The sequence below is a fragment of the Nomascus leucogenys genome, chromosome 22a, assembly GCF_006542625.1.
Source record: "Nomascus leucogenys isolate Asia chromosome 22a, Asia_NLE_v1, whole genome shotgun sequence".
Lineage (NCBI taxonomy): Eukaryota > Metazoa > Chordata > Mammalia > Primates > Hylobatidae > Nomascus > Nomascus leucogenys.
The window spans coordinates 52,084,850-52,223,824 of NC_044402.1; the positions used below are offsets into that span (position 1 = coordinate 52,084,850).

General features: G+C 49.5%; 8 protein-coding genes, 1 long non-coding RNA gene, 1 other non-coding gene and 1 pseudogene across 12 annotated transcripts; 5 read left to right on the forward strand and 6 right to left on the reverse strand.

Annotated features, from left to right (window-relative positions):
• Positions 1-11,500: 11,500 nt before the first annotated feature.
• Positions 11,501-11,606, forward strand: LOC115832570. The gene has a single exon (XR_004028100.1). It is a non-coding gene; the product is annotated as a U6 spliceosomal RNA (small nuclear RNA).
• A 27,896-nt stretch (positions 11,607-39,502) lies between these two features.
• C22AH6orf15 (chromosome 22a C6orf15 homolog) lies at positions 39,503-40,629 on the reverse strand. The gene is made up of 2 exons (XM_003272070.4): positions 40,563-40,629; positions 39,503-40,365 (listed from the first exon to the last, which is right to left on the reverse strand). The coding sequence occupies exons 1-2, from the start codon at positions 40,627-40,629 to the stop codon at positions 39,503-39,505; spliced, it is 930 nt and encodes a 309-aa protein (XP_003272118.2).
• Positions 40,630-43,659: 3,030 nt separating this feature from the next.
• Positions 43,660-48,544, reverse strand: CDSN (corneodesmosin). The gene is made up of 2 exons (XM_003272067.3): positions 48,440-48,544; positions 43,660-45,623 (listed from the first exon to the last, which is right to left on the reverse strand). Exons 1-2 carry the CDS (start codon positions 48,522-48,524, stop codon positions 44,110-44,112), a joined length of 1,599 nt encoding a protein of 532 aa, XP_003272115.1. The 5' UTR covers positions 48,525-48,544; the 3' UTR covers positions 43,660-44,109.
• Positions 48,545-57,727: 9,183 nt separating this feature from the next.
• PSORS1C1 (psoriasis susceptibility 1 candidate 1) lies at positions 57,728-67,390 on the forward strand. Its single transcript, XM_012503177.2, has 4 exons — positions 57,728-57,740; positions 65,892-65,921; positions 66,117-66,240; positions 67,035-67,390. Exons 1-4 carry the CDS (start codon positions 57,728-57,730, stop codon positions 67,324-67,326), a joined length of 459 nt encoding a protein of 152 aa, XP_012358631.2. The 3' UTR covers positions 67,327-67,390.
• Positions 64,995-66,747, reverse strand: PSORS1C2 (psoriasis susceptibility 1 candidate 2). Its single transcript, XM_003272068.2, has 2 exons — positions 66,369-66,747; positions 64,995-65,767 (listed from the first exon to the last, which is right to left on the reverse strand). The coding sequence occupies exons 1-2, from the start codon at positions 66,421-66,423 to the stop codon at positions 65,412-65,414; spliced, it is 411 nt and encodes a 136-aa protein (XP_003272116.1). The 5' UTR covers positions 66,424-66,747; the 3' UTR covers positions 64,995-65,411.
• LOC115832279 lies at positions 67,361-68,339 on the forward strand (annotated as a pseudogene).
• Positions 68,340-69,863: 1,524 nt separating this feature from the next.
• On the reverse strand, positions 69,864-85,994 carry CCHCR1 (coiled-coil alpha-helical rod protein 1). The gene is given in 19 exon segments (XM_004087070.3): positions 69,864-70,141; positions 70,391-70,562; positions 70,690-70,841; positions 72,557-72,658; positions 72,754-72,942; positions 73,035-73,171; positions 73,341-73,386; positions 73,587-73,699; positions 76,299-76,405; positions 76,512-76,622; positions 77,940-78,089; positions 78,332-78,442; positions 78,602-78,737; positions 78,836-78,999; positions 82,684-82,987; positions 84,932-85,037; positions 85,224-85,260; positions 85,262-85,291; positions 85,590-85,994. Coding segments are annotated over 19 exon segments (2,508 nt in total). The 5' UTR covers positions 85,806-85,994; the 3' UTR covers positions 69,864-70,016.
• A 1,109-nt stretch (positions 85,995-87,103) lies between these two features.
• TCF19 (transcription factor 19) lies at positions 87,104-91,966 on the forward strand. The gene is made up of 3 exons (XM_030803268.1): positions 87,104-87,918; positions 89,630-90,188; positions 90,663-91,966. Exons 1-3 carry the CDS (start codon positions 87,681-87,683, stop codon positions 90,901-90,903), a joined length of 1,038 nt encoding a protein of 345 aa, XP_030659128.1. The 5' UTR covers positions 87,104-87,680; the 3' UTR covers positions 90,904-91,966.
• Positions 91,967-92,834: 868 nt separating this feature from the next.
• On the reverse strand, positions 92,835-100,325 carry POU5F1 (POU class 5 homeobox 1). Of its 3 annotated transcripts, none has more exons than XM_030803283.1 (5): positions 98,984-100,325; positions 94,354-94,474; positions 93,990-94,120; positions 93,549-93,707; positions 92,835-93,364 (listed from the first exon to the last, which is right to left on the reverse strand). In XM_030803283.1, exons 1-5 carry the CDS (start codon positions 99,386-99,388, stop codon positions 93,098-93,100), a joined length of 1,083 nt encoding a protein of 360 aa, XP_030659143.1. In that variant the 5' UTR covers positions 99,389-100,325; the 3' UTR covers positions 92,835-93,097. The 3 variants fall into 3 exon arrangements, with proteins under 3 accessions (XP_030659143.1, XP_030659141.1, XP_030659142.1); XM_030803281.1 differs by lacking the exon at positions 98,984-100,325 and adding an exon at positions 94,964-95,004; XM_030803282.1 differs by lacking the exon at positions 98,984-100,325 and adding an exon at positions 94,780-94,864.
• A 140-nt stretch (positions 100,326-100,465) lies between these two features.
• Positions 100,466-119,952, reverse strand: LOC115832405. The gene is made up of 6 exons (XR_004027897.1): positions 119,662-119,952; positions 107,299-107,559; positions 103,388-103,574; positions 103,271-103,303; positions 102,983-103,015; positions 100,466-102,778 (listed from the first exon to the last, which is right to left on the reverse strand). It is a non-coding gene; the product is annotated as an uncharacterized LOC115832405 (long non-coding RNA).
• Positions 119,953-131,780: 11,828 nt separating this feature from the next.
• LOC100607730 lies at positions 131,781-138,858 on the forward strand. Its single transcript, XM_012503171.2, has 2 exons — positions 131,781-132,692; positions 137,248-138,858. The coding sequence occupies exons 1-2, from the start codon at positions 132,404-132,406 to the stop codon at positions 137,691-137,693; spliced, it is 735 nt and encodes a 244-aa protein (XP_012358625.2). The 5' UTR covers positions 131,781-132,403; the 3' UTR covers positions 137,694-138,858.
• Positions 138,859-138,975: the final 117 nt, after the last annotated feature.

The following is a 138,975-nucleotide window of genomic DNA, read 5'->3' on the forward strand; positions in this document are numbered from 1 at the left end:
TTCACCCGTTGTTTTTTACCTTTTTGATGTGACTACTAGAACATTGTAAATTACACAGAGCTCGCTGTCTGTGGACATGTAGTCTCTCTCACAGGTCATAAGGCACTGAGGTCACAGGCCATAGGTTGGGACGTTTCTCCTTCAGAGAGTAGCTCATTCTCACCTTAAATCATCCTAAAGAACACAGGTACTGGTGTAGGTAGGTGGGCCACAAGCTGGATTGAGTGGGGAAACTTCTTCCTGTCTTTGAACCAGAACAAGGACGGAGTTGGGAGCTTGTATTTTGCATATTGAAGGCACACTCAAGGGAGCCACCAATCTTGGGGAGTTATGCTGGCCCCTAAAACTCAGAGCATGCTAAAGGTGAGGCAGAGAAGCCTCCCGTAGGAGGTGCATACAGGGAGGGGCATGGGCCTCTGAAATCTGAAAGCGTCATGTCTCATTTCCAGTTTTAAGTGTATCTGGAATTCTCTTCTGTTATCCCTAGGTCTTCAGTGGAGCCTGATTAAACACGAGGCTGAGGGCAGCTGTGGGAGCTGAGGGTGGATTCTGTGCCTACTCTTGGCCCCCCAACTGGCCATGGCTTCCTCCTCAGCAGGCCTTGACAGCAGCCTCTGGAGTCTCTGGCCCAGCTTGCTGCGGGTCGCTGCTGTTCTCTTTGTGTCTCTTAGCCTGTGACTTTGATGCAGTCATCTCATTTCTGGGAATCTATCCAATTCTCATTTGTGTAAAAAGCTATATAAACAAAAAAAGTCCATTACAATTTACTATCTTAACAAAATATTGGAAGCAGCAGAAACATTTAACAGGAAAAACTATAAATTATAGACTATGTACTTTGTGCATCATTGGGGAGCCACTTAAGTGACTTTTATTAAAACTTACATTAACAAAGAAGACAATAGTGTCATAATAATTTATTTAAAAAGAATTAAAGGCCAGGCACAGTGGCTCATGCTGTAAACCCAGCACTTTGGGAGGCTGAGGCTGGCGGATCACTTGAGGTCATGGCGAAACCCCATCTCTACTAAAAATACAAAAATTAGCCAGGGGTGGTGGTGGGTGCCTGTAATTCCAGCTACTTGGGAGGCTGAGGCAGGAGAATCTCTTGAACCTGGGAGGCAGTGGTTGCAGTGAACAGAGATCACACCACTTTACTCCATCCTGGGTGACAGAACAAGACTGTCTCAAAAATAAATAAATAAATAAATAAATAAATAAAAGGAATTAAGGAACACACAACTATACATGCAATTGGTGACAATAAAATACAACCCCTCAAAAAAAAAACAAAAACTCTAAACAACAACAACTACCTAGGTATAAAAAAAAAGACTAGAAAAATATGTTTTAAAATGAAACCATAACTGTATTAGGATTCTCCAGAGAAACAGAACTAAAACCTCTCTCTCTCTGTCTCTCTCTCTCTCTCATATAGATGAGAAGACACGCTCAAAGGAGCTCATATAGGTGAGAGAGAGATTTTAAGGAACTGGCTCACACGATTGTGGAGATTGGCAAGTCCAAAATTTGCAGGGAAAACCGGCAGGCTTGGAGACAAGAGTTAATGTCACAGTTCAGGCCTAAAGGCAACCTGGAGGCAGAATTCCCTCTTCCTTGGGGGATGTCAGGCCCACTCACATATGGGAGGGTAATTTGCTTTATTCAAAGTCCATCCATTTAAATGTTGATCTCATCTACAAAATAGCTTAGTAGAAACATCTAGAATAATGTTTGACCAAATATTTGGGTACCATGGCTTAAGCATACTGACACACAAAATTAACCTTTGGCTGGGCACAGTAGCTCATCCCTGTAATCTCAGCACTTTGGGAGGTTTAGATGGGTGGATTGCTTGAGCCCAGGAGTTCAAGACCAGCCTGGGGAACATAGTGAGACTCTGTCCCTACAAAAAACAATGAGAAAAAATTAGCCAGGCATGGTGGCGAGTGCCTGCGGTCCCAGCTACTCGGGGGGCTGAGGTGGGAGGATCTCTTGAGCCTGCGAAGTTGAGGCTGCAGTGAGCCATGATTGTGCCACTGCACTCCAACCCGAGTGACAGAGCAAGACCGTGACTCAAAAAATTAATTAATTAAATTTAATAAATATTTTTTAAAATTAACTTTCACAGTGATCTAAGGCTTACTACTTTAGGATTTGCTTTTGAAATACTTTTCTGTGTTTTCCAAAATACATAAAATGATAAAGATGTACTTATGATGGAAAAGGCCTATGTAAACACATTTTAAAACACAGCCTCCTTGAGGTAGCCCCAGAGTCCCAGGGCTCTCCATGGCCCCTTCGACATCTTTCACAGTTCTCCTCACCTCTGTCTTCTACCATTATTATGCATGTCTGAATGTGTCTTCCTCTGCTAAACCTCAAACAGAGTTTTAGGGCTGGGATTCTAGAAAGTAAGAGAAGGAAGGCGCCGAGGCAGTGGGAGCCTGCCTGAGGGCATTAACGTCAGTCCTGGGCTATGTGCTGGCTCCTCAGGACCGCCCTCCTGAGGGGCACAGACACGTGAGTGGAGGGAGCTCATGTTCCAGTTTCTTTGCAAAAATCAACTTGATAAAGTTTTTCCTGTTTTGTTAAAATTGCCTAAAATTTTTTAGCAGTACTTCATTTGATTTTCTCTAATGGTTTCTGTCATTTCTTTGAGTTTTAATTTATTGCACATGCTTTAACATCCCAGTTTATGTCTTGCTTAATTTAATGACCATATAGTTGACCCTTGAGCAACATGGATTTGAACTGCGTGAGTCCACTTATGCATGGGTTATTTTCAATCAAATGCAGATCACAAACACAGTAATGGTGACTTGTGAAACCCATGTATACAAAGGGCCAACTTTACATATATTTGGGATCCTAAGGGCTGACTGTGGGACTTGAATATGTGTGGGTTTTGGTATACACAGGAGTCTTGGAACCAATCCCCCTTGTATACCAAGAGACTACTCTATATCTGCTTTATTTCTTTTTCTTTTTTTCTTTTTTTTTTTGAGACGGAGTCTCACTCTATTGCCCAGGCTGGAGTGCAGTGGCACGATCTCAGCTCACTGCAACCTCCGGCTCCCGGGTTCAAGTGATTCTCCTGCCTCAGACTCTCAAGCATCTGGGATTACATGCACGTGCCACGCCCAGCTAATTTTTTGTATTTTTTGTAGAGATGGAATTCACCATGTCAGCCAGGTTGATCTCCAGCTCCTGACCTCAAGTGATCCACCAGCCTCCGCCTCCCAAAGTGCTGGGATTACACACGTGAGCCACCACGGCCAGTCTCATTACCATTTGTTAAGAACTCATTTGGGCAGGCAACAGGTATACATCGCCTCATGAAAACTGAGTCACTCCGCCTGTGCTCCCACCTGGACAGAACACCATGCAGCCTCTGCTTAGAGATGCTCCACAGGAGCCAGGCATCCTTTAGAAAGCCATTTTGGGATTGCTGCAGCTCATGAACCAGCAGTTAACTGAGTCACCAGCCATATCATAAAGCGTGACCACAACTACGCAGGCCTAGTCCCTAACCCCATGTTGTTACAGCAAAATATAACCCATTCTTATTTCAGAGAAAAAAAAAAAAAAGCTGGATGTGATGGCGCATGCCTGTAGTCCCGGCCACTTGGGGGGCTGAGTCAGAGGATCACTTGAGCCCAGGAGTTCAAGGTCACAGTCAGCTGATTGCACCACTGCACCCCAGCCTGGGCAACAGAGGGAGACCATCTCTAAATAAAATAAGACAAAAACAACAACAACAACAACAAAAGAAGAAAATGTACCAAAATGTTAACAGTGTGTTCTATCTTTATTGGGGTTAGAAATTACTTTTGTTTCCTTATATTATGTATATTTTATTTCAAACCCGATAATATTTTTTCCTTTTTGAGACAGGATCTCACTCTGTTGCCCAGGCTGGAGGGCAGTGGTACGATCTCGGCTCATTGCAGCCTCAGCCTCCCAGTCTCAAGCAATCCTCCCACCTCAGCTCCCTGAGTAGCTGGGGCTACAAGAACACACCACCACATCTGGCTAATTTTGTTCACTTTTTGTAGAGACGGGGATCTCACTACGTTGTCCAGGCTGGTTTCAAACTCCTGGACTCAAGCCCTCCCACCTCAACCTCCCAAAATGCTGGGATTACAGGCGTGAGCTGCCATGTCCAGTCAATGTTATTTTATTTATTTATTTTTTGAGACAGGGTCTCATTCTGTTGTCCAGACTAGAGTGCAGTGGTGCGATCACGGCTCATTGCAGCCTCAGCTTCCCTGGGCTGAGGTGATCCTCCTACCTTAGCCTCCCAAGCAGCTGGGACTGCAGGTGTGAGACACCACACCTGGCTAATTTTTGTATTTTTTGTAGAGATGGGGGTCTTACTATGTTGCTCAGGCTGGTCTTGAACTCCTGGACTCAAGTTATCCTCCCACCTCAGCGTCCCAAAGTGCTGGTATTACAGATGTAAGCCATCGTGTCCAGCCTTTTTAACGGAAGGAGAAAATTATTGAGCAAGAGAGTCTGTCTGCCGTTCTTAAGATTGTTGTCAGAACCACCTCAATACTCTTTCTGCAGTCTGTGCTTTGAGCAGCAATATAAAAATGCAGCATTTTATGAGCATCAATAGCAGGGAATGTAAATTAGCCTATTTGTTTTGGCTCTGCTTTGCTTCTGATCATTAGAGGCCAGCGAAAATAGAATGAGAACTGCAAACTCCCTCTTCTTGTTCCCGGAAGATCTCTCCATAGCATGGCATATCAGTCAGATTTCGGGGCTGTCTCATCTCTGTCTCCATAAGAAAGGATCTTGTTGGAAATACATTGAGGCATACACTGAAGCGGAGGCCCCAGTGCCACCTGGGCAGAGGCAAGCCAGAGAAAACAGAGGGAAATGAAAAGAAAGACTTCCTGGTATTCGCTTCTACGTACTGCCAGCTAAGCTGCGCTGGGTACCCAGAGCCCACCACATCTACACCACAAATTCAACTGGGACTTCAGGCTTTTTTTTTTTTTGCTTTGAGTCCGAGTTTCACTGTTGTTGCCCAGGCTGGAGTGCAGTGGCACGATCTTGGCTCACCACAACCTCCACCTCCCGGGTTCAAGTGATTCTCCTGCCTCAGCCTTCCTGAGTAGCTGGGATTACAGGCATACACCACTACGCCTGGCTAACTTTTTTTTTTTTAGTGGAGACGGGGTTTCTCCATGTTGGTCAGGCTGGTTTCGAACTCCCGACCTCAGATGCCGCCCACCTTGGCCTCCCAATGTGCTAGGATTACAGGTGTGAGCCACCGCGCCTGGCCGAGACTTCAGGCTTTATGTGGCTGATTGAACACAACCACCTCTGCTCCCAGCAGAAATCTCACCAAAATGTGTTAAAGGGGTTTTAAAAGGCAAGAACTGACAAGAACAAAAGAGATAGAGACAGAGGGAGAGAGAGAGAGAGAGGGAGAGGGAGAAACTGACTACACAATCTAAATAAATAGAGAATAAATCAAGATCTGGATAACAAATAGACAAATGTCTTAGCAGATAAGAGAAATTTAAAGGTAAAATGTCAGTGGGAGAATCCCAGAAGCAGGCTGATTTCACACAGCAGAATCCCAGTAAGGAAGGGAGAAACCAAGTATCCCAAACGTGAGTGTGCAAGAGGCCTGGAACCAGCGGCTGATGGTCTGTGTAAGAAGCCACTAGAACCCTAGATCTCCTAATTCAACGCACATGGCAGAGTGACCCCCTATATTCCACCCTAATGAGTGGTTTGCTCGCTGGAGGCATTGAACCATGCCATGTCCTGGGACCCACAATGAAAATCACTTAAGTTTGTGCGTGACAGCTCATGCTTATAATCCTAGCACTTTGGGAGGCCAAGGCAGGAGGATCACTTGAGTCCAGGAATTCAAGACCAGCCTAGGCAACATAGCAAGATCCCTAGCTCTACCAAAAAAAATAATAATAACAAATATATATATATATATATGGCCTATGGCCTTCTGGCTTTATGTGGCCAGAAGAAAAGAAAATGAAATAAAATAATAAATAATAATAGAAAATAAGTGATAATAAAAGAAATAGCAAAATAAAAGAAGCAATAAAAGAAAAGAAAAAGTCATTTAGGATTATGTAAAATCCTGCCTATCGAACAGTAAGGCTTCCTGATCCCCTCCATGAAGTTGGTTCTGAGAACTCCAGCAGCCAGACTTGCCCCAGGCCGATAAATAGAGAAACCTTCTCTGGAGAGACTGACCAGACAAGGAAAAACACCTAGGAACAGAGGAGTAAGGGGGTTCTGACGGATATTAAGTGACTGTCACTTGACTTCAAAACCCTCTTCCACTCTCTCCTTCCCAGCTGGCTCCCTCTTAGGTGTAGAGGCACTGGAGGAAGAAGGGACTCCTTCCCTTGTTGGTCTTCCAATCCTGCAGGCATCACCACAGCCCAGGATCTTCAGCCCTGCAGCAACAGCTGGTCCAGCAGCAGTAGCAGGTCCCAAACTGCAGTTCTTCCCTACTCCCGCAAGGGCTTCTTCCCACAGCCTCAGTGATACCGGCTCACTGGCCAGGCTCCTCCTTAGGGAACTGAGTTCTAGCTCCGTGGGGCCTTCCTCCCAGATTCTCCCATTGAATAATCCTGACCTCTTCCCTCAGTTCCCCAAGCCTGACGGAAAGGCAGTTGCCTCATTCCTGATTCCCACGTGTTCTGCCTCTGCGGTATCTCAGTGCCCTTTTTGTCTTTTTAGATCTCAATATGTGGTTACCAATCCTTTATATAAAATTACCTCTCTCTGGGCGCAGAGGCTCACGCTTGCAATCCCAGCACTTTGGGAGGCCGAGGCAGGTGGATCACCTGAGGTCAGGAGTTTGGGACCAGCCTGGCCAATATGGTGAAACCCTGTCTCTACTAAAAACACGAAACTTAGCTGAGTGTGGTGGCAGGTGCCTGTAATCCCACTACTTGGGAGGCTGAGGCAGGAGAATCATTTGAACCTGGGAGACTGAGGTTGCAGTGAGCTGAGATTGTGCCACTGCACTCCAGTCTGGGCAACAGAGTGAAACTCCTTTTGAAATAAAATAAAATAAAACAAAATTACCTCTGTTTAAATATTTGGATTTTTTTTCTTTCACTTGAGTAGACCCTAATACACGGGTCTTCTGGAGAAACAGTTCAGCCCATTTGCACTATGGTGAAGTCCACTGAGACCTCCCCCCACCCCCACCACACACACCTGGAGTTCCAAACAGCTTAAGATCTAACTAAGCCAAGGATTACTGTATCATTCACAAAGCCCGAGCCCAATTTGAGCAGAGAAAGTTTATTATCAGAAAGAATTACTGCCTATAACGGGGAGTAGCTAAAAAGACGTGCAGAGAACTCCAAAGAATGCTGTAGGGCCGAGGGAGGGTACCCAAAGAAGGACACACGTGGAAGCATCCCCACCCCAAAGCTGGATTCAGAACTCACGGCAGAAAGTGTGCATGTGCCCACCGGGTGCCAGATTATTTCCCTGGGATGTCCAGGCCAAGGCCACTGCACAGTCGTGAGCAAGCAGGAAACTAGGGGGTCGCGGCATCGGGAGCCCACTCACTGCACGCAAGGCCTGGGGCATGCGGCGTCCACGTCAGGGCCAGCTCGCTGGGGGAACGCATGCTGTCAGCACGCAGCTGGGACAGAGGCCACCGGATGTTCCCACCTGGCCACTGATGGGCCCTGCCGCAGGAGCAACAAGAATCACAAACCGTAGCTCCTGGAACCAGAGATTGAAGAAATTCTTGTTTTTTTTTTTTTTTTTTTTTTGAGACGGAGTCTTGCTCTGTCGCCCAGGCTGGAGTGCAGTGGCGCAGTCTCGGCTCACTGCAAGCTCCGCCTCCCGGGTTCACGCATTCTCCTGCCTCAGCCTCTCCGAGTAGCTGGGACTACAGGCGCCCGCCACCACGCCCGGCTAATTTTTTGTATTTTTAGGAGAGACAGGGTTTCACCGTGGTCTCGATCTCCTGAACTCGTGATCCGCCCGCCTCGGCCTCCCAAAGTGCTGGGATTACAAGCGTGAGCCACCGCACCCGGCAGAAATTCTTTCCTCTGGCAGTGTCCCTCCGGCGCCCTCTACTGAGAAAGCTTAATATTGTGCTGGCTGCGAAGGGGAACCGCCTAATTCGTTAATACAGAACAGTTAAGAGGATGGATTTACGGTTGAGAGGCAATACACTGATAAGAACCTAGTCATTATGGGATGAAAACCACTGACATGAAAGACAGGTATTGAAAACACAAGAATTAAGGACTATAAAGCCAGGCGCGGTGGCTCACGCCTGTAATCTCAGTGCCTTCGCAAGCCAAGCTGGGCGGATCTCTTGAGCCCAGGAGTTCAAGAACAGCCTGAGCAACATGGCGAGATTCTGTGTCCACAAAAAATACAAAAATTAGCCGGGCACGGTGGCGTGCACCTGTAATCTCAGCTGCTCAGGAGGCTGAGATGGGAGGATCACTTGAGTCCGGGAGGTCGGGGCTTCATTGAGCTGTGATTAAGCCACTGCCCTCAATCACAACAGAGAGACCCTGTCAAAAAAAAAAAAAAAAAAAAGAGGAAATTTAGAGAATGCAAAGAGCCAAATAATAAAATCCACTGCAATTAATATTTTCATAAACATAAGAGACGATATTTTCTCCAAGGTAAAAGAACACATTGTTAAGTAAAAAATTTAAAGTTGAAGAAATCTTCCAAAAAGAAGCAAAAGATAAAGAAATGTAGATGGGGCCGGGCACAGTAGCTCAGGCCTGTAATCCCAGCACTTTGGGATGCCGAAGTGGGTGGATCACTTGAGATTCGGAGTTTGAGACCAGCCTTGCCCACATGCTGAAACCTCATCTCTACTAAAAATACAAAAATTAGCCAGGCATGGTGGCGTGTGCCTGTAATCCCTGCTACTTGGGAGGCTGAGGCAGGAGAATTGCTGGAACCTGGGAGAGGTGGAGGTTGGAGTGAGCCCAGATAGCGTCACTACACTCCAACCTGGGTGACTCTGTCTCAAAAGAAAAAAAAAAAGAAAAGAAATGTAGATGGTATAGAAAATAGATGAAAATTACATAATCTGGATGAATAGTAGGATTTCTAGAAAGAATAGACAGAGGGAACAGAAGGGATGAAATTATCAAAGAAATAATTCAAGAACTTTTCTCAGAACTGAGAGATATGATTCCAAATTGAGATAGACCTCAAGTGTCTAACAGAAGTGTCTAACAAAAGGCATGAAATCCAAGGCATAGTACCATAATTTTAAAAATACTAAGGACAAAAAGAAAAATCCCAAAATTGGACAAAAAGAAAAAAACAGGTCACATAAAAAAGATCAAAACTCAAATGGTATAGGCTTTCTCTTTTTTTTCTTTTTCTCTTTCTTTTCTTTCTTTCTTTCTTTTTTTTTTTTTTAAACAGCGTCTCACTCTGTCACCCAGGCTGGAGTGTAGTGATACAATCATGGCTCACTGCAGCCTTGAACTCCTGGGCTCAAAGGATCGTCCCCTCTCAGCCTCCTGAAAACTACAGACATGTACCACCATGCCCAGCAAATTTTAAAATTTAATTTTATTTTTCGTAGAGATGAAATCTCACTACGTTGCCCAGGTGGGTCTTGAACTCCTGGGCTCAAGCAATCCTCCCACTTTGGCTTCCCAAAGTGCTGGTATTACAGGTGTGCACCATAACACCCAGCTGAGGGCTTTTCAGCAGTAGCACTGGAAGCTGGAAGATAGTGGAACGGTGTTTTCCTAATTTAGGTGTACATTTTACAACTTGGAATTTTATTTTCAGTAAAACTGTTAATCAGATGTAATAATAACATAAAAGACATTTTCAGACAAAATTGCAAAAATTGCCCTCCCTTGCCCCTTTCCTTAGGAAGTTCCATCAAAGTAAGGGATTAGATCAAGAGAGATAAAGATGTGGGATCCTCCAAAGAGTGAGGAGAATGAAAATCCCAGGAGGATGCCGAAGAGACATCCCAGGAGGTTGCTGTGTAGGAGAACTAGGGATCCACAGGTCCAGATCAAAATGGTTTGGAGGCCAGGCACAGTGGCTCATGCTTGTAATCCCAGCACTTCGCAAAGCCAAGGCGGGTGGATCACTTGAGGCTAGGAGTTTGAGACCGGCCCGGCCAACATGGTGAAACCCTGTCTCTACCAAAAACACACAAAAGAAGTAGCTGGGCATGGTGGCACATGCCTGTAATTCCAACTACTCAAGAGGCTGAGGCAGAGAATTGCTTGAACCCAGAAGGCAGAGGTTGCAGTGAGCCAAGATTGCACCACTGCACTTCTGCCTGGGTGACAGAGTGGATCTAAAAAAAAAAAAAAAAAAACAAAAAAAAAAAAAGGCTTGGGGCCAAAACCTCAGGAATTAAGAAAATTCCTTTACCTGGTTACACAAAGATATTACCAAGAAAAAGAGGGAATTGATTAATTGTAATACATTAGACTGCAGAGAAAAAATAGACTTCTGTAGAATCTGCTGACAAATTTGTGATAAATTCATAGACAAATGATCAAAAGAAAACCTAGTAGATCTGTATAGTTCTGGATATCATTCCATAAAGCCCAGCTTAGAACCTGCACCCTCAGCCCTTCTAAAGATTTCAGAAGCTCTTAATACCCTTTGTAAAGTGTCTTCCTGTTAATTTACCTAGCGTAATCTTTAGTTTCTGCACTGAACCCTGACTGATAGAACTTGTTATTAAGAAACAGGAAGATAAAAACTAATTGAGCATCGAAATGCTTTTACTTCTAGGAAGAGAGAATTAGGGGTTGGTACCAGACTATAGCTTTTGTTTTGTCTTCTAGAACTATTTGGCTTTTTAAATTACATATCTGTATAAATCTGATAAAAATTTTAAATAGTTAAATAAAAACTCATTTAGGAGATAATATATTAGGATACTAAGACGTGTACAAAGTTTAAAAAACAAAGAGGCCAGGGGCGGTGGCTCACACCTGTAATCCCAGCATTTTGGGAGGCCAAGGCGGGCAGATCACCTAAGGTCAGGAATTTGAGACCAGCCTGGCCAATATGGTGAAACCCCATCTCTACTAAAAATACAAAAATTAGCTGGGCGTGGTGGCGGGCACCTGTAGTCCCAGCTACTTGGGAGGCTGAGACAGGAGAATTGTTTGAACCCGGGAGATGGAGGTTGCAGTGAGCTGAGATCGTGCCACTGCACTCCAGCCTGGGTGACAGAGCGAGACTCTGTCTCAAAAAACAAACAACAACAAAAACAAACAAACAAACAAACAAACAAACAAAGAACTCCACCATCCATGCAGACTTCCTTTTCTCTTTAAAAGTGGAATCTAAGGCCAGGCGCGGTGGCTCATGCCTGTAATCTCAGCATTTTGGGAGGCCGAGGTGGGTGGATCACCTGAGGTCAGGAGTTTGAGACCAGCCTGACCAACATGGTGAAATCCTGTCTCTACTAAAAATGCAAAAAAATTAGCTGGGGATGGTGGCAGGTGCCTGGGCAACAGAGTGAGACTCTGTCTAAAAATAAAAGTGGCATCTGATACAGAGAAGATTAGCATGGCCCCTGCTCAAGGATGACACATATTTGTGAAGGGTTCCATTTAAAAAAATAAGTCTGGGCGAGATGGCTCAGTCCTGTAATCCCAGCACTTTGGGAGGCCAAGGCGGGAGGATCACTTGAGGTCAGGGGTTCAAGTCCAGCCTGGCCAACATGGCAAAACTCCGTCTCTACTAAAGTACAGAAAAATTAGCTGGGCATGGTTGTGCATGCCTGTAGTCCCAGCCCCAGCTACTCCAGAGGCTGAGGCAGCAGAATTGCTTGAACTCAGGAGGTGGAGGTTGCAGTGAGCTGAGATCATGTCATTGCACTCCAGCCTAGGCAAGAAGAGCAAAACTCCATCTCAAAAAAAAAAAAAAGGCATCTGAATATGTACAATTACAATGTCAATAAAAATAGATAAATGAATAAATACAATTAGTCTATTTTTTTAATGGCATCTGGACATTCCTACATTCTGGAAAATTTACAAATATATAGTGGGGATACCTCTCATAAATGTATAAGCCTCTCAGTTTTTCCTTCCAATGCATTGCAGATTGTCTTTATTTAGCTCTTTCCCCTGGGATCCTGAGACTGAGCGCAGTACAAGCTACGCTTTTTTTGTAAACACAGCACCTCACATTTCTAGAAGACAACCCCAAGTAAACTTCAGGGCCTTCCGTCGGTCACCATTCCATCTGCTCTTCTCTGCTCTGATTCTTCCTATTCCTCAGAAACCCAAGGCCTCCTTAGCCAATGGAGCTGCTGTGGTCGCAAATAACCTTGTGCCCCTGGGAAGCTGTGAGATGCAATATGTCATCAATCTCCCTCAATCTTGGCCTGAGTCCAAGAGAAAGGCAGCTGCCCTGAGGTTCAAGACGCTCCAGTGACTCAGCTCTCTAATTCCCCAGTACTCTGTGCATATGCCCTCCTCAATTCCATCTCCTAGACTATGGCAGATGTAGGTCGAGTCCTCAAAGATGAGATAACCAAGATGCAAAATCCTAAAATCCTCCATTAAGCACCTACCAGCTGCAGTGGCCCTGCTGAGGCCTGAGGGAGATGTGTGTGGCAGACTGCAGGCCAAGTCCTTCTTTAAGGCTGGTGTCATGAGAATTACTCAACGCCTCCTCCTGCTGGGAGAGGACACCTCACCCCTTTTATGGAAGCCCAAAGGGAAAGACTCATGGGACAGGGCAGGCTGCCCTGCCTCTTGTCTAGGCAGATCACTGCAATCACACATGCTCGCTAATCCGGTTCACTAAGGTAGGAAGCCACAATAAAATTTGGAGCCAAAACTGTAGGAATAAAGAGAGTTCCTGTATCTAGAATGGCCTCAATTTTTGAATAAGGAGGTTTTTTTGTTGTTGTTGTTTTGTTTTGTTTTGTTTTTTTGTTTTTGAGACAGAGTTTCGCTCTTTTGCCCAGGCTGGAGTGAAGTGGTGCGATCTCAGCTCACTGCAACCTCCGCCTCCCGGGTTCAAGCGATTCTCCTGCCTCAGCCTCCCGAGTAGCTGGGATTACAGGCGCCTGCTACCACGCCTGGCTAATTTTTGTAATTTTAGTAGAGACGGGGTTTCGCCATGACAGCCAGGCTGGTCTCAAACTCACGCCCTCAGGTGATCCGCCCACCTTGGCCTCCCAAAGTGCTGGGATTATAGATGTGAGCTACCAAGCCCATCCATAAGGACATATTTTTTAATGTCCTGCCTCCTCCTTTTTTTTTCTTCTTCTCTTTTTGTTTTCAAATAATTAAAGACGCACAGAAAGTATTGCAAAATTAGTACAGAGATGTCCTGTGCACTCTTCACGCAGCTTCCCCAATGGTAAGCTCTTACATACTATAGTACATTATCAGAACAAGCAATTGATGCATATTTTCTCAATGCATTGCAGTAGATGGATTTGGTACTTGAGAACCTCAACAATCTCTTTCCGCATATCATGACTAACAATATAGGCTCATGGTTTTTAAAGGACTGCCCTTTGAAGGAACGGAATGGAATTTTGTTGGCAAAGGGCTGAGAATCACTGGAGAGGCAATAAATGGAAATGTTCCTGCAGATTGTCACTATAGAGAGCAGAGCTGATGGATGTCAAAGGATATCCAGGGACATAAGCCCTCAGCAGGGAGGAGAGCCAAAAGGCCAGTGTGGTTGGTTATTGGAGAAGTTATTTGGATAGTTTTTAATTAGAGACATCTCTTGCATGAATGGAGTTCCTAATGAAATCAGATTTTGATTGTGGAAAACATCATTAAAATGTCAGAAACATCAGTATATTCTAGGACCTGAGAGTAAAGGATGAAGTCCCTTTTAGAGAGATACATTATTCTCTTTTAGGAAGATGGGCATAGAAGTGCAGGAAGTCAACTGGACGTGTTAAAATATAAATTTTTGGCTGCTTGTAACAGAGACACAAATGCCACTGGTTTAAGTTAGGTAGAAAAAGTTTTCCCACCCTTGGATCCAAGCACATGAGGACCCTGCCCGGGCTCCATGATCTAGAGGGACCTGCTCTATCTTTCCCCCATCTTACAGGACAAAAAGTCTGAGAAGCCAAGGGGATAGACCTACCCATGGAGCTTGCATCTCTTCTACAAGTACTATAGTCTAGGTACTTGGAACCCCTGAATTCCTGGCACAAACGGCCCCCAAGCCTGCTTCCCAGCTTGCATGGGCCTCCTCCTGGGCCCATCCTCCCCAGGGATGTGCCTCGCTGCTGTTGTGCATGCTCTGAGGCCGCAAAGGGTGGCTGTTTTCAGAGAAGGATATGGGTCTGGAGATTTTAGGGACTTGAATTTTCAGGAAAAGAAAGTAGGGCAGATGCAGGTAGAGGAGCCAGAGCTAGTTTTCCTCACTCAGCCATATTCTGCCATGGAACCTAGGGGAGTCTCAGAATTCTAAATTCCAGCCTGGCTGTCTTAGCCTGGATTCCCCAGAAAACAGATGCTAAGATAGATTTGTCTGCAGAAGGTTTATTGGGGAACAATCTTGGGATAAACACCTTTAAAAGCTGAGAGAAACGGGACAGGGAAAGAGAGTAGTTGAACTGTAATGAAGCCGTAAAGAGGACTGAGCTGATCTCATGGGTTGTGGAGGCCTCTGGCATTGGGATAGTCCTTTAAATTTGGCCAAACTCGTCCGGGCGCGGTGACTCACGCCTGTAATCCCAGTGAGAGGTGACAGCGTGCTGGCAGTCCTCACAGCCCTCGCTCGCTCTCGGTGCCTCCTCTGCCTGGGCTCCCATTTTGGCGGCATTTGAGGAGCCCTTCAGCCCACCGCTGCCTGTGGGAGCCCCTTTCTGGGCTGGCCAAGGCGGGAGGCTCCCTCAGCTTGCAGGAAGCTGTGGAGGGAGAGGCGCGAGTGGGAACCGGGGCTGCGTGCGGCGCTTGCGGGCCAGCTGGAGGTCCGGGTGGGTGTGGGCTTGGTGGGCCCCTCACTCAGAGCAGCCAGCCGGCCCTGCCGGCCCCGGGCAATGAGGGGCTTAGCACCCAGGCCAGCGGCTGCGGAGGGTGTACTGGGTCCCCCAGCAGTGCCAGCCCACCAGCGCTGCGCTTGATTTCTCACCGGGCCTTAGCTGCCTTCCCACGGGGCAGGGCTCGGGACCTGCAGCCCGCCATGCCTGAGCCTCCCACTCCCTCCGTGGGCTCCTGTGCGGCCCAAGCCTCCCCGACGAGCGCCACCCCCTGCTCCATGGCGCCCAGTCCCATTGACCACCCAAGGGCTGAGGAGTGCGAGCGCACGGCGCAGGACTGGCAGGCAGCTCCACCTGCAGCCCCGGTGCAGAATCCACTGGGTGAAGCCAGCTGGGCTCCTGAGTCTGGGGGAGATGTGGAGAACCTTTGTGTCTAGCTCAGGGATTGTAAATACACCAATCAGCACTCTGTGTCTAGCTCAGGGTCTGTGAATGCATCAATCGACACTCTGTATCTAGCTGCTCTGGTGGGGCCTTGGAGAACCTTTATGTCTAGCTCAAGGATTATAAATACACCAATTGGCACTCTGTATCTAGCTCAAGGTTTGTAAACACACCAATCAGCACCCTGTGTCTAGCTCAGGGTTTGTGAATGCACCAATTGAGACTCTGTATCTAGCTGCTCTGGTGGGGCCTTGGAGAACCTTTGTGTTGATACTCTGTATCTAACTGATCTGATGGGGACGTGGAGAACATTTATGTCTAGCTCAGGAATTGTAAATGCACCAATCAGCACCCTGTCAAAACAGACCACTCAACAGACCACTCGGCTCTACCAATCAGCAGGACGTGGGTGGGGCCAGATAAGAGAATAAAAGCAGGCTGCCCGAGCCAGCAGTGGTAGCCTGCTCGGGTTCCTTTCCACACTGTGGAAGCTTTGTTCTTTTGCTCTTTGCAATAAATCTTACTACTGCTCACTCTTTGGGTCCATGCTGTTTTTATGAGCTGTAACACTCACCACGAAGGTCTGCAGCTTCACTCCTGAAGCCAGCAAAACCACAAGCCCACCGGAAGGAACAAACAACTCCAGATGCACCGCCTTAAGAGCTGTAACACTAACTGCGAAGGTCTGCAGCTTCACTCCTGAGCCAGCAGGACCACGAAACCACCAGAAGGAAGAAACTCCAAACACATCTGGTCATCAGAAGGAACAAACTCCGGCCATGCCGCCTTTAGAACTGTAACACTCACCGCGAGGGTCTGCAGTTTCATTCTTGAAGTCAGTGAGACCAAGAACCTACCAATTCCGGACACACCAGCACTTTGGGAGGCCGAGTGAGGGTGGATTACCTGAGGTCAAGGCCAGCCTAGTTAACATGGTGAAACCCCATTTCTACTAAAAATAAAAAAAAAATTAGCTGGGCATGGTGGCATGTGCCTGTAATCCCAGCTCTACAGGAGGCTGAGGCTGGAAAATCACTTGAACCCAGGAGGTGGAGGTTGCAGTGAGCAGAGATTGTGCCATTGCACTCCAGCACAAGAGTGAAAGTCTGTCTCAAAAAAAAAAAAAAAAAAAAAAAAAAAAAAAGTGGCCAGATTTCAGGCAAGGTAACCAAGACTTTGTGTTCTTATCGATCAGTCATTGGATGTGGCTGCCCCCAGGGAGGGGAGGTGTAACCTTGGGCAAGGCAGCTCTTTTCAGCTAAGGGCAATTCCCAGAGATGGAGCTGTCACAACCAATACCCCTGGCAGCTGGGGAATGAGTGACAATGTCGAAGGTATGATTTGCATGGCACACAACAGTATCTGCCACACTAGCCTCGAAGATCAGTATGAAGGTATATTTATCAAGACAAAAGCTGCAACATGTTTTATTCAGTAATTTATTTGTTTGACTTGTAACAGTAAACCATCACTAGCACACATTTCCCTTCTTGATATCAGACAGCTGCTCTGAGGGATACCCAAGAGCCACATTCAGGAAGTAAGATAGAAATCAGCCTGGACTGCTGAGCAGATGCCCTGTGATTTATCTTCAGACATGACTCAGTGGAAATGCAGTAGACTCCATTCTAAAACCTCTGTTGAGAATATTTCCAGGCCCAGTCAACTTATCTTGGTCTCACTATAAGGAAAGGAACTGAGGTCAGCTGCACCCTGAGATGCTAAGATCCTGATAGGGAGCAGGTGAAATCAGGTTGGAAATAGACAAGACAAAGGCAGGCAGATGTAAGAGGTATTCAAAAGCCCAGTTGTGCTCTATTTTTGCCTTCCACGAGGAATCTCACGGGGAGCTTCCACATTACCCGGTTATTGGTCAGGGCGGTGAGTTAAGGCTGTTTTATTGAATGAAATCATCAACCCCCCTCCTCTTCCTGCTAAAATGCAATCTGTTTCCAAGACTTTCCTAATGTAGAGTGATTTTATTGGGCCTAGACCATGGATTTCCCATCTCATAATTCTTTAAGAGGGATGAGATAGAACATAATGTGAGAAAATAACATTGTTCCAAGATTTGTAAATGCTAATAATTGTTGAAGTCCCATGGTAGGTAAATAGAGGTATTTTCTTTATTTTTGTGTAAGTTTGAAAATTTCCATAATAGAAAGTGTTATAAATTGTCTTAGCAGGTCACATAATTAATAATAAAGGTAAAATTTTTGTTGGTCTTAATGAGAGAGAATTTGGAAAGTGTAGATATGCGGGGCTTTGGAGCTCGTAAACTATTCAGGCTGTGTTTTGACTCAGCGAGCTCAAAGTGGGAGGGCAGGAGAGCTCGCTCTTTAAAAGATCGACAACGCCATCTACCGGTAAGAGCGCCCAACTCCCTTGCTAAGGATGATGATATCATTACACTAGGGTGATACTAGCAAGCATCATTGTTAGTCACCTAAGAAGTTAAGGCAATAAGAAATCATTCAAAAAATAAAATGGTGGCAGGACGAGGTGGCTCATGCCTGTAATCCCAGCATTTTGGAAGGCCGAGAGGGGAGGATCGCTTGAGCCCAGGAGTTTGAGACCAGCCTGGGCAACATAGTGAGGTCCAAATCGCTACCAAAAAAAAAAGGGTTAAAATTAATTTTAAAATACACAATAATGAAAATATTACAAAGTACTATTATTCAGCCATAAAGAAATTACGTTCGATTTATTTATTTATTTTATTTTATTTTATTTTATTTTGCAGACAGAATCTCGCTCTGTCACCCAGGCTGGAGTGCAGTGGCGCAATCTTGGCTCACTGCAACATCCGCCTCCCCGGTTCAAGGGTTTCTCCTGTCTCAGCCTCCTGAGTAGCTAGGATTACAGGCACGCGCCATCACGCCCAGCTAATTTTTGTATTTTTTTTAGTAGAGACAGAGTTTCACCATGCTGGCCAGGCTGGTCTCCAACTCCTGACCTCAGGTGATCTGCCCGCCTCGGCCTCCCAAAGTGCTGGGATTACAGGCATAAGCCACCGTGCCCAGCAGAAATTACATTCTGATACATGCTACAACATGGATGAATATTGAAAAAAATTACGTAAAATGAAATAAGCCAGACACAAAAGGACAAATATTGTATGATTTCACTTACATTAGATATTTAAGATGGGGAAATCTGGTTTGCCAGCACAGCAGGGAAAAAAATAAATAAAAGTAAAATAGGAAAATCATAGAGGTGAAAAGTCAATTTGGCCAGGTGCCGTGGCTCATGCCTGTAATCCCAGCACTCTGAGAGGCTGAGGCAGGAGAATTGCTTGAGGCCAAGATTCGAGACCAACCTGGGCAACATGGTAATACACCCACCCCCATCACCTCTAAAAAAAAAAGAAAAGAAGTCGATTAGAGGTTACCAGGGGCTGGGGGGAAAGGAGAATGGGGAGTTATTGCTTAATGAGTAACGAGTTTCTGTTTGGAGTAATGAAAAAAATTTGGAAACAGATAGTGGTTGATAGCTGCACAACAATGTCAAATGTACTTAATGCCAACGAATTATGCATTTAAAATGGTTAGGCCGGGTGCAGTGGCTCATGCCTGTAATCCCAGCACTTTGGGAGGCCGAGGTGGATGGATCACCTGAGGTCAGGAGTTCAAGACAAGCCTGGCCAACATGGTGAAACCACCATCTGTACTAAAAATACAAAAATTAGCCAGGCATGGTGGCAGGCACCTGCAATCCCAGCTACTCAGGAGTCTGAGGCAGGAGAATTGCTTGAACCCAGGAGGTGGAGGTTGCAGTGAGCTGAGATCGTGCCATTGCACTCCAGCATGGGCAGCAGAACGAGACTCTGTCTTGAGAAAATAACATAAAATAAAATGGTTAAATGGCAAATCTTATGTTATATACAGTTTCATATATATAACATACACACATACACACATATATATATACACACACCACACACACATACAAGTATGAGCCACCATACCTGGCTAAATTGACTTTTCACCTCTATGATTTTCCTATTTTATTTTTATTTATTTTTTTCCCTGCTGTGCTGACAAACCAGATTTCCCCATTTTAAATATCTGATGTAAGCGAAATCGTACAATATTTGTCCTTTTGTGTCTGGCTCATTTCATTTTGCATAATTTTTTTCAACATTCATCCATGTTGTAGCATGTATCAGAATGTAATTCCTTGTTTACAGCTGAATTATAGATATATATTTATTTTTACCACAGTAAAATAAATTTTAGGCCAGGCATGGTGGCTCATGCCTATAATCCCAGCACTTTGGGAGGCCAAGGCAAGCGGATCACTTGAGCTCAGGAGTTTGAGACCAACCTGGGCAACATGGCGAAACCCTGTCTGTACTAAAAATACAAAAATTAGCCGGGCATGTTGGTGCACTCATCTAGTTCAGCTACTTGGGAGGCTGAGGTGGGAGGATCATTTGAGCCCGGGAAGTCCAGGCTGCAGTGAGCTGTGATCATGCCACTGCACTCCAGCCTGGATGACAGAGCCAGACCTTGTCTCAAAAATAAGAATAATAATTAATTTAATTTTTTTTTAAGTTTTTTATTTTTTGAGATGCAGTTTCAGTCTTGCTGCCCAGGCTGGAGTACAATGGCATGATCTTGGCTCACCGCAACCTCCGCCTCCCGGGTTCAAGTGATTGTCCTGCCTCAGCCTCCCTAGTAGCTGGGATTACAGGCATGTGCCACCACACCTGGCTAATTTTTGTATTTTTAGTAGAGACAAGATTTCTCCAGATTGGTCAGGCTGGTCTCGAACTCCTGACCTCAGGTGATCTGCTCGCCTTGGCCTCCCAAAGTGCTGGGATTACAGGCATGAGCCACCATGCCTGGCTAAAAAAAGAAATTTGTAATGAAATTGGCTTCAAAATAATTTAAAAGTTAAGAAAACACATTACACAAATAGGATATAAACTTAAAAGAATGACATAAAAAAAACGCAAGAGCAAAAAAGGGCGCAATGAAATATGGAAACTAGTGAATGGAAACAGTGAAATGACAAAATAATTAAATAAGCTAGTAGCAAGATACCTGAAAAGTTGACTGCCAATCAAAATACGTTGCTGGGTGACCAAGAAATCAAAGTTAAGAGAGGCAGATATTTTAGGAGTATTTCATCCAAGTCATAGTAAAACCCAGGCCAGGGATAAAACATTGTATGTATCTATACCAGCCTTGTTATAAACAAAATCTAAAATAGCTTAAACACAATACAACAGAATTAAAAATTACAACTAAGGCTGAGCCTGGTGGTGCCTGCCTGTAACCCCACCTACTCTGGAGGCTGAGGCAGGAGGATTGCTTGAGGCCAGGAGTTTGAGACTGCCCAGCCTGGGCAACATAGCCAGATCTCATCTCTAAAAAAGCAATAAAATGAATTAGCCAGGCTGTTGGGGCACATGCCTGTAGTCCCAGCTACTTCCTCAGAAGGCTGAGGCTGGAGGATCACGAGCCCAGGAGTTTGAAGCTGCAGTAAGCTATGAGTGAGACCCCAAAATCTCTAAAAAAAAGAAAAAAAATACGAAGGCAAGTAACGAGTTAGAAAAATCAGATAAAACCAGTGAGATTAGTATAAACATCATGCTGTGCTGGGGGTGGGGGTCACAGATTTGGAACTGAGCTTTCTAGAAGCCAATTCAAAGAGGGAAACACAATCATCACATGGCTTCCAGTGTCCACAAGGTAGAGAGACCAAAGTCTCAGAAGCAGTGACACAGCCAGGTGGGAGGGGCTCCCTGGAGAAACGCCAACCAGCCTGCCCACTGAAGTGGAGCCTCAGGAAGTTTGCGCCCTTTGCAGCGGGGAGCAGCCTGGCCCCTCTTCTTAGTGTGTGGATCCTGGGATTTGAATGGTGGGTGGGAAGCGCTCTAGCAGGGACTCTGGCCTAGCCAGAGTCCCTATTTCCCCCTTTTCTTCCTTTTCATCCAATAAAACCCGTCTCACTCACCATTCAAATTATTTGCGAGCCTGAATTCTCGTGGCTGTGGGACAAAGAACTCCGTCTTTAGCTGAACTAAGGAAAAGTCCCGCAACAGTAGCATAACTATTCCTTTCCCTGAGACCAGGAAGCAGTTTTCTTCCGGTCTCCCTTGACCAGAAGGGGTGTGATAAAGTGAACAACATCTCAACCACACCACTACTATAAATACAAGTTTTCATAGGATTTATTCATTTCTTCAGTGTTCCTGTTACAGCTGGTGGCACCATGTTCCGGCAGAATCAGTCAGATCAGTGCAGTCCCATGCTGTGTGTCCATGCCACTGGTCTGGCTTAATCCAGGGATGGATTCTAGTGTACATGAAATAGATGGCACACATATTCTTCCATCAAACTGACATAAGAAGTCTCTCTCCACCCACCTTTTGATATGTAAAGCATGACTGTGAGTTCAATGTTATTACACACTTGATGTCACAGCCATTTTGAAGCTGCTGATTGAAAGTAGGTTATGGCTGGGTGTGGTGGCTCATGCCTGCAATCTTTTAGGGAGGCTGGGGTGGGAGAATCGCTTGAGCCCAGGAGATCAGCCTGGGTAACATACTAGACCCTGTCTCTATTAAAGAAAATTAAGAAAATAAAATTAAAATAGGTTACAACAGAATACTCATGGCCAGAACATACCTGTCTGCATGTTCCCCTGCAGGGAACAATGACTGAACAGCTCATGATTCTTGTTCCTTGAGCCCCACTTTCCTAGATTCCATAAAGGCCACCCTCTTCTGCATCCACACTCTTTCTTCAGTTGGAGCCTAGTACCATGGATTTGATTTTTGCTTCCTTAGGTCTAGTCTTTATCCATGCACACTTCCCCCGGGCTCCCTTTGATTGGATTTATTTACTTCCCAATTTCCTTAGCACCATCTACAGTGTCTTTTCCAGATAGTGCCTCTCATTCACTGTGCACAGATTCCCCACAACTTTCATTCATAGGTGATTAACTTTCATGTAATGTCCCAGGAAACCCTTTACTAGCTGTGTGACTTTAGGCAAATTACTTAACCTCTCTGAGCCATATTTTCATCATTTATAAAGCTCATAATGCCTACCTTGGAAGGATGTTTGGAATTAAAGTAAGTTAGAGGCTGGGTGCAGTGGCTCACACCAGTAATCCCAGCACTTTTGGAGGCCAAGGTGGGCAGATCACCTGAGGTCAGGAGTTCTAGACCAGCCTGGCTAACATGGTGAGACCCCCGTCTCTTCTAAAAATACAAAAATTAGGCCGGGCATGGTGGCTCACACCTGTAATCCCAACACTTTGGGAGGCTGAGGTGGGCAAATCACCTGAGGTTAGGAGTTCAAGACCAGCCTGGCCAGCATAGCGAAACCCCATCTCTACTAAAAATACAAAAATTAGTCGGGCATCATGGCAGGCGCCTGTAATCCCAGCTATTGGGGAGGCTGAGGCAGGAGAATTGTTTGAACTTGGGAGGCGTATGTTGCAGTGAGCCGAGATCGCGCCACTGCACTCTAGACTGGGTGACAGAGCGAGTCTCAAAAAAAATAAAAATAAAAATTAGCCGGGGGCATAGTCCCAGCTACTCAGGAGGCTAAGGCGGGAGAATCCTTTGAATCCCGCAGGTGGAGGTTGCAGTCAGCCAAGATCATGCCACTGCACTCCAGCCTGGGGGACAGAGTGACACTCTGTCACTCAAAAAATAAAATAAATTTTAATAATAATGGTAACAACAGCAAATTGTTATTGAGTTCTTATTGTGCCAGACACGATGCTAAGAATTTTGTATACAAATATTTGATTGAGTCATCTCAACGACCCTATCACATGGGAACTCTGACTATCCCCACTTTACAGATAAGGAAGATGAGGCTCAGAGAGCTTAGTGCCGGGCCCATTAGTTACAGTAGTTATAACTATAATTATTCAATGTCATTCAATGTCATGAGAAAGTCACCATCAGCCTGGGAGTTCAGTGGGAGGGTCAGGAAAGACTTGAACAATGAGTTGTTTGCAGATGAATGGGCTTTTGTGTTTGTTTGTCTTGTTTTTGTTATAAACAGGTCTTTGTAAAAGTACAAAGTAAAAAGTTGAAAAGTCCTGAAAAGCTTCTACCACCAAGGAATAAACACCGAAATAACATCTCATCAGACCTTTCTCCATGAATACACTTTTTAAAAATTATCACCAGCAGTTTCATGGAACATGAATACTCTGTTTAAAAAAGAGATAAGCTTTTATGTCTATATTACTTTATTTTTTCTGAGTATTATTTTTTCCCCTGATTTTCACTGAAAGGGTTGCTCTCTATGTTGTTGTTTCAGCCCTTCCAGTAGCTTAAAACACGGATCTTTAGTTCTAATCTAATTCGTGATTTCCCTTACATCTATTTAAAGTTATAATTTTATTTAACATCAAAGGTTATTCAGTAGCTTTAGTCTTTCCCCTGAACCAAACACACTTATTTATTTATTTATTTATTTATTTATTTATTTATTTATTTATTTTTGGAGTTGGAGTCTCACTCTGTCACCCAGGCTGGAGTGCAGTAGTGGGATCTCAGCTCACTGCAACCTCCGCCTCTGGGGTTCAAGCGATTCTCATGCCTCAGCTTTCCGACTAGCTGGGATTACAGTTGCCCGCCACTACACCTGACTAATTTTTATATTTTTAGTAGAGATGGGGTTTTGCCATGTTGACCAGGCTGGTCTTGAATTCCTGACCTCAAGTGATCCGCCCGCCTCAGCCTCCCAAAGTGCTGGGATTACAGGCATGAGCCACTGCATCTGGCCACCAAACACATTTTAGCTTCTTTCCTCTTTCCATTCCTCTTACTGTACCCCTCTAGGATTCCCTGGGTTTTGTTAAAAGCTTCTGGAACTGGAGTCTAGCAAATGAATGTTCCATTTAACAGACAGAGAAAGAGGAGGTGGGCGAATCACAGAACCAAAGTGGAGTGGTGAAGAGCTCCAGTCTCGCAGAGGGTGGGGTGGCTGCCAGGGCCCTGGTGCCCTCAGTCATTGGTTCTGCAAATGTTCGTGAGTTCCACCAGTGGTGCCTGCCTGGCAGAGAGCAGGAGCAGGGGTGAGGGGGAGGACAAGAGAGAGACAGAGCCTGGAGGGGCAGTCAGCCGCACAGGAACGACCTTCTGTGCAAGCTGCAGGCTCTGCACCCAGCCAGTACCTGAGCAGGGGAGAGGTCTGACGAGCTGACTTATAGGATGGGCTGGAGGAGGCAGAGCCTGTGGGTATGAGGCCAATTAGGAGATTGCTGTCACCACCCAGGCAGAAGGCCATGAGCATCCCCATATGAGAAAGAAGGGCATAAACAGGAAACAAATTTAACAATTAAATAAAAGCACCTCCCTCATGCAGGATAGTCGCCCTGTGCCAGGCCCTGCAGAACCATCTGCAGAGTTATTTCCTCTCTTGGTGACTTGGCAGCCCTTAGCAAACACGATGCATCTTGGCTTGCCATCAGTGCAACCCTGGTTCTTCAGATAAAGATAAAACACCAAATCCCTAAGAAGGCCTAGAAGGCTCTGCAGTGTCAGCACCAGCACCCCCACCCCTTGGCCCCTCTCTGTGGTCACTTTCTTGGGTCCTGCAGATGCTCCAGGCTCCACCCTCAGGGTTTCACACAACTCCTGCCTTTTTTTTTAAGAGATGAGACCTCGCTCTGTTACTTAAGCTGGTGTGCAGTCAGCGGCATAATCATAGCTCACTCCATCCTCGAACTCCTGGGCTCAAGCAGTTCTCCTATCTCAGCCTCTTGAGTAGCTGGGACTACAGGCATGCACCACCATGCCCAGCTAGTTGCTTTTTAAATGAAGACACAAATTCTGTTGGATTAAGGTTCACCCTAATGACCTACCTCATTTTAATTTGATTACCTCTATAAAGACCCTATTTCCAAATCAGATCACATTCTGAGGTACCAGGGATTAAGACTTCAGCATATCTTTTGGGGGTGGGGGATGCATGGTCACATCCTGAATGACTGTAGCTCAAACAGGTCTTTGCCAGGTCAAAGTAACAGGTGGAAAAATCACTGGGCACTTCATCTTGTCTCAAACTTGCGACTTCAGAATCTCTACAGTGGACTGGTTTCCCAGCTGACCTCACCTTACATGGAGTGTTGCCTAATTCACACTCTCCAGCTTTCCCCACACCGACTTTAACTTCCACATGTTCCTTCACTTCATTCCTGCATAAACCTGGGTATGGTCCCCTCATTGTCTCTCAGTGAGGTGGAAAGTTTTCATGGTGAGTCTACCCTGCTCTCTCTAATACAAGTGGATACAACAAACAGCATGTTAAGTTAGCAAACTTGACATTAATGTCTATCTTAAAAGTGGCCAACTATGGGCCAGGCACAGTGGATCACACTTGTAATCCCAGCATTTTGGGAGGCTGAGATGGGCAGATGGCTTGAGCCCAGGAGTTTAAGACCATCCTGGGCAACATGGCGAAACCCTGTCTCTATTTTAAAAATAAATAAATAAATACAAAAATTAGCCAGGCATGGTGGTGCACTTGTAGTCCCAGCTACTTGGGAGGCTGAGGTGGGAGGATTGCTTGAGCCTGAGGTTGCAGGATTGCTTGAGGTTGCAGCAAGCCAAGATGGCACCACTGCACTCCAGCCTGGCAACACAGCGATACTGTGTCTCAAACAAACAAACAAAAAAGTGGCCAACAGAGGAGGTAGTAGTTTTGTCACTAGCTGTCATGTGGACCCCCAGGACCTAGCCTTTGGTTTCAAATACTGTTCTTCACTTATAGAAACTAGGACCCCTTAGAATGCAAGGCTTAGCTGACAACTGATTCCATGTCTCAGAGAAGGAAAGAATCAGGACAGGACTTGAATGTTCTGTTGTTGCCAGAGAGCAAGGATGACTTCAGGAATGTGAAGGACAGGCTGGGCACAGTGGCTCATGCCTGTAATCCCAGCACTTTGGGAGGCCGAGACGGATGGATCACTTGAGCACAGGGGTTCAAGACCAGCCTGGGCAACATGGTGAAACCCCATCTCTACAAAAAATACAAAAAGTAGCTGGGCATGGTGATGCACGCCTGTAGTCCTAGCTACTTGGGAGGCTGAGATGGGAGGATCATCTGAGCCTGGGAAGGTCAAGACTGCAGTGAGCTGTGATTGTGCCACTCCAACATGGGCAACAGTGAGACCCTGTCTCAAAAAATAAAGAAAAGAAAGAAAGAAAGAGAGAGAGAGAAGGAAGGAAAGAAGGAAGGAAGGAAGGAAGGAAGGAAGGAAGGAAGGAAGGAAGAAGGAAGGAAGAAAGGAGGGAAGGAAGGAGGGAGGGAGGGAGGGAAGAAGGAAGGAAGGAAGAAAGGAGGGAAGGAGGGAGGGAGGGAGGGAAGAAGGAAGGAAGGAAGGAAGGAAGGAAGGAAAGAAAGAAAGTAAGTCAAGGACAGTACTTAAAAAGACAAAGGAGCCAACTTAAAAGAGCTCCCATTGTTCAAGTTGACAGTCGGGCACGAAAGAAAGAAGATGGGGGGGAGGAATGATAATTATGGTTAATTGAAGAAAACTGAATCTGTGGCAGGCCATGAAATCACGATAATAACAGATAAAAATTCACATAAAGGGCACAAAAGATGACTGTAATAGAGAAGAATTGAGTTTTAAAATTTTATTTTAATAAAAAGGGAACTATTCATTTTGTCTCTTCTATTAATTATGTGTCTGTTTATAAAGCAAAGATAGGTACTTGCTTTCGTCTGTGTAAGCAGAAAACCCACAGAGAATGCTGAGAAAGCCAAGTAGCCCTGTTATAGTAGGCAGCTAGTCAGGCACGAGCAGAGCGGGAGAGGGCTCCCTGCCACACACACCCACCAGGAATGTCAGGTGAGCATCAGGTGATGGCCAGGCGGTTATTAACTGTTTCGCTAAAATAATAACTGGTAACAGCTGGCGCCAGGAACAGGCAGCCTCCCAATAGATAGAAAAAACCTGAAACTGGTGATCAGCAGCTTCCTGATAAGATCTCAGGAGCTGGGCAAGTGGACTCAAGCATGCTCAATAAGAGGCAAAACGGTGGAGTTTAACTGGTATGTGTCCTTCCTCTAGGAATGCTAGACTGGCAAGGGAAGAACGCCTCAAGTGGGCGTGCGTACAACTCCAGTAAACACACTGTGCATGCAGCCCTTTCCAAGGGCTGGCAGGCCACTGCACATGTGGACGGCCCAGCCCAAGGGAAGAATCCAGGGAGAAGGAACACCAAGACCCCTGAAGCATGCAATGTATAAAACCCTAAGTCAGGCCGGGTGCAGTGGCACACCTGTAATCCCAGCAGTTTGGGAGGCCAAGGTGGGCAGATCACCTGAGGTCAGGAGTTTGAGATCAGCCTGGCCAACATGGTGAAACCCTGTCTCTACTAAAAATACAAAACTTAGCCAGGCTTAGTGGTGCACACCTGTAATCCCAGCTACTTGGGAGGCTGAGGCAGGAGAATCACTTGAACCCCGGAGGCAGAGGTTGCAGTGAGCCAAGATTGCACTACTGCTCTCCAGCCTGGGTGACAGGGAGAGACTCCATCTCAAAAAAAAAAAAAAAAAACAAAAAAAAAACAAAAAAAGACCCAAGTCAAAAGACCAAACCGCACACTTGATCTCTAAAGTCGTCCACTTGGCCCTCTTCCAAATGTACGTTCCTTCCTGCTCTAAAGCCTTTTAATAAACTTTCACTCCTGCTCTAAAACTTGCCTCGTTCTCTCCTTCTGCCTTATGCCCCTCAGTCAAATTCTTTCTTCTGAGGAGGTAAGAACTGAGGTTGCTGCAGACCCTACAGATTCACTGCCAGTAACAGCCCTGCTATAAGTATGAACGTTAGCAGAAATAAGAACGTCTGACATGAGATGATGTCAGAGGCAATAATGAAAGAGAAGGGAGTTTCAATAGTAGGTACCAAGACAATAAATTAATCAAAAATATCACTAAAAAGAAGAGCTAACCAAGTTAACCCAATTCTTCATCTTCTACAATATTGAATATTTAAATTGCCCTACTAGTTATAATAAAATACAAATAAGATATGCATAAGATTTAATACTGCTAACAGATCAAGTCACTATATCATAATGAGAGAAAAACTGATTATGTAATAATAGTCAAGAGAGATTATTAAAGTGTGTTATATTGGGGGAGAAAATAGGTTGTGAGATTCTTGTTTGTTTGTTTGTTTGTTTTTTTGAGACAAAATCTCGCTCTGTTGCCCAGGCTGGAGTGCAATGGCGTAATCTCGGCTCACTGCAACCAACCTCTGCCTCCTGGGTTCAAGTGATTCTCATGCCTCAACCTTCCGAGTAGCTGGTATTACAGGAACGTGCCACCACGCCCGGCTAATTTTTGTTTTTTTAGTAGAGATGGGGTTTTGCCATGTTGGCCAGACTGGTCTTGAACTCCTGACCTGAGGTGATCCATTCTCCTCGGCCTACCAAAGTGCTAGGATTACAGGTGTGAGCCACCGTGCCCAGCCCGCAAAATTCTAAAATGTATGTAAAAGATGTGTACCTTACTAAAAACAGTTATATTTCTCAATGAGATATAATTTCACACCCACTAGGCTGGCTATAGTAAAAGGAGAGATAAGTGTTGGCAAGGGTGTGGAAAAATTGGAACTCTCATACACAGCTGTTGGATAGTGAAATGGTGCAGCACTTTGGAAAATAGTCTGACCATTCCTCCAAAGGTTGAGCATGGAGTTACTGTATGACTCAGCAATCCTACTTCTAGGTTTATAGCCCAGAAAAATGAAAATCTATGTCTACACAAGAACTTGTTCACAAATGTTCATAGCAGCATTATTCATAATAGCCAAACAAAAACGACAACAACAACAACAAAAATGGAAATGGCCTAAATGTCCATCAACTGATGAATGGAAAATAAAATGTGATATATACAGCCATACACTAGAATAAAAATGAATTTGAAAATAAAAAGAAAGTACTGGTATGTGCTACAACATGGATGAACCTTGAAAACATTGTGCTAAATGAAAGAAGCTAGTCACAAAGACCCCATGTTGTATTATTCCATTTATACGAAATGTACAGAATAGGTAAGTCCTTAGAGACAAAAAGTAGATGAGTGGCTGCTTAGGGCTGGTGTGGAGTAGGGGAGGGTTGTGAGGAGATTGGGAGTGACTGCTCATGGGTTTGGGCTTTCTTTTGGGGTTGATGAAAATGTTCTGAAATTGATCATGGTGTTGGTTTTGTAACTCCATGAGTATATTAAAAACTACTCCCTGGTTTTGTACATTTATTTATTTTTATTTCATTTTGTTTTTTATTTATTTATTTATTTATTTATTTATTTATTTATTTATTTATTTATTTTGAGACAGAGTTTCACTCTTGTTGCCCAGGCTGGAGTGCAATGGCACAATCTCGGCTCACCGCAACCTTCTGCCTCCCGTGTTCAAGCGATTCTCCTGCCTCAGCCTCCCGAGTAGCTGGGACTACAGGCATGTGCCACCACGCCCGGCTAATTTTGTATTTTTAGTAGAGACGGGGTTTCTGCATGTTGGTCAGACTGGTCTCGAACTCCTAACCTCAGGTGATCCACCTGCCTCGGCCTCCCAAAGTGCTGGGATTACAGGAGTGAGCCACCATGTCCGGCCTCATTTTATTACTTTATTAATTTTTTTTTTATTTTGTGAGTACATTGTAGGTGTATATGTTTATGGGGTACATGAAATATTTTGGTGCAGGCATGCAGTGTGTCATAATCACATCATGGAAAATTGGGTATCCATCCTTTCAAGCATTTATCCTTTCTGTTACAAACAATGCAATTATACTCTTGTAGTTATTTTTAAATGTACAATTAAGTTATTATCAGCTGGGTGCAGTGGCTCATGCCTATACTCCTAACACTTTGAGAGGCCGAGATGGGTGGATCACCTGAGGTCAGGAGTTTGAGACTAGCCTGGCCAACATGGTGAAACCCCATCTTTCCAAAAAATACAAAAATTAGCCAGGGGTGTTGGTGGGTGCCTGTAATCCCAGCTACCCATGAGGCTGAGGCAAGAGAATCATTGGAGCCCAGGAGGTGGAGGCTGCAGTGAGCTGAGAAGGTGCCACTACACTCCAGCCTGGGCAACAGAAGGAGATTCCACCTGAAAAAAAAAAAAAGTTATTATTGACTATAGTCTCCTGTTGTGCTATCAAATACTAGGTCTTATTCATGCTTTCTAACTATTTTTTTTTGTCCCATTAACCATCCTCACATGTCCCCCACAGCCGCTCTACTTTTCCCAGCCTTTGGTAACCATCCTTCTACTGTCTCTGTCCATGAGTTCAATTGTTTTGATTTTAGATCCCACAAATAAGTGAGAACATGTGATGTTTGTCTTTCTATGCCTGGCTTATTTCATCTAACATAATGACCTCCAGTTCCGTCCATATTGTTGCAAATGACAAGATACCATTGTTTTTATGGCTGAATAGTACTCCATTATGTATATGTACATTTTCTTTATCCATTCATCTGTTGATGGACACTTGAGTTGCTTCCAAATCTTGGCTATTGTGAACAGTGCTGCAATAAACTATAGCTATTATTTTCTATTGGTACATCATTTAGTCTTTCTACTTTAAGACAGGAGTAGTTTACCTACCACCATTACATTGTTATACCATTCTGTGTTTTTCTGTATACTTGCTATTACCAGTGAGTTTTGTAATGAGATTTTTTCTCATTCATTAACATCCTTTTCTTTCAGATTAAAGAACTCCCTTTAGCATTTCTTGTAAGACAGGTCTGGTGTTGATGAAATCCCTCAGTTTTTGTTTGTCTGGAAAAGTCTTTATTTCTCCTTTATGCTTGAAGGATATTTTCACTGGATATACTATTGTAGGGTAGAAGTTTTTTTCCTTCAGCACTTGAAACATGTCTTGCCACTGTCTCCTGGCCTGTAAGGCTTCCACTGAAAAATCTGCTGCCAGACTTATTGATGCTTTGGGAGTTTGATCATTAAATGCCTTGAGGTAGTCTTTGAGTTTAATCTGCCTGGCATTCTACAATCTTCTTGTATTTGAATGTTGATATCTTTCAATAGGTTTGGGAAATTCTGTTATTTCTTTGAATAAACTTTCTACCTCTATCTCTTCTCTATCTCCTCTTTAAAGCCAATAACTCTTAGATTTGTCCTTTTGAGGCTGTTTTCTAGATCTTGTAGGCATGCTTCATTGTTTTTTATTATTTTTTCTTTTGTCTCCTCTGACTCTGCATTTTCAAGTAGCCTGTCTTCAGGCTCACTAATTCTTCTGCTTGATTAATTCTACTGTTCAGAGAGTCTGTCTTTTCTGAAAGATTAAAATAAATAAAATTTTAAAAAGGCTGGGCACAGTGGCTCACACCTGAAATCCTAGCACTTTGAAAGGCCAAGGCAGGCAGATCAACTGAGATCAGGAGTTCAAAACCGGCCTGGCCAACACGGTGAAACTCCATCTCTACTAAAAATACAAAAATTAGCCAGGCGTGGTGGCAGGCACCTGTAATCCCAGCTACTCGGGAGGCTGAGGCAGGAGAACCTCTTGAATCCAGGAGACAGAGGTTGCGGTGAACTGAAATTGTGCCACTGCACTCCAGCCTGGGTAACAGAGTAAGACTCTGTCCCCCCCACAAAAAAAAGAAAGAAAGAAAGAAAAGGAAAAAGGAAAAAGGAAAAGAAAAAAAATTTTCAAAAAAATTTCAAAAGAGGCATACATTCTTCAGCATGTCAATTCTATTTTTCAACTGTAGAATTTCTACCTGATTCTTTTTAATTATTTCAATCTGCTTGTTAAATTTATCTGATAGAATTCTGAATTCTTTCTCTGTGCTATCTTGAATTTTTTTTCTTTTTTTTTTTTTTTTTTTTGAGATGGAGTCTCACTCTGTCGCCCAGGCTGGAGTGTGATGGCGTGATCTCGGCTCACTGCAACCTCCGCCTCCTGGGTTCAAGCGATTCTCCTGCCACAGCCTCCTGAGTAGCTGGGACTACAGGTGCGTGCCACCACGCCTGGCTAATTTTTTGTATTTTTAGTAGAAATGGGGTTTCACCATGTTAGCCAGAATGGTCTCGATCCCCTGATCTCGTGATCTGCCCTCCTCAGCCTCCCATTCTCTGTCTGAAAGATCATATATCTCTTTTTCTCCAGGATTGGTCCCTGATAGCCTATCTAGTTCGTTTGATGAGGTCATGATGGTATTGATGCTTATAGGCGTTTTTCCGTATCTGGGCATTGAAGAGTTACGTATTTATTGTAGTCTTCACAGACCTGGGCTTGTTTGTGCCTGTCCTTCTTGGGAAACCCAATAATACTGTGGTTTTGCAGACTCTTAGGAGTACTGCCTTGGTGGTCTTGGATAAGAGCTGGAAGAATTTTCTGGATTATTAGGCATAGACTCTTGTTCTTTTTGCTTATTTTCTCCCAAACATACAGTCTCTCTCTCTCTCTTGCTGAGCCACCTGGAGCTGGGGGTGTGGTGACACAAGCACCCCTGTGGCCACCACCACTGGGACTGCACTGGGTCAGATTTGAAACTAGCACAGCATTGGGTCTTTGCCAGGGCCTTCCCTTCAGGGCAGCAAGTTCCTCTAGGCCAAAAGCTTGTCCAGAGATGCTGTCTGGGAGCCAGGGATTGGAGTCAAAAACTTCGGCAATTTACCTGATGTTCTGTTCTACTCTACTGTGGCTAAGCGGGTGCTCACACCACAATACAAAGTCCCTCCCACTCATCCCTCCCCATCTCAACATAGTGAGACCCCATCTCTATAAAAATTTAAAAATTACCCAGGTGCAGTGGTGCAGGCCTGTTGTCCCAGCTACTTGGAAGCTGAGGTGGGAGGACTCCTTGAGCTCAGGAGGTTGAGGCTGCAGTGAACCCTGATGGTGCCACTCCACTTCAGCCTGGGTGGTAGAGGAAGACTCTGTCTCCAAAAAATAAAAATAAAATAATAATAATAATTGCATTCGTAGGCTGGGTGCAGTGGCTCACACCTGTAATCCCAGCAGTTTGGGAAGCCAAGGTGGGTGGATCACCTGAGGTCAGGAATTCGAAACCAGCCTAACCAACATGGTGAAACCCCATCTCTACTAAAAATAAAAAATTAGCCGGGCATGGTAGTGCACACCTGTAATCTCAGCTGCTTGGGAGGCTGAGGCAGGAGAATCACTTGAACCTGGGAGGCAGAGGTTGCAGTGAGCTGAGATTGTACCATTGAACTCCAGCCTGGGCAACAAGAGCAAAACTCCATCTCAAAAAAAAAAAAAAAAAAAAAAAAAGCATTTGTTTGCTTCTTAGGGGGTTTCAGACATTTAGGAGAATCCTATATATTAAATGCAAGATTTTTTTTTTTTTAAGATGGAGTCTTGCTCTTGTCACCCAGGCAGGAGTGCAATGGCACTTCAGTTCACTGCAACCTCCGCCTCCTGGGTTCGAGCAATTCTCCTGCCTCAGCCTCCTGAGTAGCTGGGATTATAGGCACTTGCCACCACGCCCAGCTAATTTTTGTATTTTTAGTAGAGACAGGGTTTCACCATGTTGGTCAGGCTGGTCTCGAACTCCTGACCTCAGGTGATCCACCCCCCTCGGCCTCCTAAAGTGCTGGGATTACAGGTATGAGCCACTGTGCCCAGCTAAATGCAAGATTTTAATTAAATGCTTAAATGAGTTTAAGTCTAAAACCAATATTTAATGTTTGAATCAGTTTGGATTATTAAATCCATAAATGTATATGTATTAGTTGTGTACATAGTATATAAATAGAAGAATATTATTTAATGCTTAAATGCTATTTGTTTAATAAATTCATAAGAGAAACAAAATTACATTAAGTAGAAATGCCTTAACGTCCTTTAGACACTGAGAGGGTGTCCCAGGAAAAGAGAGGGGCACCTGAGCTTGAAGGCTGGTGACAGATGTTTAAGGGGCCACTAACATACTAGATAGATTTTATCTTCCTAGACTCATCATCTTTCCACCTATTAATCATGAACAGAGTTCGTTCTCCTGAATTCATCATATGACAATGTCACAGTGGACAGAGAGACTCAGGAGAAGTGGGTTTTGACTAGGTGAGGCAAGAGGGATTATGGTCCTGAATAGCCAGGAAGTGATTTAAGCACAGGATTCAGAGAAAGGAGGGACAGAGGAAGAGGTGCTAAAGAAACAACCCTCTGGCCGGGCGCAGTGGCTCACGCCTGTAATCCCAGCACTTTGGGAGGCTGAGGCGGGCAGATCACGAGGTCAGGAGATCCAGACCATCCTGGCCAACATGGTGAAACCATGTCTCTACTAAAAAATACAAAAATTAGCTGGGCATGGTGGCGCATGCCTGTAATCCCAGCTACTCGGGAGGCTGAGACAGGGGCATCGCTTGAACCAGGGAGTCGGAGGTTGCGGTGAGCTGAGATCGTGCCACTGCACTCTAGCCTGGCAACAGAGCAAGATTCTGTCTCAAAAAAAAAAAAAAAAATACCTGCTGCATCAGTCACAACTGCCATCCTGAGGCCAAAAAGAACTAAATAGTCTCAAAATTATTTCACAGCTTGTTGCTACCACCTTTCCACAGTGGGGCTTGTCTAGCTGGATATTATCTAGAATCAAATATTAATTCACTTTAGGCTGGTCATGGCGGCTCATGCCTGTAATCCCAGCACTTTGGAAGGCCGAGGGAGGAGGATCACTTGAGGCCAGGAGTTCAAGACCAATCTGGGCAACAAGCGAGACCCCCATCTCTACCAAAAAAAAAAGAGTAGGCACATCATAGAATTGTAAGAATTGAAGTAACCCTGTAACATTTAGTTCATAGTAAATACATAAAGGAAGCTATTATTATTATCACCCAACAGTGTGTGTGTAAGTGAAAAATGTCTTTTTTATTGACAAATGGCTGAGTGCATGTAGTTTGTTTGCCGGGTGAAATATTTAAATGAGAAGCCAACTCAACTCTTCCTCTTGATCTTGGAGTCATTCTCTCAAGTGTAATTCCCAGTGCAAAGCATCACATCAACCTTATCAATCGACTGTGATGTCAACTACAGCCACCGCACCAGACCAGCCCTCCTCTATGGGACTAAGAACTATCCTGTGGTCCTGCCGGGACTGCCTCACTGGGACAATGCACTGCATTAGGATCTATCCCTTACGATGGCTCAGGGTTTTCCAGTCTCTAAGGCACCTTATCATTATCTTACCTAAACTTCCTAATAACCCTGTGAGGGAGGCTGGACATTTGCTTTCATCCCATGTTACAGATGAGAAAACGAAGGTCCACAGAGGTCGATGATTTGCCTAAGGTGACCTGACACAGAAAGTTGTGTGGCAGAAGGGGAACCTTGGTTTCCTGACTTCTGGATAAGCGCCCTTATGGGATAGGAGAAATGAATGACTCTTGCTACTCCAGCCACCACTTGCACCAATTAACCACTAATAAAAATGTAAAACGCAGTATGCCAGCAGTAGTCCCTGTTGCAAACATTAGGACCTTTCTCATATCACAGATTACTGAAAACATTCCCTCTCTTTTTGTTGTAGGTGTTGTTGTTTGGTTTTTGGGTTTTGTTGTTGTTGTTGTTGTTGTTGTTTTTCTGAGATGGAGGTTCCCTCTTGTCACCCAGGCTGGAGTGCAATGGTGCGATCTCAGCTCACTGCAACCTCTGCCTCCCAGGTTCAAGCAATTCTCCTGCCTCAGTCTCCCGAGTAGCCGGGATTACAGGCGCCCACCACCACACCTGGCTAACTTTTTATTTTTAGTAGAGACGGGATTGTACCATGTTGGCCAGGCTGGTCTTGAACTCCTAACCTCGGGTGATCCACCCTCCTTAGCCTCCCAAAGTGCTGGGATTACAGGTGTGAGCCGCCTTTTTTTTTTTTTTTCTTTTTAGTCTTGCCCTGTCACCCAGGCTAGAGTGCAGTGGAATGATCATGGCTCACTGCAGCCTCAACCTCCCAGGCTCAGGTTATCCTCCCACCTCAGCCTGCCAAGTAGCTGGGACCACAGGCACAACACCATGCCAAGCTAATATTTTATTTTTTTAATTTATTTTTGCTCTAATGATGATGATTTTTTTTTTTTTTTGAGACAGAGTCTCGCTCTGTTGCCCAGGCTGGAGTGCAGTGGCACAATCTCGGCTCACTGCAACCTCCATCTCCCAGGTTCAAGCAATTCTTATACCTCAGCCTTCCCTCTAGCTGGGATTACAGGTATGCAACACCATGCCTGGCTAATTTTTGTATTTTTAGTAGAGATGGGGTTTCACCACATTGGCCAGGCTGGTCTCCGCCTGCCTTGGCCTCCCAAAGTGCTGGGGTTACAGGTGTGAGCCACCATGCCCGGCCTACTCTTAATTTTTTTTTTAAGTGCACAAGCTAATTTTTTAATTACTATTTGTAGAGATGAGGTCTCCCTATGTTGCCCAGGCTGGTCTAGAATTCCTGGGCTCAAGTAATCCTCCTGCCCCAGTTCCCAAAGTGCTGAAATTACAGACATGAGCCACCATGCCCAGTTCCACCACTTTTTAAGCAACAATTAACCTTAATCCAAAGACCACCCTGAGGGGACTGGCCACATCCCCCCGGGACTCTCCACTGTTGCAGCCCATCTTCCCTGAGCCATCAGCACCAAGCGTCAGATGAACTTCACTGCCCTGGCTCAGTGGTGCCTGTGTGTGAGCCTCGGCTCCCCATCCTCTGGGTCTCAGTGTCTTACCTGTGCAGTGGGCCCCGAAGTGCCCACCCAATGGGGTTGTTGTGAGGATTAGCTGGAAGGGTGTGTGTGGAAGCGCCTTGTCCAGGACCTAGCCTATATGTAAATATAATAAAAGTTCATTGTTATTTCTGTTAATTGCATGTTGTACTTGAACACTCCCTGGACAGATAATGAGAAAAATGAGGTTTGAGTCACCACCTCTGTCACTTGTAACCCTGTGTGAGTTGCTTAATCTCTCTAAATCTCAGTTCCTCCATCTGTAAAAATCTTTTTTTTTTTTTTTTTTTCCAAGATGGAGTCTCACTCTCACTCTGTCACCCAGGCTGGAGTGCAGTGGCGTGATCTCGGCTCACTACAACTTCCAACTCCCAGGTTCAAGTGATTCTCCTGCCTCAGCCTCCCAAGTAGCTGGGATTACAGGCACCCGACACCAGGCCTGGCTAATTTTTGTATTTTTAGTAGAGATGAGGTTTCAGCATGTTCCCCATGTTGGACTAGGCTGGTCTCGAATTCCTCAGGTGACCCACCTGCCTCGGCCTCCCAAAGTGCTGGGATTACAGGTGTGAGCCACGGTGCCTGGCCGCAAAAATTTTATAATGCCTTCCTCACAGAGAATAATGAAGGTTAAATGATGAAACACACAGAGCATTTTAATGCTGAGAAGGGCTTCATGAGGATGGTGAAAAATGTCAGTGAGGCTCTGGGAGGGCCACAGCAGGAGTGTAGATTAGACTCTGAGTGTAGCCGTATGGCTCAGGAACTGAGTGGAAGAAGAGAGAGGATAAGAGAGGGGGAGGGACAGAGAGAGAGGATCAGCCATTCCTTCAGTGCCTGCTGAGTGCCTGCACTGGTCCAGACCCTGTTCTTGGTGCTGGGGGTGCAGCAGTGAGCTAAAGAGACAAAGCCCCTGTCCTCGTGGTGCTTACACTCTAGTGAGTCTGGGGAACAGAGCAGGGGACTGTTGACACCAAATTTAAATGTGCGAATAGGAATGACTATGGAGAAGAGGCCACCAGGAGGAAGGACAGAGAGAAATGAGACTCCAGACTTGAGAAAATGACCTTGGACTGGTGGAAGAGGCAGGTGCTGAAAACAGGCACGGAACCCCTTGCCCTAGGGCAGGGAGAAACCAAGAGAGTCCAAGCTGGGAAAAGAATCAGGTGAAGAGGTTGAGGTAATGAAGAAGGGAGTGTGCTTGGTGATGGGGAAGGTGGGCTCTGAGGAAGGTGTTCCAGGAAGGACTTCTCAGTGTAGGATGGAGCCTTATGGCAGACGCTGGGACCGGGCATCTTCTCCAGAAATGCCCCTCTCCCACTCAGGCAGGCAGGCAGGCAGCTCCCTATCCCTTGAGTTCTGGTGTTTTTCCTACTCCTTTCTCCCCTCCAACAAGCTGCCCAACTCCCAGGGACCTGGCTGGATGGAGAGTACATACACCTGGACCACTGCAGGCGCGGCAAAGGGAAGAGAGAATCCAGAACCAAATCACCCCCAACCCACACCTGCTAATTCTTCTGTGCTTTTGTAGCCTGACCCTTCGCTGCCCTCACTTCAACTCCTGTGTGAGGATGCTGAGCTCCTGGGAAAACCGAAGGGAGGGCAGGAGAGACAATACTGTGACCAAAGGCTGAGACTGTGTCATCGCTTGGGAATGAAAGCATCAAATGCCACCCCAGGTGGAATTGTTGGCTCCAAGGTTTTTTTCTCCCTTTCCTTTCTCCCTTTTCTCTTTTCCTTTATCGAGGTCTGCTATTTATTCAGCAAATGTTCAAAGTCTGTGGTTCTCTGGGACACAATGTGCTAAATGATGCATGTAAGGGAGGAGATCAATGTGTCCTCCACTTCCAAGAAGCTTGACTTTCCGGGAAAGAAAAGACAAGTGAAGCAAAGACATTGTGACTTTTGGCTTCCCGTGTCTGTGAATTGCAAGGAATCCTGTCCACCTGGCCCTGGAGCCGCCTTCTGGGACCTCATCCTTGCCCCCTGCTGCAGGTGCAATTAGGTCTCAATTAGTCCTGCTGTCCCTCCTCCCCCTTTCAGATTCCAGCACAATTCTGGAACAGCTCTCCCACCTGGCCGGGGTGACACTGTGAGGTTCCACCCTCAAGCACTTGGGCATTGATCCTTTGAGAAGGATGGGGATAGCAAGAAAGCGTCTGCAGGGGCCCCTAGAGGGCCGTGGGGATGGCTAGAAAACAGGAATGAACAGACTCACTTCAGCTTATGCCCAGAAACAAAGACACCAAGGAGAAGCAAATTCCATAAGTGCTTTTATTTTATTGGAGATGAGCAGGGGAGACACTGAAAAGTGGGGATAGTGCTGGAAACATGCTGACAGGGCCTGGATTGAGCTCACACAGCAAGGGGCAGGAGCAGGACTGTAACTCCCAATGTTGGGTTTCCCTCTATCGTGCTCTAGCCCCACTGCAACCCAGGGCTTGGAGGATTAGGGAAGCCGGCTGGGATGTTCCAAGAAGAGCCAGGAGGGCGGAGAACTCCCGGAGGAAATGGGTTATTGATACCTGGGTATAGATGAATATTCCCCCAGCTACCTCCTGGATACCGATTAATATTCCCCCAGCTGCCTCCTGGATACCGATTAATATTCCCCCAGCTGGTACCTGGGGGTTGATTATTGATACCCCAGATTCCCTCAGGGCGTGGCATGGGCCTCGTTCCCCAACCAGTCCCAGGGCCTCCACCTCCCCAGGACACACTGGGATTCAGGGTCCCCCAGGGGTGATCAGGCAGAACCCTGTGGATGAGAGACCAGGGAGGGCGTTGGGAAAGGATTTTTCCCCCGACTCCCAGTGGATTAGAACGGGGCAGTCGTCTGGACTCCGAGTCCTGGTGGAGGAGTGAAGCCTCGGGTGAGAGGCCTGTGGCATCGGGAGAAGACTCCCCAGGCAAAGGGCCACTGCCTGGAGCGAGGGCCGCAGCACTGGAGAGGTAAGAGAGTTCTTCAGGCAGCGCTTCCCCCAGGCGGTCCTCAGCCGCAGCAGCCATCATCTGCCAAGGATCCTCAGGGGGCCAGGAATCCATGGCAGGCAGCCCCCCGGATGGAGGCCACCTCTGCACTGCAGAACCTCCTGCTGATGGAGGCATGCTGAGCTTCAGAGGAACCTTTGCCAAGTCATTAGACCTAGGGTCCAGAGCGGGCTGAGGATGTTCAGAGTTAGAGGGGCCAATTGAGGAAGGTTGTCCGAGCTGAGGCAAGTTGGTCCCCAAGTTTTGGGAAACTTTCTCCTCCACAACACCGATGCTCCGGGCAAAGAGGCCTGAGGGAAAGGGAAGATAAAGCAACCAATGGCCTCCCTTCCCTGATTCCCCAGTTCCCTTTGCTTCCCCTATGCCTATTCTTCCTTTTCCCTCAGGGACCTAAATGTGTACCCTCCTGCCTTTACCCCTTTCCTTAATTCCTGTTTCCTGGGGGACCTCCAGTCCCTCCTGCCCAAGGGCATCACGGCCTCCCTACCTGGGAGATGAAGACAGACCAGGAGCAGGCCCAGAGGAGCGCAGCTCCCTGCCACGCGGCCCTGCATCCTGCTCAGCACCTGGATCTCCCTCAGCCCCAAGAGAGCCAGCCCTTTATCCTGGTAGTGGGGCGGGGGACAGCAGAAACAGGCTGGGCTAGTGGTTGTGAGACAATAAACCTCCACATTCCACCCTCATTCCTAATGCAGTCTGTGGCAACAGGTGCCACTTGAATGAATGTCCCAGAGGAAGCTGGATGTCTCCCGCCCTGGCTCCTTTCTTTGACCTCCCTGTCCCTCTTGGCCCAGGTGTCCTGGCTCACAGCTCATCCCTGGTTGCCAGCCTCCCCAGCCCTGCTTCTCTATACACAAGGACCTCCACCCTGCAGTCCTCTTAATTGCCTCTTAAGTCCACTCTCTTAATTGCCTCTCTCAGCAACAGAAACACTTGCTTCTTTTTGGGATCTGGATTGTTTCCTCCCAGCACCCCTTTCTTGTGCATCCTCATATCTCCTTCACCTTGGCCCCAACCTGCAAGAGGTTCTGGGGTGCAGAAGTGGCCCCATCTGAGGAGCTGCTTCTAGATGAGACCCTGGATCTAGCTAGGGAAATGGGCCTGGATGCCATCCTTATGAGATACTGGCTAATTCCTGCTGCTGCAGTGATAAATTACCGTGAACCAAATGGTTTACAACAACACGGATTTATTACTTTACAGTTTGGGAGATCAGAAGTCCAAAACAGGTCTCAGCGGATTAAAATCAAGGCGTCAGCAGGGCTGTGATTCTTTCTGGGGGCCTCAGGGGAGAATCCCTTTCCCCGATTTTTCACCTTCTAGAGGCAACCTGTGTTCTTTGACTCATGGTCCCCTTCCTCCATCTCCAAAGCCAAAATCAGCCAGTTCTTACACTGTATCACTCAGACTTCCTCGTCTGCCTCCCATGTCCACATTGAGGGACCTGGTGACTACACTGGACCCACCTGAATAATCCATGGTAATCTCTGTAAAGTCAGCTGAATAGCAACCTTAATCCCATCTGGAACCTTAATTTCCCTTTGCCATGTAACCTAATTCCCACGTTCCAGGGATTAGGATGTGGACATCTTTGATGGTGTTGGGGCTGAAGACATCATTCTGCCTGCCACTGGTGGTCAGATGTGCCATAGAGTATAAGAAACACTGGGAAAAAGTGGCTATTTCCAAGTAACAGTAGAGGAGGGCCTTTAAATGCTGCTGTCAAATGGCCAGGACTTGATCCTTGTTCAAGCTGGGCGATGAGAATGTAGAGATTCATTAACTGTCTGTTGGCTTTTAAATAAGTTTGCAATTTTTATTATAAAAATGCAATGCCTTTGTTCTCTCCATGGCTTCCCGGAGGCCCCAGGAGTAGGCTTCCCTGGCTGCCTGAGGTCTAAACATGAGCTGTTGGCTGATGCTACTGCTGTGTCCTCCTCCCCAGCCCCTGCTGGCTTAACCACTGGAGGAGTGAGGAACTCCCCTCCAGAAATGGCAGTGGATGGAGCCCAGAGGCCATTTTGGATGACATGTATGAGTTTTACACAAGCTTTTCATTTGGAGCACAGCAGGAGACTCGAGGAATCACCACATCAGAGAGCCTTTCCTCCCTGCAATTCCCATCCATGAAGCATCTGAGGACCTCGATTCCTGCTACTGGCTGCAGATCAGCGGCCAGATGCTGGACCAAGGGTGATTTAATCCCTTTCTGGTCAATGTAGTACATTTCTGCTGATTCCAGACTTGGAGTTTCAACAGTTCTAAATTCAGGACTAGATAGCACCACCCTGATAGGAGGGAATGGGTTAAGCGCTACAGTAGGGGTGAATTCCTTTGCAGCCAAGCAGAGGCTCTGAGAGGTGGCCTGGGGTGGGGGGTGGGGCTCCTACAGGGACAAGCACAATCCACTCTGCCCTCTTTGGGATGCAGGAACTTTGTCCGCCTCAGACTCTCCCTGCCTGTCTCAGGACATAAGTCGCATGGACCCCACAACACACCCCACTTTCTCTCTCTTCTCCAGTGGAGGCAACTCCTCTTTCCCACTGGGGCACTCTGCCCTCTCAGCCCGCACCTGAGAGCCATGTTGCTCACACTCTCACTCTGGACCCCAGCAGAGCAGGGAGTGTGAAGATGGAGAGACCACTGGCAGCTCTGTTCTGCCGCGGGCCGGGCCTCTTGATCTAGGCCAGTGAGTCACCCTGCTTAGCTGCACTCCCTGCCCCGCTCCCATCCTCTCAGTCCTTTACTCTCTCCACCCCCAGCTCCAGGAACAACGCCCACCTGGGCTCCTACTCAGCTGACAGGAATCTGGTTGGAGTTGTGTCCCAGCCTTCCCAAGCGTCCAGGTGTCCCAGAAACCCAGGAAATCGAGACTCATGACTCCCAGAGAGGATGGCGTCTAGAAGGTGAGGCATGCTAATGGTGGAAGAAAAGGAGTTTGGGTGGGGAGGGGAGGGGAGGGAGAGGAAACACTGAGGGCCCTAAATGAGGGGAAGGGGGACCCCGTGGTGAATGAGGAATGGGAAGAGAATGGATTTCCTAGAGCAATGAGAAAGGAGGGAAATGGAGGAAGGATCTGGGAGGCCAGGCAATCTCTGCTTTCAGTTCAACTAATATTTATTGTCTTCCTCCTCTGTGGGAGGAGCTGGAAGGTAGAAGAGAAATACAGCCAGCTTTTGAAGGAAAATGAGGGACACAGAGACCTCTAGAGGCGTAGAAGGAGCACCACCCAGACTCTCAGAGGAGACCCAGAACTCCAAGAAGGCAAAAAGTCTGCACCTAGTCCCCACAGTTTACTGAGCCATCTGTCCAGGATCCAGAGACAGCAGGGAGTCTGCTCCAACCTCTGAGGGTGCCCCAGTGTCTCCCTCACCCAGGGAATCATCTGAGCACTGAGGGAAGTGGCCGCAGGAAGGGGCTGAGATAAGGGCCTTGAGAGGCAATGGGTGTGTTGGGGATGGTGATCTAGGAGGGCATGGTGAGCTCTGCAATGGAGGGTGGGGTGGAATTGGGAGTGAGAGCCCAGTGGCATGTTGGGTGGGTTAACCAGATGTCGAAGAGAGGTCAGTGAAAAGTGGCCACTGTTTCCAGATGATGGTTTGACTTTGCTTTATTTGGTAAAGGGGAAGAGGAAGGTATAACTTCTCCAGGCGTTTGAGGTGCTCTGAGAGCATTTCAGGGGTTTCCCAGTTGAGAAGCTGATGGGGGTGTTACTCAATGGACCATTTCAAAGACACAGTGGAGGGAATTGTAAGGGGTGGTGATCTGGCTGAGGGGCACTGCGGTGGAATGGGAATTTAAACAGTAGGAGAGAATCAAGAGAGGAGTTTTGAATCTACCATTTTGGGAAGAGGAAGGAGGAAGGGGTGATAAGAGAGAGTCTGCAACCTTGGGGTAGTGGAGAAAGCAGAACCACTCTTTTGGGAAGGAGGGAAACTGAGCTAACCCTATGCCTGGGCCCTGGACTTCTCCCATATGGGATATAGTGTATGTGCTTGTTTGTGCCCAAGGCATGCACACACACAAAAGTTGACTTATGGACTGTCGAGTGACTCTCCTTGGGGTTGGAAAACTTCAGGGTCAGCTAGCTGGGGCCCCAGAGGCTTCACTTGGGCTAGGATATCCCGGATGGAGCGGCAGGGGATCTTTCCAGCACTGCTGGAGCCACAGGGCTTAGCACCAGCGGAGGGATCAGGATGGGGAGAGCCATCAGGGCCCCCAGTCAGTGTCAAGGAAGAGACAGACATGCAAGGGTGACCAGAAGAGCTGGACTTGCTGCCACAAGGCTGAAGGATGATTTTGCCACTGGATTGGGAACTGGAGCTGCTGCTGAAGGAGCCGGTGCCTGGTGGGGAGCAGGGGCTCTGGGAAGCACTGCCGCAGGGATGGTAGGGTGAACCGGAGCTGCTGGAAATGCTAGAACTGCTGGGGACTCGAGAACTGGAGGGAGAGCAGGGTGCCTTGGAGCCTGTGGAGCCGCCTCCACAGAGCTGGACCCCACCAGCCCCCACTGGCTGGAACGCAATGGCCGGGGAAGCTCCCGACTGGCTGGGGATGATGGGGTTGCTGGAGAAGTATTTGCCCTCAGAGATGGGGGGCCCAGCTGCAAAGGAAGGGACCCCTGGAGAGCCTTTCACAGGGTTATCTTTGGTGAAGTAGCCCACAGGGTAGATTTTACCCTTACTGTAGGTCATGCCTGGAACCAGATAACTGTCAGAGGAGCCACCCACCACCTCGTAGCCACCATAGGATTTGTCTACAGAGGTGATTGGAGGACAGGGCTTGCCTGGAAGGCCACCATTGCTGCAGGGGGGACCTTGAACCACTCCAGGGGCACCAGAACCGTGCTGCTCCACCACCACCACCACAGGCCTCTGACCCCCTGACACAGAGTGGGAGCTGGGGATGTAGGGGCCGGAGTGCGAGACGATGGGCCCTCCACTGCAGGGAGAGTCGGGGATGTCCGAACTACAGGGACGCTGGTTGGAGCTGACGCTTTGGCCACTGCTGGACACCCCAGAGGTCTGGGAAAAGGAAGAGCTTTGTCCAGGCTGGGAAGGGTTTAGTATTCCGCGGTAAGAGTTGTCATTGGTTGGCAGAGCAGAGCCATTCCCTACTTGGAAGCTGCTGCTGCTGAACTGAAAGCTGCTGCTGCTGCTCGAATGAGAGCCGCTGCTTCCCGAGTGAGAGCCGCTGCTTCCCGAGTGAGAGCCGCTGCTTCCTGAGTGAGAGCCGCCGCTGCCCACCTGGGAGGAACCGGATGCACCTTGTAGACTAGAGCCAGATCCGGAGGAGTAGCTGACCCGGGAATACCCCGTTCCTGGCTGAAAAGATCCTGCAGAACCACCCTGGGCAATGCTGGATCCGCTGGAGCCACCACCAGAGCCTCTGGCACTGGAAATGGAGCTGCCAGAACGGCTGGAGCCACTGTAGCTACTGAAGCCGCTGGAGTCACCCTTCCCAGTGAGGCAGGGGTCGTTAGGGGAGGTGATACGCGTGGGGTCCTTACAGGGGTCTGAGAAGGTGCCAATGCTCTTAGCCAAGGTCCCTGTGGAGGAAAGCAGTGGTTAGTAAGGGCCAAGGAGGCCTGGCTTCCTCCCTCACCTTTCTGCCTTATCTCAGTCATCGGCCTCTCGGGTTTCTCCCAAGCAGAGCGCAGGGAGAGTTTAAGGATGGAGAAAGGAGGAAGAACTGGCTATTGTCTCTAAAGGATATTGAGGTGGCTGAATAAAGGCAGTTTCATTGTTTGGGAAGGGTGGGCAAACACCAACCAGAAAAATAGAAAATTAGGTGCCAAAGTGAGGGGCCTCAAAGGAATACATTGAATATAAGAGGGGGCTGGGCACAGTGGCTCATGCCGGTAATCCCAGCACTTTGGGAGGCCGAGGTGGGAGGATTGCATGAGCCCCAGAGTTCAAGACCAGCCTGGGCAACATAGACCCCGTCTGTATTTTGTTTTTTAATTAAAAATTTTTTAAAAAAGAAGAGGGAATGGAGAAGTGGCAGGAACAAGTAGGTCTAAAAGAAAGGACCCTGAAGAGACAGACAATTGGGGAAACTGAGGCTCTGAGAAGTCCAGGCATAAATTCTTAGGGGAAAAATCCTGGGTCAGACAGTGGGACCAAAGGGAAGGAGAAGACAACAGGCAAAACAATGGAGGGCTGAGAAGCGGAAAAAAATATAGAAGGAGACACTGGAAGAAGATAAAGCTGGGGGCAGAGGGGCTGAAATAAAGGAAAGGGCACTCGAGGACTAAGATTTGGTCACCAGCTTCTTCATGAGAGCCCAGGCTGGGGTCAGGAACGGAAACCCTATTTCCCATCTCAGCACTGGCCATGCCAGTAAAGCTGGGTGGGGGCCAGGATGTGGGGTCACTACCTGTTGCTTCAGAACCTGCTGGTACCAGTGTGTCAGGACACCGCACCCTGAGCCAGCCCTGCTCTCGCTGGCCCAGCCCAGGGAACCAGGACAAAACCCCCCGAGCCTCTGAGGCTCCTGGCCACAATCAGCTTCCCTCTCTGAGCACACCTGCCTCCATCCAGCTCCTCACCTGACTTCTGCTGCCTTGACTTCCCTCAGGGATGTGGAGCCACATCTTTCCTTATCTTTCCTTTCCTTTGCTCAAAACCCCAGGCCCAACTTATCCCATGGTTCCTCCACGACTCTTTCACCTGCGTTCCTTCTGCCTTCCCTAGCCCCTCCAGGTCCCACGTGTCACAAACAGAGCCACATACTAGCAAGTTACTGAACCTCACTGAGCTTTAGTTTATACATTCAGAGGGGCCAAATTTGCCCTGCCTTCCCACAGCATCACTATGAAGAAAACTAAATGAGATCATCTACCTGAAAGTTTGTCTTCTTTTTTTTTTTTTTTTTTTTTGTGTGTGTGTGAGATGGAGTTTTGCTCTTGTTGCCCAGGCTAGAGTGCAATAACACGGTCTCAGCTCACTATAACCTCTGCCTCCTCAGTGGAAGCGATTCTCTTGCCTCAGCCTCCCAAGTAGCTGAAACCACAGGTGCCCGCCACCACACCCAGCTAATTTTTTGTATTTTTAGTAGAGAGGTGGTTTCACCATCCTGGCCAGGCTAGTCTCGAACTCCTGACCTCAGGTGATTCGCCTGCCTCGGCCTCCTGAAGTGTTGGGATTACAGGCGCAAGCCATCATGCCCGGCCAGAAGATGTTTTAGAAAGTGTAAAGCATTATATATTATGATTTATTACTGCCACTCATCCTGATCCCTCCACCAACAACCAGACTACCATCCTCTGTGATGTCTCTGTTCTCTGCTCAGAAAGAAATTCTCTGCATGCACCTCCACGCCAAACCCCAGCTGTGCCAATTCCCTTCAGTCCTCTGCACGAATCCACCACGCATTGCCTCTCTCTTTCTCTATTCCCTCAGACACCAACCACTTACTAGACCATGGGAAGGTCACAGAAATTCCTCAAGGGCTATAAGTACCCGGTGGTCAACAACACAGGTCCAGGGGTCGCCTGGCCTGGGGTTGAAATCTTGGCCTTGCTGCCTTCTAATGCATGATCCTGAGCTAGTTTCCTAACCTCTCCAAGCCTCAGTGTCCTCATCTGTAGAGTGGAAATAGCAAATCTCCTTTCATACCGTTCTTGTAATGATCAAAAGTGCTAATATAGGCCAGGTGTGGTGGCTCATGCCTGTAATCCCAGCACCTTGGGAGGCTGAGGCGAGCGGATCACTTGAGTCAGGAGTTCCAGACCAACTTGACCAACGTGGTAAAACCCTGTTTCTACTAAAAATACAAAAAAAAATTAGCCAGGTGTGGTGATGGGCGCCTGTAGTCCCAGCTACTCTAGAGGCTGAGGCATGAGAGTCGCTTGAACCTGAGAGGTGGAAGTTGCAGTGAGCCGAGATTACGCCACTGCACTCCAGCCTGGAAGACAGAGTGGGACTCCATCTCACAAAAAAAATAAAAATAAAAGTTCTAATGTGTAATCCAAATGTGCTTAAAACAGAGTCTAGCATATAAAAAGGCTCTAAAAATGATATTATTACTATTAAATGTCCAATCATTATCTTGTAGTGCTCCCATAATAAAAATCACCACCACCATTTATATAAACCTCTAGAATTTCCAAAGCACGTGTCACACACATTATTTAATTTGAGACACACAGACTAGAGGTAGGTGTCATTAACCCCACTTCAGAGTTTCAGAAACTGGGGATCGGGAAGTTTAGGAAACTTACCTGAAGTGACCATGCAGTGAGGAGCAACCCCCAGACTCTAAAGGCAGATTCCAGAGCCCCTTCCCCTTCCCCTTCGCTGGGTCCTCTCCCAGACTCTCCCTCCCGCCTCCCTCCTGTTCCCAGGGCCCCCAGCCTCCTACCTGGCAGGAGGAGACCAGCCAGCAGCAGTGCCATCATCCTGTGCCCGCCCACACGCCCCATCCAGGGTGCCCGAGACGAGCCCATCTCGGACTGCACGGCCTCCTGACTGACGGCAGCTCGAGGACACCCGGGTCCTTTATGCCAGAGCTGGACATTCCCCGGGCAGGAGTCACTGTGGGGAGGGGAGGAGAGGTGGAGGGGGTGGGTGCCCCAGGGGAAGTTGGTGTGGCTGAGAGGAGTGTGGTAATCAGCCCGGTGCATCTGCCTACTCAGCAGCAGCAGTGGCTGCAGTGTGGGGTACCCATGGCCACGGGGCCCTAACGATCCTGCCACCTGACAGGCCTGGCCCCAGCTCCTCATTGCCTAACCCGGAACCAGGCGCTCTGCCCCACGGCCACCCACTCTGGGGCGGCCACTCTTGCCACGATACCCAGCCGCCTGGCTCCTTAACTCTCCTGCCTACCCTGGCTTGGCCTGTCTCCCCATCTGCCCTCCACTCGCAGACGTGGGCGTTTCAGCGTTTTCTTCCGCACTTGGGTGCCTGCTCCAGCCCCACCTGCCCAACCCCAATGAGGTCCCATTCACAGCCCCCCATCTGCTCCTTCCTTAGGACCCCATCACTCCACCTCCACTTTCCTCCTTCAAATATGAGTTCTGCCCCCATCCCCCAGGCTCCCCCTCCCACCACTCCCCAAGTACCAGGCCAGCCACATACCTATTACGTGTTCCATCACCTGGGGAATCTTCTCCTTCTCAGAAATGGGGCACCACATTCCCAAAACCAACTCCCTGACCTGTCGCTTCTGGGGGCCTCTGGGGACGGCATGGTGGCGGGGGTTGGGAGGGGTGCTGGGAGCCAGGGCTCAGCCAGGGGAGGGGCCTGGGCTGATGACCTCTGTCATAGCTGGGCCTTGGTTACTCACGGGCCACTCACAGCCTCTCCCCATGGCTGGTAACCCAGACCTCAAGAGTGAACAAGAGGCTAAGAAGGCTAATTGGGAAGGTGGTGGCCCCATAGCCCATCTACTGGCCCCGGGCTGGATGAGCGAGCAGGAAGCAGCAGCTAGCTCTGGGCAGGTCGAGGAGAGCCAGGCAGGCTCCCGGGTCCTCAAAGGATGAAAGGAGGCCAGGAGAACCGGAGCCCTGCCATCTGCTGAGAGGGTGGTGGCTTCTCCTCCATTGCGTTGGCCTCCCTCCTGCTCTGGCCCCTGCCCCGCCCCAGCCAATTAATTGCTCACTAGTATTGCCGGAGTATCAGTATCGGAGGGAGGTGCCTGGGAGTCCAGCAAGCTGCCCTCTCCTCCACCAGGCTTCAGACACCCCTGCTCCCCTCACCCAAACTCACTTCCAAAACCTGCTCGTCTCCTCACAAAGGCAGCTCTGTGCCTGGGCCCTTTGGGCTGGTCTCTCCAATTCCCTTTACCTCCTGACTGCCCTTTAAGTTCAGACCAGCAGGAGGATGGAAATGTTTCCTGTCTGTGCTGTCCGATATGGTAGCCACTGGCCACATGGGGCAAGTATAACCACCAAAGATTTGGAGCTTTAATTTTAATTAATTGTAATGATGTGGTTGGCCACGTGCAGCTAGTGGCTACCATCTAGTCTTGCTCTTGACTTGCTGGTGACACTCAGAATGGGAGTGGGAGGAAAGAGGAGCTGAGGGAGCCGTGGAGAGAGGAAGGGATAGGACAGGGTCCCCTGAAGAGGGCTAATGCCTTGGGAAAAACAAACAACCAAACAAAAAACACTGGCTTCAGAATGAAGATGACGTGGGTTCAAGTCCCCGCTAACCTCTTGGCTTTGGGCGACTCTTCAAACCTTTCTGAACTTCCATCTCCTCATCTGTAAAATGGGGGTATTTTAAATAACACTTATTTCGCAAGGTTTTTGTGAACATCAAATGGGAAATTATCAGAAAGGTTAAATGGGACAAGGGGTGCAGTCCCCCAGTAGGAAGTCCAGCAAATGGAGCCCTGCAGGTGCTCCTGTCTTCATCCTTCCACTGGGGGAGACAAATAGGCCAGCTTCACCCCCACAGCCCCAGGCTCCTTTTCCTGAGTCTCCAGCCAACGCTAGCAGAGTCTCTTCTGCTCCCTTCCTGCCTTGTATAGAGCTGCAGGCACAAATGTGAGAGAGATACCATTTAAAGTGATGCTGCTTGGCTGGGCACGGTGGCTCACGCTTGTAATCCCAGCACTATGGGAGGCCGAGGCGGGCGGATCACTTGAGGCCAGGAGTTCAAGGTCAGCCTGGCCAACATGGCGAAACCCCATCTCTACCAAAAATACAAAAAAAATTAGCCAGGTTTGGTGGTGGGAGCCTGTAATCCCCGCTACTCGGGATGCTGAGGCAGGAGAATCACTTGAACCCTGGAGGCAGAGGTTGCAGTGAGCCAAGGTCACACCATTGCACTTCAGCCTGGGTGACAAAAGGGAAACTCCATCTCAAAAAATAAAAAATAAATAAAGTGATGCTGCTCTTTCTGAACATCATTTCCTCCTGTGGGCCTCCCTAGACTCTCAGGCTTGGCTCCCTGGAGGACCTGGGCAAGGAGAGAGGGGGCTCTGGGGCAGCGAGGGGAGTGGCAGAGGGCAGGGAGGAGTGGACTAGAAGCTGCTGGGCCATCCCCCAGGGTGGGAGGGGAGAAGGCAGTGGAACAGCGGAACCTGTGGCTTCTTTTCCAACACGAACTTCCCCTGACCAGCCGGAGGTAGCAAAGTTTGTCTTGTTTTCTTTCTCACATTCCTCCTGGCTGCTGTCAGAACTTGGCCAAGACAGCCAGGCTGGAGGAGGCACAGTCTCTCCCGGCCTCCTGCCAGGTCTCCAGCCGCCCACGTGGACTGGTGGTGCAGCCACGTCCCTCCTCCTCGCTACTCTCTCCTGTCCACTCCTGTCCACCCCATCCTGCCACCCTGGGCTGCCCAGTTCCTCTGCTGTCCTTCCCACCTGTGGGCCCTGAGCTCTAATCCACCGTGCTTTTGGCTTTTTACTGAAACCCTGCCTTCTGTGCTAGATTTTACTCTGGTGCTCACCATTAATCCTTCTCTCAGCGCAGGTGGTGAAGACCTAAAGCTAATGGGGCTTAGGAGGGAAGAGAAGGGCATCAGCTGAGTGCCCACACAGGCCAGGGTCACCTTCAGTGAAGCTGCCAGTTTAGTGGCGTCCACAGTAGCGGAGGCAGCTCTGCTGCGTTCTACAGCAACAGATTCTGCCCCTGCCCCTTCCTGTGCCCGTGCATTGGACCAGGTGAGAAAGTGTGGGTAGCGTAGACACCCCGCACCCGAGAAAATCAAGCTCAAAGCACATGCCTTCCATAGGCAAAAGGTGGGGCTCCCAGCCTTGTATTATGAAGCAGGCAGGTCACTGTCCCCTCCAGTCCCCTCCACCCCTCCAGCAGCCCTGTGCTGCTGTGTTTTCTGTGCCAGGCTTGGCCCCCAGTGCGCGCTCCTCTGCTATGTTTTGGAAGTTGCACTGAGAAGGAAGAGGAATTGTTCCTTGCCCTGAGGAGCTGCCATCCAGCTGGGGACACACAGCACAGAGAGCAGCCTAGAGTGGAGAAGCGGATAGGCACTTGGCTTCAGGGAGGTGGCAGGACTTTCCCTGGGCCTTGAGGAATGATGAGAGAAGGGCAGAGCAGGCAGCCAGATATGGGGCCTTGCGGTGCTTCAGGTGTATTTAGAACCAGCGGATGGCATGGGTTGGTGTGGGACATGCATGTGGAGGAACAGTGCTGTGGGAGAAGGGACAGGCTGCTTGGATCAGGATTGTAGATGACCTGCAACACCAGGTTAAAAGAATTTGGATTCTATAGGAATTGCAGTAAATGTGAGAGGGTGCAGGGAACCAAACGGCTTTGAATGATCTCAAAGGGGGCTGAAGCATGGCGTGGTGTAGTCCCAGCTACCCAGGAGGTGGACGTGGGAGGAATCCGAGGCCAGCTGGGGCAACATGAGGGACTCCATAAAGAGGAGGCTTGGGGCACGAAATCCACCATGTACTGACTGCCTGCTGCAGGCAGACACGGTGCCTGGGTATTTAACATGTGTTGTCGTGTTCAATCTTCATGACAGCCCTTCAGGGTAAATGCTTTTTCCCCCTGTTTCACAGATGAGAAAACTAAGTTGAAATTATTTGTCCAAACCAGCTGCTAACAAGCAAAAATGTTTGAAAAAGATTCAAACCCAGGCCTGTTGGACTTCCAGGCCCACATAGATCCTGTTACTCTGCAGCTGACACCATGCTGTAAACGAATGGCAGAGGTTCACGGACAGGCTTCGGAGGCTCCCTAAACCCTGTAAGGATGTGTGCAAAATTCCTTATGTATATGAATAATTCTAGAGAGAAGATTTCCGCTATCAAAGCTGGCCAAGTATGGTGGCTCACGCCTGTAATCCCAGCACTCTGGGAGGCCGAGGCAGGTGGATCACTTGAGCTCAGGAGTTTGAGACCAGCCTGGCCAACATGGCAAAACCATCTCTACTAAAAATACAAAAATTAGCCGGGTGTGGTGGCAGGCACCTGTAATCCCAGCTACTCGGGAGGCTGAGGCACGAGAATCGTTTGAACCGGGGAGGCAGAGGCTGCAGTGAGTTGATTTCGTGCCATTGTACTCCAGCCTGGATGACAGAGTGAGACTCTGTCTCAAAAAAAAAAAACGTTAAGAATTCCTAAGTGAAGGTTACTGGCTCATGAGGTCCCTCCTCCACAGCTTTCCTCCTCTGGGGGCCTGAGAGTCAGGACAGAAGTTCTAGAACAAGTGTTTCACACAGGGGTCCTTGGTAGACCAGGGCTTAGGCTTGGAAGAAGGAAAATGGAGTGAGCACGAGGAAGAGAAAAAGCCTGGAAAAGCAGCTTATTTTGTGCTGGGGAGAGAAGGAAAGGGGCCACCCAGAGCCGCTCTGGGGCTCCGGGGCCTGTGGGCTCCTCCCTCCTTCGTTCCTCTCTGCCTGGCTCCAGCGAGGCCGTTTCCTCTCCTCTCTCTTTCTCTATGACACCCTCGCTTCCCTGTGGACTCGCCTCTGCAGCCACAACACCCTCCTCTCCCTGGCGCTCCTGGCCACTCCCAGTAGGGGATGTCCTCTGAGTTGTTTTTCCTGTGCGGGGAGGGGTGGACTGAGTCATCCACACTCTTCACCTGGTTCCTCTGGTGACCAAGAACATAGAAGGAGAGGGCACATCCCCAATCAGGTGTTCCGAACATCTCTGCGGGGACAGACCCTCCCTAGCCCAGGTGCTCCCATGGGACTGGCTACACTTCTTGACTCAGTTTTAATCTCTCCTTCTCTGCCTTTCTCTTGGGAATGCCCCCTCACTTCTGTGGCTTCTTTCCTGTAGTAGACGATCAAGCGTGGAATCTACAGTCCATGGGCCCTGACTTCTTGCCTTCCTCTCAAATAGACTCCGCAGCCAGCCATCTATGCAGCACCCCAGTGGCTTTGAAATGCAACAGAAACCATCACCCCTGGACCATGGGCTCCATGCCAGCGGGCAAAGCACAGGCATGTTCACCGAGTTCCCAGCACATAGCTGTGGCAGGCACTTGGTGATATTTTGAAATAAAGGAATGGATGAATGTGTCCAGGCTGTGCTTCCCCTTTCTACCTTACTCAGGGACATGGTGCCCTCCTCTCTGGCTTCCTGCCCTGTGCCCCTACAAGCACAGCTCCTATGTGCAAAGCCCCTGTAGGTGCTGGAGGGATTCACTGATGGCCTTGGTGGAGGTGGCAGTGGGCACGTGCACTTGGCTCTGACACAGCCACTCATGCGACACCCCGTGCAATCTCGGCCTGGGCCTGTGTGTCCTGCCCTCATTCCTCACGGGTGACTGTCTCCCCTGAGCCACTCTTCTCTCTATTGGATTAGTTCCTTTTTTCTCCCCCTAGGGATGCAACACATTTTCATGAACAAACAGCAGAGTTCACATGGCTGTGATGAGGACATACTGGGGTTTCCCCTGGACATGGCATTAATCTGATGCCAGGGGTGGGCAGGACCATGCTGTACACTTTAAAAAAATCCCTAGGGGGTTCTTTTAGGTGCCCCCACTGCAGCCTAACGAGTTGCCCCTAGCTGAGAAGCCCTTTCCTGGGGCTTGTCCACACTGTCCTCTCCCTGAGATTATTCCTGGTGTGGGCGGTGCTCGGCTCTACCCTTCCTTCCTTCTTCCCTGCTTTGCTCCTGGTCCATGGCTCTCTCCTCTATGGAATGGCCTCCTGGAGCTTGGCCGGGTCAGCCCCCACTTTCCACTCTTCCCATGCCTGTCCTCACCCTCCCAGCAGCCCTGCCAGCCTCCGAGGGGCCCAGGGCACTGCAGCCGGCACATGGGAGTGAGGACTGGGGCCAGAGCCAGGTGCACCTTTGGGCACTGAATCCTGAAAGAGGAAGAATTCGGCAAGTGGCGTTCTGCCCACCAAGCTTTCTTCCCCCGCCTCCCCTGAGCCTTTTCCCTTCACCACCACTTTCCAAAAGCAGCAGGGAGTCAGCTGCAGGGCAGTCGCTCCCTGGGCCAAAGCCTTCGTGGCTGTTTCAGTCACGCCCTGAGGCCACCCCTCTTATCTTGCGAGGAGAGAGGCGCACAGAGGCTGTGATTAGCTCTCACAGTAACAAGACTGTTCCCCTCTCTGCTCTGAGGAGTGAGTGTGAGGGAAAAGAGCGCTCCTTGTCTGCTCATTATGTGCACCTATTAAATAGTCCTTCTTTCCACTAGGGCTATTAGTGGTTTTTATTGTTACTGGTCACCCAGAATTAGAGTCACAGCTTCCTCGACAGGGTGAAAGAGAGGGCCAGGGTGCAGTCTGAACATGCTCTCGGGAGAGGACAGGCCGGAAAGACTTGTACCAGGAGGGACTTCTAGGCTGGGCTGGCCCTTGGAGCACCTGGGAATGGGACTATGGTGGCCCATCTTCCCTCCTGTGTTCTGGGCTGTCTGAGTGCCTCTGGGTGAGAGCTCCTCACAGGAGGGAGCTTCTCCTACTGCCCAGTGTCTCCCTGGCACCTGAGGCATCACCCAGCACACAGAGGTGACCAGGAAACACAGACTCCTGTTAGAGAGGCATCTCATGTCCCGCTCTGTTCTCTTGGGCCTTGGGACTAGAACATATTCACCAGAGACCGGCGCCGACTCCTGTGCAGTGTGTAACATTCAGCTCAGTGCCGACATCTGCCCATGCAGGACTGATCTCCATTCTCTCAATGACCCTAGGAGACAGGAATTATTGTTATTATTATTATTATTATTATTATTTTGAGATGGAGTTTCGCTCGTAGCCCAGCCTGGCCAACATGATGAAACCCAGTCTCTATTAAAAATACAAAAATTAGCCGGGTGTGGTGGTGAACACCTGTAATTCCAGCTACCCGGGAGGCTGAGGCAGGAGAATCACTTGAACCCGGGAGGTAGAGGTTGCAGTGAGCTGAGATTGCACCACTGCACTCCAGCCTGGGTGACAAGAGCGAAACTCCGTCTCAAAAAAAAAAAAACCACACACACATGTTTGGACCATCCCTATTTCCTCGCTCTGCCTAAGCTGCGTCATACCATTCATCACTAGGTGACATCCTACTACATATACCTTGTAAGCATCTGTGTATCTCTCTCCTCCCCCACTGGAAGCCAGGGCCCTGATCCTGAGGGCAGGGCCCTGATCCCTTTGGCTGGCTGTGGTATCCTCTCCTGTAGACCACCAGCTCGTGAAATAATCAGAGAGAGAATGTGTAAATGATGATCGTGAGGTCCACCTGGACAAGCAACCTGTGCCTGAATTTTCCTGAGGGCTTCAGAGCCTGTCTCGCCTCACCTCACATGCCTGGCTCACCTTAGAATGGTCACCTTGACAGCTAAGGGGACACTTGTGTGCCTTGATGGTGGACCCAGGGAGTGGATGACATTAGTGAGGGAAAGAGCAAAGGCTCTGGGGGAAAACACCTGAGAGGAGTCTCTAGGCTGCCCTCTGGTGGCAGTTCTTGGAACAAGACCTGAGAGCCGCTACCTTGGCTCTCAGCATTGCATGGGAGTTTAGAGGTTATTAAAGAAATGCCCCTGAAGTCTCAACCCAAGGTCACACAGAGAACGAATGGCTAAGTAGGGACAAGAACTCAAGTCACAGTCTGTTGATCTCACTACCATGCTATCCTGCCTGCCCCCATCACAGGAGTTGAGATTATGCTGCAAAAGGAAAGGTGGGGATGGGGTGGGGACTGGGGATTTCAGGAAGGGAATTGATTACTGCCTCTGAGGATATTAGGGGGAAAAAACCCACAGGAGGTGCATTTGGTTTAATTCAGCAAGTTTTTTGAGTTTTGAGTCAGTGCCAGGCACCTGGTGGGCACTTAATTAAAGATTAGCAGCAGAAGAAAAATGTACAGTAAGAGAGCTTAAGTTTATACCAAAGCGAGTCTTAGGTCTAATGATTTTGAAACATGAAATTGGCAGAGAAGTTAAGAGTCCCTCCTGGGCTCCTACGTCAGGGTTTGCCCCCTCTCTAATTTAACTTTTTATCAAATTTTATTGTCATGATGTATATGTTTGTCCTCCCTAAACACAGAGCCCCTTGAGGGCAGGGAGGACTGAAACTGCTTCCTGGGACTGTCACCATCACACAGCACCCCACAGAGCAGATGCTCAATGAATGTTGATTGTGGGCAAATGGATGAACAAATGAATGGTTTGGAGTTTCCCTGGCCAGAGAGCTTCAAAGCAGGGCAGACAACCATCTCTTCTGTCTAGTCCAAAGACATCATTCGCTGCCCAAAGGCTGAGGGCTGTGCCTGGTGCTTTCTCAAGGTAACTTAGCTTGTATAATTAGATATTACTGTGATACTAGTTCTAGGTTCTTTTTTTTTTTCATTGGCCAAGCATTTAATAACTATCTGTCATGTCCAAGGTTCTGGGCTATTGTTCTGTAAATCTGTGATCCTATTCTGTTATTCCATGACTCTGTGTTGACACAGATGTGACGGTGTCCCTGCGGCATTTACTCCTAGGTGAGCTTAGCCAAGGCAGGTAGAGAGGAACCAGCATTGTCTAATCTGAATGGATAAGCCAGCACAATGGGTTTCCCTGTGCAAATACCTCCATACCATCCAGGCCCACTCAGTCTCCTCCCCAGCTAATGAAGACAGCCTGTTTGAGTGCCAAGATCCACTGCCTATTAATAGGTACTAAAATCTCCAGTTGCCTCATGCCTCACCCTTCTGTTTCCCACTCACCTACCTGCCATGTCAGCCTGGGAAGAATTGGTCTGCAGCCAGGCAGTCCTGCATCCAGTCTTGACTTTGGCACTTGTGATATGACTTGCACAGGTGAGTTACCTCTCTCAGTGTTGGTTCCTTGTCTGTGAAATGGGGCTAATCATTTGCTTTACTGAGTGCCTTCTAGGCCAGGTACTAGGAGAGAAGTAAGGGATACAAAGAAAGACAAGGCACAGTCGCTGTCTTCAAGAAGCTCATACTTTCCAAGGAAATAAAGGCATGGAAACCCACACAGTGCTGTGGAATTAAAGAAGGCAGCATGCTGTAAAGAGCCCCAGGTTTTTCCCTAGGCAACATCAGGGGCTCAGTTCCTTTCCCTCCTTTCTCTCTTCTTTCAGAATTTCTCTTAGCTGGACGTGGTGGCACATGCCTGTGGTCCCAGCTACTCAGGACGCTGTGATAGGAGGATCCCTTGAGCCCAGGAGGTCAAGGCTGCCGTGAGCCGTAATTGCACTGCTGCACTCCAGCCTGGGCAACAGAGCAAGACCCTGTCTCAAAAAATTAAAAAATTAATTAATTTTTTTTCCTCCTAACTAACTCCACCTTATTGGCTTGAGGGTCAGTTTGAGGGGTCCAGACCTCCTTCTTCCTTTCTATCCATAGCTTCCTGACACAGTATACCCAGAGGTGTATGTGTTTCTCCCCACCCTGGGCACGATTTTTTTTTTTTTCTGAGACAGCTCTGTCATCCAAGCTGGAGTGCAGTGGTGCAATCATCTCTCACTCCAGCTTCAACCTCTCATGCTCAGGTGATCTTCCTGCTGAGTAGCTGGGACTACAGGCATGCACTACCATGACCTGGCTAATTGTTTGTTTGTTTGTTTTCAGATGGAGTCTCGCTCTGTTGCCCAGGCTGGAGTGCAGTGGAGCAATCTCAGCTCACTGCAAGCTCCACCTCCCGGGTTCACACCATTCTCCTGCCTCAGCCTCTCCGAGTAGCTGGGACTACAGGCGCCCGCCACCACGCCCGGCTAATTTTTTTTTTTTGTATTTTTAGTAGAGACGGGGTTTCACCATGGTCTCGATCTCCTGACCTCGTGATCCGCCTGCCTCGGCCTCCCAAAGTGCTGGGATTACAAGCATGAGCCACTGTGCCCGGCAACCTGGCTAATTGTTAAACATTTTTTTTTGCAGAGGTGAGGTCACACTGTGTTGCCCACACTGGTATCGAACTCCTGAGCTCGAGCGATCCTCCTGCCTTGGCCTCCCAAAGTGCTAGAATCACAGGTGTGAGCCACTGTGCCTGGCCCTTTTTTAATTTTTATTTTTTTTTTTAGAGATGGGGTCTTGCTGTGTTGCTCAGGCTGGATTTGACCCCCTGAGCTCAAGCAATCTTCTACCTCAGCCTCTGGAATAGCTGGGATTACAGGTGCGCCCTACCATGTTCAGCTAACTTATTTTGTTTGTTCAGAGACAGGGTCTCGTTATGTTGTCCGGGCCCAGGCACAGTTCTAACAGAGGAGAGAGACTTTCAGATATGAGCTCCTGCACTTGGCACCAAGATCTTCCCTAATTTTCCCCCGACCTGTCTCTCCAACATGTCTCTCTCTTCTTTGGGTTATTTTACTCCGATCATTCCGATCTACTCTTTGTTAATTGGGCCCTTCATTAAATAATTTAGCCTTTCACAAAACACACATGAAGTGTGCATGATGGCCCAGGCACTGTATTCTGTGTCGGGGTTATACAGATGAATAAAGAGCTGGGATGGGCCCGGTGTGGTGGCTCACGCCTGTAATCCCAGCACTTTGGGAAGCCAAGGCTGGCGGATCATGAGGTCAGGAGTTCAAGACCAGCCTGGCCAACATGGTGAAACCCCATCTCTACTAAAAAAAACTACAAAAATTAGCCAGGCATGGTGGCGGGTGCCTGTAATCCCAGCCATGTGGGAGGCTGAGGCAGGAGAATTGCTTTAACTCAGGAGGCGGAGGTTGCAGTGAGCCAAGATCATGCCATTGCACTCTAGCCTGGGTGACAAGAGCAAGACTCCGTCTCAAAAAAAAAAAAAAACAGAAGAGCTGGGATGATGTCGTGGTTAAAATCAGTGTTGTTAGCATAGCACAGACCTAAATTCAAATCCCAGTTCTGCCATTTGTCCCCTGTGCGACCTTGCATGGGTCACTGTACCTCTCTAGGCCTATTGCTGTCTTCTGTGAAGTGATCATGATAGCATTATTATGCAAATTAAACGAGAGCTTAAGCTGTAGAGTGTTTACCAACAGTGCCCTGTGGCACATGCGCAGTAGAAAGTAGTTGCAATAGTGTGTAGCAAATACTTTGCATCCTAGGTTGGATTCCCCAGAAGCAGGCTCTGAGACAAAGATTCAAGTAAAAGAGATTTATTTAAAACTAATGAGAAGTTGGGCACGGTGGCTCACGCCTGTAATCCCAACACTTTGAGAGGCGGAGGAAGGAGGGTTTCTTGAGCTCAGGAGTTTGAGACCAGATTGGGCAGTATAGTAAGACCAAATCTCTACAAAAAAAATTGGCCAGGCGTGGTGACGTGTGCCTGTGATCCAGCTACTTGGGAGGCTTAGGTGAGAGGATCGCTTGGGTCCAGGCTTCAGTGAGCTGTGATCGTGCCACTGTACTCCAGCCTGGGCAACAGAGTGAGAACCGTCTCAAAAATAAATAGGCTGGGCACAGTGGCTCATGCCTGTAACCCCAGCACTTTGGGAGGCCAAGGCGGGCAGATCATCTGAGGTGAGGAGTTTGAGACCAGCCTGGCCAACATGGTGAAACCCCGTCTCTACTAAAAATACAAAAATTAGCCGGGTGTAGTGACACATGCCTGTAATCCCAGCTACTCAGGAGGCAGAGGCAGGAGAATCGCTTGAACCCAGGAGGTGGAGATTGCAGTGAGCCGAGATCACACCACTGCGTTCCAGTCTGGGCAACGAGAGGGAGACTCCGTCTCAAAAAGTGAATAAATAAATAAATAAATACATAAACACATAAATAGAAGTAATGAGGGGACTGGGCATGATGGCTCACACCTGTAATCCCAGTGCTTTGGGAGGCCAAGGCAGGAGGATTGCTTGAGTCCAGGAGTTCCAGACCAGCCTGGGCAACATAGCAAGACATCATTTCTACAAGAAATTTAAAAATTAGCCCGGTGAGTGGAGTGTGTCTGTAGTACCGGCTACTCAGAAGGCTGAGGCAGGAGGACCACTTGAGCCCAGGAGGTCGAAACTGCAATGAGTTATGATTGTGCCACCGCACTTTAGCCTGGGTGACAGAGTGAGACCCTGTCTTTAAAAAAAAAAAAAAAAAGTAATGAGGGTGGGGAGGAGTGGAAAGGGAGTGGGAAAGTGGGACCCAAGCACATGAGTGGAACCAAGCCAAGTCTCATGGAGGGCTGGGGTACTGACACCTTCATATTTGTCCACCATTGGTTAAGGCCTGGGGGCAGGCTGGGGGAGTGGGAGGGTGGTGGCATGTGAGGATGTGGGAGAGAAAAATTTCCAAGTTCTTCCAGCTCTCTGTCCCTGGAAAAGGTCCCTGCGGAGGCATAGGCGGGGCTGCTGGGAGTGATTTAGCACTCTGGGAGTCCGTAGGCACAAAGATGGTAAAGGGGTTCAAGAAGAAATGTGTAGAACACAGTCCCTGCCCCACGAGGTTCATGGCCTGGGAAGGGAAGACAGACATGAATAAATCATTGCCATAGGGTGACTGGGGTGAAGGGTGTCGGGGGTCTGGCGGGGTGCGGGAGGGAGTAGTGTAGGCAGAGGTGTCCCTGAGGAGAAATACAGCTGGTTTGGGAGAGGAAGGCCATTCCAGACATAGGGAACAGCACACACGAAGGCTGATGCACATAGGTGCAAGGGCTGGTCCCCAGAGCTGGTGGGTCTGGCCACGAGAGCGCATCACCTGGGGGCAGCTTCTGCACCTGCGCCCTGCATGAGGCTCCGGGTCCGCCCTTCCTGGACCATCCTCCAGACACACTGCCTGTTCTTCTCTCAGGTCCCACTCCGGGCCCTCTACCCAGAAGCCTCCCCTGACTAGTCCAGCTCACCGTGACTCTTCTGAACTCACGGCGTTTACTGCCAAGGCTATTACGCTGGCACTCGCTCATGTCATTATTAGGACATATGCATTTTTACTGTCTTTGATGTTATTTAAACTTGCCTGTAAATTCTGCCTCTCTCAATTTTAAGTTTCCGAGTAGAAACTACATATTTTTATTATTTATATTCTTATATTCTCCCATGGCACCCGGCATTCGTGGACACATTGAGGAAGTAAGATAATGAATGAATGAACGAATGGGTGAATCCAGTCCAGCTTGGGGCCTATTTAATTCTACTAGGCTCACCCTACAATTCTTACGTGTTCTCAGATTATTCCTAAACCCTAAGCTTAGTTTTGTTTCATTCGGGCCACATGTAGTTTTTTTTGTTTTTTTGTTTTCTGAGACAGAGTCTCACTCTGTCGCCCAGGCTGCAGTGTAGTGGCACGATCTGGGCTCACCGCAACCTCTGCCTCCCAGGTTCAAGGGATTCTCCTGCCTCAGCCTCCCAAGAAGCTGGGATTACAGGCGCCCGCCACCATGCCCAGCTAATTTTTTTGTATTTTTAATAGAGACAGGGTTTCACCATGTTGGTCAGGCTTGTGTCGAAATCCTGACCTCAGGTAATCCACCCGCCTCAGCTTCCCAAAATGCTGGGATTACAGGTGTGAGCCACTGCACCCGATCTCATATGTAGTTTTTTGGCTTTTTATTTGTTTGTTTGTTTGTTTGAGATGGAGTCTTGCTCTGTCGCCCAGGCTGGAGTGCAGTGGCCCGATCTCGGCTCACTGCAAGCTCCGCCTCCCAGGTTCACGCCATTCTCCTGCCTCAGCCTCCCAAGTAGCTGGGACTACAGGCGCCCACCACCACGCCTGGCTAATTTTTTTTTGTATTTTTTAGTAGAGACTGGGTTTCACCATGTTAGCCAGGATGGTCTCAATCTCCTGACCTCGTGATTCACCTGCCTTGGCCTCCCAAAGTGCTAGGATTACAGGTGTGAGCCACCATGCTCGGCCTCTCATATGTAGTTTTTAATGAGAGTTACCACATAAGCAAACTGGGTTCTAAGTGGTGAAATTTAAGGTTATGCAACCTCGGTTTCTTTCAACCCCTCTTCATCCCCAACCCTGATCGGATACTTGATTGACAGTAGACCACTGGGATCTCTGAGCTCCTGTCCTTCTAACCTGACTGCCTCTTTGAAGGATTTTGAGAAACTATGTCCCTTGCACATTTTTATTGTTTTGAGACAGGGTCTCACTCTGTTGCCCAGACTGGAGTGCAGTGGTGCCACCTTGGCTCACTATAGCCTCAACCTCCCAGGGTCAAGCAATCTTCCCACCTCAGCCTCCTGAGTAGCTGGGACTACAGGCACGGGCCACCACATCTGGCTAATTTGTTAAATTTTCTGTAGAAACAGAGTTTCACCGTGTTGCCCAGGCTGGTCTCAAACTCCTGGCCACAAGCAATCCACCCGATTCGGCCTCCCAAAATGCTGATATTACAGGCATGAGCCACCTCACCCGGCTCCTTGCACATTTTTAAGTCAACATTTAACATTTGTAATCATTTAATAGCATTCCAAAGGGTATGCTTTTCAGGGAATTGCAAATATCTGTTAGCATCCTTTTAAAAAATACGTGAACAAGCCCTTGAACAAGTGTTAGAAATAGTTATTCTACACTGGGTTTGTATTGCAATTATTGCAATTAATCAAAACTAGGAATATTCACAAGGATTAAACATAAAAAGCTGTCCAGGCGCGGTGGCTCATGCCTGTAATCTCAGCACTTTGGGAGGCCAAGATGGGCCGATCACTTGAACTCAGGAGTTCAGGACAAGCCTGGGCAACATGGTGAAACCCCATCTCTAAAAACAAAACAAAACAATACAAATACAAAAAATTAATCAGGAGTGGTGCACCTATAGTCTCAGCTACTCCAGAGGCTGAGATAGGAGGATTGCTTGAGCCCAGGAGGTTGAAGCTGTAGTGAGCCATGATCGTGCCACTGCACTCCAGCCTGGGCGACAGAGAGATAATACGTCTCAAAAAAAAAAAAAAAAAAAAAAAAAAGAAAGAAAATGAATCTCTTAATGAGATGGGAAATGTTGATTTGTTTCCTATTGACCTTTGGCCGCTCTGGGAAGGGCACTCTGGTCAGGCCCAGGACAGGCAGGAGATTCATTCTAGGGAGGGGCACATATTAATCTGGAAACTGATTCCCTTAAAACTGGTCCTGCCGACACACCCCTGGGAAGGTTTGCATATACCACCAGGGGTATCCAAGCCATAGGCCATTAAACAGAGATGAAACTTGCCTTCCCATTCTTCAATATAGTGTTCCCAGAAAGGGAGAAATGTGGGCCTGAATGTTATTGTGACTTGCATAGTGACATTTCCAACCCTCCTCCTGCTGAGCCCCATAGCCTTACGTGCTGGATATGGGCAAGATAGGAACTCAAGTTACTTTCAGGTCTCCGTAAGTTTAGGACTGTGAAGAGGGCATCCGAATAGTCAAAAACGTAAGTGTTGGCCGGGCGCAGTGGCTCACACCTGTAATCCCAGCACTTTGGGAGGCCGAGGCGGGCAGATCACGATGTCAGCAGTTCAAGACCAGCCTGGCCAACATGGTGAAACCCCATTACAGGTGCCGGCCGCACCTGTAATCCCAGGACTTTGGGAGGCTGAGGCGGGTGGATCACGATGTCAGGAGTTCGAGACCAGCCTGGCCCACGTGGCGAAACCCCATCTCTACTAAAATACAAAAATTAGCCGGGCGTGGTGGTGCGCACCTGTAATCCCAGCTACTCAGAAGGCTGAGGCAGGAGAATGGCTTGAACCTGGAGGCGGAGGTTGCAGTGAGCCGAGATCGTGCCATTGCACTCCAGCCTGGGCATAGAGTGAGACTCTGTCTAAAAAAAAAAAAAAAAAAAAGGCCAGGCGCTGTGGCTCACGCCTGTAATCCCAGCACTTTGGGAGGCCCAGGCGGGCAGATCACGAGGTCAGGAGATCGGATCGAGACCACCCTGGCTAACACGGTGAAACCCCGCCTCTACTAAAAAATACAAAAAATTAGCCGGGCGTGGTGGCGGGCGCCTGTAGTCCAGCTAATCGGGAGGCTGAGGCAGAATGGCGTGAACCCGGGAGGCGGAGCTTGCAGTGAGCCGAGATGGAGCCACTGTACTCCAGCCTGGGCGACGGAGCGAGACTTCGTCTCAAAAAAGAAAAAACAAATAAATAAAAATAAGTAAAAAAGACCCTAAACGTTAGTTAAAGCAGCAGCCTAGATTCAAAATTAAGAAAACATGATTTTTATTTTTCCGTTTCATGGAAGCAACAGCTGTCTACTGATAGTTCCTGCCGCCGGCCACCAGGTGGCAGAAGGGAACACAGTACCACAGCCCTGCCCCAGCGATCCCGCGGGCAGGAAGACCGGGTAGGAGGCAGGTGGGGCCGAGGCCTGGAGGTGAGGTAGGAGAGTAGGCTTAGGCTGTCAGAGGAAAAAACGGGCGATGTGAGGACTAAGTACGGATCTCAGGAGGGGACAGGAAATATTGAGAACACCACCTTACGGGTTCAGAATAAAACCGACGGAATGAGGAAGAGGTTTAAGGAGACAGGCTAAATTGGGAAGAATCCATGGGGAATCAGAGGGTGGAGAGGGCGTGGGTGCCTGGAGATGCCTGGAAGCAGAACGGCTGGGGGGACCCCATTATCTGTACTCTTCCCGGGGTGGGTCCAGGTCTGGCTCCTCCTGAGGTCGGTGGTCCACCTCAGGGGCAGGAGGCCAGGGGTTTTCTGGGGGCTGGGGTCCTGCCGGCCAAGGATCATCAGGCCGGGGAGGTTGAGGAGGATCCGTTCTCGGCGGTTCAGGGGGCCAGACTCCAGTTTCAGGCAGGTCTCTCCAGGGACGACTGGGGCGGGGAGGCGGAGGTTCTTCAAAGAGAGGGGGTGCCCCTGGCCAAGGGTCACCGGGGACTGGGGGGCCCTGAGGCAATGTTGGGGAGCCTGCCTCCTCTCGGTCCTCTGCGGGTGGGTGAGAGGGGTGGTCCTCGCTGCCTGAGATGCCTGTACAGGAGGAAGGAGAAAGGTAAGAGGTGGTGAGGGCTTCTCTCCCCAACCCCACCCCAGCCCCAGCCCCAGGAGGAGGAGCCTGTCTGGATGGACGCAGCCTGAACTGACCCACAAACAGACCAAAAAAGTCACTCTCAAAGAGCTCTCTGTAGGTTTGTAAATACTTAACTGATGTTAAAATGGCATGAACCCCTACCCCGATGGGTCTGAACTGTTCACTTGACCCACTTTAAACTGACCAGACTTCTCCAAATAAGCTCCAACCACCCCTGGTTGGGGTACCCCACGGGCTTTGTCCTCAGGCCAACCTGCAACCCAAAGTGGGTTACACCTTGGCCCCCAGGCACACAGACCCCAGCTTTACAAGGACCCCAGCTCCTTAACACAGATCCCAGCTCCGAGGAAACTTGTCCCCCCACATTAATCCTGCCCGACTTTGCCACATTGGAGCCAGCAAACCATTTCTGGTGAGTCAGGTGCACCTTCTGCATCCCCTGAATTCCTGTCCCCAACCCCATGCGTCCAGTTCATCTCCCCTATCTTGACCATCCCTCATCACCCCAAACTGCAGTCCCTGCCTCTGTTCCCACCTCACCTCTGGTGTGCAGGCAAAGGACCAGGATCCCCAGGAGCTTCCAATTGAGGATCATGGCTATGTACTGGCCCCCAAAGCTGGGGTGGGCTGAGTCTGGGTGACTGGGAACCCCAAGAGGCTTTATAGGGGAGAAGGGGAGGAGGGGCCAGCCCAGTGGTACAGGAATACCATCAGAATGGAACTGGTCAAACCCGTTGGGAAGGCCTGGGCTAATGTGTCACCCCTGAATGTGGCGTCCCTTATTTTAATCCTCCAGCCCAGTACCCAGCTGCCCGCTCTCCCTATCATGACCCAGACCCTGCGTCACCCCACCCTGGTTTTCACAACCTCCATCCACACCCTGGAGCTGTCAATACCCACTTGGCACCTCCGTAATCACAGAGATGTCCACCTTCATCCCTTGCAACTATTGGAAGCCAAAGAATGGGAGCAAACCATGCGCTGGGCGTTGGGAAGCACCATAATTACAGGGTTGGGAGGCAGGATGCCTGTGCTGGGGGAGGAGGTGCCTTTCAAACCTGGGATGCAGCTGGGATAATGTCGGCTACAACCCCAGCCTCCCCACTCACCCCCCACACCGAAAGCTCCCCCTGGGGCTTCGTTCTTTCCTGGGCACTTCCCTTCCCCCATGGAATCCAGGCATCCTGCTCTCAGCGTGTCCTTCAGGCATGCAGGGGACCTCCAAGCAATGACATCCAAGGAATTCCATCTGGCAGCCACCCAGGATGACTGCAGAAAAGTAAAGACACAGGAGGATATCCTGGTTCCCTCTTCCCACCCAGAGCTGTTTACATCTGCCCTGCCAATGGCTCCAGAAGAAGCTGCCAGGCTCCAGCGAACTCAGCCCCTTCCTCCTCCCTCAGGAATCCACCTATCCCCCTCTAGGACCCCGCCTCCAACTCTATTGTACTCGCCTCCTCCCTCCCATTCTCCTTTTGGTCTCAGCTCCTTGATCTAAGCCTCCCAGAGAGACCCCTAGAAGGTTTCCCTCAATGACCTTTCTGCCTGGAAATCTATTAGCCTTTCAGAAGTAACGTGTCTGTCCAAAATAAAATTTGATTCCTCCCAAGTTGTTCCCTGCCTGGTCCGCTACCCCACAGTAAGGGACACCACACTATGCAATGGCGTGATCTCGTCTGTTCCCTCCAGGGCTCACGCAGAAACCTTCGTTACTCTCCTACACCATCCACAGTCCATCCACCTGCAAGCCCCTCCATGCCCTGTCCAAACCCAGCCCATCATCCTGAGCCACCATCTCCCCCGAGCCTCCCCAACATCCTTCTAATTGGCCCTCTTGCTCCCACTCTTTATCCCTCCCCCTCACACAAAGCCTGTCCTCCACCAGCAAAAGCGGTCTTAAAATATACATCAGGCGGGCCTGGCGTGGTGGCTTGCGCCTGTAATCCCAACACTTTGGGAGGCCGAGGAGGGCGGATCACCTGAGGTCGGGAGTTCAAGACCAGCCTGACCAACATGGAGAAACCCCGTCTCTACTAAAAATACAAAAATATTAGCCGCACATGGTGGCACATGCCTGTAATCCCAGCTACTCAAGAGGTTGAGGCAGGAGAATCGCTTGAACCCAGGAAGCAGAGGTTGCGGTGAGCTGAGATCACGCTATTGCACTCCAGCCTGGGCAACAAGAGCGAAACTCCATCTCAAAAAAAAAAAAAAAAAATATATATATATATATATATATATATATATAATCAGGCCAGGCATAGTGGCTCATGCCAGCACTTTGGGAGGCTGACACAGGAGGACCACTTGAGCTCAGGAGTTGTGTGCGCTGCTTCACCTGCAGCAAGACTGTGGGCAACATGTGGGAGGCCTACCTGGGGCTGCTGCAGGCCAAGTACACTGATGGGGATGCCCTGGGTCTGAAGTGCTACAGCCGCTGCCTGCTGCATGCTGCTGGCCCACGTGGACCTGATCCGGAAGCCGCTCAATTATGCCCTCCTGGGGAAGTGACCTCGCTAGACCCACCCACCTGCCACGCTGACCATGGGCAGTCACTGTCTTACCCTGAGTTCACTAAACTGAGATGTCGGGATACCAGGAGCAATTGCTGACCACAGTGCGTGGATGTGTACCTCATTCTGGAAGGGACCATCCAGTAAGTCCCTCAGGAAAAAAAATGTACACCAAATCATGTTGCATCTTCCCTTTGTTTGGGGAGCGAGGACAGGTTCTCGCTCTCTTAGGCTGGGGTGCAGTGGTGCGATCACAGCTCATTGCAGCCCTAACCTCTTGGGCTCAAACAATCCTCCCAACTCAGCCTCTGGAGTAACTAGGACCATGGGTGCATGCCACCATGCCCTCCAATGTTTTCTATTTTTTATATAGATGGAGTCTCCCCATGTTGGCTGGTCTCGAACTCCTGGGCTCAAGCGATCCGTTCACCTCGGCCTCCCAAAAGAGTGTTGGGATTCAGCTACTCCAGAGGCTGAGGCAGGAGAATCGCTTGAACCTGGGAGGTGGAGGTTGCAGTGAGATGAGATTGTGCCACTGCACTCCAGCCTGGCAACAAGAGCAAAACTGTCTCAAAAAAAAAAGTGCTGGGATTACAGGCGGGAGCCACAGCACCTGGCCCCCTTCCCTGTTTTTTTTTTTTTTTTTCTTTTTTTGAGACTGAGTCTTGCTCTGTCACCCAGGCTGGAGTGCAGTGGCATGATCCCGGCTCACTGCAACCTCCGCCTCCCATGTTCAAGCAATTCTCCTGTGTCAGCCTCCTGAGTAGCTGGGACTACAGGCGCACACCGCCACGCCCAGCTAATTTTTTGTATTTTAGTAGAGATGAAGTTTCACCACGTTGCCCAGGCTGGTCTCAAACTCCTGAGCTCAGGTGATCCGCCTGCCTCAGCCTCCCAAAGCGTTAGGATTACAGGCATGAGCCACCACACCTGGCCTTCTTCCCCGTTCTTAAAGAAGTACTCCAATGGCTTTCTATTGACTTTCAGTAAAATCCAAACTTGGCCACATCTCGGCCTCGCAGCAGCATCCTTGACCATTCTCTACAGAGCCCTCCTGGCCTCCACAGGAGCCCACTTCAGGCAGGCCTCAGCACAAGGTCCCCTGCTCAGAGGCCTCTCCCCAGAGTCAGTTTCTATCACATCATTGTACTGTACTTTCTCTTCAAGCACTTATTCGAAATGATCTTGTTCATCTGTTTAGGTACTGTCTGCCCTCTCTCTCCCACTAGGATGCAGGCTCTCAGGGCCCAGGCGGCCCCCAGGCTAATACAGTGCCTGGCTCTGACATTCCTGTTGAATGAGTGAATGTTTCATCTTCCAGAAGAAGAGTTTTAAAACAAAAATTGAGAATAAAGAAAAGCAGGAGCTTCCCAAACATTTCCAAAGCTGCTTAGGAAAAGGATTTGAAAAGGTGCCACCCATAGAGAGAGCTATGGGTGGGACCACTTCTCACATCTCCAAGAGAGATAGCTGCAGGGAGAAATCCCACAGATTCCCAGAAACAACATTTCCAAACAATGGCTCCTACAGTAGTCGTCTTTATTTAGAGCAGAATTCAGACTCAGCTGGTATTCCCCAGGGCAACCCCAGGATGGGGAAGGGCTGGTCTGTCCCCACCCACTTCTCCAGGATCCTCCCAGCCCCCAGGCTGGCTTTCCCTCCAGCTGTCAGCTGCTTAACTGCTCATCTGGGGATTGGAGCTGGAGCATCTGTCAAGGTTGTCTCCTTGACAAACAGCTTCCTCTTTGGAAATGGCTTCACTCAGGCCCTGCAGGTCATCAAGCAGGACAGAGAGGGACCCTGGGAAGGAAGATAACAGGAGATGAGCACCAGACAAGGGAAGGTGCTCATGGTTACAGAGGAAACAGGGCTGGCACAGGAAATGAGGACTGGGAGAGAGGAGGCTCTTTGGTCCAAGCTGGGCATCGCTAAAAGAGGCTAAGGGCCTTGAAGGATCACAGAGAACAACACTCAACATGCAAGAGTCTGAAGAGGAGATTCCTGAAGTGCACCCATTTGTCCCTTGTCCCTCTGTGCTTGGTCCAAGACCTTTTATGGACTCCCTGGTGGGCACTGCTGCTGCTACAGGTGCGGATGCTGAACACTCTGGAGGCCTGGGGCTGGACACCACAGATTTCTTCTTATCCAGTAGGGAAGGAAGAACTGTAAACAGTCGCTGCTGCTTGTAACGGGAGAGGAGACCCTCTTGCTGCAAGGTGGCCTGGGAAGGAGAGGGTTAAACCTAGCCCGGGTAGAGCCTCCCTCACCATCCTCTTTCCACACCTCTAGCCCAGGAACCAGCCCAGGACGGGCCCTAGCGTCTGCCTGTCTGCCCTCCTGTCTCCTACCAGCATGAGGTTCTTATCCCTCTCTAGCTCCTGCAAGCGCCAGGCCAGTCGCTGCCCCTCCTCCTTCCGGGCCTCCTCCTGCAGACGTCTGAGTTCCTGGCTCCGCTCCTTTTCCTGGGCGGCTCTGCGCTGAATCTGGCGCAAGGAGACCACTACAGAGAGGCCAAGGCAGAGGAGGCAGGTGTGAGTCAGGCCAGAGGCAGCCAGGCACCATGAAGACAGGAACAAACGCTGGGTCACCAACTCTGTGGCTTGGGGAGGCTGTTCTGCTCTGTGGATCTGTCTCTTCTGTACAGTTGGCGGGGGGGCTGATGCTCTAGGAACCTGGGAATCTGAACCTAAGTATCTTCCTCATCCCTGAACCATCCTGGAGTTCCTCAGGGGAAATCTGAATATGAACTGGGTTAGATTTTGTGCAATTAGTGTTCATTGTCTTAAAGTGTGATGATTGCAGCTATATAGGATAATTTACTGGCTTTGGGAGATGCAGCTGAACAACTTATGTTTACAACTTACTTAGGCGCGGTGGCTCACGCCTGTAATCCCAGCACTTTGGGAGGCCAAGGTGGGCGGATCACAAGGTCAGGAGCTGGAGACCATCCTGGCCAACATGGTGAAATCCCGTCTCTACTAAAAATACAAAAAATTAGCTGGGCATGGTGGTGGGCGCCTGTAATCCCAGCTACTTGGGAGGCTGAGCCAGGAGAATGGCTTGAACCCGTGAGGCAGAGGTCACAGTGAGCCAAGATCATGCCACTGCACTCCAGCTGGTGACAGAGGAAGACTCTGTCTCCAAAAAAAAACAACAAACAAAACAAAACATTAAATGATTACAACTTAAAGTGATTCAAAAGATGTACAAATATGCGTGTATATAGATAAGAGACGAAATGTGGCAAATGTTAACTGCTATATTTAGTTAGAGAAGATATATTCATTACACAATTCTTTTTTTGACACACGGTCTTTCTCTATTGCCCAGGCTGTAGTGCAGTGGCACAATCTTGGCTCACTGCAGCCTCGACCTCCCGGGTTCATGTGATCTTCCCACATCAGCCTCACAAGTAAGCTTGGGCTACAGGTGCCCACCACCAGGCCTAGCTAATTTTTGTATTTTTTTTTAAGAGATGGGAGTCTATGTTGCCCGGGCTGATCTTGAACTCCTGGGCTCAAGCAATCCTCCTGCCTTGGTCTCCCAAAGTGCTGGGATTACATGTGTAAGCCACCGTGCTGGCCACAATTCTTTTAACTTGTTCAGGTGTGTGAAATTTTTGCTAGGGGGTAATTGCTGGTGTTAGATATCTGGAAGGTGGTGGCCTCTGTGAAGGGGTATGACTGGAAGGGGTACAGGAGGGTCCTGAGCTGGTCATATGCTGTTTCTTTTTGTTTGTTTGTTTTGAGACTGAGTTTTGCTCTCCAGGCTGGAGTGCAGTGGTGTGATCTCAGCTCACTGCAACCTCCACCACCTGGGTTCAAGCCATTCTCCTGCCTCAGTCTCCCAAGTAGCTGGGATTATAGGTGCCCGCCACCACACCCGGCTTATTTTTGTATTTTTAGTAGAGACAGGGTTTTGCCATGTTGTCCAGGCTGGCCTCAAACTCCTGACCTCAGGTGATACACCCCCCTTAGCCTCCCAAAGTGCTGGGATTACAGGCATGAGCCACGGCGACCGGCCATATGCTGTTTCTTAATCTGGTGCTGGCTATATGGGTGTGTTCACGATGTGATAATTCATCTGTGCTATTCCTGGATACCTTCATTACTTCTTGTAATAAAGCTTTGAACACACTTTGAGGGGAAGATAATAACCTTATGTCTTAACATTTCCTTCTTCCTGGAAGGCCCTATCCACCCTGGCAAGGCTCACCAGCCTTGGCATGCTCCCTCCGAGCCTCGTTCAGCCTCCTCTCTGTGTCTGAGAGTTGCTCCCGCAGCCGAGTTTCCACTTCAGCCACCTTCTCTTGCAGGGCTGGGGTGAAAGTGCAGACAGGGCATATCAGCAGGAGCTTTGATTCCCAGTTCCCACCCCCCCCTCCAAGGGAACACCCCTTTCCCTCTCGACACCTTGCCCGTAGAGTTCCTGCTGCTGGGTCAGCTCCTGCCGCAGACTGGCAGCCTCCTCTGTGCTCTCCTGCTGGCCCTGGCGTGCTACCTCCAGCTGCAGCCCCAAGCTAGCCAGGGACTCCTGGGTCTGCTGCAGCTCCTGCTCCAGCTGCTGGGCCACCTTGCTCAGCTGCTGCCGCTCTGCCTCCCCTAAAAGGAGGGGGTACTGGGTCAGGCCTCTCCCAGCACCCTAGACACTGGGTTTTTCCTCATCCTCTCCACCCCCTGGCAACCAGGTGTACCTTGCTCCCGAGCCCGGCCCACCTCCTGCTGGATGAGGCGGGCACTCAGCTGCAGTTCTGCATCCAGGCGGTTCCGTTCTTCCCGCAGCTGCTGCAACTCAAGGCTCACATCTGTGACTGGTGGTGGTAGGGGACAGCTGGGATGGGGAAGAGAAACAGAGTCAGGAGAAATCACCCAGCTGCCTGACCCCAAAGCCCCCATCCCGCCTCAGTCCTCATGGTTTTGGGGGTCCCAGCAGCCAATGCCCTAAAGCCCCATCCACCCCACCCTAAAGCCCCATCCACCTCAAAGTGCCCAAACTTCACCTCTCCTGGCGCAGCTGAGCAAGCGCAAGCTTTCGAGCAATCAGGCCTGGGAGGGAAAAGGCAGGGAGAAAAAGAGATGAAGTTTGCATGGAAGAAAGTGGGGACAGGGAGTAAGGGAAAAAGATGCAAGGACTGGTGAAAGGAGGAAGGTGAATGGATGTCGGATCAGAGAGAGCTGGGTCAGGAAGAAGAAAGTCCGAGCTGGTGGGGTGGGGGCAGGACGTGGCTCGCAGTTGTCCTACGCACCCCGAATGGTGTGGACCTTGCGGACAGCATAGCTGAGTCGGTTGTTGAGGCTGGGAAGCCGGGCGGCAGCCTCTTCCACCTTCGCCATGGTGCTCTCGAGCCAGATCTGAGAGCTGAAGAGGGCACAGGTCACTGATCCTCCATGCCTCCCCTCATTCTCAAAGGACTTGCTGTGCCTTGTATACACAACTCCCTCTAATCCTGTCCTGTTATACAAGTACAGAACGCACAGCTTCCGTCAATTATCTAAAGGACCCTTGCCCGAAGAACGCATTAAATGACTATCTTTTTAAGCAACCTGTTAAGCTTATTTCTCACAACCTGTGTTTCGCTCACTATTGTGTATCAAAGAGTAAAGTTATCCTCTCTGGCCAGGGGCAGTGGCTCCTGCCTGTAATCCCAGCACTTTGGGAGGCCGAGGAGGGCGGATCACCTGAAGTCAGGAATTGGAGACTAGCCTGGCCAACATGGTGAAACTCTGTCTCTACTAAAAACACAAAAATTAGCTGGGCATAGTGGCTCATGCCTGTAATCCCAGTTACTCCGGAGGCTGAGGCACAAGAATCTCTTGAACCTAGGAGGTGGAGGTTGCAGTGAGCCAAGATCACACCCCTGCCCTCAAGCCTGGGTGACAGAGCCGAGACTCCATCTCAAACAAAACAAAACAAAACAAAGTTATCCTTTCCAAGCCCAAGAATGTTGATCTAGCACCAATGACGGGCAGGTCCACATGCTTTACCAGCTGGCTGTGCCAAAAGTAGGACCAACCTGGCTCATGAAAACTGAGCAGCTTAAACAGGCCCCAGGAGGAGGCCAAGGAGTGTCTGGGGCCGGACTGGGGTTTCCTCAGGAGAGTCCAGGTCTGCACACCCACAGAAAAACACATGATGATGAAGGCTTGCAGCTGAATCCCCAGCAGCACAGCAAAGTTCACTTTGATCTGGAAATTGTTTGAGTAGATGCTTCCAACACCTACCGCAGCTCTTATTAAAGTCTCCAATTACCTAGAGACAATCTAATAAACCCAGCAACAATCCGAGTTTGGACTGCTTTAAGCCTGGAAGACTTTCAGCAAATGCATCATTACACAGATCATTTCTGTGATCGCCTGGTACCAAAGTCAAACCGGGTCCACAGCACATCTTTCTGTTCTCCTGGAGGTAGGGGTCACCCACAATGGATTGAACCTGGGTGGTAGGTCATTATAACTAGTTTAATTCCATGCAAGTTTGAAATTTTTCATAATTTTTAAAGCTGAATTAATCCCTAAGGTACAAATCCAAGAGAAGGAAGTGGTGGGCAAGGACTCATCCTGCATCTTAATTTCGCTAAACCAAAAATTATCTTTATCTAAATTAACCCATCAAGAAGAGCCTCACAATAACAATAAACATTTACAAGCCAGGCACTGTGCTAAGAACTACCTGCCGGCCAGGCACAGTGGCTCAAGCCTGTAATCCCAGCACTTTGGGAGGCCGAGGTGGGCAGATCACGAGGTCAGAAGTTTGAGACCAGCCTGGCCAACATAATGAAACCCCATCTCTACTAAAAGTACAAAAAATTAGCTGCGTGTGGTGGTGTGCGCCTGTAATCCCAGCTACTCAGGAGGCTGAGGCAGAAGAATCGTGCGAACCCGGGAGGCAGAGGTTGCAGTGAGCTGAGATCGTGCCACTGCACTCCAGCCTAGACGACAGTGCGAGACTCTGCCTCAAAAAAAAAAAAAAAAAAGAACTACCTGCCTTGGGTACCTCAATGACCAAGGCTGAGGGGAAGTCATCACCAGCACAAAGAAACTTTGCTGTTTTCTTAGAGGTTTTTCCGAAGGTCATACAACAATTGTTGGTAATGAAACAACTAGGAAGTTGGTATGAGAGACAAAGGCTGGCAATTGATTTAGAAGGAAACTAACTGGCTTACATTTTAGATGGAATAGTAGGCAAGTTAAGTATATAGTAAGCAAGTAAGTATATAGCTTTAAATAAATAGACTAGGCCAGGTGCAGTGGCTCACACCTGTAATTCCAGCACTTTGGGAGGCTGAGGTGGGTGGATCTCCTGAGGTCAGGAGTTCAAGACCAGCCTGGCCAACATGGTGAAACTCCATCTCTACTAAAAATGCAAAAATTAGCCGGGCATGGTGGAGGAAACTGGTGGAGGGTGTCTGTAATCCAGCTACTCGGGAGGCTGAGGCAAGAGAATCACTTGAACCAGGGAGGCGAGGTTGCAGTGAGCCAAGATTGCGCCATTGCACTCCAGCCTGGGTGACAGAGCAAGACTCTGTCTCAAAATAAATAAATAAATAGACTAAATTTTTCTCCAGTGAAACAGGGAATGCCCGCAAAATTTTAGAGAAAAAAAGGAAGATGCAGTGTCTACACTCTCCATCCTTGAACAATACTGCAAGTGAAGATCCTCCCGGGTGCTCTATTTAGCTCAAGCCATTACTAGACCAAACTGCAGGAGGAACAAGGCCTCACCTCCAGCCAAACATGCAATGGGAAATTCATAACAAGCAATCAGGTGTGAATGCAGACGGGGCTTCCCCATGAAAAGAAACGAATGCAGGAACATTGATAGAGCTAAATCTGCCCAGCCCTGTAGCCTCCAGTGGCCAGCTTCCCAGCCCCTCTTGCCTGAGGCTCCTCAGCAATAAGGTACCCAGGAACATGAGGTGGCAGAAACACTACTCCACCCACCCCTCCATCCCTGATACCTGCTGACAGCATTGACCACAAGCCTCAACTGCTCCTCGGCTGAGGCTGTCTGCTGCTGCCACCGATGCCTGGCCTCCTGAGCACGGCTCAGCTCCAACTGCAGGCCCTGGGGAGGATGCAGCAAAGGACAGGGTCCCTCCCTAAGTCCTGGCTGCAGCCCTGCAACAGGGGCTCCCTTGCCCTCCCCGAGTCTCTAGTAGGCTGACACCAACCTTGGCACCCATCCGCTCCACCTCCACCTCTGCGGCTTTGTCCTGCAGGGATTGCTGCAGGATGGCCTGCTCCTGGCTCTGGGATGTCACTTGTTCCTGGAGTGAGGCCACCTGGGGGAGGAGAGGGAGCTGGGCAGCGCCCTCTAGAGCTAAAAGCTGAGGGGGGCACTGGAAGCAAAGTGGCAGGTGCAGAGATCTCTGCAAGAATGCCATGCAGGGGCTGGGGAGGGGGGTGCGCGGCGCGGCGTGGTGGCTCACGCCTATAATCCCAGCACTTTGGGAGGCCGAGGCAGATGGATCACTTGAGGTCAGGCGTTCAAGATCAGCCTGGCCAACATGGTGAAACCCTGTCTCTACTAAAAATACAAAAATTAGCTGAGCGTGGTGGCATGTGCCTGTAATCCCAGCTACTTGGGAGGCTGAGGCAGGAGAATCGCTTGAACCTGAGAGGTGGAGGTTGCAATGAGCTGAGATCAGGCCACTGCACTCCAGCCTGGGCGACAAGAACAAGACTCCTTCTCAAAAAAAAAAAAAAGAAAAGAAAAGAAAAAGAAGGAATGCCATGCAGGGTGACAGAAGCTTAGGTTCTGAGAATGGAATCTGAGGCCAGTGTTCCATGTTCCGCATTCCATGTGCCCACTGGAAGATGGGAATAGCCCTTGACCCACCCCACAAGACCCACCAACTGACCATGCCACTCTCCTCAGATGCTGTCACCTCCTCAGAGAGGCTGTCTCTGACCATCCTACCTGAGGCTGACTCACCCCAGTCTCTCCGTCACATTATCTTTTGAATTTTTCTTACTACTTTCTTTTTTTTTGAGAAAGGATCTCGCTTTGTTACCCAGGCTAGAGTGCAGTGATGGGATCACAGCTCACTGTGGCCTTGACCTCCCAGCCTCAGGTGATCCTCCCACCTCATCCTCCAGAGTAGCTGGGACTACAGGAATGAGCCACCATGCCTGGCTAATTTTTTGTATTTTTAGTAGAGACAGGATTTCACATGTTGCCCAGGCTGGTCTTGAACTCCTGACCTCCAGTGATCCACCTGCCTCGGTCTCCCAAACTGTTCGCATTACTTGGCTGGGCACGGTGGCTCACACCTGTAAATCCCATCACTTTGGGAGGCTGAGGCAGGCGAATCATCTGAGGTCAGGAGTTCGAGACCAAAGTGATCGCATTATAGGTGTGAGCCACTGCACCCGGCTTCAATCTTTCTATATAGCACATATAATTACTCAACATTATCTGTTTACTTGCATGTTCTGAGTCTCTGCTCTAGAATGCAAGCTCCACATTTCAGTTTTGTCCAGGGCTGTGTGCCCAGCATGTGGCAACCACTCAATAAACATTGGTTGAATGGATGCCACCTTTATGGAAGGAGTAAGGTGCTGGGAGGGAATACCAGGAGAAAAGAGAGTGCAGTGACCTGTCCCTTCAGCTGCTTAACAGAGTCACTGTGTTCCAGCTCCTGGGCCTTTAGCTGCACCATGAGGGCAAACACCTTCTCCCGCCAGCGGTTCAGCAGGGACTGGCACTTCCTGGTAAACTCAGGCTCCAGGGAATCTGAAGGTTGAACCTGAGGAAGAAGGAGTGGGAGAAAAGTGTGGGCTCCTGGGGGAGGACAGGAAGGAGGTGGCATCTTTGTTTCTCCTCTGTCGTGCCTGGGCAACATGAGCTACAGCAAGAGGAGTTCACAGGAAGAAGGAGATCTAAGCAGGTTCTGGAGCACATCGACCCCTCCTGCCCACAGGGAGGGAGGCAGGGGGCAGGAGATGCAGGATGTGGCTGAGGGTGAGGGGTCTGGGGGTTGGGCTGTACCTTCCTAGTCAGCTCCTCCTCCTGCAGGGCGAGGATGTGTGTGAGGCTCTGCACCCGCACCTGCAGCAGCTCTGCGGTGGCGTGCAGGCTGTCCCGGTCCTCCTGCAAGTGCTGCGGGCGGAGAGAATCAGCCCCTCTGTAGGGCCTCCATGCCGCCTCGGGTACCACCTTCTCTCCCGGAGGCTGTGCTCTACACGCTCCTCCAAGGGCCGTGCTTGCCTCCCAACCTGATCCCCAAGTCCCCACACAGATACATTCCTGCACCCTCACCTGCGTGGTTTCCAGAAGCTTCTGTCGCTCCAGTTCCCATATCTGGCTGTGGACCTCAGAAGGGACTTGTGCCCCAACGTATTTTCTTAGATTCTCAACCAGGGTCACCTGAGCCTCCAAGTCTTCCTGGGTCTTGCTAGGGTTGGGGTGGGAATGGGACAGCCATCAGTGGGGCGCCCTGCAGACCCACCACACCACCAACTGCTGGGCCTCCGTCGGCGTTTGCCCACCTACCTCAGCTGCTTCCGAAGCAGCTCAGCCTCCGTCTGAGCCTCAGCCAGCTCCTTGGCTTCCCCTGCTCTCCTGGCTTCCAGACTACTCAGAGACTTCTCCAAGCCCTCGGCCTTGCTGGTCAAACTGGAAAGAGCCTCCTCGTGAGCCTGGGTCAAAGAGGACAGCTGCGGAAAGAAGAGGGGGCTCAGCAGAGGCTCGACCCCACATGGAGGTCTTCCTTGTTCCCTTCACTCCCACTTTCTGTGACCTTAGAGAATGACCCAACCAATCACCCAACTGCGCACAGCAAATGGAGAGCTGGCAACTCACTTTCTGCAGCTGCCCCACAACCCATCAGGAGTTCTTGTCCGATCTCCCCCAAAACATATCTTCACCTCTTTCTGTCTCTGTCTCCACTGCCACCAACCCTCATCTTTTGCCTGTAAGCTACCCTCATCTTTTGCCTGGGCAACAGCGACCATCTCCTAACTAGTCTTTACAAACCCTCGGTGGCTTCTCACAGCATTCACAACAAAACCCAGGCATCTCTCCACACCTGCAGGCCAGGGGACCCAGCTTCTGCCTGCCTCCTGAGCTCCAGCCACAGGGAGTCTGCTGAGAACCAGACAGTGGCCCCTCCTTGCTCCACAGACCCCAGGCGATAGCCCCTCCTCAGGGTGGCTTCGCTGGGCCCTCTGATAACCTCCCCCCCAACCCTACTCTGCCCCGTCAGCTGTTCACGTCCTCCTGAGCACTTAGCACTGACCATATCTTGCTTATGTGTATGTGTTACTATCTGTCGGACCACACTGGAAGGAAAGCTCCAGGAAAGGAGGAATTTTGTGTCTTTTGCTCATGGCACCTCAAAGGGTTGCAGGGGTGTCAGAGCCACCAAGAGTCATGGGATGGACTGGAAAGGAGGGCAAAGTGGCCACCCTGCTTCCTGGTCTGCCTCCTCTAGCCCTGTCTCCATACAACAATAAAGTTAATTTGGGGGACATAAATGACAAAACTTTTTAGACATAAAATACAAATCTAATCATGTCATTTCCCTGCTTAAAAACTTTCAACAGTTGCTTATTACTTGAAAAAACAATTTTTTTCTTTTTGTTTTTTTTTGGAGATGGAGTTTCACTTTGTTGCACAGACTGGAGTGCAATGGCACAATCTCAGCTCACTGCAAACGCTGCCTCCCAGGTTCAAACAATTCTCCTGCCTCACCCTCCCGAGTAGGTGAGATTAGAGGCATGAGCCACCATGCCCAGCTAATTTTTGTATTTTTAGTAGAGATGAGGTTTCACCATGTTGGCCAGGCTGGTCTCGAACTCCTGACCTCAAGTGATCCACCCGCCTCAGCTTCCCAAAGTGCTGGGATTACACATGTGAGCAATCATGCCCAGCCCAAATTTCTTTAATAAAATAGAAATGGGGGTCTCGCTTTGTTGCCCAGGCTGGTCTCAAACTCCTGGGCTCAAGTGATCCTTCCACCTTGGCCTCCCGAAGTGCTAGGATTGGCTGGGCGTGGTGGCTCATGCTTGTAATCCCAGCACTTTGGGAGGCCGAGGCGGGCGGATCATGAGGTCAGGAGATCGAGACCATCCTGGCTAACACGGTGAACCCCCATCTATACTAAAAATACAAAAAATTAGCCGGGCGTGGTGGCGGGCGCCTGTAGTCCCAGCTACTCAGAAGGCTGAGGCAGGAGAATGGTGTGATCCCGGGAGGCGGAGCTTGCAGTGAGCCAAGATCGCGCCACTGCACTCCAGCCTGGGAGATAGGGCGAGACTCCGTCTCAAAAAAAAAAAAAAAAAAAAAAAACAACAAAAAAAAAACCCACACACACACAAAGTGCTAGGATTACAGGTATGAGCCACCGCGCCCAGCCTGCTCATTGATCTTAATGGAAAGTAGCAAGCTCTGAAGTGGCCAAGGCCTTGTGCCCTGGGTCCTGTGCTCTGCAGCACATTCAGCGACCCTCATCTCTGTGCTCCAGCCTTCTGGCCTCCTCCCGTCCCTGCCTTCACCTGTTGTCCCACCAAGCGTCTTCCAGCTACCATTGGACCTCACACGCCTCTTCACTGGCCAACTCCTATTCAGCACAAATGGCAGCTTGCTGTTTTTTCAGTCTCGCTCTGCTGCCCAGGCTGGAGTGTGATCTCAGCTCACTGCAACCTCTGTCTCCCAGGTTCAAGCAATTCTCCTGCCTCAGCCTCCCAAGAAGCTGGAGGATTATAGGCGCCCACCACCATACCCGGCTAATTTTTGTACCTTTTGTAAAGACTGGTTTTCTTCATGTTGGCCAGGCTGGTCTTGAACTCCTGGCCTCAAGTGATCTGCCCACCTCGGCCTCCCAAAGTGCTGGGATTACAGGCGTGAGCCACTGTGCCCGGCCTAGCTTCTCGTTTCTAAGTTTCTTTCATGAATCTCCTTTGTCCCCTTTCTGATTGGATTGCTGGTCTTTCCCTTACCAATTCTAGGCACACATTTTATATTAGGGATATTACCCTTTTCTTGTCATCTGAGCTATAAATATAGCCTTTTTTTTTTTTTTTGCCGTTGCTAATGTTCATGTTATAAAGTCAATGGATCAATCTTTTCCTTTACGGCTTCTAGATTTTGGATTTTGACTCACAGGTAGAAAAGACTTGCCTACTTCAAGGTTATAAAGGAATTCTCCGGCTGGGCGCGGTGGCTCACGCTTGTAATCCCAGCACTTTGGGAGGCCGAGGTGGGCGGATCACAAGGTCAGGAGATCGAGACCACGGTGAAACCCCGTCTCTACTAAAAATACAAAAAAAAAAAAAATAGCCGGGGCGTGGTGGCAGGCGCCTGTAGTCCCAGCTACTCGGAGAGGCTGAGGCAGGAGAATGGCGTGAACCCGGGAGGTGGAGCTTGCAGTGAGCCGAGATTGCGACACTGCACTCCAGCCTGGGCTACAGAGCGAGACTCCGTCTCAAAAAAAATAAAAAAAATAAAAAGAAAAATAAAGGAATTCTCCCTTGTTTTCTCCCAGTTCCTTTTTTATGTTATTTTATTTTTCGAGACGGAGTCTTGCTCTGTCACCCAGGCTGGAGTGCAATGGCATGATCTCGGCTCACTGCAACCTCCACCTCCCAGGTTCAAGTGATTCTCCTGCCTCCAGTAGTGGATACGGTGCGCACCCCACCTGGTTTTTTTTTTTAGTAAGATTTCGCATGTGGCCGCTGGTCTGCCTGCTTCGGCCTCCCAAAATGCTGGGATTACAGGCGTGAGCTACTGCGCCCAGCCCTATGGTTTCTTTCCTTGACATGTCAATTGGTTACAGTGGCCTTCCCTGAACCCCAGACTGTTAGTGCTCTCTAGTCCTTCTCCTTCAAGGCATTCCTCCTGATTGCAATTAATTATGATTAAATTAAATATGGATTTGTATATCCCCCATGAGGCTGTCGGTTCCATCCACGAAGGCAGGACTTAGGCTAATTTGGTCACTGAGTCTCAGAGATGGCAAAGAGTAAGCACTGAGTTTGCGGACTGAATAATCTCTCTCTCCCAGTCCACCATAGCCCCCTTATACCCACCTTCCTCACTGCCCTCCACAATACCCCTGATGAGTTGGTACCTGGAGTAAAGTAGGGAGGCAAACTACTTCCTACTAGAAAGGGAAGCAGGGAGGCCACTTGAGGCTTGGGGGAAAAGTGCAACCTGAATTAAGATCAAAGTACCCAAATTCTCCATCTTTCTAGGCCATGTGTGTTTCTTTTCACCAAAGGTCTCATCACTCCACCACTCACTACCCATGGAGGGTCTTTTCTGCAATACCTGTTCTTTGCTTGGAAGCTACTGCCCAGCTCTCCATTATGAATTTGAATCCTTTCCAACCCTGCATTCACCTGCTCTTGGTGCAGCCTCTGAACCTCTTCCAGCTCCCGCTGGCTCCCGTCTTCCAAGTTCTTCCGGACAACCTCAGCCCCAGCCAAAGCAGCACGCAGGCCCTCAGCCTCAGCTCGGCCGGCCTTCTCTGCCCGTGCCAGAGCCTCTAGCTCCATGGCCTGGGCCTCTAGCCTCATCTTCTGCTGCAGCGAGGTCTCCCGCAGGAGCCGGACCTCCTCCTCCAGCCGCCGCAGCTCTTGCAGCTGCCGAGCGATCACCTCAGCCTGCTGGCTCAGGGCCTGTGACCCCTCCAGCTCCCAGGACCTTCAAAGACAGGTTAGTGCAGGTGAGACTTGTCTCCAGTGCTGGAAGGATAGTTGAGGGCATAAACATAGCCAGGAGAAGGAAAAGAGGACCCCTCTGCTTCCGTGTGGGGAGGTGAAGGGGGTGCTGAAGCTGGGGTATGGGGATGTCTGCATTGACATCATCATCATTCATCAAAGCCCTATTGAGCATGTTGAGTCCAGGGCCTGGACCCACAGGACCTAAAGTCTGGCTGAGATCATGGAACATGATCTCCCTAGAGAGAGCTACATAAAGGCAGATTCAACATCAAATGTGTATATCATTAGGCCACAGATTCTTTTTGTTTTTTGGCGGTTTTTTTGTCTTTTTTTTTTTTTTTTTTTAGGCCACACATTTTAAGTGGAAAGGTTGGAAGAACACACAGAGACTTCTCAATTCTGATTTAAGGGCAAGAAGTTTGAGGGAGGAATGGGCATAGAGAGGTCATGAGCTTCCAGTATCCATATGGTGAAGCCAGGTGTTAGTTAAAAGGCATTTATTGGCCGGGCGTGGTGGCTCACTCCTGTAATCCTAGCACTTTGGGAGGCCGAGGTGGGTGGATCATGAGGTCAGGAGATCGAGACCATCCTGGTTAACACGGTGAAACCCCGTATCTACTAAAACTATAAAAAACTAGCCAGGCGTGGTGGCAGGCGCCTGTAGTCCCAGCTACTTGGGAGGCCAAGGCAGGAGAATGGCATCAACCCAGGAGGTGGAGCTTGCAGTGAGCCAAGATCTTGCCACTGCACTCCAGCCTAGGCGACAGAGTGAGACTCCATCTCAAAAAAAAAAAAAAAAGACATTTATTGAGTGTTAGGTATACTTTATGAGGAGTCTGAGAGAACAGTACATAAATAACATAGTGCTAGCCTTTGGAGAAATCGTCTACCAATGTCACATGAAGTTTAATCCAGCTTGGAACATGGCTCCTGAGGCAGCTCTCTGAGACCCAGGACTACAAGAGATTGTTGTTGTTGCTGTTTTTAGAGACAGGGTATCACTGTGTCACCCAGGCCTCAATGCAGTGACTGGATCATAGGTCACTGCAGCCTTTAACTCCTGAGCTCAAGCGGTCCTACCACCTTAGCCTCCTGAGTAGCTGGGACTACAAATGCATGCCACCACAGCCAGCTAATTATTTTCTGTGGAGATGGAGTCTCGCTTTGTTGCCCAGACTGGTCTTGAACTCCTGGGCTCAGGTGATCCTCCTGCCTCCGCTCCCAATGTGCTAGGATTATAGGTGTTAGCCACCATATCTGGCTCTTTCCTTTTTTTTTTAGTAGCAGGGATCTGTAGGCTAGGGAAATTAAGTGACTTGCCAAATGTCCTCTAGCTGGTAACCAAACTAGAAATAGAGTCTCTTGTCTCCTGACACCCAGTCTAGTATTCCTTCTTCATCATGCTGCTGCTTCTAATGTAATCCTACTCTGCAGCAAAATGGCAGAATGATATCCCAGTACATCTGGGAAAAGACACATGAAACAACAAGAATAAGAATGTTTACAGACAATATGACAGCACGGCCAGCTCCCACAGCATGTCCTCTGTAAAGGCTTTCTTCTATCAGAATGAACCCACACTGCCACAGTGCTGGGTCTCTACTTCTAGTTTGCACTTTTTCATCTTGCCTCATACTATTATGCTTTACCATCAGCTGGTGGCCAATCTATCTCCCCTCTTAGGATTTTAGATTCCTTATTAATTACAAATTTAAGTCAGGATTTGTCTTATTCACTATTGTTATCCTCATCCCTAGCACCTAGCACACTGCTTAATTATTTATGCACTGTAGGAACTAATAATTGCTTACATAAAAATGAGTACGTTCTGGAAACTAGGGCCAAAATAGGGTAACGAGTTTATTCCAGTAAGGAAGGGTCACTAGCAAGCAAGCCTGAGAAAACGGCGTGGATGGATCCCTACCTGCCTCTCCGTCCTGGCTCCTGCCTGTCACCGGAAACATCCCGCTCCCACATGGTCACTCGAGGTCTCTGGGTGTCTGGCCGCCTCTCTGAGACATCTTGATGGCCTGGGGGTTGGACCAGGGGAATGTCTGAGAGCCAGGTGGGAGCTATTCTTGGCAGAGTTGAAAGGGGCCGAGCTTGAAAGTGGGAGGGGGGAATCAGCCCAGTGGAACCTGAAGAATTATAAAAACAAAGATGGTCAGTTTCCCAGGCAGAGACAACCACCATTCCCCTTGTCTGGTCCCACTGACCTGAAGGTGGAAACATCTCCACATTATTTGAAGGCTCACAGATTCTGTCTCCAGCCATCTATGTTCCCCTGGACAATAGGAGAAACAAAGACACTCCAATTCAATTTTCAGGCCACCTTCCAAAGAGAAAGCCCCTACAATAACAAAGTCATAATCCTTTAATTACAGCCAGGTCCACCCGATGCTCAGCTCTTTTCCTACTTCCCCAAAGAAGTAGGAGATACCCCAAATTCACTTGCTTGTCTCAACCTGGTTCCTCATGGAACCCAAGCAACTATCAAGTGGAGAGGATTTACTGAAAGAGACAGACTGAGAGGGGCTCTGAGGCTTTACTCATACTTTCAGGATTCTGGGCAGTGCCTTTACCCTCATCCTTAAGTTTCTATGGTCCCTGCTGCTCCTGGCCAGAGGTGAGAAAGGAGGTACACAGTGCAGGGGTCTTGAGCGCCATCTCCAGAGTTCTCTCCATGGCTCAGCAAGGCCTGAGGGAAGCCCATCCAGACACCACCAGGCCATGCCTCTTGGGTCCTTCCCTGTTAAAGTGCTGGCCCAAGGCCTAGCCCCAGTTGAATGTGGCCACATTCAGGGCTAGACCCTCCCCAAGACCTTGGGAATCCAGGCAGCCTAGATCCCCAGGCAGAAAAGCCAGCGTCCTGACATCTCATTCAAATCTTTCCTGCGGCTGTTCTCTCAGCTTCTCTCTACTATCCCCTCAGCTTCCATGCCTGCCGCCCGCCTCCTCTTTCTCGAGTCCTAACACATAGTGGGCACTTTAAGATCTTCCTCCCACCCTCCCACCCTCATTAATCTACTTTTTACCCGAATCTGGGTTCCCTACTTCCGTCCCTTTTTACAACCTAATCTACTTTTTTCTGAAGGAATTATTCTGGTCCTCACCCTCACCTCCATCTCTCAATAGCCTGCTCTCGCCCCCTGTACGCTAGCCGGCTCTACTCTCCCCCCAATGCTCCCCTAGATACCCGAGGCTTCACCCAGTTGGCCCTTGAGTTCTAAGGCTGTTCTGATCTCCTCATCTGTCCCTTCACCTGGCCCCTGTACCCCCTTTCCGCTTTGGACCCCTTGAACCCTCCCTGCACCCCCGCTCAGCCCCTTCCCGCCCCCAACCGACTCTTCCCGAACGTCCCTTACCAACCGCGAGAGCCCCCTACTGCGCTTTGGCCACACCCCCTACGCCTCGCTCCCGGCCCCGCCTCCGCCCGTGGCCGCGCCTGCGTAAGGCGGGCGCCCTAAAGTCTTATTTCACTCTGTAGAAAGGAGGGGGAAAGGTGTACGCAGGCGCAGTGGCGTCTAAATCTGGGCCCACTAAATGCGTCGGAGCATCTCCGCGCCCAGGCGGCTCCTCCTCACTGCGGGAACCCGGGAAAACTTGTGAACTAATCAGAAAAAGCGGAAGGCGGGAGATTTTAGGGCGCCGTCCAATGGCGCGGAGGAGGACAAATGAGCTGGCCAATCGGGAACGGCACGGGGGGCGGGCTCGCTCGGCGCGAAGTTCGGGCCCGGGAATTCCGAAGGAGGGGTAGGCGCTGCCCGCGCGCCGAGGCCGCGCCCCTCCTGGCCCCGGCTTCTTGGCTGTCAAACAGCTGCAGCAGCGTCGGCTCCGGCCGAGGAGCCCAAGGGGTCCCGGGACCCGCCGCACAGGCTGGCACTGCTTGAAGAGGAGGCTACTCGGAGACTGCGCCGCGCGGGTAGATCCGAAACGGGGCTGGGGCCGAGAGGGAAAAGGCCGGGTATGCCTTGCATGATCGCGGGGAGCTCCTTCCTGTTGTTATCCCACCTAGAGAAGCCGGGAAGTAGGGGTTTAGGTCCAATTTGTTGGAGTACTTAAGGACTCGTTTGCACTTCCTTTTGGGGGATGACAGTGGATTCATTGCCCTCGGAGGTTCAAACTAGTTATGAGTGAGGTATTGGCCAGAAGATCGGGGCGCAGGCAAGCAGGAGTGCTCTATTAGGATAAGCAAGTTTGACAGGAAGAAGCTGCTCTTCTCCGAATTACACAGAGGTGATGTGTTCGTATTGTACGTAGACGTGTGTATAACAGGACCTGCTTCCCCGCGCCCCGCCACCCCGACACACACAGGAGCTGCCTAAAGTATCCTTGCCTTGCAGATTGGAGGCTCCCCAAATATTTTGCGACCTGAGGATCCAGCTCAAGTGAGGTGCCGTAGGACGTGTTCCTGAGTTTGCATTGCACGGAGACCTTCCTGTAATTTTTCATTTGCAAGTCGGCTTAACAACCAATTTTGCATTGAGTCCTAGGCTGCTTGCACTCTGAATTTGGGCTATTCAGCTAGTGTGCTCAAAGTTGAAACCGCATACAGCACAACTCAAGTTTGCATCAGACTGGGAAGCGAACTTAAGCCAGCGGTGCGTGGCCCAGGAGTGGGAAAAGAAATGGATGCCTAAAGTGGAAGAGGTGGTGCAAAGGGGGCACCGCCCATGCTGCCCTGCTTCCAACTGCTGCGCATAGGGGGCGGCAGGGGCGGTGATCTCTACACCTTCCACCCCCCCGCCGGGGCTGGCTGCACCTATCGCTTGGGCCACAGGGCCGACCTGTGTGATGTGGCTCTGCGGCCCCAGCAGGAGCCTGGCCTCATCTCTGGGATCCACGCCGAACTGCATGCCGAGCCCCGGGGTGATGACTGGAGGGTCAGCCTGGAAGACCACAGCAGCCAAGGTGAGCATTAAGTAGGGCAAAGGTGGTTGAAGCTCCAGGCTGGAATGAGTAAGGTCTCCACAAGACCCTGCTGCCTGCCTCCCATACTCCCATCAGATTGGATGGGTGGTCGTGGTCCAGACTTTCATCTTCCCACCAGAAGTGTGCACAGTCAGAAGCTCTCTGCCAGACTGACCCTTTTTGGTCCCGTTTAGCTCATACAGGACCTGGGGTATCATCAGAAAGATGTCTTAGTGGGGATGTTCTGAGGCCACTAGAAGCCAAATTTAGACTTGATTCTGTTTCCAGCTTTGCTGAGGCACTCTGTTCCTGGGTTGGGGCAGTTCTATATTGAATAATGTTTTTAATAATCTGGGCATGTGTCTTTCTCCCTGACTTCAGGCAGTTTGCCTCAGAAAGCCTAGATTCACATTTGAGTTCTGCCACTGCGTCTTGGTAAAGTCAGCTGTAGGAGTGTTGTGGTTATTAGACTATAGTAGCCAACATTCACCTAGTGCTTACTGTTATGAGCCAGGCACTATTTTAAGTGTATTGAATGTAAGTGGTACTAATATTATCCTCATTTACAGTAAAGGAAAATGAGGCACAAAGAGGTTAAGGAACTTGTCCAGGGCTGGGCATGGTGGCTCACACCTGTAATCCAGCACTTTGGGAGGCTAAGTCAGGGTGGATCACTTGAGCTCAGGAGTTCGAGACCAGCCTGGGCAACATGGTGAAAACCTGTCTCTACCAAAAAATTAATTAATTTTTTAAAAAAGGCTGGGCGCGGTGGCTCACGCCTGTAATCCCAGCATTTTGGGAGGCCAAGATGGGTGGATCATGAGGTCAGGAGTTCGAGACCAGCCTGACCAACATGTTGAAACCCCATCTCTACTGAAAAAAAAAATACAAAAATTAGCCAGGTGTGGTGGCATGCGCCTGTAACCCCAGCTATTCAGGAGGCTGAAGCAGGAGGATCACTTGAACCCAGGAGGCGGAGGTTGCAGTGAGCTGAGATCGCGCCACTGCACTCCAGCTTGGGCGACAGAGCGAGACTCCATCTCAAACAAACAAACAAAAAGCTTGCCCAGAGTCACATAGCTGGTAAGTGGTAGAGCTAGGATCTGAACGAGCTGGAGCTGGGGGAGAGTGAGGATGTTTGAAAATTGGACCTTAGGGTGGGGCACGGTGGCTCATGCCTGTAATCCCAGCACTTTGAGAGGCTGAGGCGGGCAGATCAGGAGGTCAGGAGTATGAGACCAGCCTGGCCAACATGGTAAAACCCTGTCTCTGCTAAAAATAAAAAAATTAGCCGGACGTGGTGGCACATGCCTGTAATCCCAGCTACTCAGGAGGCTGAGGCAGGAGAATTGCTTGAACCTGGGAGGCAGAGTGCGGTGAGCTGAGATTGCACTACTGCACTCCAGCCAGGGCAATAGAGCAAGACTCCATCTCAAAAAAAAAAAAAAAAAAAGAAGAAAGAAAGAAAATTGGACCTTAGGCGAGTGAGGGCAGGGATCTTTTGTAGGAAAGCACAAGAAACGCAAACTTGTTCCTAGCTGACAAGGAGCATGCTGCCTGGTACCTGTCACCTGCTGAGGGGCTTAGGATGTGAGGGAGAATCTGATAACAGTTTCATGTTCTTCCCCAGAAATCATACAGATTTCTCCACTCCTGACTGGTCATTTCTGTTTTTGTCCTCCGTATTTGCCTGGTGCCCCACCATCAACAGGTACTTTGGTCAATAATGTCCGACTCCCAAGAGGTCACAGGCTGGAATTGAGTGATGGAGACCTCCTGACCTTTGGCCCTGAAGGGCCCCCAGGAACCAGCCCCTCGGAGTTCTACTTCATGTTCCAACAAGTACGAGTCAAGCCTCAGGACTTTGCTGCCATTACCATCCCACGGTCTAGGGGAGAAGCCCGGGTTGGGGCTGGTTTCCGGCCTATGCTGCCCTCCCAGGGGGCTCCACAGCGGCCTCTCAGCACCCTCTCCCCTGCCCCCAAGGCCACACTGATCCTGAACTCCATAGGCAGCCTCAGCAAGCTCCAGCCCCAGCCCCTCACCTTCTCCCCTAGTTGGGGTGGACCAAAGGGCCTGCCTGTTCCCACCCCACCTGGGGAAGTGGGGACCACGCCTTCTGCTCCACCCCAACGCAATCGGAGGAAATCTGTTCACCGAGTGTTGGCGGAACTGGACGATGAGAGTGAGCCTCCTGAGAACCCGCCACCGGTCCTTATGGAGCCCAGGAAGAAACTCCGTGTAGACAAAGCCCCACTGACTCCCACTGGGTAAGTGGAGTCCTCACTTGGCCCTCTCAGTGTTTTACTGCTTTTCGATTCCTTGTATCCCTAGGCTGTGAGGAGGTCCCCCTGCCTGGGGGATGGGCACGGGAGGTAGAATAGATGGAATAGCAAGACCTGGGTTAGCTCTGATAGGAAAAGAAAAATAAGTGCAGGAGAACATGAGAGGTGGGGTGGGGCAGTGCTTATAAAACAACCGGAATGAGCATGTCCTGCTTTTTACATTCATAGGGCTTTAACCCCATTCTTCTAGTGCCTAAGGATGGGGAACTTCCAGGCTCACACTAGAGGTTTTTATGCCCACCCTGTGTTTTTAAGGACAGAGTCCAGGCTCACTCACCTTAGTTCTCAGACCACTGTGCCTCTGTGGCCTCACCCTATGACCAGCCCTATAGGGTGGCAAGGTCTAGGCCTTCTCCTACAGGTTTCCGGTGACCCTTGTGTCTGTGTCACTTCCTTCAGAAATCGACGTGGCCGTCCTCGGAAGTACCCAGTGAGCGCTCCCATGGCTCCCCCTGCAGTTGGGGGCGGGGAGCCCTGTGCAGCTCCTTGTTGCTGCCTGCCCCAGGAAGAGACAGTGGCCTGGGTTCAGTGTGATGGCTGTGACATCTGGTTCCATGTGGCCTGTGTTGGCTGCAGCATCCAGGCTGCCAGGGAGGCCGACTTCCGATGCCCAGGGTGCCGGGCTGGCATCCAGACCTAAGGTCCACCACCAAGGCACCATCGGACACACCTGCCCATGAATAGACACAGCAGCGAGCAAATGGGTCTGATAAATAACCCTTCTTCCCTTCCCTCCCCAGGAGGGAATGACTACAGGGAAGAAGGGTGGATTGATGTGGACTCATTCAGGGCCTGGAGCAGACCCTGGTGGCCAAGGTGACAGAAGAGATGGTTTCCTGCCAAAGATATTGCCACCTCCAGGAAATTGCCAGTGAGCTGGAAGTTCCCACTGTTACAAGCTATAAGGCCATGTTGCCATGGACACCAGAATATCTGTAGTCAGAGCACCTATCAGTTGCAAAAGCCATGCCTGCACCCGATGGAAAAATGTAAGAGGGAGTTAAGGTTCTTGGTGGCATCACCCAAGGCATTCTGGGAAAACCTAGGGCCTGGCCCCAAAATTTCCCTACTCTGTGGCTAGTCCTGCTGCCAACAAAATCGTAGTGACCTGGCTTTTCACAGCTTTGCTTTTATTTCCAAGTCAAGGACAAGCAGCTTCATTACTCCTGGGCATTTACTCTTCTTGTGGGTCTGTGATATTCCTTGCTTTCCAGGGAGAATGTGCTTGGCAAGGTCTGGAGAACTAATTCAGAATCTTAGGGGAAGGGAAGAGATGGAAATACAGACCTGCTTACTGGAAAGGTGCAAATATATGGGTTGAGCTGGAGGTAGGAATACAGGTAATTAAGGTTTCTAGTTTAAGGGAAAACAGATCTATTGCCATTTAAATAAGGTAACTGGGATTTGGTTAAGTTCACAAAGATAACAGAAGATTTATTTACAGGCTTCACCTGTACCATCAGGGCAAGAGAAAGTCTGGTAAACCAGCTATAGCAGTTTACCAGTGTGATGGCTGTGACACAGCTCCACTCCACGGGTGGACACAGCAGAGGGCAACTGGGCTGGCCTGGTCCAGTGTGAATCAAACCGCTTAACCCACACATGGTACCTGTGATTTTCTTTTGTGAGCCTTACACCAAGCCAAACTATTGTCAAAGCATCATTTCTATAGAAATAAAGCCTTATCTTGACCTGTTCTATTACAACCTGCCACATCCACCCTTTCCTACCTAGATTTAATGAGCCCAAGTTTTTTTACATGGAAGAAATGACTCTGGGGCAAAGACCCCTAATGAACTAGTGGCAGAGCCAGGAATAAGACTTGAGTAACGGCCGGGCGCGGTGGCTCACGCCTGTAATCCTAGCACTTTGGGAGGCCAAGGCGTGCGGATCACGAGGTTAGGAGATCGAGACCATCCTAGCTAACACAGTGAAACCCCGTCTCTACTAAAAATACAAAAAATTAGCCGGGCATGGTGGTGGGTGCCTGTAGTCCCAGCTACTCAGGAGGCTGAGGCAGGAGAATGGCTTGAACCCGGGAGGCGGAGCTTGCAGTGAGCCGAGATTGCGCCACTGCACTCCCGCCTGGGCGACAGAGCGAGACTCCATCTCAAAAAAAAAAAAAAAAAGACTTGAGTAACTAATGAGTCACTTATGGGCAGAGTATGCAAAAACCTTAAGTGGAAACCAAATAGACCCTGGTATCAAGAAAGCACAAAGTATTAATAGAAGTTTCTGGTTGGGGTGATCTAGGTTCAACAGAAATAAGATGATTTGTAAGTATAAAGCCATTTAAGAATTCCAGAGTAGGGTGGGAAAGCAAAAAACCAGCTCTGAACAGGTAACAGCTACATGGTGGCTGAGTCTATGGGCAAAAGTTCTTGCCTCACAGGCTTTTGGGAACTAGGCTATCACACGGCCCTGTACAAATAAACTTGGCTGCAATCCCAGCTCTCCCTCTGACGTTGTGTGACCTTAAGGAGTTTAAATGGCACCTTGGTTTCGGGGTCACTTGGGTATGAGCATTGGATATTCCCATCCCCGCCTCAGTAACTGAAGGACAAACCAAGATAAGTGTGTCTATCTACTGTGTCCCAGGCTTCTTTATTTAAGAAAAAAGTGATACATGATGTGGGATTAAAATTGAGAGCATCATTGAACTTCACCTTCCCTCCAACCAGTTGCCCCAAACTCCCCTGCCCCCACCCTTGTGTTCCCAATTCCTTCCTTAGTGAATGAAGAACTTAATCCCAAAAGCCCTGGCACAAACTCCAGGTTCTCTTTCCCTAGCTCCTCCCCTCCCCCTGTCCCCCATTCCTAGAAGGGCAGGCACCTCAGTTTGAATGCATGGGAGAGCCCAGAGTGGTGACGGAGACAGGGGGAAAGGCTTCCCCCTCAGGGAAAGGGACTGAGGAGTACAGTGCAGTGAAGTGAGGGCTCCCATAGCCTGGGGTACCAAAATGGGGCCCTGGGGCCAGAGGAAAGGACACTGGTCCCCCTGAGAAAGGAGACCCAGCAGCCTCAAAATCCTCTCGTTGTGCATAGTCACTGCTTGATCGCTTGCCCTTCTGGCGCCGGTTACAGAACCACACTCGGACCACCTGCAAGTGGATGACAGAAAGGAGAATGACATTAGACAGTGAGCTGAGAGACAGGCCTGACTCTGCTTGAACATTCTGTCCAAAGCCAACAGCCCTAGAGCAGTTGGAGGAGGAGCCACAGCTAGGGAAAGCGAGGTGGTGACAGGGGAAAGAGATGGAGCCTGCAGAGAGACATGGCACTCACATCCTTCTCGAGCCCAAGCTGCTGGGCGATGTGGCTGATCTGCTGCAGTGTGGGTTTCGGGCACTGCAGGAACAGATTCTCCAGGTTGCCTCTCACTCGGTTCTCGATACTGGTTCGCTTTCTCTTTCGGGCCTGCACGAGGGTTTCTGCTTTGCATATCTGTGCAGGTGGGAAGGGGGTGACAAGGGCAAGCTTTGGACTTGCTGAGTAACAGCATCACGGGGGGTCTGTGACTAGATGTGTCAGCAGAGCCAGGTGGTGTGAAAAGGCAAGATCCTGGAAGGGTTGGCTCTGGACCTTATCCCAGCAGAACTGAGGAATTTTACTCCATCCCACTGAGAACCACTGCACCAAAGAAGGAGAACTACGACCCAGGGATGGAAGCAATGGAAATTAGGCCAAGAAAGGGAAGGTCCCCGGGTATCCCCCTCCCACCCTCACCTCCTGAAGATTTTCATTGTTGTCAGCTTCCTCCACCCACTTCTGCAGCAAGGGCCGCAGCTTACACATGTTCTTGAAGCTAAGCTGCAGAGCCTCAAAGCGGCAGATGGTCGTTTGGCTGAACACCTTCCCTGGGGGAGGCCAGTCAAAAGAGAAGGAAAGTGAGGGAGCACGCAGGGCCCTTTTGACCCCGAGATCCAAGCTTCCTACCTCCTCCCAGAGGGATCTCAAAGCCCAAGCATCTTCTCCCTCTCCCACTCCTCTTCATGGGTGAGGGTAGAGTCTGCCCCTGCCCCTCCCCCAGTAGGTTCAGGGATGTTCCTTAGAGGGGAGATGTGGTCAGAACCTGCAGAGGGGAACCCACCAAATAGAACCCCCAGGGTGAGCCCCACATCGGCCTGTGTATATCCCAGGGTGATCCTCTTCTGCTTCAGGAGCTTGGCAAATTGCTCGAGTTCTTTCTGCAGAGCTTTGATGTCCTGGGACTGGATTTTAAAAGGCAGAAGACTTGTAAGAACATAAACACACCAGTTATCAATCTCCCCTTTCCATTCGGGATTCAAGAACCTACGTGTGGCCCCAAGGAATAGTCTGTAGAAGTGCCTCTGCCTTCCAAGCTGCCCACCTAACTTCTAGAAATAACCTACCCACAAATGTCATTTACCCATTCCCTGTTCACTGCCTCATGCATGTAACAAAGGACTGCTCTTCCCCCAGAAACTGGCACATCCAGGGGATGCAGAGCACCATGAAAGGGCAGAAAGAGAGACCCTGGTCTCGAGGAGAACACCTGTCAGGTTACGAAGGTTAGAAGCTCTTTGCTGGGCACGGTGGCTCACGCCTATAATTCCAGCACTTTGGGAGGCCGAGGCGGACAGATCACAAGGTCAGGAGTTCAAGACCAGCATGGCCAACATGGTGAAACCCCGTCTCTACTAAAAATACAAAAATTAGCCGGGCATGGTGGCACGCACCTGTAATCCCAACTACTCAAGAGGCTGAGGCAGGAGAATCACTTGAACCCAAGAGGTGGAGGTTGCAGTGAGCTGAGATTGCGCCAGTGCACTACAGCCTGGGTGACAGAGCAAGACTCCGTCTCAAAGAAAAAAAAAAAAAAAAGAAGCTAGCTGATTTAATACCTGCAAAATTCTCTCACTCAAGTATCACCCCCAGTTTAAGGACGTTTTGAGATTAGAGAAATAGACAAGCTGCTAAATTCTGGGTTAATTAAAAAGGAAGAGAGTGTGGCCGGGCGCGGTGGCTCACACTTGTAATCCCAGCACTTTGGGAGGCCGAGGCGGGCGGATCACGAGGTCAGGAGATCAAGACCACGGTGAAACCTCGTCTCTACTAAAAATACAAAAAATTAGCCGGGCGTGGTGACGGGCGCCTGTAGTCCCAGCTACTTGGAGAGGCTGAGGCAGGAGAATGGCGTGAACCCGGGAGGCGGAGCTTGCAGTGAGCCGAGATTGCGCCACTGCACTCCAGCCTGGGTGACAGAGCGAGACTCCGTCTAAAAAAAAAAAAAAAAAAAGGAAGAGCATCAAGTCTCAGAAGCTAAATTCAGTATACTCTCCCCAGCTTGCTTTGAGAGTCCCACAAACTACAACATGGCATGCATATACACAAACACAGCAAAAAAGTAACAGATGTCATAAGAATGAATAAAGTGCTTTGTGTGTACTTACTCATTTTTTGAATTGATTATCCCTCATCTTTACTGTATCTTTTTCACTATAGAGGCATCCTAATTGATTTTTAAATTCAAGAGATTTATCGAGCACCTTCTATAAGCCAGCGGCTATACAAAGTGGACAAACAGCCCTGACATCCAGCATGACAGAAGTGCTATCTGGCACTTGTTCTTCACGTTGCTCACTTGGATCTCTTCCAAGTGCACTTTCCTTTTTTTCCTGCTCTATAACTTTTTAATAATAAACTTCCACTCCTGCTCTGAAAAATAAAAAAGTAAATAAAATAAAAAATGGCCAGGCACAGTGGCTCATGTCTGTAATCCCAGCACTTTGGGAGGCCGAGGTGGGCAGATTGCTTGAGCCCAGGAGTTGGAAAGCAGCCTGGGTAACATAGTGAGACCCATGCCGCCCCTTCTCCCACCCCTGCTGCCTCTATTAAAAAAAAAAAGTTATGGAAAAAAGTAAAGCAGTCCGGGTGCGGTGGCTCACGCCCGTAATCCCTTCACTTCGGGAGGCCGAAGAGGGTAGATCACTTGAGGTCAGGAGTTCAAGACTAGCCTGGCCAACATGGTGAGACTCTGTCTCTACTAAAAGTACAAAAATTAGCCGGGCATTGTGGCGCTCCCCTATAATCCCAGCTACTCAGGAGGCTGAGGCAGGAGAATTGCTTGAACCCAGGAGGTGGAGGTTGCAGTGAGCCGAGACTGCGCCACTGCACTCCAGCCTGAGGGACAGAGTGAGACTCTGTCTCAAAAATAAAAAAAAATAAAGCAGTCTACAGGAGCATGGTAAAGGAGGGAAGGAGATTATGGAGGAGGGTGACACTTTTAAAGACAGAGAAGGTGATTATTTGAGCAAAGGACAAGAGTCTAAAGGTAAGGCCCTGTAGTGGGCCTGCCAGACCCCAAAGCTGGTCTGGTGGCTAGGTAGATCCTGTTGCGGACGTAGTGACTTTGTTTTAGTTCGAGTGAAATGATCTCTCACCCTTTTTTTTCCTCCCAAGACGGAATCTCGTTCTGTGGCCCAGGCTGGAGTGCGGTGGCGTGATCTCGGCTCACTGCAATCTCCGCCTTCTGGGTTCAAGCTATTCTGCCTCAGCCGCCTGAGTAGCTGGGACTACAGGCACCCACCACCATGCCCAGCTAATTTTTGTATTTTTAGTAGATACGGGGTTTCACCATGTTGGCCAGGCTGGTCAGGAGACCTCAAGTGATCTGTCCACCTTGGCCTCCCAACGTGCTGGGATTACAGGTGTGAACCACTGCACCCGGCCTCATCTTGTTTTTTTTTTTTTTTTTTTTTTTTTGAGAGTTTCCTTTTGTTGCCCAGGCTGGAGTGTGATGGCGTGATCTCGGCTCACCACAACCTCCACCTCCCAGGTTCAAGCGATTCTCCTGCCTCAGCTTCCTGAGTAGCTGAGATTACAGGCATGCGCTACCACGCCCAGCTAATTTTGTATTTTTAGTAGAGATGGGGTTTTTCCACGTTGGTCAGGCTGGACTCGAACTCCCGACCTCAGATGATTCGCCTGCCTCGGCCTCCCAAAGTGCTGGGATTACAGGCGTGAGCCACCGCGCCTGGCCACACCTTTTAAAACACTGACTCTAGTTGACATGTTGGCCACAGACAGCAGGGAGGAAGCAGTATAATTTGAGAAGCTACTGCGGTAATCCCAGCAGAGATGATGGTGGCTGAGGCCAGGGGGGGTTAGCTTGTGATTGATTCAGGATGTTTCTTAAGGATAGGATGCAGGACGTGAAAGAAACTGATGATGACTGGGCTTGGCCTTGAGCAACTGCGTGATCGGGGTGGAGCAGTTCAGGGAGCCATCACAAGAGACAGAAAACGCAGTAGTCATTGGGTGTCTAAATGGCATTTAAGCCTTGAGGGTGGGTGAGAGGAAGGAAGGGTAGATAGAGCAGAGGTTGAAGGACTGAGCCCTGGGACACGCCATATGAGGCTGCCGGGGGACAGAGGAGCACAGCTAGTGAGAAAAAAACAAGGCCTTTTTGTAGTCCTGAAGCCTCAAGGAAGTGTTTCAATGGTGCTTGATCATATCAATTTCAAATAGGCTGTTTTCATTCCCAACTTCGGCTCAGCCAATAACTCAAACTGATAAATGCCCTCTGCTATCTTGGATTTTCCAAATTCTATTTTGGGGTTTTGGAATAAACACTGGTCCAAATCCTTGCTTCATCATTTAGCAGTTAAAACCCGTTAAATAGGATAATAATACCTCCCCCTAGGAGATTTTGTGCTGGTTAATGAGATAATGATGTATAAACGGAGCACACAGCCAGGCACTTAGAAAGTGGACCACAATTGCCAGCCATTATCATTCAAGGCTCAGCAGTGACCTCCTGCGAAGAGGCTGGGGCTTCTCGGTCACTCCAGAAACCAGTCACACCTTTTTGTGAGGTCTCAAGGCTTAGTACTTAATCTCTAATTGCTTACACTTGTTGCCTTGGAGGACTGGAAGATACATCTTTAATAGTCCTCAGCAGGGCTGGATGCCTTCAATCCCTCAGCAGCTCTACATTTGGGGAACGGCCTGGAGAAATCTCTCACCATTTTTCTTGTTTACAACTTTTGAACCGAGGCTGAAGTCAATCAAAATCCAGCTTTCTACAAGGGGTGCCAGGGTGTGCACCTTAACACAGTGGCCCGTCACTGGCCTGACGCAGAGATCCAGGGAAAACAAGCCCTATACTTGACTAGAGCTCTGTAAACCCAGCTCACAACGCGCACACACACAGCCCAAACAGGAGCTCCTATCAGAAACGAGTCACACCCTAGACTTTCAGGAACAATAATCCTGGGATGAGTACTGTTTTTACCCTCAGGCTATGCTTAACCCTAAGGCCAAGATCTTGGGTCTGATAAGGGTCAAATTTTCAAGCAGGACTAAGGGTGGGAAAAGAGGCTCAAACCAACCCCAAGCTGGGTCTGGTGCTGGGCCAGTAATGAGTGACCAGACCCTGGGCAGGCCTAGGAAATGTGAGAGACCCTGACAAGGGCTGGGCCAGAGCAAAGGCCAGCCTAGGCCAACTTCCGACTCTCCCAGGCCGCTCTGCCCTCACCTGCAGTTGTCTCTTCCAAATCCAGCTTCCAGTTCCCACCTGGCCCCTGCCTGCCAGGGCTGCCTGCAGTCGATACACACCCCTCCCTGGCCAGGGCAGCTGACCCTGCCTGCTCCTCTCCTGGGTGCCAGGTCTGGGCAGCTGCAGGTGACCACTTCCCCATCAGGCTGCCCTGTCATGACCACCTCCCCACACCCCAACCCCGTCGAAGCTCACTTGCCTCCTCCGGGTTTTGCTCCAGCTTCTCCTTCTCCAGCTTCACGGCACCAGGGGGGACGGTGCAGGGCTCCGGGGAGGCCCCATCGGAGTTGCTCTCCACCCCGACTCCTGCTTCGCCCTCAGGCTGAGAGGTCTCCAAGCCGCCTTGGGGCACTAGCCCCACTCCAACCTGAGGCCCACAGTACGCCATCCCCCCACAGAACTCATACGGCGGGGGGCATGGGGGAATCCCCCACACCTCAGAGCCTGGCCCAACCCCCGGCCCGATTCCTGGCCCTCCAGGAGGGCCTTGGAAGCTTAGCCAGGTCCGAGGATCAACCCAGCCCGGCTCCGGCCCCCCTGGCCCATCACCTCCACCACCTGGAGGGGGCGAGAAGGCGAAATCCGAAGCCAGGTGTCCCGCCATGGGGAAGGAAGGCGCCCCAAGCCGGGGGCCTGGTGAAATGAGGGCTTGCTAAGGGACTACTCAACCCCTCTCTCCCTCCCCAGTCCCACCCACTAGCCTTGACCTCTGGCCCCGCCCCCTGGATGGGTGGAGGAGAGGGAGGTGGGGGGAGAAACTGAGGCGAAGGATGTTTGCCTAATGGTGGTGGCAATGGTGAAGAGGAAAACCGGGAGACACAACTGGGCGCCCCTCCAGGACCTCGGTGCAGGTCCCCCACCGAAACTTTTTTATTTTTTTAAGGCAGGGTCTCATTTTGTTGCCCAGACTGGAGTGCAGTGGGGTACAATGAGGGCTCAATGTAGCCTCGATCTACCGGGCCGAAGCAATCCTTCTGCCCCAGCCTCCTGAGTGGCTGGGACTACAGGCTTGGACCACCGTGCCCTGTTAATTTTTTTATTTTTAGTAGAGATGGGGTCTTGCTATGTTACCCAGACTGGTCTTGAATTCTGTCCTCAAGCAATCCTCCTGCCTCTGCCTCCCAGTGTCATGATTAAAGGCGTGAGCCACCACACCCAACTTTCAACTCCCAGCCCGCTCCCTGGCACTCTCTCAGGCTCTGCACATCCCAGCTGTCTGGAATCACTCCCACACCTCCACGTTCTTCAGGAACCCAGGTGCTTGACCCCCCTCTCCACAGACCTCTGCCACTGTGCCTTCACCGGGGGCCAGTCACCCTCTCAGCTCCTCAAATTTATTGAATGTGTGTGTGGAGCTATCCCTGAATGCATCGACAGCCATAAGCACACTGGCCAGCTGCTCCCTTATGCCCTCCCCCGACCCATCCAGAATCCTAGGCATTCCCATCCCGATACTGGCCAAATCTAGCCAGTATCGCAGCCTGGGTGCCTGGCACCATCTGCCCAGCCTGCCAAATTTCACCCCATCTTCAAGAGTAGACTGCCAGACAAGGCCTCCGTGCTATATCCCCCCACCCTCTGTCTTCCAGAATCAGACTCCGGACTCTCCTCATCTAACAGACTGAGGGGTTGGCCCCTACTTCCCCTTCAAGGGGCCAGGCTTTGGATTGACTGGGCCTCAGTTTCCCAACCTTTGCCCAAACAGAGGTATCAGTCACCTGCTTTGGGCCCCCTCCACTATAGAACCTGCACATCAGGCTCCTTGCTCCCCTCTCAAGCAAAACTCAGACATCTAATACCATAGTAAGCCCCATTCTCCCTCCCCCACCTCACTGGCCCAGGCCTCCAGCCCTAGGCCTTGGGTGGGGAAAACCAAGGGGTGGGGGGTGTAGAGAAAAAAATATCTGACTTCAGGTTCAAAGAAGCCTGGGAGGGACTGGGGGAAGGGGGCAGGACAATGGCCTTGGCTGGACAATCCCAGTCCCCAGAGGGGGCAGCTCTAACCCTAAACAAGTGCTCAACCCTTGAATGGGCCTGGATGGCTCCCCTGGGGACTGCTTCCTGCTCCCCAACCCCCCAGTCCCAATCCCCTCACACAGAATCCCCTTCAGAGACGCTAAAAGGAGCTCCAGCAACCCCCCTCTGCAATCCCCTCAAAGACTGAGCCTCAGACGGGCACCAAGGGCCCCCCACAGGGACCTAGGTATCTAGTTCTTCCTTCCTCTGGGGGACTCAGGCGTCCAGCTTCATCGTGCATCCCTCCCCCAGCCCCCCAGATTGAGGGATGTGCTTTGTTTAGTGGGGCTGGCTGGCAGAAAGATGCAGAGCAGGTGGAGAGTGATTTGTGGAGGGGTGCAGGAAGGCTGCCCTAAGCTCCCCTTCAGGGTCTGTTTTTCTGGGCCTGGCCTGAGTATCCTGAGGCTCATGCTGCTGGTCTAGTGCTTGATTCTGTTTGCAAGAGAATAGCCAACGGAATGCCTGTCTGTGAGGGATGATGTTTGTCTGTCTGCTCCCAAAACTTGATCTCAGTGGAGGGCCTGGGGTAAGTCCGGGGGCTCCAGAGGGGGCTCTGGGCCAGGGCTCCCCACAGCTACAAAGGCCAGAAGGCCAGGTCTGGACTGGGCACGCTGACCTCTGTCGACTTAAGTAAGGCTTCTCATTGCAGGCTCCAGGCTCAGCCCTGCCTGGGCTTGTCTGCTGGGGTCAGTGGCTCTGTCTGCCTTCTGAGGGGATGGGTGTCCTGTGGCCAGCTGTCTTCATCTTGGTGGCATCCGTGAGTCTTTTGAGCCTTTTTCCCCACTCTCATGTTGCCTCTGTTCGTGTGCCCATCTCCTGTCTGTGTAGACTTTTTGAGCCTAGTTGTATGTGTGCACTTCAATACCAGCCACAGGTCTGCCGGAAGGTCTACAAGGCAGTGGTGTTGGAGCGGTGTTCACTTCTCAGCCTTTAACTGCCCAAAAGGCAGGTAGATTATGGGGCCTGGTAGGGGTGGGAGGAACATGCTTCGGAACAGGAGGAGGCCCCTCCCCAGCCATCTCAATCCCCAGGACAGAACCATCACGGCACCTTTGTCATGCATCTCTCTGCTGTCTGCCAAGAGGACGGCCTCTCAGAGGAGGGGGAGGGGCAGGCCTGGGATTTGGCTGGAATCTCCACACTAGTGTTTCTCAGCTTGCCATCCTCCAGGTTCCCCAAAAGCGCTCTCCCCAAGCCAGTCCAGAGAGTCCCTGCTGCCTATTTTCCTAGTGGCTCCTAAAACACCTTCCCCAATTTCCCCACTCAACACCACCCTCTTGTTTTTAGATTATAATTTGTACTGTAGGTGGTGTATTTCTGGCCTGGACAAGAGGCCCATTTCCGAGAGGGACACAGACAAGGGGTGGGTGCCTGGGTCCCTGGCTGCCTTGTGGCTGGATATGAGCCCGGTCAGGGGTCAGCCTCCTGCATGCCTAGACTCCTAGCCAGCCCCCCACTGGGGTGCTCAGGGCTGATGGGAGGTTGAGGCATGCTTTCCTTCCTTCTCACCGTCCTGTTACGCCTGAAGGGTAGGTGGCTTCACTTCAGCCAAGGCCAGCTCTCCCAAGCCCCGACCAGTGCTGGGGGCCACCGCTGGGCCTGGAGGAGATTGGAAGCCAGGCTGAGTCATCAGAACTGGTCCCATGATTCCCTGGATCTTAGAAAGTCACCATAAAAAGATACTTCACACACACCTTTATTATTACAGTGCAATATCAAGACCCTTCACAGAGCACTGCCAGGGGACTCAGGTGAGGCCCACCTCTCCCCACCAGGTGTGGCGGCTGGCATGGCTGAGTGGGGACAGGTGAGATGAGCAGCCTTGCTGCTGTGAGCCCAGCCTTCCCTTCCCCTCACTGGGAGATGGGGTGCTGTTTGGTTGAAAAAAACAGCTGAAAAAACTCAGCTGGGACCGATAGAGACTTGCTCTTGACCAGGTCTAGGAAACCACTTATTTTGACTTCCTAGGCCTGTCAATCTGAAGGCAAAAGAAATGGAAGAAATGGAGGGCTGAGGGTTCAGGCTTGGCCCACCTTGGGAGATGATCTCCCTTAATAGCAATTTAGACAAATTCCTTTGCTCACTGTGGACCAAGTCCCCTCTTCTCAACAAAGGACTCTCTGATCTCCCCCAAGAGACCTGCAAACTGAGGTCACCTTATCCCAAATCCAGACGCTCTTACCTCAAATAGAGGAGTCAACTCTCTAGCTGTAGCCTGTAGGGAGTCAGAGGTGAGAGCAAGAGGAGTGGGTGAGCTGGGAGGATTGGTCAGGAACAAACTAGGAGGCATGGACCAGGTTCTAAGTCCTGGCTCTGACTCCCTGGCTAATGGCACCTCCCCCTCCTGTGCCTCAGTTTCCTCACCTAGTAAAGACGATTTGGACTAAGTGAACTCTAAATTTCCTTCCAACTCAGACATAAAATTGCTGCCCCACTCTCATATGCCCTCCAATCTACCCACCCCACTTACTTGACATGGGAATGTAGACTTCTCTCTGCACACCTGTGAAGAGAAATGGGGGTAGGAAAGCTGGGAGTGGTGTTCAATGAGAAGTTCGCATGGGCCTCACCGTACCCCACCACCTACCTCCAAGCATCCTTCCTGGGGAATCTGGCAGGTTTTCCCCTGAAGTTTGATCAAGAGATATAGGAGGGAGGCTGGGAGCGGTGGCTCATGCCTATAATCCCAGCACTTTGGGAGGCCGAGGTGGGCAGATCACTTGAGGTCAGCAGTTCGAGACCAGCCTGGCCAACATGGTGAAACCCTGTCTCTACTAAAAAAAAAAAACAAAAAAAAGGTGTTTTTTTTTTTTTTTTTGCATGTGATTGTACATGCCTGTAATCCCAGCTACTTAGGAGGCTGAGACACGAAAATCACTTGAACCCAGGCAGCAGAGGTTGCAGTGAGCTGAGATCGAGTCACTGCACTCGGCAACTGCATTGCCTGGGCAACAGAATGAGACTGCATCTCAAAAAAAAAGAAAAAGTAAAAGTAAAAAAGAGAGAGATAGGAGGAGTTTGGGAGCCCAGTTTTGATTTGGTTTTCATTGCTTGGGTGTTTATAAGAAACATACCCGGGCACAGTGGCTCACGCCTGTAATCCCAGCACTTGGGGAGACTGAGATGGGCAGATCACAAGGTCAGGAGTTTGAGACCAGGCTGGCCAACATGGTGAAACCCCGTCTCTACTAAAAATACAAAAATTAGCCGGGCGTGGTGGCAGGTGCCTGTAATCCCAGCTACTTGGGAGGTTGAGGCAGAATTGCTTGAACCGGGAGGCAGAGGTTGCAGTGAGCTGAGATCACACCGTTGCACTCTAGCCTGGGCAACAAGAGCGAAACGAAACTCCATCTCAAAAAAAAAAAAAAAGGAACATACTTCAGGAGATAAAACTTCTCATGAGTAAGATGGGGGAGGAAGGAGAGGGAGAGAGAGAGAGACAAAGACAGAGAGATGGAGATAATATATATGTATATTCGGCCGGGCGTGGTGGCTCACGCTTGTAATCCCAGCACTTTGGGAGGCCGAGGCAGGCGGATCACGAGGTCAAGAGATCGAGACCACGGTGAAACCCCGTCTCTACTAAAAATACAAAAAAAAATTAGCCGGGCGTGGTGGCGGGCGCCTGTAGTCCCAGCTACTCGGAGAGGCTGAGGCAGGAGAATGGCGTGAACCCGGGAGGCGGAGGTTGCAGTGAGCCGAGATCGTGCCACTGCACTCCAGCCTGGGGGACAGAGCGAGACTCCGTCTCAAAAAAAAAAAAAAAAAACAAAAAAAAATATATATATATATATTAGGAGAAGGCAACCCAAGTCAGCTAGAGAGGAAATAGGACCCCTTACCCACTCCCCTCTCTTTTCATATTCCCTAGGCTGCTCTTCTTGAAATTTCTTTTCTCAAGCCCCAGCCTCCCAGAGAGAGTGATGTCCAGTGATGCTTAAGGTTGCTTCCAGCTCTAATATTCTGAGCATACCTGCTGTCCTGCCCTTTCTCCACTTCTTCCAGAGGAAGGCACCTGCAGCTCCCAAAACAACCACTGCAGAAGCCAGGAGCCCACAGAAGATCCAAACTGGGGGGTGCTTTGCGTGGGGAGGCTCTCAAAGGCAAGAGGGTATGTGGGTCTCTGTGAGACCAGCCAGGCTCCCTACCTTTGCTACATGCCTCCAAACCCCAGCTGCTCATCTGAGGTTGCACAGAGACTCAGCATCAGCCTGGTGCATCACCAGACAGGAGAGCCTATGCTCACATCAAAGGGATCACAGCAGACTGCTGGCTCTGAGCAGCGCCATGCGAGGGGGCAAGTGGCGTAGGGTTCCAGGGACTCAGGGGCTGGGGCAGCCCATCCCTCAGCTAAGTTAGCTGGACACTGGAGGATAGAAGTCAAGGGCCTAGCATGTTGGGATGGCTCCTCTCCAGGGCCTTTGCAGAAAGTCCCATGCACCAAGGGGGCTAGTGGGACAGGGAAAAGTAGTGGCAAAGACCTCCTAGACAAACTGGCTGCCTCTGGTCCTATCAAGCTGCCATACATCCTCCACACCAGGGCTTTAGGCACCATTCCACTGTATTCCATGGTGACTGTAGGTGATGCCCCAACTTGAGAGCCTTTGGGTGCTCAGCCCTGGGTCAGAACTTGAACACCAAGTGGGAAAAGGGCTGACCAAGCATGGGAGAGGGAAGGAAAGCAGAGTGGCTAGGACGGTCAGCAACAGAGCTGTGCTCATTTAGGACATGGGTACTGAAATGGAGTTTTGAAGGCTGGCTGAGGGGCCTGCACTCCATCCCTCCCACAGTGCCCTCAGCTCCTCCACCTTCCCCACATGGACCAGTCCGCACCTATCACACCTATGGTGGGCCGTGGTCCCACCCCAGCTTTCAGGTATTTCCAGAGAGGGTAGATGCAGCTCTAGGTCAGGAAGGATTGTTTCCTTCCCTTCTCTCCTTCTGCAGCTCTGCTTGGTTCTGGCTGGCTTTTGCTGGAGGTCTGGCTGGAGTTGAAAGACCTCAAGTGTGCTAAGAAGGAGGTCCTGGCCATCATAGTTGTAGTGCCAGTGTCCCGAGCTGTTCCGGTTCCCCAACAACTGCACAGGACCCACGACCACCGTGGTCTGGAGGTTGTGTGACTCTGAAAAGCCAAAACCCCAGAACTCCAAAGTTACAAGAGGGCAAAGCAGAGGCTGTCTCCACCTCCGCTCCTACCTCCTCCCCAAATGCCTGAAATTCTCTTCCTCTGACTGATAAACCCTCACTCATTCTCCAAGACATATCTTGTCTGTCAACCACATCCCCACCAAAGCCACACTGCACCCGCCTTCCCTCCCCTACAGCAAGTGGCTCCCTCCCATGTACCCAGCATGCACTGTTCAGCCACATATACCCACCCAGCCTCCTGAAGGCCCAGCACAGACAGCGTTGTGTTTAAATCCCTGATCTACATGCCAGCTACTGGCTATATGCCCATGGCAAATGTAATGGAACCTCTCCAAGCCTTGCTTTCCTCATTTGGCAACTGGACATAATCATAGTCTCTACCACACAAGTAAAGATAACATGAGATAATCCTTGCCAGTGTTAATGTAGGACCTACCAATAAGAATTCAAGAACTAGTAGCTGCTATTGTAAGGTGTATTATTGGTAATAGCAAAATGAACAGCACTTACTAGGCTTAAATGTTTGCTAGATGAAAAAAATGGTATTGGTTAGAAATATATTTTGCTCAGGTCACCAGTGTTCTTATTAACTACTGGTGGTGGCGAGAGGTGAATGTCAGAAAAAGGCCAGTTTTTCCCATTTCCTGGATTTGAGAAAGTTGGATAAGTTTTTTTCACCTGGCCGGGTGCGGTGGCTCACGCCTGTAATCCTAGCACTTTGGGAGGCCCAGGCAGGTGGATCACGAGGTCAGGAGTTTGAGACCAGCCTGGCCAACATGGTGAAACCCCATCTCTACTAAAAATACAAAAATTAGCCAGGCGTGGTGGCAGGCGCCTGTAATCCCAGCTACTCGGGAGGCTGAGGCAGGGGGATCGCTTGAACCTGGAAAGCGGAGTTTGCAGTGGGCTGAGATCGTGCCATTGCACTCCAGCCTGGGCAACAAGAGCAAAAAAAAAAAAAAAAAAAAAAAGACTTTTTTCACCTGAAGGGAAGGCTTGGGAGCTTAAGAACATGGCTTATTTCTTAGAGACCTAGTCCTTGACTGAGGGAAAGGGTGAGGGTCTTAACACTTCTGTCCTACTCTTGCTAATAGCTAAGACCCAGTCCTTTTGGCACCTAAAACAAGGTACATAAAAGAAGGTTTGAGTCAGGGATGAATTCCCCCAGGCAGAAGGAAATAGCATCAGGATCTCAGCGAAGCGGGGTGGTATCTGAGTGCCTAGCACAGTGCCCCACGCAGAGCTTAATGCATCTTAGCTGAACAATAACGAATGCAGCTGCACGTCTTCAGGACTATATTGAGCTCTTCTCTCTTTTCTGCCTCCTCCTGAGCCCCCAAGCCCAATCACCTTTGCTCTGGTTGTTGTGTGCCATGATGCTCCTCAGGATGGTGACAAGGTGCAGGGCTCTGGCCTTCAGTCTGAGAACCAGCTTCTCCCAAGCTCTTGGGTCCCTGGCCTGAGCCCAGGATGCACGGGGCTCTGCCCACCTGCCCTCCTTGCAGCACCATAAGAAAGGGTGGTCATCCAGGTAGCCTGAGATTTCGTAAGGGGCTTGCCCAGGGCTGGGCTGGGAAAGAGTAATGAAGTCATAGCACAGACAGTGGGTTGCTGAGGGAAAGAGAATGATGGGAAAGGGTTATTTTCCAACAGGAGTCTTACCTGGGAGACACTGCACAAGGTGCCCGTGTGGTGAGGCTGTGTGACTATTTTTGAGGGCACCAAAGGAGTGGGTAAGGGGAATGCAGACTGAACAATGGGAAGGGAATCTCTTGTTTCCCTGCAGGGCCTCATCTAGGCTCATTGTTTTAAATAGTAATGACTCCCAAATCTCTACATGCCTGTTCTTCACATTGGTATATCCAACTACCTGTTGGTCATCTGGACCTAAGGTTCCATATGGCCTTAAATCGGACACATCCAAAACTGAGTATTTCCTCTTGGCCCTGGCCATGGAACAACCTGCCTCTCATCCTATACTCCTGGTGGGTGGCATCATCCTCTCACCTGCCTGCTTACTCAAGCCAGAACTGGGTTGAGGTGTGGGCAACTACCTGATGTCATGTAGCTTCCTGGTACAATAGCACGAAGTGATCTGAGAGGTCATGGAACAAAAAGGCTCGCGGACCAAATGTAAATGCTCAAATAACATGGTTTATTAAATAAATGTAAAACACATTCTGAGAAGCAGGAGGCACGTGCTGGGGTGGGTCAACACACGGGAGAGGGTGCAAATTGGGTGGAATCATCACACCAGCTGAACTGTGGGTCATGCAGTGTGCATCCCTCCGGTCAAATTGAAACCTCATGAATCCTGAGTGCCTCATGTCTCACGTATTTAGGGTACCGTGAATATTTAGTGCCTCCTTGGTCTTTCTGTCCCTTTCGATCTCTGTACACACGAATATGTTGTACTATCTACAGATGACTAATTTAGTTATCTATGTGTAACACTTCTTTTGAGTTTATTTGTTTTCCTGTCTTCTACAGCAGAATTGGATATTCCCAAACAATCGGCAAGTCTGGCGTTTATCCTAGAGTGCTGCCTCCCCTCACACCCCCTAGTTTCAAACAGTCAGCAAGCCCTGCCCATTTTTAACTTCCTGTTTCTCGAATCTGGACATTCCTCTACCTCCACCAAACCAGCCCATAGTATGGCTTGCTTGGATTATAGCCAGAGTCTTTCTAACTGGTCTCTCTCCCTCCAGTCTTAAGCATATAAAATCTGTCCTCCTTGATATAATCAGAGTGATCTATCCAGAAATACGTATCAGACCGCATACCTCTCTGCTCTTCCTCTAAGGATTCCCCTTTTGTCCTCAGGATGGCTTCCAAGCTCCTTAGCAAGCCAAACAAGGCCCCTTGAAGGCTGCTGTCTCCACCCTCATCTCCCACCACACCCTGCCTTCACCTGACCCACTTGGAAGAGGAAGGTTGCAGCACCTCTGTACTCCTGCAGTTCCACCTCCCAGTGCCTTCCTGAGATGGTCCCGTGGAGGGAAGACCCATCCTTCCCTTCTCCAAACACCACTTAAACCCTTACCCTGGCCTCAAACCATCTACCATGCTGCTGTACCCCTTTATTTCAGAGATGGCTCTGACTTTCACTCAGAGGTGACACTCACCCTACCACTTGTCTATGGCTGTGCATCCCTCTTGGGGCCATCTCTTTTCCTGTTCAGAGCTGATTCCTCCAACTCCCTTGATCCCTTGGTTATTCCCTCTATCCAGCAGGGAAGTCCTCCTGAAAACCAGCTCCTGACAGAGGTAAAAGGGTACAGTACAGTGCTCTCCAAGCTCCCAGGAGCCTGAGAATCACCTGGGCTGTTTCCCAGGCCTTTTCCCTTAAGACCCTGACTCAGAAGGGTTGGGTCCAAAATTATTTACGTATGTATGTATGTATTTAGACGGAGTCTTGGTCTGTTGCCCAGGCTGGGGTAATTTTGTATTTTTAGTAGAGGCAGGGTTTCACCATGTTGGCCAGGCTGGTCTCAAACTCCTGACTCCTGACCTCAGGTGATCTGTCTGCCTAATTTTTTTTATTGAGACGGAGTTTCACTCTTGCTGCCCAGGCTGGAGTGCAATGGCGCAATCTCGGCTCACCACAACCTCTGCCTCCCGGTTCAAGCGATTCTCCTGCCTCAGCCTCCCAAGTAGCTGGGATTACAAGCATGCACCACCACACCCAGCTAATTTTGTATTTTTAGTAGAGAGGGGGTTTCTCCATGTTGGTCAGGCTGGTGTCAAACTCCCAACCTCAGGTGATCCGCCCACCTCAGTAGGCATGTGCTACCACACTCAATTAATTTTTTTTTTTTTTTTTTTTGAGACGGAGTCTCGCTCTTTGGCCCAGGCTAGAGTGCAGTGGCATGATCTCTGCTCACTGCAAGCTCTACCTCCTGGGTTCACGCCATTCTCCTGCCTCAGCCTCCCCAGTAGCTGGGACCACAGGCGCCTGCCACCACGCTCAGCTAATTTTTTTGTATTTTTAGTAGAGATGGGGTTTCACCATGTTAGCCAGGATGGTCTCAATCTCCTGACCTCGTGATCCGCCCGCCTCAGCCTCCCAAAGTGCTGGGATTACAGGCATGAGCCACCGCGCCTGGCCACACTCAGTTAATTTTTATATTTTTTGTAGAGTGGGGTTTTGCCATGTTCAGGCTGGTCTCAAACTCCTGGGCTCAGGCAATCTCCCCACTTCAGCCTCCCAAAAGTGCTGGGATTACAGGTGTGAGCCACTGCACCCAGCCTATTTTTTTTTTTTTTTTTTTTTTGAGACAGAGTCTCGTTCTGTCACCAGGCTAGCGTGCAGTGACGCGATCTCAGCCCACTGCAACCTCCGCCTCCCGAGTTCAAGTGATTCTCCTGCCTCAGCCTCCTGAGTAGCTGGGATTACAGGCATGTGCCACCGCACCCGGCTAATTGTTGTATTTTTAGTAGAGATGGGGTTTCACTATGTTGGCCAGGCTGGTCTTGAACTCTTGACCTTGGGTGATCCACCCGCCTTGGCCTCCCAAAGTGCTGGGATTACAGGCGTGAGCTACCGTGCCCAGCCCTATATTTTGTTTTTCAAAAATGGGGTCTTGGCCGGGCACGGTGGTTCACGCCTGTAATCTCATCACTTTGGGAGCCCAAGGTGGGTGGATCACGAGGTCAAGAGTTCCAGACTAGCCTGGACAACATGGTGAAATCCTGTCTCTACTAAGAATACAAAATTTAGCCCGGCGTGGTGGCAAGTACCTCTAATCCCAGCTACTCGGGAGGCTGATGCAGGAGAATCACTTAAACCTGGGAGGAGGAGGTGGTACTGAGCCAAGATAGCCATACTGAACTTCAGCCTGGGCAACAGAGCGAAGACTCTGTCTCAAAAAAAAAACAAAAAAAACACAAAAATTAGCTGGGCATGGCGGTGGGTGCCTGAAATCCCAGCTGCTCGGGAGGCTGAGGCAGGAGAATCACTTGAACTGGGAGGTGGAGGTTGTAGTGAGCTGAGATCACACCACTGCACTCCAACCTGGGCGACAAGAGTGAAACTGTGTCTCAAAAAAAAAAAAAAAAAAAAAAATTAGCTGGGCATGGTGGTGTGTGCCTGTAATCCCAGCTACTCGGGAGGCTGAGGCAGGAGACTTGAACCTGGCAGGCAGAGGTGGCAGTGACTCTAGCCTGGGAGACAGAGTGAAACTCTGTTTCAAAAACAAACAACAACAATAAAAAAACAAAAGATGGGGTCTTGCTTGCTATGTTGCCCAGGCTGGAATGCAGAGGCACAATTCATAGCTCACTGCAGCCTGGAACTCCTGGGATCAAGTGATCTTCCCACCCCAACCTCTTGAGTAGCTGGAACTACAGGGACGTTCTACCATACCTAGCTCAAGAATATGTTTTTTTTTTTTTTGGTTTTGTTGTTGTTGTTGTTTTTTGAGACGGAGTCTGGCTCTGTCGCCAGGCTGGAGTGCAGTTGCACGATCTCAGCTCACTGCAACCTCTGCCTCCTGGGTTCAAGCGATTGTCCTGCCTTAGCATCCCAAGCAGCTAGGATTACAGGCATGCGCCATCACCCCCAGCTAATATTTGTATTTTTGGTAGAGATGGGGTTTCACCATGTTGGCCAGGATGCTTTTGATCTCTTGAGCTCAAGATCCACCTGCCTCAGCCTCCCAAAGTGCTGGGATTACAGGTGTGAGCCACCGTGCTGGCCTTTTTGTTTGTTTGTTTGAGAAGGTATCTTGCTCTGTTGCCCAGGCTGGAGTGCAGTGGTGCCATCTCAGCTCACTGCAACTTCTGCCTCCTGGATTCAAGCGATTCTCATGCCTTAGCCTCCCAAATACCTAGGATTACAGGCACCCACCACCGCGCTCGGCTAATTTTTTTTGTATTTTTAGTAGAGATGGGAGGTGGGGTTTCCCCATGTTGGCCACGCTGGTTTCAAACTCCTGACCTCAAGTGTTCCGCCCGCCTCAGCCTCCCAAAGTGCTAGCATTACAGGCGTGAGCCACCTCGTCCAGTCAAGAATCTGTATTTTTTTTCTTTTCTTTCTTTTTTTTTTTTTTTGAGATGGAGTCTCGCTCTGTCGCCCAGGCTGGAGTGTGGTGGCGCAATCTCGGCTCACTGCAACCTCTGCCTCCTGGGTTCGAGGGATTCTCCTACCTTAGCCTCCTGAGTAGCTGGGACTAGAGGCGTGTGACATTACGGCCTGGCGAATTTTTTTATGTTTTTAGTACAGACGGGGTTTCACAGTGTTAGCCAGGATGGTCTGGATCTCCTGACCTGGTGATCCGCCCGCCTCGGCCCCCCAAAGTGCTGAGATTACAGGTGCACACCACCACGCCCGGCTAATTTTTTTTTTTTTTTTTTTTGAGATGGAGTCTCACTCTGTTGCCCAGGCTGGAGTGCAGTGGCGTGATCTCAGCTCACTGCAAGCTCCGTCTCCCCGGTTCATGCCATTTTCCTGCCTCAGCCTCCCGAGTGGCTGGGACTACAGGCGCCTGCCACCACGCCCGGCTAATTTTTTGTATTTTTAGTAGAGATGGGGTTTCACCGTGTTAGCCAGGATGGTCTCTATCTCCTGGCCTCGTGATCCGCCCGCCTCGGCCTCCCAAAGTGCTAGAATTATAGGCTCGAGCCACCGTGCCTGGCCTAATTTTTGTATTTTTAGTAGAGTCAGGGTTTCACCATGTTGGCCAGACTGGTCTTGAATTCTCGACCTCAGGTGATCCGCCTGCCTCAGCCTCCCAAAGTGGGATTACACCCTCCTCGGCCTCCTAAAGTGTTGGGATTACAGGCGTGAGTGACCGCGCCCTGCCAAGAATCTACTTTTAACAAGCACCTCAGATGATTCTTTTGAGACATACTACCGTGGACAAGGTTTTCACTCTTTGAGCCACATTCTTCATATATGAGATAATTACACCAATCTCAGAGGATTAGAGGTCATACCAAAAAACACACCTGGTAGTTACGTTAAAATATATTTTTAAGGCCAGGTTAAAAACCACGATGAGGCGAAACCCCATCTCTACTAAAAAAAATACAAAAATTAGCTGTGGGTGGTGGTGCACGCCTGTAATCCCAGCTACTCGGGAGGCTGAGACAGGAGAATCCCTAGAACCTGGGAGGCGGAGGTTGTAGTGAGCCGAGATTGCACCACTGCACTCCAGCCTGGGCGACTGAGTGATTCTCCGTCTCCAAATATATATATATATACACACACACATATACATATATATGTGTATATATGTATATATATATATATATTTTTTTTTTTTAACAAACATAGCTGCTATCATTGGCTCATTTTCTCTTTTTTTTTTTTTTTTGAGACAGGGTCTCACTCTGTCACCCACGTTGAAGTGCAGTGGCACAATCCTGAGGCCCACTCCAACCTCTGCCCTCCCAGGCTCAAGCGATCCTCCCACCTCAGCCTCCAGAGTAACTAGGACTACAGGCGTGCACCACCACGCCTGGCTAATGTTTTTCTATTTTCTGTATTGACAGGTTTTCCTCATGTTCTCCAGGCTGGTCTCAAACCCCTGTGTTCAAGCAATCCTCTGCCCAGCTCGGCCTCCCAAAGTCCTGGGATTACAGGCGTAAGGACCTCCTATGGCCAAGTTTAAGCTTCCAGTGGGAGACATGGGACAATCACTTAGCAGATACAACCAGTTTCAGAGGAAGCCTACCTACCCCCTAAGCCTGACCTTATCTTGCAACCTCCATCGCCCCAGACCTCCCCCGGCTCCAAAAAGCGCTCCCAAGAGGCCTCATAAAGGCCACAGTTTGGGGAAAGTTATGGCTCAGGGGAAGGGGAGAGGTGCTAAATAATTAAGCCCCCCACTACTCAGCACCCGCGTGAGGCGTCGTCAGGCCTCCAGTGGTGGTGGTGGCACCGGGCCTCAGTCTCCCTGGAGGGCTGGACTCTCACTGCTAGGCTGTGGGGATCAGGCGTTGTGGGGGAGGGGGACACTTAGCAGGTATGGAGGGCGGAGCAGAGCCCCGCAGTCACTGGCCTGACTTCCAGAACGAACCGTCGCCAGCAAGCACAGCAGTAGGATGAGGGGGATGCAAGAGCGCGGACGGCCGGGGATCGTGCTTCTCGCTCAGGTCCAGGTCCCCGGTCGCCAGGCCGGCGGACATCACATGCGGTGCTCCCAGCCAGCGTAGTCCCGCCCAGCTTCCAGCTGAGCGTACCGGGAGGCTCCCATTGGACCGGAGCTGCTATGGAGGCGGGACTTTCCCTTTTTCTTGAACCCCATTGGGTTAAGTCCAGTCCAAGACAAGAGTCTCTCCTCAGCAGTGGGAGGGGTGATTTGGCTCATCCATACTTAAGAATTTGGGGTTTGAGGCCGGGTGCGGTGGCTCACGCCTGTAATCCCAGCACTTTGAGAGGCCGAGGCGGGCGGATCACGAGGTCAGGAGATCAAGACCATCCTGGCTAACACGGTGAAACCCGTCTCTACTAAAAACATACAAAAAAATTAGCCGGGCGTGGTGGCGGGCACCTGTAGTCCCAGCTACTCGGGAGGCTGAGGCAGGAGAATGGCGTGAATCCGGGAGGCAGAGCTTGCAGTGAGCCGAGATCGCGCCACTGCACTCCAGCCTGGGCGACAGAGCAAGACTCCGTCCCCCCAAAAAAATAATTTGGGGTTTGAGACCCGGCGCGGTGGCTCATGCCTGTAATCCCAGCACTTTGTGGGGGGCTGAAGCGGGCGGATCAACTGAGGTCAGGAGTTGGAGACCAGCCTGGCCAACATAGCGAAACCCTGGCGCGCACTTGTAAACCCAGCTACTAGGGAGACTGAGGCAGGAGAATCGCTTGAACCCGGGAGGCAGAGGTTGCAATGAGCCGATATAGCTAGCGCCACTGCACTCCAGCCTGGGCGACAGAGTGAGACTCCATCTCAAAAAAAAAAAGAGAGAATTTGAGGTTTAAGTTGTCTCTCCTTGGTCGCTGTGCAGTCGAGTGTTTTTATGTTCAGACCTTTTCCTGCCCATTTTAGTTATTTAATTTATTATTTATTTATTTATTTATATTTTTTGATACGGAGTTTCACTCTTGTTGCACAGGCTGGAGTGCAATGGCGCGATCTTGGCTCACTGCAACCTCCGCCTCACAGGTTCAAGCGATTCTCCTGACTCAGCCTCCTTAGTAGCTGGGATTACAGGTGCCTGCCACCACACCTCACTAATTTTTTGTATTTTTAGTAGAGATGGGGTGTGTGTGTGTGTATATATATATATATATATATTTAGCAAGTAGTCAAGAGCTAGTCTATTTTGATAGATAGCATTTCTCATCAGAGTCTCTTGCCGGGCAAGAGCAGTCAAGGTTTGACCGGTTTTATTAGTAATAATTTCTAAACAGCTTGCAACCGTATAATTCGGTTGAGCATGTAGATGGGGGTTCAATATCCTCATGAGCCATCTTGTGTCTAAGTGGCAGGCCTATAGTATTATATATATATTTTTTAGGAGGTCATTTATCATCTTTCCAATTAACTATGGCTATGCTTCGTTTTTCGCAGGAAGCATAGACTGGGAAGCCCAGAAGTTTACCTGTTTTTATGGGCAGTAAGAAGAAAGATGGCTTAATGGCGCCAATTACACAGCTACCTGTCCACTAATCAGGCAGCTTAGCATAAGCTCTGTGTATAACCCGGTGGGGGCCGTCCAGTCCTGGTGGAATGCTGGGTGGGCCCAAACAGTCTGCAACTTTGGAAATTTACTGAATGGATTTCTTTCTGTGTAATTGGAACTCCACCATGTAACTGTTTTTGTGGTACCATTATACAGCTTTTGCCTAAGACAACTAAGCCGCCAAACAGGATCTTTTTTATCTTCTTTTTAAGTAGCCCAAATGACACAAGACCAGTATTGACACATCTCACATAAATATGATTCTTGACAGATATACTTATTTTTTTTTTACTGTGTAACTTTTTTTCCAATTTAGAGAACCACATCCTATTCCATGCTGCTTACTATCAATAGCGGCACAAGCGTCAAATTTTAAGGTTACATTTTTGGGGACTCCTCTTTTTTCTGTTCTAGCTATTACCTTACTCGTGTCACCTAGAAAAGGACCAGTCCTTAATTTTATTTTAAAAACTGTGATCATGGGAGGCTTAAAATGGGTCATAACACGCATCAGGTTGGTTATTCCCTGGGCTACATACCTTGGATAGTATTATACAAACAAGTTTCTTTTAGAGTCCTGGTACACTTATAATAACCATAAAATAATAGAACTGTAGCAATCTTTTGTGCTACCTCAGTGACTTGATGTATATACTGGAAATAGTTCTCAGTCTGAGGAAGGTCAGTTGAAGTCCTTACTGTACACGTCCAAATTTTAAGGAAAATGAGTCCTGCGATGAGTTTCCTCATGCTTCAGCCGTGTGTGGACCAGTCAGCTTCTGGGTGTGACTGGAGCAGGGCTTGTCTTCTTCAGAGTCACTTTGCAGGGGTTGGCAAATCTGCTCCCATCCACGTGCAGCTCCCAGTCTACTGATGTTTTAGGGTGGTCTCGGAGGTTGGGCCTACTAGAATAAACTGAGTCCAGCACCTCTGAACTGTTATGTTTAACTGGGCTCTCTGATACCAGGAGTAAGGTGGTGGGGGTTAGGGTGTTGCAAACTTCAACGGTTATGCGGGGATTTCCACAGAGCAAGCTTTGGTATCTAGTTAGTCTAGCATTTATTAGCTAATGATGTCCTTTGGTATTTATTAAAGTCACCACAGAATGGGGGGACTTTATGTTTAGGTTTTGCCTGTTAGCTTATCTGCTTCTTGTGCTGACAGGGCCGTTGCTGCCAGGGCCCTTGGACATGGGGGCCAGCCTTTGGAAACCCCGTCTAGTTGTTTTGAGAGACAGGCCACTGGCCTTGGCCAGGGCCCTACAGTCTGGGTTAAAACTCCAACTGCCATTTTTTCTCTTTCTGACACATAGAGTGTAAAGAGTTTTGTCAGGTCAGGTAGCCTCAGGGCTGGGGCCAACATGAGTTTTTCTTTTTAACTCATGAAAAGCTCTTTGCTGTTGGTTGTAATAGATGTAGTTTATCTAATCTACATTTTTATTGACTGTCGTCTACCAAAATATTGACTTAAATCTTGTAACTATTTGATTTCAAGCTTTAAATTGATCTGGTATTCCTTGCGGGGCTCCAATTGCATCTAAATAGATGTGAGAGTTGAAAGACCTATAAGGGGCTTCTCTTGCTTTATGATGTCTTATTATTTTTTTTCCTCTGGTTGATGAAATGCCAGGGTGAAAGGGATAGCCAAATGGACTAAAGCACAAGTGCCACTCTAGTTATTCGGCAGAGTGCCCAGTAAAGGTCCACTGCAATACCACCACACATCCGCTCGGGGATGAACAAGCGCTGACTGATTGATAAGCTCTTAAAAATTCTTAAGCTCACTGCATCCCTTCAGGTCTCCAAGGGATGCTGTCTCCTCCCTGCCATGAGAGACAAGAAGTGAACTTAGTGTTGGGAGACGGAAGCTGGATGCCCTCGGGGGCTGACCCGCAGGGACTTCGGGATATAGCAGAGAGAGCTTGGCATGACTTATTACTCCAGGCTGTAGAATCCTGGAAAAGAGCTACCATGGAGCCCACACCTGGTCGACTGGAGGACCACCTTAGTGGAAGAGGGACAATCAGGGCCTCTGGCCTGCTGTGTGCACAAGCATAACAACTGCTTTTGTTTAACGTGCAGATGGAATATTTGATCCATTTCAACCAGGCATTTGCATCTTGGTATGCTGTCTTAATTGCCAAAGTTTGTTTTAAGTCTTTAACTTCTATGATCCTCTAGTAAAATGAATGTTTCCTTCAGCACCGATTTTTATTAGTTTTTAGACCAAAGAAAGCTAAACAACATTTTATATTTAATAATGCTTCTTGTGTGATTTTTATACCAGATAAGCTAAATTTTACCTTTATATTAGTGTGTTATTAATGTTAAACTTAATTTTAATAAAACCTCGTAGACATATTTATCCAATTTTTCATGTTTGACCATAAGGTAAGATTTTATAGACTCTTTTTAACCTTTTCTAATTTTTGTTAAAGAGCAGGTTGATGCTTTAAGAAAAACCTGTTGCATTTTTACTTTAATGTCCAGTTCACAGAAAAAGTGGATGATACCTTTTTAACTTTAGCTAATACGTTTACACACAGAATTTTCTTTACAATTAACATTTTAAAACTTGCTTACACTTTCAAAACAATAATTTTTTTAACCTTTTAATGTAGGTAAAAATCCACATTCTTATGTCTCCTTATAATCTTTTTACCAAAGGTATATTTTACTTTTCTTATACACCTTGCACATAAACTGTTTTTTTTTAAATAGTACTCAGGAGGCCTTATTACTTTTAAATTATACAATATTTTTTGCATAAATTTTTTGTAACATTTTTTCTTTCACGACTTTTGCCGACAATTCTTCAACATGTCTCAACTTTCTGACTTATTACAAACATTTTTTTTTCTTTAAACAACCAGTTAATTTATTTCAGGACAAGAATTTACCAGATGGCCGGGCGCGGTGGCTCACGCTTGTAATCCCAGCATTTTGGGAGGCCGAGGTGGGCGGATCATGAGGTCAGGAGATCGAGACCATGGTGAAACCCCGTCTCTACTAAAAATACAAAAAAATTAGCCGGGCGTGGTGGCAGGCGCCTGTAGTCCCAGCTACTCGGAGAGGCTGAGGCAGGAGAATGGCGTGAACCCGGGAGGCAGAGCTTGCAGTGAGCCGAGATTGCGCCACTGCACTCCAGCCTGGGCGACAGAGCAAGACTCCATCTCAAAAAAAAAAAAAAAAAAAAAGAATTTACCATATAACACTCTTTTTACATAAATTCTGCCTCTCCCCCAATTTTTTTAAAGTGAACTTTTTTTTTTGTCTTTGGACTAGACTGTCTAAGGCCACAAGATTAGAAGTTACCATAATACATGCTATACTGTTAATTTTTAGCAAACTTCACTTTTGTTGAAAACCTTGTAAGTTTGGGATTTCAATTATCCTTTGCTATTAATAAGAAATTGTTTAGTCTAAATTAACTTAGAATTGGTATAGATGGCCTTTTTTTCTCTCTGCTGGTCTTTCCTTGCCTCTGCCAGACGCTTATGCTACTGTTCTCTTAACTACTGTCAGGGGGAAGGGGTCTAAAACCAGCTGTAACTGTCTATGTACAGAAACTGATCTGGATGCCTTGGCTTACAGGTTACTTTGTGTCATACCTTTGAAACAAGGGACCTGTCCAGGCTTCCTTCTGATGGCCAACCCACCTCTAATGCTGGCCAGTCTATTTCACAAGTTCTAAGTTTTCCTGGTGTCACAGTAACACTGTAATCTCCCTTAAATTCTATCTTGAAAAAAAAATTTTTTTAACATAATTCCTAGTGGGGTGGGCTTATTCGTGCCTGACCCATGCTTCTTCGAGACAAAACACCACGCTCACACCACACACACACTACAAAACAAAAAAACAGGTAAAAAGGGCACACACACCTTTGCAGTTTACACCAAACCAAAATCAAAACCAAAGTCAGAGTATCCAGAAATCCACGCCAGGTCAAGACCAAAACCAAAGTATCACGCGATCTAAGTCAAGTCAAAACCAGAACAAAAGTGCCAGTGCAGGCACACCATGGGTGAGCAGGCCACGCTTCCACTCAGATGGAGTGCGGCAAGTTCCAAAGACTAGTCTTACCAAGTTTCAGATGTCCGGACTCCAAGTGCCAGTTCCTTCCCAGTGTTCAGCCACTGTGTTAATCCTCCACGGGGGCCTGCTACGCGCTGCTTTGGTAAGGCATTCCACCCAGGCAATTTCCTACCCGGGAGCGCTCTCTGGATCGCGTCACTCAGGCTGGCGGAGTCCACCACAGGGATGCTCCACAGGGCAGGCCTAAGCCGCCTAAGGGGCTGCCTTGGCGTTCCGTCAGTTACCTCGCTTCCCAGTCAGGGAACCAAGAAATGTAGCAGGACGAGCCGCAGACAAAACCTCTCAGACACTGAGTTGTAGAAGGAAGGGCTTTATTCAGCTGGGTGCATCGGCAAGCTACTGCCTTAAAATCCAAGCTCCCTGAACGCACAATTTCTGTCCCTTTTAAGGGCTCACAACACTAAAGATTTCACATGAAAGTGTCGTGATTGATTTGAGTAAGCAGGCGGTACGTGACAGGGGCTGCATGCAGCAGTGGTCAGAGAGAAACAAAACAGGGCAGAGAGTTTCACAATGTTCTTCTATACAATGTCTGGAATCTATGAATAACATCGGGTTCTAAGTCATGAGTTGATTTTTAACTACTGGGTTTAGGCCAGGCAGGCCCAGGCCTGGATTCGGGCCTGGCGCCAGGCTGCCTGTCTTTGGCTTTACTTCCTTGTTGTTTTTTCTTAAAACAGGTACTGAGTATAAAACAATATAAAACAATATGAAAGGATCTGTCTCTTCCCTCAAAGGGAATAGGCTGCTGTGGAGAAAGGTAAATAAATGGTGGAAAGAATTACACGGGGGATTAACTAATCTGTACACCAAATCCCCATGACAGGCAATTTACTTCTATAACGAACCTGCTCATGTAAAAGTTTTTTGGCCAGGCATGGTGGCTCACGCCTGTAATCCCAGCACTTTGGGAGGCTGAGGTGGGCGGATCACTTGAGGTCAGTAGTTTGAGACAAGCCTGGCCAACATGGTGAAACTCCATCTCTACCAAAAATATGAAAATTAGCCGGGCATGGTGGCACGCACCTGTAGTCCCAGCTACTCGGGAGGCTGAGGCAAGGGAATGGCTTGAACCTGGGAGGGGGAGGTTGCAGTGAGTCGAGATCATGCCACTGCACTCCAGGCTGGGTGACAGAGTGAGACTCTGTCTCAAAAAAAAAAAAAAAAAGCAAAAAGTTTTTAAAAGAAAATAGTGGAAAGGCAGAGACCCTAGAAGAGGGAGAAGGCCTAAGGAAATTTCTTCTTCCTCTCTTCCCCACCATTCTTTCAGCCACTGTGGAGAGAGGGAGAGTAGACAAGAGTAGACAATTCTGACTATTTGAGGAGGGTTTGTGGGTCAGAAGTGAGCTTCTCACCGATTTTATTTATTTATTTTGAGACGGAGTCTCACTCCGTCACCCAGGCTGGAGTGTGATCTCGGCTCACTGCAACCTCCGCCTCCCGGGTTCAAGTGATTCTCCTGCCTCAGCCTCACGAGTAGCTGGGACTACAGGCATGCACCACCATGCCTGGCTAATTTTTTGTATTTTTAGTAGAGATGGAGATTTCACCATGTTGGCCAGGCTGGTCTCAAACTTCTGACCTCAGGTGATCCGCCCACCTCGGCCTCCCAGAGTGCTGGGATTACAGGCGTGAACCCTGCGCCTGGCCTAAAAACTTTTATATTAAGTTCAGGGGTATATGAGCAGGTTTGTTATAGAGGTAAATTGCCAGTCACTGGGGTTTAGTGTACAGATTAGTTAATCCCCCTTGTAATTCTTTTCATCATTTATTTACCTTTCTCCACAGCAGCCTATTCACCTAACAATAAACTGAGTGCCCATTATGTGCCAAGAAATGGAGATAAGGATATGAGTAAGGAATCTTACTTATCTCTAGTTTTTGTAGCATATACTCATTCTGTTTCTCTTTCCTTTGGTCTAGTTTGAGTGCCCAGCAGGTGTTTCAAGTCACTGATTATGTATCCAGTCTGCGAAAGTTGTTTGTACAGCCTGCTTATCCTCTCCTTTGGAACCTCAGTACTCCTTTTTTTTTTTTTTTTTTTTTTTGAGATGGAGTCTTGCTCTGTTGCCCAGGCTAGAGTTCAGTGGTGTGATCTCGGCTCACACGATTCTCCTGCCTCAGCCTCCCGAGCAGCTGGGATTACAGGCGCCTGCCACTGTGCCTGGCTAATTTTTGTATTTTTAGTAGAGACGGGGTTTCACCGTCTTGGCCAGGCTGGTCTCGAACTCCTGACCTCATGATCCACCCACCTTGGCCTCCCAAAGTGTTGGGATTACAGGTGTGAACCACCATGCCTGGCCATGAACTTCAGTATTCTATAGATGGTATTTGATAGATTGAAAGGGAGTAGATTAGGGGTCCAGAGAGTGTCTGGAAGCTTAAAAGAAAAATGATTCGGCTGGGCGTGGTGGCAGGCACTAGGCATGGTGGTGTGTGCCTGTAGTCCCAGCTACTGAGGAGGCTGAGACAGGAGAATTGCTTGAGCAGTGAGCTATGATCATGCCACTGCACTCCAGTCTGGACAAGAGAGCAAGGCCCTGTCTCTATTAAAAAAAAAAAAAAAAGTAAAGAAGATACATAAATTGAGAAATCCATTGTATTCTAATTTACTTAACCAGCCCCTTGTTAATGAATTTGAATTTTTGCTTGTTTCATTTTTGCCTTTACAATGTTGTGACAGATGTCTTCACACATGATCTTGCCCCTAATTATCTCTCTTTTTTTTTTTCCTGAGACAGAATCTCACTCTGTCGCCCAGGCTTGACTCGGCTCACTGCACCCTCCACCTCCTGAGTTCAAGTGAGTCTCCTGCCTCAGCTTCCTGTGTAGCTGGGATTACAGGGGTGCGCCATCACCCCTGCTAATTTTTTTTTTTTTTTTTTTTTTTGAGACGGAGTCTCGCTCTGTCGCCCGGGCTGGAGTGCAGTGGCGCAATCTCGGCTCACTGCAAGCTCCGCCTTCCGGGTCCACGCCATTCTCCTGCCTCAGCCTCCCGAGTAGCTGGGATTACAGGCACCTGCCACCATGCCTGGCTAATTTTTTTGTATTTTTAGTAGAGACGGAGTTTCACCATGTTAGCCAGGATGGTCTCAATCTCCTGACCTCATGATCCGCCCACCTCGGCCTCCCAAAGTGCTGGGATTACAGGCGTGAGCCACCGCGCCCAGGCGGCCCTGCTAATTTTTTGTATTTTTTTCTTTTTTTGAGACGGAGTCTCGCTCTGTTGCCCAGACTGGAGTGCAATGGTGCAATTTTGGCTCACTGCAATCTCCACCTCTCGGGTTCAAGTGATTCTCCTGCCTCAGCCTCCGGAGTAGCTGGGACTACAGGCACGTGCCACTACGCCCGGCTAATTTCTTATATTTTTAGTAGAGATGGGGTTTTACCGTGTTAGCCAGGATAGTCTCGATCTCCTGACCTCGTGGTCCGCTGGTCCGCCTGCCTCAGCCTCCCAAAGTACCGGGATTACAAGCATGAGTCATCACGCCCGGCCAATATTTTGTATTTTTAGTAGAGATGAGGTTCCACCTTGTTGGCCAGGCTGGTCTTGAATTCCTGATCTCAGGTGATCCTCCCACCTCGGCCTCCTAAAGTGCTGAGATTACAGGTGTGAGCCACCACGCCTGGCCCAATTATCTTACTATTATTATTATTATTGAGACGGAGTTTTGATCTTGTTGCCCAGGCTGGAGTGCAATGGCGCAATCTCGGCTCACCACAACCTCCACCTCCCGAGTTCAAGTGATTCTTCTGCCTCAGCCTCCTGAGTAGCTGGGATTACAAGCCCCTGCCACCACCCTCGGCTAATTTTGTATTTTTATTAGACATGGGGTTTCTCCATGTGGGCCAGGCTGGTCTCAAACTCCTGACCTCAGGCAATCCGCCCGCCTCGACCTCCCAAAGTGCTGGGATTACAGGCGTGAGCCACCACGCCTGGCTTTTTATTATTAACATTAAAATATTTTTATTTAATTAATTTATTTTCTTAATTATTATTATTACTTTTTTTACTTTAAGTTCCAGAATACATGTGCAGAATGTGCAGGTTTGATACATAGGTATACATGTGCCATGGTGATTTGCTGCACCTATCAACCTGTCATCTAGGTTTTAAGCCCCGCATGCATTAGGTATTTGTCCTAATGCTCTCCTTCCCTTTGTCCCCGACCCTATTTTATTTTTTTGAGACAGAGTCTCCCTCTATTGCCCAGGCTGGAGTGCAGTGGTGCCATCTCAGTTCACTGCAACTTCCACCTCCTGGGGTCAAGCAATTTTCCTCTTTCAGCCTCCCACGTAGCTGGGACTACAGGTACACACCACCACACCTGGCTGATTTTTGTATTTGTTTGTAGAGACAGGGTTTCGCCAGGCTGGTCTCAAATCACTGACCTCAAGTGATCCACCCACTTTGGCCTCCCAAAGTGCTGGGATTACAGGAGTGAGATACCGTGCCCAGCAAAAAAATATATATATTTTTAAATATATTAAACTTATTAAAATTTTATTTTAGAATTTCACCATTTACAAAAAGTGAAATGATCAGATGTTTAGAAAATCCATCAATGAATTTTGACAAATACAGCCATGTCACCCACACCCCTGTCAAGATACAAAAAGTTCTCTTTGCCCTCTTTGATTCTGCCCTATCGCTGAATAGCCATGGATCTGATGACTATCACTGTAGAGAAGTTTTTCCTTTTCCTTTTTTTTTTGAGATGGAGTCTCACTCTGCCACCCAGGCTGCAGTGCAATGGCGTGATCTCAGCTCTCTGCAACCTCTGCCTCCCGGGTTCAAGCGATTCTCCTGCCTCAGCCTCCTGAGTAGCTGGGAGTACAGGTGTGGGCCACCACGACCAGCTAATTTTGTATTTTCAGTAGAGATGGGGTTTCGCTGTGTTCGCCAGGCTGATCTCAAACTCCTGACCTCAGGTGATCCACCTGCCTTGGCCTCCCAAAGTGCTGGGATCACAAGTGTGAGCCACTGCTTTGGGCTGCCTGTTTTAAAACTTCCTCCCTCCCTCCCTCCCTCCCTCCCTCCCTCCCTCCCTCCCTCCCTCCCTCCCTTCCTTCCTTCCTTCCTTCCTCCTCCCTCCCTCCCTCCCTCCCTCCCTTCTTCCCCCTGTGGCCCAGGCTGGACTAAACTTGGCTGGCTGCAGACTCCCTGCGTCCGGCTCCCGTGATTCTCCTACCCTGGCCTGCGGGCTGCCCGGGATTGCCGCCGCGCGCCACCACCCCTCCCTGGTTTTTCTCCTTTGGCTGGAGGCGCGGTTTCGCCATGTCAGCCAGGCTGGTCTCCAGCTCCTGACCTCCAGTGCTCTGCCCGCCTCGGCCTTCCGAAGTGCTGGGACTGCAGACGGAGGCTCGCTCATTCGGTGCTCGCTGTTGCCCGGGCTGGAGTGCGGTGGCGTGGTCTTGGCTCGCTGCAGCCTCCACCTCACAGCCCCCTGCCTTGGCCTCCCAGGGTGCTGGGATTGCAGCCTCTGCCCGGCCGCCGCCCCGTCTGGGAGGTGGGGAGCGTCTCTGCCTGGCCGCCCATCGTCTGGGTTATGAGGAGCTCCTCTGCCCGGCCGCCCGTCTGGGAGGTGAGGAGCACCTCTGCTCGGCCGCCCATCGTCTGGGATGTGAGGAGCGACTCCACCCGGCCGCCCCGACTGGGAAGTGAGGAGCCCCTCTGCACGGCCGCCCCGTCTGGGAAGTGAGGAGCGCCTCTGCCCGGCTGCCCCTTCTGGGATGTGAGGAGGGCCTCTGCCCGGTCACCCCGTCTGGGAAGTGAGGAGGGCCTCTGCCCGGTCGCCCCGTCTGGGAAGTGAGGAGGGCCTCTGCCCGGCCGCCCCGTCTGGGAGATGGGGAGCGCCTCTGCCCGGCCGCCCCGTCTCGGAAGTGAGGAGCGCCTCTGCCCAGCCGCCCCTTCTGGGAAGTGAGGAGCGCCTCTGCCCGGCCGCCACCCCGTCTAGGAAGTGAGGAGCGTCTCTGCCCGGATACCCCGTCTGGGAAGTGAGGAGCACCTCTGCCTGGCCGCCCCGTCTGGGATGTGGGGAGCGCCTCTGCCCAGCCGCCCCGTCTGGGAGGTCTGCCACGGAGGCCAGAAGCAATGTGGGGGCTGGATGTGGTGGCTCACGCCTGTAGTCCCAGTACTCTGGGAGGCTGAGGCGGGTTGATCACTTGAGGCTAGGAGCTCAAGACGAGCCTGGCCAACATGGCGAAACATAAGAAAAATACAACTGTCAAACCAACCAACGAACCAAGCGACAACAAAACAGGTCTACCCTGGAGTCATACTCTAATTTTTTCTATTTTCCTCCCTTTCTGATCCTTTGTCCCACTTTCTTTTTCTTCCTCTTCCTTCTCCTTCTTCTTTGTCAAATAGAGGATTGAGTTATTATCATTGATCCGTACAAAGTCCCTCTCTCATTTATTTTCTTTAATTCCCACCCCCCATTTCTATTCCCTGTCTTCCCATGTGTAACCTTCCTAATATGTTTGATATGCATCTTTTTGTTCGTATGTACTTTTAGAAAATGTGTATTGTTTTGTGTGCAAAAAAAAATAAAATAAAGTAAAAACTTCCTATCAATGCATGCATAGGATATGGCCTCTTTTGTGTCTGGCTTTTTGTATTTGGCATAATATCTATGTAATCCATTCATGTTGTTGCACGTATCAGTAGTTCATTCTTTATTTTTTACATTTTTTTAAATTTTGAGACAGAGTCTCACTGCCTTAGGCTGGAGTGCAGTGGTGAAATCTCAGGTCACTGCAACCTCCACCTCCCAGGTACAAGCATTTCTTCTGCCTCAGCAGAAGTAGCTGGGACTACAGGTGTGTGCACCACCACGCCTGACCAATTTTTGTATTTTTAGTAGAGATGGGATTTCCCAGTTACTCCAGAGCTGAGGCAGGAGAATCACTTGAACCCAGAAGGCAGAGGTTGCAGTAAACCGAGATCACACCATTGCACTCTAGCCTGGGTGGCAAGAGTGAAACTCTGTCTCAAAAAAAAAAAAAAAAAAAAAAAGCCAGGTGTTGTGGCTCACACTTGTGGTCCCAGCTAGTGGGGAGCCCAAGAGTTCAAGCCTGCAGTAAGTGGTGGTCATACTAGTGTACACCAGCCTGGGCGACAGAGTGAAACCTTGTCTCAAAAAGAAAAAAGAAAGCAAGATGAAGGAAAGCATATGTAGTTTGCTAAAATTTATGTGAAAAGAGGGAAATTATATGTATATACACACACACTTATATTTGCTTGCATATGCATAAAACATCGAAGTTTTTTTTTTTGTTTTTTTTTTTGGGGGGGGACAGAGTGTCACTCTGTCACCCAGGCTGGAGTGCAATGGTGTGACCTCAGCTCACTGCAACCTCCGCTTCCCGGGTTCAAGCGATTCTCCTGCCTCAGCCTCCTGAGTAGCTGGATTACAGCCTCCTGCCACCATGCCAGCTAATGTTTTGTATTTTTAGTAGAGAGAGGGTTTTGCCATGTTGTCCAGGCTAGTCTAAAACTCCTTACCTCAGGTGATCCGCCCGCCTCGGCCTCCCAAAGTGCTGGAATTACAGGCGTGAGCCACCGAGCCCGACCAAATGTCCAAGTTTGTTTTATTTATTTATTTATTTTATTTATTTTTCGAGACAGAGTCTTGCTCTTGTCGCCCAGGCTGGAGTGTAATGGCAAGATCTCGGCTCATTGCAACCTCTGCCTACTGGGTTCAAGTGATTCTCCTGCCTCAGCCTCCCAAGAAGCTGGGATTACAGATGCCCGCCACCACACCCGGCTAATTTTTGTATTTTTAGTACAGACAGGGTTTCATCATGTTGGCCAGGCTGGTCTCAAATTCCTGACCTTGTAATCCACCTGCTTCAGCCTCCCAAAGTGCTGGGATTACAGGCGTGAGCCACTGCACCCGGCCAAGACAGAGACATTTTACCTTTTGAACCTTTTGAATTTTGAACCAAGTGAAAACGTAAAAGATAATTCCAAGGAGAAAAAAACAAACCAAAAAACTCATAGTGAAAACTTAAGGAAAAAAAACCTCACCCTGATAGAATTATCTTACCTTCATTAAGAGAAAACAAAAATTGTAGCCGGGCACGGTGGCTCATGCCTGTAATCCCAGCACTTTGGGAGGCCAAGGCAGGCGGATCACAAGGTCAGGAGATCAAGACCATCCTGGCTAACAAGGTGAAACCCCGTCTCTACTAAAAATACAAAAAATTAGCCAGGCATGGTGGCGGATGCTTGTAGTCCCAGCTACTTGGAGGCTGAGGCAGGAGAATGGCGTGAACCTGGGAGGCGGAGCTTGCAGTGATCCGATCGCGCCACTGCACGCCAGCCTGGGCAACAGAGCAAGACTCCGTCTCAGAAAAAAAAAAAAAGAAAACAAAAATTGTCTAAAAATTATATCACTCCTTTTTTTTTTTTTTTTTGAGATGGAGTCTTGCTGTATTGGCCAGGCTGGAGTGCAGTGACGCAATCTCAGCTCACTGCAACCTCTGCCTTAAGAGGTCAAGCAATTCTCCTGCCTCAGCCTCCTGAGTAGCAGGGACTACAGTTGTGTGCCACCATGCCCGGCTAATTTTTGTATTTCTAGTAGAGATAGGGTTGCACCATGTTGACCAGGCTGGTCTTGAACTCCTGACCTCAAGGGATCCACCGTGGGCCACCCTCGTCCTTTCAAATTTCTAACATTACAGGCATGAGCCACTGCTCACAGCCAAACCCCAATCTTTACAAGGGATTCTTTTTTTTTTTTTTTTCAAATGGAGTTTTGCTCTTGTTGCCCAGGATGGAGTGCAAGGATGCAATCTCAGCTCACTGCAACCTCTGCCTCCCAGGTTCAAGCAATTCTCCTGCCTCAGCCTCCCCAGTAGCTGAGATTACTGGCGCATGCTACCACGCCCAGCTAATTTTTAGTAGAGATGGGGGTTTCACTATGTTGGCCAGGCTGTTCTCGAACTCCTGACCTCAGATGATTTGCCCTCCTCGGCCTCCCAAAGTGCTGTGATTACAGGTGTGAGCCACCATGCCTGGCCTTTACAAGGGATTCTAATGGTCTAATGCAACAACTGTGGCTTCAGTGAGCTCAGGGTGCCCTCTGGTGTCCATGTGGGCTCAAGGATGTAATATTTAGAAAAAACACGTAATTCTGGGGGACATGTAATTGAAGCCATTTGCCAACTTTTCAAGATTCTCATTATTTTTTTTTTGGAGACAGAGTCTCACTCTGTTGCCCCATCTGGAGTGTAGTGGCGCGATCTTGGTTCACTGCAACCTCCGCCTCCCTGGTTCAAGCGATTGTCTGCCTCAGCCTCTGGAGAAGCTGGGACTACAGGTGCATGCCACCATGCCCAGCTAATTTTTTTTTTGAAACGGAGTCTTGCTCTGTCGCCCAGGCAGGAGTGCAGTGGCGCAATCTCGGGTCACTGCAAGCTCTGCCTCCCGGGTTCACGCCATTCTCCTGCCTCAGCCTCTCCAAGTAGCTGGGACTACAGGCGCCTGCCACCACGCCCGGCTAATTTTTTGTATTTTTAGTAGAGACGGGGTTTCACCGTGGTCTCGATCTCCCGACCTCGTGATCCGCCCGCCTCGGCCTCCCAAAGTGCTGGAATTACAAGCGTGAGCCACCGCGCCCGGCCGCCCAGCTAATTTTTGTATTTTTTGTAGAGACGCGGTTTCACCTTGTTGGCCAAGGTGGTCTGGAACTCCTGGCCTCAAGTGATCCATCGGCCTTGGTCTCCCAAAGTGCTGGGATTACAGGTGTGAGCCACCATGCCCGGCCTTTTTATTTTATTTTATTTTATTTTATATTATTATTTTATTTGAAACAGAGTCTCACTCTTTTGCCCCGGCTGGAATGTTGGTGGCCTGATCTCTGCTCACTGTAACCTCCACCTCCCGGCCTCAAGAGATCCTTCCACCTCAGCCTCCCAAGTGGCTGGGATTACAGGCGTGCGCAACCAAAGATTCTCATTCTTAGCCCATTCTGTTATCCCTATGAGTCTGCTAATAGTTGTCATACTAGGTCACCCTGTATTTGGATCAGAAGGTACACTAGGAGCGCCTAGGGTCATATCCCAGGCCCAAACAGCTGAGGGCAGTAGAGTAAAGCCTGCAGGTCAATGCTTCGAGGAGGGGTGGGAAGGACTGAGGGTGTGGGGGCCAGACTGTGTAGTGGCAGGAACCCCAGGTGCTGTGTGAAGCAGAGGGGATGCATCACCCTCTGACCCACATTCAGTTTCTTCCTGGGTGTCTGCAATTCCCGGGACTCCCAAGGAATTCAAACACTGCAGCCTTGGGCTTGCGAGTTCTCTAGGATGGGCAGAGTATGGTCTTGTTTATCCTACACCTCTGCCTCATAGTGCTCTCCCAGTCCTCTTCTGTTATTAGAGATCAAACCAGGTTGCTTTAGGGCAGTGGTTCTCAAAGTGTAGTCCTGGGACAAACAGCATTGACTGTTGTCACCTGGAAACTTGTTAGAAATGCAATTCTCAGCTGGGTGCGGTGGCTCACGCCTGTAATCCCAGCACTTTGGGAGGCTGAGGTGGGCGGATCACCTGAGGGCAGGAGTTCGAGACCAGCCTGGCCAACATGGTGCAACCCTGTCTCTACTAAAAATACAAAAAGTTAGCCGGGCGTGGTGGCAGGTGTCTATAATCCCAGCTACTTGGGAGGCTGAGGCAGGAGAATCACTCGAACCCAGGAGGCAGAGGTTGCAGTGAGCCAAGACTGCATCATCGCACTCCAGCCTGGGCGACAATAGCAAGACTTCGTCTCAAAAAAAAAAAAAAAAAAAGAAAAATGCAATTCTCTGGCCTGGCCCACACATATTATATCAGAAACTGCAGTTTAACCTCCCCCCACCCCTGGAGAATTCTGCTTTTTGAATCAGGACTTTCTCTTTTTCTGTCTCTCTGTCTTAAGTCTCAACATTGAGTAGCTGTGACTGTGGAATAGTCAGATGTGGGACACCCTTTCTTGCCAGGAAGTACCTGGCTCCTCAGTCAGCTTAGTCTGATTCTTGGCCTGTCCCAGGGAAAGAAATTCATGTTCTGGATTCTGAGCAATGCTCTCTTGTCCCAGGTGCCTGTTGGGCTCCTACTTATACCTGAAAACATAGCTTGAACATTGTCTCTTTTATGAACCTTCTCCTAGGTCAGAGAAGATGGTCTGCTTGTGAGTTTGCAAAGCATGTGTACATGTCCTGCCAACCATTTAGTGTTACAGTTTCCTTACTGATCTCTGCCTGAGCAAGACTGGGACAACCTTGAGCGCAAGGGGGGTTTGGTTCCTATTACCTCAGCCCCAGCTCCTTAAACGCAATGCCTGGCACGTGGTAGGTATTTGATAAATATTTATTCAATGAAGGAACTGCCTGCAATGGCCTGGTAGACAGGAAAGCGGAATGAAAGCAGGCCAAAAGTGGCTAGGAGAAGATTTTCTAAATCCCGATGCTGGGCACAGGGCCCCCTGAAGTTTGCTTTTGGAACCTTCCTATCTGTCTTGTTCTCCTCTCACCAGGCACATCCCTGCCCTCCAGAGCCCACCTAGTCACACACTACCTTTCAGGACTACCTTCCACATCAGCGAGGTGCAAACCCCACAATGACTTCTGCCGTGGCTCTCAATGCTGGGCTGCAACTCTGGGACCAATTTCAGTGAGAGTAAGGAGCTTATCCAATGAAAGTGTCACTAGGAGTGACAATGGCTGGCTTGAAGATTAGGGAAGTAGTGTTTACATTTCAAAAGAGAAGACTGCTCCACAAGGAATGTACAGTTTTGATATGTGCAGGGCTCAGGTCTTCAGGGGATAAATGAGTTCCTTTTCTCCTTCTAAATGCACCATCAACAGGAATTTCCTTCAGGATAAGTTGCAAAAGAACATTTGGGCTTTTTAATTAAAATTTTATTTTACATGTTTTTAAAATTCACAATAGATATTTTATCCTAAAATAAAGTAAAACTTGCTTAATTACAGAAAATATGAAAAGTATATAAAAGCAGGGTCTCACTCTGTCGTCCAGGCTGGAGTGCAGTGGTGCGATCATGGCTCACTGCAACCTCAAACTCCTGGTCTCACACGATCCTCCTGCCTCGCCTCCGAAAGCGCTAGTTTTACAGGTGTGAACCATAGCGCCAGCTCTTCCTGTCTTTCTTCAACACGTCCTCCCATCCTTCCCTCCTTTCTCCACTCTCTGCATTTGATCCCCAGTGTATTCCAGCCTCGAGGCCAACACACGTGACCACGTCTGCCTGGGGCAGGTGAAGGAAGGGACGCGAGGCGGCGCTGTCACCACATTCTGTGAGCCGCAGCGCTCTGGGTCCTGCTGGTCTAGTATCATTTCAGTGAACGTCACTCTAATTTTTTTTTTCTTTTTTTTTTTTTTGTGAGATGGAGTCTCGCTCTGTCGCCCAGGCTGGAGTGCAGTGGCGCGATCTCGGCTCACTGCAAGCTCCGCCTCCCGGGTTCACGCCATTCTCCTGCCTCAGCCTCCGAGTAGCTGGGACTACCAGCGCCTACCACCACACCCGGCTAATTTTTGTATTTTTAGTAGAGAAGGGGCTTCACCATGTTGGCCAAGCTGGTCTCGAACTCCTGACCTCAAGTGATCCGCCCGCCATGGCCTCCCAAAGTGCTGGGATTACAGGCGTGAGCCACCGCGCTCGGCTGTCACTGCAGACTTTGATGGGGGCCACACTCGGGGTATAAATTAGGATCCTCACTGAAAGGGCGGGACCATGGAGGCTTTTTCTTGGCCCCTTAGTTGTGGGTTTTCCTCTGGGCGGCGGAGCCAGTTTCCATCAGAACAGCCCAGAGGCGGGCGCTGCCTTCCTGGGGTGACGCAGCAGCAGGAAGAGTTTTCGGATCCTGGAATCCGTGGGCGGCCCATGGGAGGGGCTGAGGCTCATTTCCCTACTCACCTGTCTCCGAATCCGCCGCGTTGTTTCAAGCGAGTCAGATTCCAGATCGCGCCCCAGGCTGGACTCGGAATTCCTGCCCCGCGGGTCTGCATTTTCACAGCGGCAGGCGTGAGTTCCCCGCCGCTGGAGACCAGAAGCCTGAAGGCAGCTCCGCCCACCCCAGCCCACAGCGCCGTTATTCCGTTTCTATATCAGTAAACACTTGCCATTTTCCGTAGACCAGGGCGGGGTGACGGGTGATCCCAGTCCTCGCAGTGAACTCTGGGGCGCAGAATTCAAAACGCTTGCGGGCGCCGAGCGCAGCCCCGCCCTGGGTTATGTAAGCGACAGCGCTGGGCCGTTTGTCTTTCTTTTCCGGACCCCGCAGTGGCGCCTAAAGTCTGCAAGGAGGAAGTCGCCTCTGTGCTGAGTCCAGGAATCTAAGACGAGTGCTGAGGGAGAAAATGTAGTTGATGGGGCAGAGCAGAAGGGGCTGTAGGTGGGTTGGAGGGGGAGGGCTTTGAACAGAAGAACTGGGAGGCTTGGAGGGGAACCGGCAGCCAGGCCTGGACCCTGGGGAGTGACTCACCCGGAGCCGAAGACCATCTCGGCTTTCCCTAGCCCAGAAAGGGTGGGACTGGCTTTATTTCTGCCTGCCATCACCTCCAAATGCCGTGGAACAAACCTTACATATTATTATTGTTATTTATTTATGTATTTATTTTTTTTTTTTTGAGAGAGTCTTGCTCTGTCACCCAGAATGGAGTGCAGTGGCGCCATCTGGGCTCACTGCAACCTCCGTCTCCCGGGTTCAAGCAATTCTCCCTGCCTCAGCCTCCCAAGTAGCTGCGATTACAGGCACCCGCCACCATGCCCGGCTAATTTTTGTATTTTTAGTAGAGACGGGGTTTTGCCATATTGTCCAGGCTAGTCTCGAACTCCTGACCTCAGGTGATCCACCCGCCATGGCCTCCCAAAGTGCTGGGATTACAGGTGTGAGCCACCGCGCCTGGCCGGGAAATATCTCTTACAGAAATAAAGACAGTTGGCCAGGTGTGGTGGCTCACCTGTAATCCTAGCACTTTGGGAGGGTGAAGCAGGCAGATGGTTTGAGCCTAGGAGTTCAAGACCAGCCTGGGCAAAATGGTGAAACCCCTTCTCCACCAGAAATACAAAAAATTAGCCAGGTGAGGTGGCTCATGCCTGTAGTTCCAGCTACTCCGGAAGCTGAGGTGGGAGGATCACCTGAGCCTGGGGAGGTCGTGGCTGCAGTGAGCCATGATTGACCCGCAACTGCACTCCGCCTGGGCAACAGAGTGAGGCCCTGTGTCAAAAACTAAAAAGAAAGAAAGAAGAGAGAGAGAGAGAGAGAGGAAAGAAGGAAGGAAGGGAGGGAGGGAGGGAGTTGAGGTTCAGAATATCTAACAGTGTTTATTGCCATACTTCATTCAATGGACTATGGACTATTATGCAGTGATTTAAAAGTAGGAGTTTGGGCTCACACCTGTAATCTCAGCATTTGGGAGGCTGAGGTGGGCAGATCACTTGAGGTCAGGAGTTCGAAACAAGCCTGGTCAACATGGTGAAACCTCGTTTCTACTAAAAATACAAAAATTACCCTGGCATGGTGGCACACGCCTGTAATCTCAGTTACTTGGGAGGCTGAGGCAGGAGAATCACCTGAACTTGGGAGGTGGAGGTTACAGTGAGCTGAGATTGCACCACTGCACTCCAGCCTGGGGGACAAGAGCAAAACTCCGTCTCAAAAAAAAAAAAAAAAAGAAAGATATTTCCCACCTTGGATTGCTGGGTCAGGGGGTGGTGGGTATTTTCATTCATATATTGTCAGATTACTTTCACAAACAATGGAAACAGTTTCAGGTTCCTCAGCTTCTCACCTCCAAAATGCCCCTTTTCCTGTATCGTTAACAGTCCTCGATGTTCTGGCTAATCAACTGAGCGACTGTTTATAGATTTGCAGGCCATTTGGATTTACAATTAATCTTATTAATGAGGCTGAAATGTGAAGTTTATCTCAGCCTCAAGGAAGTAATTCAGCAAGGATCAGTGGTTTCACTTAACAGTCTGGCTCTGAGGCTGACTGTGGCCCTGTTATCCACGGTGAGCACCACGGGAATGCAGGCAAGGGCTGTGAGAGGCTTGGAACAAGGCTCCACCCAGGAGAGATCTGGGTGGGCGTTAGTGACCAGTAGAACCTAGGTGTCCTGGGCCAGTGCCCTTGGAGACTAGTCTTCTTCACCCTAGGCATCTTCCTTATTCTGGAATGAGCCTGCCCATCCCTCAGGAAGACTGAAAGGAATTTGGTCAGAAGAATATTATTGACTTTTGTCCAGACTTGATTTCAATAGAGTTCTGGGACCTGCCATATCCTATGGGTGGGCTCTATCCAGGTCCCCTTCCCTGAATTACCTGTCCGGTCCCCACTGACTGGGATGACACCTAATTTTACAACCTGCTGTAGCATCTTTGCTCCCACCGTGACAGCAAACTACTTGAGACTGGTGGCATCTTGGGAGGTGAATAGACTACTCAGAAGAGGTTGAGAGGTTGGGGCCCCCATGATGGGATTAGGGTCCTTTTAAGAAAAAGAAGAGACTGGAGCTCCCACTGTCTTCACCATGTGAGGATATGGCAGCTGTCTGCCAGGCAAGAAGAGGGCCCTCACCAGGAACTGAATCTGCTGGTTCCCTAATCTCAGACTTCCAGGGTCCAGAATTGTGAGAAAGAAATGTCTGTTGTTAACCAATCCATCTGCGGTGTTTTGTTATGGCAGCACAAGCTGACTAAACAAGCGCCAAAACCAAACCAGTAACTCCCACTTTCCAGTCTCGGACGCAGTATTAAGGAATTCTGGTCACATCGTTTATTCATCCATTTAACAAATATTTAGTAAGTGCTTCTGTGCTAGGCATTTTTCTAGGCCTGGTGATCATTTAATCAAAAGAGACTAACACCTGCTCCCTGATGCTTACAATCTGAAAGACAGACAATAAAGAAAAATATAGTAACAGTAGTGGATTATATGGATGTGTTCCAGCAATTGATTGCTGGGTAAAAAATAATCTTAATGCATAAAAATGCCAGGCATGGTGGCTCACGCCTGTGATTCCAGCACTTTGGGAGGCTGAGGTGGGCAGATCACAAGGTCATCAGCCTGGTCGGCATGATGAAACCCCGTTTCTACTAAAAATACAAAAATTAGCCAGGCGTGGTGGTAGGCGCCTGTAATCCCAGCTGCTCGGGAGGCTGAGGCAGGAGAATCGCTTGAAACCAGAAGGTGGAGGTTGCAGTGAGCCAAGATCACGCCACTGCACTCCAGCCTGGGTGACAGAGTGAGACTCCATCTCAAAAAAATATATAAATATATATATATGTATATATATAAACAACCTTTATATTATCTCTCATTCTGTGGGCTGATTGGGCTCAGCTGGGCAGCTCTTCTGCTCCATACAACATGGGCTGGGCCACCATCATCTGGAGCCCAGCTGGTCCAACACGTTCAAGAGGCTCCTGCACAGGGCTGCAGTTGGTGCTGGCTTGTTGGCTGGGAACTCACTGAGGCTGTGAACCAGGTGACTTGGTTTCTCCTCCACCTGCTCCTCCACGTGCCCTGGCTGCTTCTGGCTCTGCACCTGGGGTCCGGGTGTTTCAAGTGGCCAAGTCAGAACCACAAGGCATCTTATGCTGGAACCTCAGAAGTCAGGCAGCATTATGTTCCTCATGTTCTAGTCACCAAAGCAAGTCCCAGATCCAAAAAGAGGGGGATTCGCATCAGCTCTTGTTAGGGGATGGCAGGGTCATATTGCTAAAGAGCATGTGGGATGGGAGATATTGTTGAGGCCATCTTTGGAAAAGGACTTTTATAATTACAAAGTGATAGGTGATAAAAAGAAAAAATAGGCCAGGTGCGGTGGCTCACGCCTGTAACCCCAGCACTTTGGGAGACCGAGATGGGTAGATCACGAGGTCAAGAGATTGAGACCATCCTGACCAACATGGTGAAACTCTGTCTCTACTAAAAAATACAAAAATTAGCTGGGCGTGGTGGCGTGCACCTGTAGTCCCCGCTACCCTGGAGGCTGAGGCAGGAGAATTGCTTGAACCCAGGGGGTGGAGGTTGCAGCGAGCCGAGATCACACCACTGCCCTCCAGCCTGGTGACAGAGCAAGACTCCATCTCAAAAAAAAAAAAAAAAAAAGAAAAAGGAAAAGAAAATATAATGCAAGGTTGACAATCAATGCAAAGTAATAGAGGTGGCATTTTAAGTAGGGTGGTCAGGGTGGGCCTCATGAAGGTGCCATTTGAGCAGACTTGAAGAGGAGAGAAACTGAGACATGCAGGTATGTGCAAAGGAAGAACCTTCCAGAATCACCCTCATGTACACCTATGCTCTGTACATACCCAGGGCTCTGCACTGAGGCAGACCCTAAAGCTGCAGTGGGAATGGAGGTGGACACACTTATGGAAAGACATCTTTAAAGAATGTTGGGGACCCAGGTCTACACTTCCTGCTGTGGCTCTTACACGACCTGGAGTTGGGGAGGGAAAGGCACTGGCATGTAGAGGAAGACTAGGAGAGGAGGGGAGGCCAAAATGTGTCCCACCCTCACTCCACCTCTCTGCTCTCTCTCTCCTACATCAAGTGCCTCCCTCCCCAGGGCTTGTGGTCCCTGACAAGGAGGACCCTGAGGGCAACCACACCTTGCCATGCAGAGCACCTGGCTTCTCACCTGCCAATCTCACTCTGACCTGGCTGCAGGAAGGGAAGGAGCCAACCCTGGACTCAAGACTCAAGGGGACCAGAACCAGGGAGATGAGACATACCAGGGCTGGGCAGCTGTGGGGGTCCTTCCGGAGAGGAGCTGAGATACGCCTACCTGGAGGGGCCCCTGGGCCTGGAGGGGCTCCTCAGCGTGACTGGGTGAAGTGTTTTCAGAGGACCAGGGTTGAGGGTGGGGGCATCTCATCCAGACCTTGCCCGCATCTGCCCCAGCACCCAAGGGCCTCTCCTTCCTCCCTCCTCAATGAAAATGCTGGGGATGTCCTCAGTCACCCTCTGAGCACTCACACATCACCCCTTATTTGGAACTTTTTCTCACTCTAACGTCCTTCCTTCCTGCTGCACCTTCTGCCCCATCCCCAGGCTCTGGCCTCTCTCTCTCCTCATCTACCCTCTAGCAGGTAATGACTCACTTCCCACTGAGGAGCCAGATCTAGGTGAGAGTCTGGGCTCTCGGTGAGGTTGGGAAAAGGAAAAGGCTTATGGGCCAGGGGATGGGAGGGAGAATGGGCACAGCCAAAGCAGAAGTGGAAGGGTTGGGGGAGGCGATAAAGACAGATGTTTCCATATCACCATTTTTCTTTCATAGTCCAAGGGAGCTGCCCTTCCCCCAAGCCCAGGAAAGTGAAAAGAGAAGCAGGAACAGTGAAGTACTCCACAGGGAAGAAAAATCTTAGTGATCGCTCCTGCTGTCTCTTTCCTTTTGCCTATTCTGGCAAATTTTGTAAGTGAAATTTGTTACCAAGATGTGAAAATCTTATTATAAGAAAGTCTCTAAATATTTGAGAATAAAATTATCAATGTCTCAGCTCTGCAGGCTGAAAAAACGGAGGCTTTACAAAATAAAATCATGCTTGGAAAACTTCCTTCTCCTCTGAGGGATGTCAGAGGCTGCACTGAATAAGCTCTAAGGTGGTGCTGAAATGAGTCATTTATTTGCCTGTGTAAGCTCAGGCAGGTGTTGGAATTGAGGAAGTATAGGTAATGAAAAAGTAACCATGTCCTCGGGACATAGCGACTGGTGATGACCATACAATCAACACAATAAACTCTAGCATTCGCATTGTAGTCCAGCTCATTCAAGCAAAGCTATCTCCAATAGGGAGTTTACCCTGTACAGAACATGTGCATTTCCACCTCTTCTCAGACTGACCCTTTGCTCATCACAATAGCGAAAAAAAAAACACAGCCCTGGGTGGAGATTTCAGATGCTAATGAGTCATGAGATGTATGAACAAGCATGTACAGCTACTGCACATGTGCACCCAGAAGACCGCCCAGAACATGCTTGCTAGTAACACCTCTTCCCACCCACCTCCTGTGAATAATCATGTAAGACACCCATAAAGGGAGTTTCTGCAGCAATCATCAATGCTGTCTCATCCTTAGGAGCAGCCCACCCTGAATCCTCTCTCAGGGTGTACAGTTTATTTTGCACTTAACTTTCAAAATAATATTTTTCCTTTGTAATAAATTGCTTTGTACTTCATCTCCTTTGCTGCATGTTGCTTGTTTAAATTCTTTTAAATGAAGAAGTCAGGAACCACGGTATTACAACAGCTGTCAACATTTCCGGTGCCATGACTCAGAGGTTTGTCTGCTTCAT

What these genes read in the sequence shown, in the direction of transcription:
- PSORS1C2 (XM_003272068.2), bottom strand. Translation starts at nt 66,423, where the DNA reads ATGATCCTCAATTGGAAGCTCCTGGGGATCCTGGTCCTTTGCCTGCAC. An exon ending in CCTTTGCCTGCACACCAGAG is followed by an intron (nt 65,768 to 66,368) that starts GTGAGGTGGGAA and finishes CCTCCTGTACAG; the next exon opens with GCATCTCAGGCAGCGAGGAC.
- PSORS1C1 (XM_012503177.2), top strand. An exon ending in TCACTCTCAAAGAGCTCTCT is followed by an intron (nt 65,922 to 66,116) that starts GTAGGTTTGTAA and finishes CTTGGCCCCCAG; the next exon opens with GCACACAGACCCCAGCTTTA. An exon ending in GAGCCAGCAAACCATTTCTG is followed by an intron (nt 66,241 to 67,034) that starts GTGAGTCAGGTG and finishes CGTGTCCTTCAG; the next exon opens with GCATGCAGGGGACCTCCAAG.
- C22AH6orf15 (XM_003272070.4), bottom strand. Translation starts at nt 40,629, where the DNA reads ATGCAGGGCCGCGTGGCAGGGAGCTGCGCTCCTCTGGGCCTGCTCCTG. An exon ending in GGTCTGTCTTCATCTCCCAG is followed by an intron (nt 40,366 to 40,562) that starts GTAGGGAGGCCG and finishes CCTTTCCCTCAG; the next exon opens with GCCTCTTTGCCCGGAGCATC.
- POU5F1 (XM_030803283.1), bottom strand. Translation starts at nt 99,388, where the DNA reads ATGGCGGGACACCTGGCTTCGGATTTCGCCTTCTCGCCCCCTCCAGGT. An exon ending in TGGAGCAAAACCCGGAGGAG is followed by an intron (nt 94,475 to 98,983) that starts GCAAGTGAGCTT and finishes TTTAAAATCCAG; the next exon opens with TCCCAGGACATCAAAGCTCT. An exon ending in CACCCTGGGGGTTCTATTTG is followed by an intron (nt 94,121 to 94,353) that starts GTGGGTTCCCCT and finishes GGCCTCCCCCAG; the next exon opens with GGAAGGTGTTCAGCCAAACG.
- CDSN (XM_003272067.3), bottom strand. Translation starts at nt 48,524, where the DNA reads ATGGGCTCGTCTCGGGCACCCTGGATGGGGCGTGTGGGCGGGCACAGG. An exon ending in GGCTGGTCTCCTCCTGCCAG is followed by an intron (nt 45,624 to 48,439) that starts GTAGGAGGCTGG and finishes TTTCCTCCACAG; the next exon opens with GGACCTTGGCTAAGAGCATT.
- TCF19 (XM_030803268.1), top strand. Translation starts at nt 87,681, where the DNA reads ATGCTGCCCTGCTTCCAACTGCTGCGCATAGGGGGCGGCAGGGGCGGT. An exon ending in GGAAGACCACAGCAGCCAAG is followed by an intron (nt 87,919 to 89,629) that starts GTGAGCATTAAG and finishes CACCATCAACAG; the next exon opens with GTACTTTGGTCAATAATGTC. An exon ending in GCCCCACTGACTCCCACTGG is followed by an intron (nt 90,189 to 90,662) that starts GTAAGTGGAGTC and finishes CACTTCCTTCAG; the next exon opens with AAATCGACGTGGCCGTCCTC.
- LOC100607730 (XM_012503171.2), top strand. Translation starts at nt 132,404, where the DNA reads ATGGAGGCTTTTTCTTGGCCCCTTAGTTGTGGGTTTTCCTCTGGGCGG. An exon ending in CTGCATTTTCACAGCGGCAG is followed by an intron (nt 132,693 to 137,247) that starts GCGTGAGTTCCC and finishes CTCCCTCCCCAG; the next exon opens with GGCTTGTGGTCCCTGACAAG.